Source organism: Mercenaria mercenaria, chromosome 1 (assembly GCF_021730395.1).
Source record: "Mercenaria mercenaria strain notata chromosome 1, MADL_Memer_1, whole genome shotgun sequence".
Taxonomy (NCBI): Eukaryota; Metazoa; Mollusca; class Bivalvia; order Venerida; family Veneridae; genus Mercenaria; species Mercenaria mercenaria.
Window position 1 is genome coordinate 62212251 of NC_069361.1, and position 126817 is coordinate 62339067.

The following is a 126817-nucleotide window of genomic DNA, read 5'->3' on the forward strand; positions in this document are numbered from 1 at the left end:
TTCATTTAAAAATCATAAATAGCTATTTCATAATTCATAATTTATTTTCTTTTCTATTTCATAAATGAAATATGAATAAATAAATAAATAAGTTCCAATAATAAACAAACAGCAGGCCCTTTCCGATCATGTTAAGCCCTTTCCGATCAGCGCGGTTTATGTCATGACCCGTGTTTTATCTATAATTCATTTAAAATTCGAGTATTAATAATTGTTTTATTTTAAATTATTTTCTTTTTCATTTGTTAAATGAAATATGAAGTCTATAATTCATTTAAAAATAACAAATTGATAACTTTCTTTTTGTAATTTATTTTCTTTTATTATGTCATAATGAAATATGAAGAAATAATTAACTAAATTCCAGTAATAAACATATGGCAGGCCCTTTCCGATCATGTTAAGTCCTTTTTGCGGAAAGGGCTCTTTCCGGTATCTAGTCATAGCGGTTGAAGTCTTATTGTTATTTCATTTTCAACAAAATTTGAAATGTGGATGACACTTAATCTGTAGAAAAACGGAGGTCCGTACCACTAGGAAACTCCTAACAGGCTTGTCTAGTGGTACGGATCCGTACCCATAGACACTTCCATTTTGTTGATATTTGAATTGGTGTATCACGGGATGTCCCGGGGTGTTACACCGACCGGAATTGGTGGTCTCTGATCATCCGGTAAAGAAACAACAACAACAACACCACCAAAACAAACAAAACAACAAAACGGGTAAAAAGTTTGATGGATATTAAATAAAATTTATTTTTTAAGTAAGATTCAGTAACGACCTCAGTATGAAAAAAGTGAAAGAAATTAGACTGAAGAGTTAAACAAGCCCAACGTCGTAACTGAACTACAGCAGTTACTGGTTTGGAACCAGTATCCGGACGGAAAGTGTTTCCGGACAGTAATGTCCACTCTTTTCGGTGTTATTCAAGCAATCGTTTCATTTCGATCGTTAGGATGTTTGTTCTTGTATTGTGATTATCCTGTTTTCTCATATTCTCAGGGGCCTAAAGGGTTGTTTTATGGTTGGGTGTTATTTTGTAGACAATTCACTTGTCTTTCAGATGGAGCCATGAAATGTTACAGAAATTATCCCATTTAACAGTCACGGGTGTAACTGTTTCAAGTTATCGCCTTTTTTAACCCATTTTAGTTACTGCTTATATTTTCATAACTTGTTTCAGTTATCATAAAATATTACAAAGCCCTCCTGTGCAAATTCCTCATTTTGAATGAGACTAATTAATGCAATTATTTCCTGAATCCTTGAACTTTTATCTTTCCAGCCATGCAATAAAAATCTGTACGCAAGGTTGATAAAGTCTTACACAAAAGTTTTAAAGCTATAAAACTCTTAACATCCCATTATGCTTATCAGGTCATGATCAGACTAAAAGAGAATTTGATTAACCACAGTTTGCTACTAATTTCACTTTAAAGGTCACTTTGTGAGAACAGCAAATTTAAAACTTTTTTTGAATAACTTACCTGAGTTAACTATATTTTATAACTAATACAGGTTATAAACTGCTTGAAAAAGTAACTGAAATAGGTTACATAACTTAAAACAGTTAAACCCCTGACTGTTTAATTATTTTGTTACAGTATTTGATACCACCCTCTACCACTGAAATGGATCAAGAGTTTCTCCTATTCCCGTAGCTTTAGATTTGACGCTTCATCACAAATAACTTGTAGAATTTAAAATATCAAAATTACCATTCAGTATCAACTTTCATAATCCTAGGCCCAAGTGTTCTTGAGGTATAATCCGGAAACCGTTTAACTGTTCTGGGTCACTGTGACCTTTACCTTAAACCTACTGACCTCAAAATCAATTGGGATCATCTGCTGGTCATGAACGACCTCCCTATCATAGGGAGGTCGTTCATGACCAGCAGATGACCCCTAATGATTTTGAGGTCAGTAGGTGAAAGGTTAAGGTCACAGTGACCAGGAACAGCTAAACGGACCGTTTCCGGATGATAACTTCAGAACCCTTGGGCCTAGGATCATGAAAGCTGATAGGGAGGTTGGTCATGACCAGCAGATGACCCCTATTGATTTTGAGTCAGTGGGTCAAAGGTCAGGGTCACAGTGACCCGGAACAGTTAAATGGTTTCTGGATGATAACTGAAGAATGCTTGAGTCTAGGATAATGAAAGTTAATAGGGAGGTTGGTCATGACAAGCAGATGACCCCCATTTATTTTGAGGTCAGTAGGCTGAAGGTCAAGGTCACAGTGGCCGAGAACAGTTAAACTGTTTCTGGCTGATAACTTGAGAACTCTTTGGCCTAGGGTCATGAAACTTAATAGGGTGGTTGATCATGACTGGCAGATGACCCGTATTAATTTTGAGGTCAGTAGGTCAAAGGTCAAGGTCACATTGATGCAGAACAACAGAACTTATTTTTGCCAAATAACTAGAGAAAGCTTTGGTTTAAGACCTCATTTGAATGATTTGATACAGAAGTCACCTATGACTGGTAAATGACCCATAATTATTGATCCCGTCCGTGCACAGTGACCAAAGGATTTCTGTTCCTTGTGCAGTAACTGAATACATCAAGGGAGGCATTTCGTGTTCGACAAGCTCTTGTTAAAATTAAATATTTATTTTGTTGCATAGAACTATGTTGCAGAGTCTGTTCAAAAGCACCTGTCGCTTATTGTACGCCGGAAGGGACATATTATGTTATACCCCCGGTGTCCGTCTGTTCGTCCGTCCGTTAGCAATTTCATGTCCGTTCTGTAACTCTTGAACCCCTTGAAGGATGTCGAAGAAACTTTACACAAATGTTTACCACATCATGACGACGTGCAGAGCGCATCTTTCAGATAGCTTGCTTCAAGGTCAAGGTCACACTCGGGGGTCAAAAGTCATATGAGTTTGTTTCGTGTCCACCCTGTAACTCTTGAACTGCTTGAAGGATTTGAAAGAAACTTGGCACAAATGTACACCACATCGAGACGACATGCAGAGCGCATGTTTCGGATTACTTGCTTCAAGGTCAAGGTCACTCTTAGGGGTCAAAGATCATATGACTTTGTTAGCTCACCTGAGCAATGCTCAGGGTGAGCTATTGTGATCACACTGTTTCCGTTGTCCGTCGTGCGCCTGTTCGTCAGTCTGTCGTCAACAGTTGTGTTTAAAAGACATCTCCTCCAAAACCATTCAATGGATTTTGATGAAACTTGGCATGGATGTTCCTTGGATGGTCCTCTACCAAATTTGTTCAAACGGTTCCGCTTGGTTGCACATAGGGGCCCGCCAGAGCTAAAAATAGAAAAATCTTCAAACGATATCTCCTCCCAAACCATTGGTTCGATTTTAAAACAATTTCACACAAATAGTCCTTATGTCACCCTCTACCAAGATTATTCAAATTATACCGATTTGTCAAAAATCATGGCCGCCAGGGGGCATGGTCACTTTTCCCTATATGTATATAGTGGAAATTAAAAAAATCTTCTTGTGTGAAACTGCTAGCCTGATTTTAAAATAATTTTACACAAATGGTCCTTGAATGACCCTCTACCAAGATTGTTCAAATTATTTTGATTCGTCAAAAAACATGGCTGCCAGGTCACTTTTCCCTATATGCATATAATTGAAACTTTAAAAATCTTCTTGTGTGAAACTGCTGGCTCGATTTTAGAATAATTTCACACAAATGGTCCTTGTGTGACCCTCTACCAAGATTTTTCAAATTATACTGATTCGTCAAAAAACATGGCTGCCAGAGGGCATGGTCACTTTTCCCTATATGTATATAGTGCAAACTTTAAAAATCGTCATGTATGAAACTGCTAGTCCAATTTTAAAATAATTTTACACAAAATGAAATGGTTCTTGTGAGACCTTCTACAAATAGAGTTCAAACTTTTCTGATTCATCAAAAAACATGGCCGCCAGAGGGTGTGGTCACTTTTCATCAACAATTTCTTTAAAACAGTATTTCCCCCAAAACCACGGAATGGATTTTGATGAAACTTTACACAAATGATATCTGGGTAGCCCTCTTTCAAAATTGTTCAAATGGTTCAGGTTCATTGAACATAAGGGTCTTTTTGGTTAAAAATAGGTTTTTAGCTATCAGACTTTTTCTCTAGAGCTTTGATATTTGGCATGTAATATAAAGATTTGACTCTCTGCCCCAGTGTCTGACCTGTACTTACTATAGGCTTTTCTATAAGAAACATTGAAAATCTTCTTCTCTGAATCAAGAACGGCTAGAGCTTTGATATTTGGCGTGTGATATCAGATTGTAATTTCTGTCGTAATTATTCAAATTATTGCCCTAGGTTCAAAAATGTGTGTGACTGTGTATAATTTAGGCTAACAGAAACTTAAATCTGTACTTATACAGACACACTTGAAGCCTTGTACACAGGTGAGCGCTTTAGGATCAGTGACCATCTTGTTTCGTGTGTATATTGCGGTGTTCTTGATTTTATTTGGCAGATCCCTTTTTTGTTCACTTACAATATTTTTTTTTATTTAATTACTTCCCTTTTATGTTACTATTAATAGCTTATTTTGTAACTTTTATTATTGGCCATAGAGAAAAACCGAAACCACTTTTCTGTGGTACAACATGGATGGTACCTCCAATTTTTAGGTGTATTTTGACATTTCTGTACCTGGTAAAGATTTTTTTGTGGTGGACTTAGAATTATTTTTTTGTAATTTCTTCCCTTTGTTGTTCCTGTCCTTTGGGCTTTAACAGTCATGTTCTTTAAATTTTGCTCCCATCCTCTGATATAACCCTTCAGGCATATATTGCCCTGCTTGGCAGAGCTCTTGTTTCACTTTGTTCTCTGTCTTGCAGACTCGAAATAAAATTTATCCTACATAATAATCTTATCTTAGAACGTGTGATTTATATAAATCAAGAAATATGTAATTCACTAAGATTTTGTTAGTCAGATAACTTCTTGGCCCATTGACAAAACCTTTGAGCCACACATCGAAAATAACTGCAGAAGATACCATTTTGGCCAATGATGGAACAGCACGATTCCCCTGTCCTTTTAAGCAGAAATGAGTACTTACTACTTTGAATACGGATAATTACGTTATTCACAATTCTCTCATATATGACAAATAGAATGACATAAAATTTCATTTTCAACTTACGGCACAACCATGCACTTCAGAGAATCGAAAATTTGTTTAAATCCCCTGTTCAATCATCTTTAAACAAACATTCAATTGACTGTAATTTTTACATACATTGAATAACTTAAAAACATCATATGAAAAATAATAAACACGGCCTTAAGGTAGGAACAATACCTACTTAATTTATGCAAGAATAAGTTTTCCGTGCATTCTTTTGATTTATTTGCAATTGATGAATTATTTAATTAATTTCACTAACAGAAAAAAGATATGTAATATTATCATTTGTTGCGTTGTTGTTTTAGTATCTAAGTAATGTCGTTTGATTTAATATCTTAAACAATGAATATGATGCTGATAGATAGTTGCCTTCGAAAAAAGATGGGGGACATAGAAATAGGCTGCGACCTTCCGAGCAAGGTTGGGGACATAGAAATAGGATGCGACCTTCCTTCAGTCCTTCCATCACACTTTGTGTACGGTCCAGGACACAAGTTATAACTTAATGGTATATATAGGTAAATGCAGGGTTGCAGTAGATTAGGGTGATACTAGTGACACTAGTATCACACTAAGTGTAGAGCTAACAAGTTTTTTAGTACCATATAAGTGTCATGCATTTCTTTCGTTTATTGATAACCTCCCTTTAATATGTTAAAATATTTCATTGTATTTCTATTTATTTTTCCTTACCAATTTAGAAATAAGATCACGCTAAATCTTTAAACAGATATTAGCATTTGAGAGCATTTACCAATTATAGATTTCCCGACACTTTCAAATTTCATAACATCTTCATGAATTATATGATATATAGTTATGATTTATATACATTGGTAATATGTTACTTAAAAGATGTTGTATTGGCATGCAATATGTTTTGTGAAAAATGTCTCTAGGTGGGGGACGTTGGTAACTCAGTTACAAATCCTTTTTTTAGCTACGCCAAAATTAGAAACGCTACCTTACTTGATGGAGTTGCTTCACACTTGAAATAGTTATTACTCATCATTACCCACATATATAACATAAGGGTCATAACTATTGCACCAGTATTTCATGAATTATTCCATTTTTACTTAGAATTTCAGGTTAAAGTTTTGGTGCACTTTCACTCCATCTCAGTAATTACTAGATGGATTTGATTCAAACTTGAAATAATTGTTCCACATATCACCCACATCATCTGACACAAGGTCTATAATTCTGGCACCAATTTTTCATGAATTATGCCCCCTTTTACTCTAATTTTAGATTAATTTTGATGCATTTTCACTATATCTTTGGGGTTTTTATGCCCCAGAAGGGAGGCATATAGTTTTTGAACCGTCTGTCCGTCTGTCGGTCTGTCAGTCTGTTCGCAATTTTCGTGTCCGGTCCATATCTTTGTCATCGATGGATGGATTTTCAAATAACTTGGCATGAATGTGTACCACAGTAAGACGACGTGTCGGGCGCAAGACCCAGGTCCGTAGCTCAAAGGTCAAGGTCACACTTAGACGTTAAAGGTCATTTTTCATGATAGTGCATTCGTGTCCGGTCCATATCTTTGTCATCCATGGATGGATTTTCAAATAACTTGGCATGAATGTGAACCACAGCAAGACGACATGTCGCACGCAAGACCCAGGTCTGTAGGTCAAAGGTCCTAAACTCTAACATCAGCCATAACTATTTATTCAAAGTGCCATCGGGGGCATGTGTCACCCTATGGAGACAGCTCTTGTTTGTAATGGATTTGATTCAGACCTAACATAGTTGGTCCACATCACCCACACCTTATGACACAAAGGCCGAAAGTCTGGTGCCAATATTTCATGAGTTATATCACCTTTCTTCTTAAAATTTCAGGTTTAAGTTTTGGTGCACCTTTTCTCACCAGATATGATTCAAAATTAGTTGTTCCACATCATCACCCACAACATACGACACTAGGGCCTCAAATCTTGCACCAGTACTCCATAAATTATGCCTGCTTTTGACTTAGAATTTTAGGTTACATTTGGTGCACTTTCACTGTATCTTTGTTGTTACTTAATGACTTCGATTTAAACTTAAAATAGTTGTTCCATATCTTGTCCTCGTCATATGATACAAGGGCAATAACTGTGGTGCAAATACTTCATGAATTATATCTCCTTTTTACTTAGAATTTCAGTTTAGTTTTGATGTTTCTTCACCATATCACTTGTTACTAAATGGTTTAAACTTAAAATGGTTGTTCCACATCATCACCAAAGTTATATGACACAAGTTTTATAACTCTAGCACTGATATGTTACAAGTTATGCCCTCTTTTTACTGTCTCTATTATTAGCTTGACTATTCAAAGAATAAGTAGAGCTATCCTACTCACCCAGGCGTCAGCGTCACATCTTGGTTAAGTTTTTTGTACCAGACCAGATTTTGACAAAACCTTTTGAGATAAAGCTTTGAAACTTTCAACACTTGTGTACCATCAACATGTGTACCATAACCATGTCCAGTTTTAGGCAAGAGTACATAACTCCATCAAGGATTTTGGCTAAATTATGGTCCCTTTGAACTTACAAATCTTGGTTAAGTTTTTCGTACCAGTTCATATTTTGTGTAAACTGTTTGACATTTGGCTTTGAAACTTTTATCACTTGTTTATTATAACAGTCTCTATCAGTAGGCAAGAATACTTAACTCTGTAAACTATTTTGGCTGAATTATGACCCTTTTTGGACTTGGAAAATGGTACAATTTTCGTACAAGTCAACGTTTTGATAAAAACTATTTTACATGTGGCTTTGAAACTTTGAACACCTGTTTATCATCATGATTTCCATCTGTAGGCAAGAGTACATAACTCTGTAAGCTATTTTGGCTGAATTACAGCCCTTTTTGGACCTAGAAATTGGTTCAGTGTTTGTACAAGTCAATGTTTCAGTTTTTGTACAAGTCAATGTTTTGTCAAAACTATTTAATGTGTGGCTTTGAAATTGTGAACATTTGCTTAGCATCATCATTTCCATCTGTAGGCAAAAATAAATAACTCTGTTAACTATTTTGGCTGAATCATGACCCTTTTTGTGCCCCCCCCATGAGTGGTGGGGGCATATAGATTTGCTCTTGTTCGTCTGCCCGTGCGTTCGTCCGTCCTTCAGTCCGTCCGTCTGTCCGAAGTTCGTGACACGCCTAGCTCAAAAAGTGTTTGATATAAATTAATGAAACCTTGCATGAGTCTTTATCATGATATGAACTTGCGCACCTTCTTTTTTTGTCTGGCTCTGCCCCCTAATTTTAGAGTTATGGCCCCTGAAATAGTAAAAAATGCACATTTTCAACTTGTGACACGCCTAGCTCAAAAAGTATTTGATATAAATTGATGAAACCTTGCATGAGTCTTAATCATGGTATGAACTTGCACACCTCCTATTTTTCGTCTGGCTCCGCCCCCTATTTCTAGAGTTATGGCCCCTGAAATAGTCAAAAATGCACATTTTCACCTTGTGACACGCCTAGCTCAAAAAGTATTTGATATAAATTGATGAAACCTTGCATGAATCTTTATCATGATATGAACCAGCCCACCTCCTATTTTTCATCTGGGTCCGCCCCCTATTTCTAGAGTTATGGCCCCTGAAATGGTAAAAAAATGCACATTTTCACCTAATTATGTGCCTCACTCAAAAAGTATTTAATGTAAATTCATGAAACCTTGCTTGAGTCTTTATCATAATGTAACCTTGCACACTTGGCATTCTTTTTGAGAATTTTAGCGTTTAATACAGAGTTATGGCCCTTGAAATAGCCAAAATAGTGGATTTTTTGTTTGTGATGCTCATAGCTCAAAAAGTATATGGTATAGAATAATGAATCCATTTCATATTTTTTTTTTGAGGCTATACCCCATTAAGACTGCAAACATTTGAATGATTTCCCCATATTTGTGACAAATGTACCAGTTGGGGGGCACACCTGTCCTACAGACACATTCTAGTTGGAAATTGGTTCAGTTTTTGTACAAGTCAACGTTTTATCAAAATTATTTGATGTGTGGGTTTGAAACTTTGAACAATTGTTAATCATCATGATCACCATCTGTACATGTAGGCAAGAGTACATAACTCTGTCAACTATTTTGGCTGAATTATGACCCTTTTTGGACTTGGAAATCAGTTAAACTTTACCAGTCCATATTTTTCCTAACCTTTTGTCATATGGCTTTGAAACTTGGACCACTTGTTTACCATCATAGTCTACATTTGTAGACAAGACTACCTAGCTAGGACAAGGACTTTAGCTCAGTTATGGCCTTTTTTGACATAGAAATTAGTTAAGTTTTGCATACCATTCCATATTATTTTGTCTAAACTGTTTGATATATGGCTTTGAAACTTTTAACACTTGCTTACCATCATGGTCAAACATTTCCATGTAGTGCAAGACTTATCCAAATCCACAGATACAGGTACATTGTTTGTCTTATATATTTTTCTTCTTTTGTCTGAAAATTGACCCCATACATCCATCATTTCTTCGAATAGTCTAGTGCACTGTCAACAGACAGCTTTTGTTACTAAATACATTTGACACAGACTTAAACTATTGTCTATTGTCTTCATTCACATTGGAGTCGTTAAACACCAGTGACAGCTGCATCTTCCTCAGATGTGCCACATCAAAATAATCAAGAGTGCTGTCTCCTGTGACAGCTCATTTAGTTTAGTGACTGCTGAATCAGTCTTTGTTATTTTTAAACCAGGAAGAAGAATGTCCTCTCCTTGTGCAAAGAAGAGAAAAATTGACCAAGATACCATTGCAGTACAAAGGTGGAAGATTTTAAAAGAGGTAATTCACTAAGTCACAGTCTTTTTATTTTATTTATTTATCCCCTACTAGTTGAGGGGCTATAAACTTGTCTCCTGCATCAGTCTGTCCCATTCTTGTCTGGTTAATAATTTTGCCATGCATTGTTGCATTTTTTAGCAATTTTGCACAAGACTAAAAACCCTAGCCCAAAGGTCACACTTCAAGGTCAAATATTTTAGGTACTTTTCTTGTCCAGTCAGAGAAGTTGTAGAGTTATATGAAATAAACATTTGCCATAACAAGATGATGTGTTTTGCGCAAGACCCAGACAGCTATCTTAAAGTTCAAGGCTAAACTTGGAGAGATCGATGATACAGGAAGTTTTTCTTGTCTGATCAAAAACCTTGAATGGATGGATGTTCAGATATCTTTGCAGAAACATTCACCAAACAAGGTGATGTGTCACATGCAAGATCTTTAGCTCAAAGAATTTAGATCAAAGAATATTTTCCAACAGGTTTTAGCGCACCTGAGCCAAAGGCTCAAGGTGAGCTTTTGTGACTGCTTGATTACTGTTGTGCCTCGTGTGTCAGCAATTTCTAAAACAATCTTCTTCTTCAAAACCATTGGGCAGATTTACACCAAACTTCACAGGAATGATCCTTGATGGCCTCCTTTCAAAATCGCCCAAAGAATTGAAATCCATGCAGAACTGGTTGCCATGGCAACCAAAACGAAAAACTTTAAAAATCTTGTCCAAAATCACAGGTCTTAGGGCTTTTATATTTGGTATGTAGCATCATCTAGTGTTCCTCTACCCAGATTGTTCAAATTATTCCCCTAGGGTCAAATATGGCCCGCCCCGAGGGTAACATGGTTCACATAGACTTGTATAGGGAAAACTTTGAAAATATTCTTGTCCAAAACCACAGGTCCTAGGGCTTTGATATTTGGTATGTAGCATTCTCTAGTGGTCCTCTACCAAGATTGTTCGATTATCCCTCTAGGGTCCAATATCACTTGCCCTGGGGGTCACATGGTTCATATAAACTTATAGAAAATCTTCTTGTCTAAAACCACAGGCCCAAGGTTTTGATATTTGGTATGTAACCTCTACCAAGATTGTTCAGATTATGCCCCTGGGGTGAAAAAAGGCCCCACCCTGGGTGTCCCAAGTTTTACGTAGACTTATATAGGAAAAAACTTTATAAATCTTCTTGCGTAAAACCACAAGCCCTAGGCCTTTGATATTTGGTATTTAGCATTGTCTTGTGGTCCTCTACCGAGATTGTTCAAATTATTACACTGGGGTGAAAAGAGGTCCTGCCCCAGGGGTCACTTGTTATATGAGTTATATAGGAAAAAATACTTCAAAAATTATCTAATCATATTTCCTAGACTGTTTAACTTTAATTACCTGATGACACCAAGTAATTAGGGTTGACTTGACTTTGACCTTACATTTTTGTTTTTTAAGATACAGCTTTGAAATTGGATGACATATACAGTTTTGCACACTGATCTTTAACCCTTACCCTGCTATATTTCTATAATGGACTGGTCCATCTTTCAATTTGGACAGTACCACTTATTATTCAAAGGGGTTTTCACTGAAAATTTACTGAATGAATAGCGAACAGTGCAGACCATGATCAGACTGCACGGATGTGCAGGCTGATCTTGGTCTGCACTGGTCGCAAAGGCAGAATCATCTGCCGCCAGCAGTCTAAGGGTTAAACTGACTTTCAGTGACCATGATTGTGACCTACTGACCTACTTTCTTAATATTTTAGCATCAGTTTGATATTTGAAACATGTAGATCATATTACTCAGGTGAGCGATCCAGTATCATCATGACTCTCTTGTTGACATTTTCAATAAAACATTTTTATGGCCCCGCAATTAAAAGTTGGAGGTGTGGTTGCATATAGTAATGCACCTGTTTATGTGTTAATGTGCGGGTGCGTCTGTGCACAAAATCTTGTCCCATCTGTAACATATTTATGCATACATAGATATTCAAACAACTTGATGCAAATAATCACCATAACAAGATGACATGTCACATGCAACATCCAGTTCCCTAGCTCAAAGGTCAAGGTTGCACATAGGGGCCACCAGAGCTAAAAATAGAAAAATATTCAAATGACATCTCCTAAATTGCTGGTCCAATTTTAAAATAATTTCATACAAATGATCCTTTTCTACCAAGATTGTTCAAATTATTCCGATTCATCAAAAGGCGTAGTCACATTTCCTTATAAGTATACAGAGGAAACTTGAAATAAAAATCTTATGTGAAACTGCTGGCCTGATTTTAAAATAATTTTACACAAATAGTCCTTGTGTGACCTTCTACCAAGATCATGTTTAAATCATTCTGAAACATGGCTACCAGAGGGCATGGTTCTTCTCTATTAATTGTTTACCAAAACTGAGTTAGTAGATAGTTTGCCAAATCTTTGAGTGATTGTTTACCAACAACAGTGAATGAATAAGATTGTTTACCAAAACTCTGACCGAGTAGCTTGTTCACCAAAACTTTAAGCAAGTAGTTTGTTAATACATAATGTGAGTAACTTGTTCACAAAAACTTGATCTCTTAGATTCCATGGTGGTTTGCACAATGCTTTTTTTTAATTTAATATAGATTCTTATCAATGGTAGATCATCATTGCTTACAAGTGAAAATAGAGCATCAGTGAGAAGGTTCAAGTCATTTAATGTTCTACAGACACAGCAAGATGATGGAACTGATAGAGAAGAGGACTGGTTTATTTACACAGCTGAGAAATGGCCACACTTTAAGATGTATATCAGGTTAGATATCTGTGAGTGATTGAAGTAGTTTTAGCTGCTATTTAAGCATATCATTTCCATAATTGTTTCTTCCCTGGCACTGCTGACAGTGGCGGACATAATTGAAATTTAAAAAGAATATTTTAATAGTTGATAAAATTACAAACATTACCACGGTGTGTATGCATATCGGATCCCTCTCTGTGGTAAATGAGAAAACGGATCCCTCTCTGTTCGAGCACAGGACCTTCTTTGTGGTAAACAAAGAATTCCAATGTCAGGGAGCTTGGAAAAATTGAAATTTTCATCCTGAACACAGGTTTGTGCATAAAAACATATGAACCGCGGAAAGACGTAGCTATATACCATTATATGCCTATATACACGGAGGGTACTGGCTCGTAAGAACATTGTACGATGTTTATGAAACTTAAATACGACTTTCCTTGAATATAGCAAGTACCTAGTACCTTAGATGTGAAGCCATTGGTCCCATCTTATTTGTAAATACACTTTATTTGATTATTTTCATCATGTTTCCTCAAAAATGCCCTACTTCTGATTTCGTTAATGCACTGGATCCCTCTCAGTTGGCGCAATTTTGCCTCACAGGATCCCTCTTGACTCTGCACCTGGCACGGGAACTCTCTCAGACACAGTTAATTTTCTATCAGCACCGGCACTTTCGTGTTAGAACTATGAGGACTATTATAGGTCGGGAAATATGCACAAGTTCTGCAGCGCAAATATTGCGTGACTCTACTAATGAACGAGTGCAAAGATAAAGATAACCTTTTTATTACTTATGCATCTTGGCTCTCTGCACCTGGCATGGGAACCCTCTCGGAGGAAATTAATTTTCTATCGGCACCGGCACTTCAGCTGTGAGATGGTATTCGTATTTAAAAGCAACACAATAATTATAGGTCGGGAAATATGCACAAGTTCTGCAGCGGAAATATTGCGCGACTCCGCTAACGAACGAGTGCATATTTACCGATGCAAAGATAATAACCTTTTTATTAGCTCACCTGAGCCAAAGGCTCATGGTGAGCTTTTGTGACCGCTCAATGTCCGTCGTCAGTCATCGTGCGACGTGCGTTGTCCGTCCGTCAACATTTTCTAAAAAAATCTTCTTCTTAAAAACCACGGGGCAGAATTACACTAAACTTCACAGGAATGATCCTTATATGGCCCCCTTTCAAAATTGTTCAAAGAATTGAATTCCATGCAGAACTCTGGTTTCCATGGCAACCGAAAGGAAAAACTTTAAAAATCTTCTTGTCCAAAACCGCAAGGCATAGAGCCTTGATATTTGGCGTGTGACATCATCTAATGGTCCTCTATGAAGATTGTTCAAATTATGCCCCTAGGGTAAAAAGTGGCCCCGCCCTGGGGGGTCACAAGTTTTACATAGACTTATATAGGAAAAAACTTCAAAAATCTTCTTGTCTAAAACCACAAGACCTAGGCCTTTGATATTTGGTATGTGGCATTGCCTTGTGGTCCTCTACCAAAATTTTTCAAATTATAACCCTGGGGTGAAAAGAGGCCCTGCCCCGGGGGATCCCAATTTTATATATACTTGTATAGGAAAAACTTTAAAAATCTTCTTGCCTGAAACTGCAAACCCTAGGCTTTTGATATTTGGTATGTAGCATTGCCTTGTGGTCCTCTACCAAAATTGTTCAAATTATACCCTGGGGTGAAAAGAGGCCCTGCACCGTGGGGATCTCAAGTTTTACATATATATATAGGAAAAAACTTTAAAAATCTTCTTGTCTGAAACTGCAAGGCCTAGGCTTTTTATATTTGATATGTTGCATTGCCTTGTGGTCCTCTACCAAAATTATTCAAATTATGCCCCTAGGATGAAAAGAGGCCCAGTCCTGGGGGTCACTTGTTATATGAGTTTTATAGGAATAAATACTTCAGATATTAACAGATATTTCCTAGACTGCTTAATTATAATTACCTGATGACCCCGAGTGATTAGAGGTCACTTGACTGTGACCTTGACCTACTGACTTACTGTCTTGGTTTTAGAGATACAGCCTTGAAATTTGGATGACATGTACAGGTTTGCACACCGATCTTAAATCTGACTTTCAGTGACCATGAATGTGACCTACTGACCAACTTTCTAATATTTTAGCATCAGTTTGCCATTTTAAACAAGTGGCTCTTATTAATCATGTGAGCGATTCAGTGTCATCATGACCCTCTTGTTACATATGCATGTACATGTATAAATGTAACGTAACTATCATAAATTTGTTCAGTAGCCTGAGTAAGATTGACAATACTGAACTAAATAAAAGAATTAATGCCACGACACACATTAAATTACGTCACCTGATATAAAAGTCAGGCATCAGTGTATGGAAAAATATTGACGTTTCCGGTACCATTGTAGCTCACGAGTATGTAATAATACAGACTTGTATGGCCGGGTGGATGGGGGTTTGTTATGGTACTGATGTGACGCTGAAATGCCCCCTTTACAGACTAGCTATGCATGAATAGCCACACTTTTTATCAAATCAAATTATACAAAAACTACTTTAAAAGTGATTTGAGTATCACTAAGGTATAGATAAATTTGATAATAAAATTTAAATATGCATGTTATGTGAAATTGCTAATTTATTTTTGATTTAAAAGCATATTAAACACCATGATTTATTTCCCTTAGAAAAGATTGTTGTTTTCAATAAGAATACCATCTCAAAATTCTAACATTGAAGTTGAGGGTGCAGGTGCCGATAGAAAATCTTGTCAAAAAGGGTTCCTGTGCCAGGTGCAGAGAGTCAAGAAGTAGGGCGTTTTTAAAGAAATATGATGAAAATAGCCACATAAAGTGTATTTACAAATAAGATGGGATCACATCTAAGGTACTAGATACTTGCTATATTCAAGGAAAGCCGTATTTAAGTTTCATAAACACCGAACAATGTTCATCCGAGCCAGTACCCTCCGTCTACATTCCATCTTCATTTGGACTTGTGTCAACTAATAAAACAAATGTAACGATAAAAAAAGCAATGGTATATAGCTGCGTCTTCCCATGGTTCATATGTTTTTATGCAAAAACCTGTGCTCAGGACGAAAATTTTGATTTTCCGAGCTCCCTGATGTTAGAGTTCATTGTTTACCACAAAGAAGGTCCTGTGCGCGAACAGATAGGGATCCATTTTTAGCTCATCTGATTTTTTGAACAAAAATGATGAGTTATTGTCATCACTTGATCGGCGTCGGGGTTGCGGGGTTGCCCTAATGATCAAGTTTGAAATTCAACTTTTCCATCAGCTGTGCACAAACGCTAGTGATAGTTTGCTAGAAAGACGTTAATTTGATGTTGAGTAATTCTCTAACTATCAAGCTATTGTTATTGTCACGTCCCATCATAAGCTGACCTGTACAGCAAGAAACAAAACTTCAGCCTATTGTGAATTATGGCCCCTTTTGGACTTAGAAAATCAGATTTCTTGGTTAATTTTATGTTTAGGTCAACTTTTCTCCTAAACTATCAAAGCTATTGCTTTGAAACTTGTAACACTGGTTCACCATCATAAGCTGACTCTGTACAGCAAGAAACATAACTCAAGCCTGCTTTTTGCAAGAATTATGGCCCCTTTTGGACTTAGAAAATATCAGATTTCTTGGTTAAGTTTTGTGTTTAGGTCCACTTTTCTCCTGAACGGTCAAAGCTATTGCTTTAAAACTCAAAGCACTTAATCCCCATTTAAAGCTGACTCTGCACAAGAAGTACCGTAACTCTACATTGCTTTTTGCAAAACTTATGGCCCCTTTTGGACTTAGGAAATCATGGGTAGGACAATATTTCTATTATACAGAGACAGAAAATCAGATAAGCGTCTGCACCCGCAAGGCGGTGCTCTTGTTTTTAATATTCATGCTTCAGCAATTGTCTTTCTGTTATAAAAATATGAGTATAGAAATAACCTTCTGGAGTAGATATGAACAGACCTTCATAGCAGAGTAAACCAAAGATTTCAAACACCTGGTAAGCCACAAGTAGGTGGATGTTCGGCAACACTTAAGGTGTTAGTATATGTTTTCTGTCCTGAAACTATTAGCCAGACTTAACCAGCTTGCTGTTTACCATCTTGGTAAGATCCTCCCTCGTGTTTGTTCAGATGGTTTCATTGAAACCCCTTTTAGAGGCTGCTAGAGCAAAAAATAGAAACTATTGCATTGACCTCTCTCAGATTTGTGCAGATGGTTATGATTGAGCTCTGAAAAGGGCTGCTAAAGCCTAAAATTCTTCTTGTGAACCACTTGATGGATCTTTATCAAACTTGGTCTGTAGCATCATTGTAAGGGCCTCTCCCAGTTCATTAAAGCAGGGGCACTTGATCTGTTACAGCTAAAAATAGAAATACCTCTAAATAACTTTTTCTCTCAAACCACTTGATGGATCTCCATCAAACTTGGTCTGTAGCATCATTATAAGGTCCTCTTACGATTTTTAAGTCGCCTGAACCTTAAAGTTCAGCGTGAGCTATTGTGATGGGCCTGTGTCTGTCTTCTGTATGTACATCCTCAGTCACAAATGTTGGATACTACGGTAACTTAAAAAGTACAAGAAATTTTTTTCATGAAACCTGGGATATAGACAGAAGGCAACATGGAGAATATGCACACCACTTTATCTGTCAATCTGTTTGTCTGTTTGACAGGCAGTCTATCTGTCAGTCATAAAAGATAGTTCCTGCATTGACATTAAAAGTACAAGACATTTTTATATAACCAGGTTTATAGATAGCGGGTTATTTGGAGGATATGCAGGTCCTTTAATTGAGTTTCAATATAAAAAATGTTGTTCCTATGGCAACAAATATGGCAAATGCCCAATTCCTTAGTGTGCAATATTCTTAGGTAGAAATTCAATGAGTTTCTCTTGTTTATCATGTTTCTCTTTCAGACACCTGTCCAACCATGTAAAACCAGAGGCATTGAGAGGGTTTAACAATACTGGTAATGTTTGTAAGTAGTATTTCACAATCTTCCACTAGTGAGCATAGTTTGCCCCTGGTATTGAAGACCCAAGAGGCAAATAATATGATATAATCCATCACTGATCCATAGCGGCACAGAATGCTTTATAAACCCTGAATGTAGATATTGTGATTAGGCTGTGACCGTCGTCCATCATCCGGCATTAGCTTTTTACCTTTCAACAACTTCTTTTCATGAACTACATGGTGAATCATAAAAAACCTGGTCTGTAGCATCCTTGCAAGTTCCTGTCTGAATTTTGTTTAAATGGTTCTGCTTGATTGATTTTAGGGGCTGCCAGACCTAAAAATCGGGAAAAACCCTTTTAAATGACCTTTTTTCATGAACTGCTTCATGGAATCTCACCAAACTTTGTCAGAAGCATCCGTACAAGGTCCTCTTCTAATTTTTAGCTCACCTGTCACAAAGTGACAAGGTGAGCTTTTGTGATCGCGCAGCGTCCGTCGTCCGTACGTCCATCCGTCCGTAAACTTTTGCTTGTGACCTCTCTAGAGGTCACATTTTTCATGGGATCTTTATGAAGTTGGTCAGAATGTTCTTGATCCTTGATGGATTAATCATAGGTCTAAAGCTGTATCGAAACACTAGGGTCAGAATGTTCACCTTGATGATATCTAGGTCAAGTTCGAAACTGGTCACGTCCATCAAAAACAGTCAGTAGTCTAAAAATAGAAAAACCTTGTGACCTCTCTAGGGGCCATATATTTAAGATCGTCATGAAAATTGGTCAGAATGTTCACCTTGATGATATCTAGGTCAAGTTTGAAACTTGGTCACGTGCCATCAAAAACTAGGTCAGTAGGTCAAATAATAGAAAAACCTTGTGACCTCTCTAGAGGCCATATTTTTCATGGGATCTGTATGAAAGTTTGTCTGAATGTTCATCTTGATGATATCTAGGTCAAGTTCGAAACTGGGTCACATGCTGTCAAAAACTAGGTCAGTAGGTCTAAAAATAGAGAAACCTTGTGACCTCTCTAGAGGCCATATATTTCATGAGATCTTCATGAAAATTGGTCAGAACGTTCACCTTGATGATATCTAGGTCAGATTTGAAAGTGGGTCACGTGCCATCAAAATCTAGGTCAGTAGGTCAAATAATAGAAAAACCTTGTGACCTCTCTAGAGGCCATATTTTTCATGGGATATGTATGAAAGTTTGTCTGAATGTTCATCTTGATGATATCTAGGTCAAGTTCGAAACTGGGTCACGTGCGGTCAAAAACTAGGTCAGTAGGTCTAAAAATAGAAAAACCTTGTGACCTCTCTAGAGGCCATATATTTCATGAGATCTTCATGAAAATTGGTCAGAACTTTCACCTTGATGATATCTAGGTCAGGTTCGAAACTGGGTCACGTGCCTCAAAATCTAGGTCAGTAGGTCAAATAATAGAAAAACCTTGTGACCTCTCTAGAGGCCATATTTTTCATGGGATCTGTATGAAAGTTGGTCTGAATGTTCATCTTGATGATATCTAGGTCAAGTTCGAAAGTGGGACACGTGCCCTCAAAAACTAGGTCAGTAGGTCAAATAATAAAAAAAACCTTGTTACCTCTCTAAAGGCCATATTTTTCATGGGATCTGTATGAAAATTGGTCTGAATGTTCATCTTGATGATATCTAGGTCAAGTTCGAAACAGGGTCATGTGCGGTCAAAAACTAGGTCAGTAGGTCTAAAAATAGAAAAACCTTGTGACCTCTCTAGAGGCCATACTTGTGTAAGGATCTCCATAAAAATTGGTCAGAATGTTCACCTTGATGATATCTAGGTCAAGTTTGAAACTGGGTCACGTGCCTTAAAAAACTAGGTCAATAGGTCAAATAATAGAAAAACCTTGTGACCTCTCTAGAGACCATATTTTTCAATGGATCTTCATGAAAATTGGTCAGATTTTTTATTTTGATAATATCTAGGTCAAGTTCAAAACGGGGTCACATGAGCTCAAAAACTAGGCCATTATGTCAGATAATAGAAAAAACGACGTCATACTCAAAACTGGGTCATGTGGGAAGAGGTGAGCGATTCAGGACCATCATGGTCCTCTTGTTTTATTATTCCTCCGAATATTAAAATTTCACTGTACGTCCATGTGTGTGAGTCCGTGTATATTCTTGTCCGGGCTGTAACCTCAACATTCATAGTGGGATTTGAAAATAAATTGGCATATTAAATGTTCCCCATAATGAGACGACATGTCTTGCGCAAGACCCAGATCCCTAGCTCCAAGGTCAAGGTCACAGAGGGCAAAGGTTAACTGGGTATATTTCGTGTCTGATACATAACTCTGCCATTCATCAAGGGATTTTGAAATTACTTGGCACAAATGTTCCCCATAATGAGATGACATGTCATGCGCAAGACCCAGAGCTCTGGTTTCAAGGTCAAGGTCACGCTTAAAGGTCAAAGGTTAACAGGGTATATTTCTTGTCTAGGCTGTAACTTTAACATTCATAGAGGGATTTGAAAATAATTTCAAACCAATGTTAAACATATTGAGAAGGTGTGTTGCACTTATGACCCATGTCTCTTAGGTCAAGGTCAAGGTCACAAAATGTTTCATACCTAAACTATTCTGGCATATTTTGAGCAGACAACTGTAGCATTCTTGTGCACGCTTCGGGGGCATTTGTCACTAATAGTGACAGCTCTTGTTTTAAAACTGTTCCACATGCCTGATTTAAGGGGTAGCCAGACTCAGCTAAAAATAGAAAAAGCTTTAAACGACTTCTTCTTATGATCCACTTGATGGAACAGCACCAAACTTTGTCTGTCGCATTCTTGTAAGGTCTTAATTTTGTTCAAATGGTTTAGTTAGACTGATTTTAAGGACCACCAGAGCTCAAAATAGAAAAACGTTTAAATAACTTCTTCTCAGAAAGTGTTTGACCCAGAGTCACAAACTTCACTGGATTGTTATTCAGCATGGGGAATTATGCACCTGATGTTTTAATTGGGATCTCACCCTGCCAGACCAGAGTTATAGCCCTTGACTTTAGTAAAAAATATACCTAAAATGGGCCTAAGTTTGTGTCGCATTTATCTCAAAAAGTATTTGACCCAGGATTATGAAACATTACAGGAATATTATTCAGCATGTAAATTTGGGTACCTGGCATTTTGTTAGAGATGTCACTGACCCAAACCAGGAAAGAAATATTATTCAGTATGTGAAGTTGTGCATCTGGGATTTTGTTCCGCATTTCTGTCAGCCAGACCAGATCGTGACAAATATGCATAAAAAGCATACAAGATTGTGTCCCATGTATCTCAAAATGTACCCTACCTAGATTTATAAAACATGAAGGGATTGTTATATAGCATGTTAAGTTGTGCACCTGATGTTGTTTATAGGATTTCACACAACCAGTCAAGAGTTATGGTTCTTGACACATGAAGTGCTTAAAAGTTTGTGTTGCATATATCTTAAAAAATATTTCACCTTGAATCATGAAACCTTGTAGGAATATTGTTCAACATGTGAATTTGTGCACCTGAGCTTTTTTTTGGTTTTTAGCTCACCTGTCACAAAGTGACAAGGTGAGCTTTTGTGATCGCGCGGTGTCCGTCGTCCGTCGTCCGTCCGTGCGTCAGTGCGTCCGTGCGTCCGTGCGTGCGTCCGTAAACTTTTGCTTGTGACCACTCTAGAGGTCACATTTTTCATGGGATCTTTATGAAAGTTGGTCAGAATGTTTATCTTGATGATATCTAGGTCAAGTTCGAAACTGGGTCACGTGCCTTCAAAAACTAGGTCAGTAGGTCTAAAAATAGAAAAACCTTGTGACCTCTCTAGAGGCCATATATTACACAAGATATTCATGAAAATTGGTCAGATTGTTCACCTTGATGATATCTAGGTCAAGTTCGAAACTGGGTCACGTGCCTTCAAAAACTAGGTCAGTAGGTCTAAAAATAGAAAAACCTTGTGACCTCTCTAGAGGCCATATATTTCATAAGATCTTCATGAAAATTGGTCAGAACGTTCACCTTGATGATATCTAGATCAAGTTCGAAACTGGGTCACGTGCCATCAAAAACTAGGTCAGTAGGTCAAATAATAGAAAAACCTTGTGACCTCTCTAAAGGCCATATTTTTCATGGGATCTGTATGAAAGTTGGTCTGAATGTTCGTCTTGATGATATCTAGGTCAAGTTCGAAACTGGGTCACGTGCGGTCAAAAACTAGGTCAGTAGGTTTAAAAATAGAAAAACCTTGTGACCTCTCTAGAGGCCATATATTTCATGAGATCTTCATGAAAATTGGACAGAATGTTCACCTTGATGATATCTAGGTCAAGTTTGAAAGTGGGTCACGTGCCATCAAAAACTAGGTCAGTAGGTCAAATAATAGAAAAACCTTGTGACCTCTCTAGAGGCCATATTTTTTATGGGATCTGTATGAAAATTGGTCTGAATGTTCATCTTGATGAAATCTAGGTCAAGTTCAAAACTGGGTCACGTGCCTTCAAAAACTAGGTCAGTAGGTCAAATAATAGAAAAACCTTGCTAACTCTCTAAAGGCCATATTTTTCATGGGATCTGTATGAAAATTGGTCTGAATGTTCATCTTGATGATATCTAGATCAAGTTCGAAACAGGGTCATGTGCGGTCAAAAACTAGGTCAGTAGGTCTAAAAATAGAAAAACCTTGTGACCTCTCTAGAGGCCATACTTGTGAATGGATCTCCATAAAAATTGGTCAGAATGTTCACCTTGATGATATCTAGGTCAAATTTGAAACTGGGTCACGTGCCTTAAAAAAACTAGGTCAGTAGGTCAAATAATAAAAAAACCTTGTGACCTCTCTAGAGGCCATACTTTTCATGGGATCTGTATGAAAGTTGGTCTAAATGTTCATCTTGATGATATCTAGGTCATGTTTGAAACTGGGTCAACTGCGGTCAAAAACTAGGTCAGTAGGTCTAAAATTATTAAAATCTTTTGACTTCTCTAGAGGCCATATTTTTCAATGGATCTTCATGAAAATTGATCTGAATTTTCACCTTGATGATATCTAGGTCAGTTTCGAAACTGGGTCACGTGCGGTCAAAATCTAGGCCAGTAGGTATAAAAATTGAAAAACCTTGTGACCTCTCTAGAGGCCATATTTTTCATGAGATCTTCATGAAAATTAGTGAGAATGTTCACCTTGATGATATCTAGGTAAAGTTCAAAACAGGGTCACATACCTTCGAAACTAGGTCAATAGGTCAAATAATAGAAAAACCTTGTGACCTCTCTAGAGACCATATTTTTCAATGGATCTTCATGAAAATTGGTCAGAATTTTTATCTTGATAATATCTAGGTCAAGTTCAAAACTGGGTCATATGAGCTCAAAAACTAGGTCACTATGTCAAATAATAGAAAAAACGACGTCATACTCAAAACTGGGTCATGTTGGAAGAGGTGAGCGATTCAGGACCATCATGGTCCTCTTGTTTAGCTCACCTAAGCATGAAGTGCTCAAAGGTGAGCTTTTGTGATCGCCCTGTGTCCGTTGTCCGTCCGTCCGTCCAGCGTCAACAGTTTGACTGTTAACGCTCTAGAGGTCACAATTTTGGCCCAATCTTAATGAAACTTGGTCAGAATGTTACCCTCAATAAAATTTTGGACGAGTTTGTTATTGGGTCATCTGGGGTCCAAAACTAGGTCACCAGGTCAACCAAAGGAAAAGCTTGTTAACACTCTAGAGGTCACAATTTTGGCCTAATCTTAATGAAACTTGGTCAAAATGTTACCCTCAATAAAATCTTGGACGAGATCGATATTGGGTCATCTGGGATCAAAAACTAGGTCATCAGGTCAAATCAAAGAAAAAGCTTGTTAACACTCTAGAGGTCACAATTTTGGACCAATCTTAATGAAACTTGGTCAGAATATTACTCTCAATAAAATCTTGGACGAATTTGATATTGGGTCATCTGGGGTCAAAAACAAGGTCACCAGGTCAAGTCAAAGGAAAAGCTTTTTAACACTGTAGAGGCCACATTTATGACTGTATCTTCATGAATCTTGGTCAGAATGTTAATCTTGATAGTCTCAAGGTCCAGTTTGAATCTAGGTCATGTAGGATCAAAAACTAGGTCGCCAGGTCAAATCAAAGGAAAAGCTAGTTAACACTGTAGAGGCCACATTTATGACCATGTCTTAATGAAACTTGGTCAGAATGTTAATCTTGATGATCTATAGGTCATGTTCAAATCTGGGTCATCTGGGGTCAAAAGGTCACCGAGTCAGATCAAAGGAAAAGCTTGTTAACACTGCAGAGGCCACATTTATATTTGTATCTGCGTGAAACTTGCTCAGAATGGTAATCTTGATGATCTCAAGGTCCAGTTTGAATCTGGGTCATGTCGGGTCAAAAATTAGGTCACCAGGTCAAGTCAAAGGAAAAGCTAGTTTACACTTTAGAGGCCACATTTATGACCATATCTTAATGAAACTTGGTCAGAATGTTAATCTTGATGATCTTTAGGTCAATAGGTCAGGTGAGCGATACAGGGCCTTCATGGCCCTCTTGTTTGATAATTTAAGATTATATGACAAATGCCCCAGAGACATTTATAGCTTTGCGATAGTCTTGTTGTTTATGTTTATGAAATAAGCACCTCAACAGTTTGAAGAATGTTTACATAATTATAGCAGTCTTGTCAGTTGCATTCAAAATATCAAAGAAATTGTTAACAAATCATTGTTATTGTAGGTGTTTGGCCAGCTGAGGAAGTTCTCACATATTACTGTCTTAGTCATCCTGAAATGTTTAAGTAAGTACGTTTATCTCACCAAGCACAAGGTCCTCAAGGGTAGCTAGTGTGATCACTTAAGCATATGTTAGCAACAGCGGTCCGTTTGGTCACTGTTTGTCTTGATGACCTCTAGGTCAAGTTTGAATCTGGGTCATGTGGGGTCAAACACTAGGTCATTTGATCAAATCAAAGGAAAAGCTTGTTAACACTCTAGAGACAACATTTATGACCTTATCTTCATGAGACTTGGTCAGAAGGTTTGTCTTGATGACCTTAAGGCCAAGTTCGAATCTGGTTCATGTGAGGTCAAAAACTAGGTCGTTTGACTAGATCAAAGGAAAATCTTGTTAACACTCTAGAGACCACATTCTAAGTTTGAAACTCATGAGAATTGATCCAAATGTTTGTCTTGATGAAATCTAGGTCAAGTTTGAATATGGGTCATCTGGGGTCAAAAACTAGGTCACCCGGTCAAATTAAAAAGAACTGTGTGTGTGCAAAAGGGGCTACATTTTTGAAATTTGATCAGAATGATCTTGATGAAATCTAGGTCAAGTTCAAATATTGGTCATCTGGGGTCAAAAACTAGGTCACCTGGTCAAATCAAAGAAAAACCTTGTTTACACTCTAGGGGACACACTAGGTCATATCAAAGGAAAAGCTTGTTAGTCCCTACTGGTTGAAAATGGAATAGGAATGCACTTTTCCATCAGTAATTTCGTGTCCAGTCCATAACCCTGGCTCAAAGGTCAAGGTCACAGTTGGAGGTCCATAATTCTGCCATCCATGAAGGGATTTTAATATTACTTGGTACAAATGTACATCAAAATAAGACGATGTGTCATGCACAGCTTTCAGACCCCTAGCTCAAAGGTCAAGGTCACACTTCGCAGTCAAATGTTTACATGGCATGAATGGGGTCTGTTTCTTGTCTGGTCCATAACTCTGTCATCAATCAAGGGATTACAATATTACTTGGCATAAATGTTCCCCATGATGAGATGGTCATGGGCAACACCCAGAACCCTTGCTTAAATGTCAAGGTCACACTTGGAGATCAAAGGTCAATAGCATTTTTTTCCTGTTCGATCTATAACTTTGTCATGCAAAACAGGATTTAAATATCAGTTGGCACAAATATTCCCCTGGATGAGACAATGTGTTGTGCGCAAAACCCACGCCCTAAACTGAAAGGTCAAGGTCACATTTGGAAGTCTAAGGCCAAAAGGGCTTTTTTTCCAGTCCAGTCTGTAACTCAGCAATCCTTAAAGGGATTTTAATATTATTTGATACAAATGTTCACAACCATGAGACAGAGTGTCATGCGCAAGAACCAGGTCCCTAGGTCTAAGGTCAAGGTCACACTTAGAGGCCAAAGGTCAGATACAAGAATTACTTCTTCTTTATGCATGGAGGAATTTTGATGTAACTTGGCACAAATGTTCACCACCATGAGATGGATTGTCATGCGCAAGAACTAGGTCCCAAGGTCTAAGGTCAAGGTCATACTTAGAGGTCAAAGGTCAAATTCAAAAATGACTTAGTCTGGAGCATTTCTTCTTCATGCATGGAGGGATTTTGATGTAACTTGGTACAAATGTTCACCACCATGAGGCACCCTTGTTTTAAGAATTACTTCCCTTTGTTTTACTATAAATAGCTTATATTGTAACTTTTTTAGCTCGACTATACGAAGTATATGGAGAGCTATCCTACTTGCCCCGGCGTCGGCATCTTTCCACGTACCCACCTTAGTTAAAGTTTTGATGCACTTTCTCTTTTTTCTCCTTATCTCTGTAATTACTTGATGGATTTGCTTTAAACTTTAAATAGTTATTCCTCATCATCACCCACATCATCTGGCATAAGGACCATAACTCTCACACCAATATTTCCTGAATTATCCCCCCTTTTTACTTAGAATTTCAGGTTAGTTTTGGTGCACTTCCACTCTATTTCAGTTATTGCTATATGGATTTGATTCAAATTTAAAACAGTTGTTCCACGTCATCACCCACATCATATGACACAAGGTCCATAACTCTGGCACCAATTTTTCATGAATTATACCCCCTTCAGGTTCAAGTTTTGGTGCACTTTCACTCTATTTCAGTTATAACTAAATGGATTTGATTCAGACTTAAAATAATTGTTCCACATCATCACCCACATTATATGACACACGGTTCATATCTCTGGCACAAATGAATTATGCCCCCTTTTTACTTAGAATTTCAGGTTAAACATTTGGTGCAAAACTCTATCTCTGTTAATACTAAATGAATTTGATTCAAACTTAAAACAATCATTTGACATCATCACTGACATCATATGACACAAGGGTCATAACTATGGCACCAATTTTTCATGAACTATGCCCCCTTTTTTACATAAAATTTCAGGTTAAAGTTTTGATGCACTTTGACTCTTTATCTGTTATTACCAAATGGATTTGATTCAAACTTATAATAATTGTAGCACATCATCACCCACTTCATATGACACAAGGGCCATAACTCTGGCACCAATATTTCATGAATTATGCCCCCTTTTTACTTAGAATTTCAGGTTAATGTTGGTTCACCTTCACTTTGTCTGTGTTATTACTTAATAATTACTTTATAAATTTGATTCAGTCTTAAAAGAGTTCTTCCACATTGTCATCCTCATTATATTACACAAGGTCCATAATTCTGGCACAAATATTTAGTGACTTATGTCCCTTTTTTCTTAGAATTTCAGTTTAATTTTAATGCTTTTTCACTATATTTCTGTTGTTACTAAATGGATTTTATTCAAACTTAAAACTGTGGTTTCAGATGGTCACTAACATCATATGACACAATGTTCATGATGCTGGCACCAAAATGCTATGAGTTATACCCCCTTTTTACTAGAATTTCAGGTTCAAGTTGTGATGCACTTCTGTTCTATCTCACTTATTTGATTAAAACTTCAAATAGTTGCTCCACATTGTTAGCCACATGATATTACACAATGTCCTGGTGCATTACTTTTGCAGAAATTTCCATGAATTACATCCCTTTTATACTTATTTATTGCTTTGATACACTTCTCTATCCCTGTTAGACACAGACTGTTACACTGACACAAACTTAAGCCATTGTTCAATATCTTCATCCACATCTGAGTAATTAAACACCCTAGTGACAGCTCCAGATTCCTCACATGTGCCCAGTTTCACTATCTAGCATCGAAATAGTCGAATGCGCTGTCTCCTGTGACAGCCCTTGTTTACTTTATGGTCTTCATTGATACTTCAACAGAAAGTAATTACAGTGTAACATTTATCATTTTGCAGTCAAAAAAGTTTATTGCAGTGATTCTTGCATATTAATTATGGTCATCTTATTTACTAATTCATGTTCAGCAGACACAACTCTTTCAAATGATATAAAAAAAACATGGAAGCACCAGGCATCAAAATGTTACCTATTTGTGGATGGGATACATAAGTAACTTCAAAAATATTGTTCCCTCAGTCACAAAACAGCTTTTTTGGCAGGGGATATAAATTCAATGAATTTGCTTGTTAAGCTCTGTAACTCAGGTAAGCTATTTAGGGCCATTATGTCCATGTTTGTTTACTTAATTTTACACATTGTTAACATTTTGTAATGTTGACAATAACTTTAAATCCAATGAATGGAGTTGGAAATACTTTGATACAGAAAAAATCAAAATAAAAGTTGATACCAACTACTCTCATAGAGATTTGTAAAAGACAGAATTTGTATCAAGTTCACTTTAGACTGGCTATAAAAAAGATTATTATAAATTATGATTATTCTCCTCAGATTTGTTTGATATTAAAAAAATTGATACGAGTCATTACTGATGCAAAACTGTTCCTCATAATTTCTACTTCAGTGGAAAATCTGTGATAGAACTTGGAGGAGGAATGACATGTCTGGCAGGAATGGCTGTAAGTATACAATATCAACAAGAAATATTCTCAAATAGCTAGATACAGGATCTATCAACATAGTTCTGGCAAATATTTGTAATTTGATATACAGACCAACTTGTATTAAGATTTCACTCAAGATAATGACTAAAAATAGTCATTTAATAAAAGAGTGTCTTAATACTAAAGTGAAATACTCAGAAATAATGTCTGTAAAAGAAGAAATATTTTGGAGGGTTTTATTTTCACTATATTCATGAGGTCCTTCTATTTAAAATTTAATCATAATTATAATGCAATTCAAGAAAATCTGGTCATTACACAAACTTCCTTCAACATATTAAATGGAAATGGCCTTCTTTACAAAAACAGACATGTTCTGTGTTTCTGTAACAACTACAGGATACTATAATTTTGTAGCGTAGTTCGCAATTTAATTGTTCTTCACCCAGTTCAAAACTTGATTACCTGAAATGTTAAACTAGGTCACTTGATAAAATCATAGAAAAATCTTGTTAACTAGCGGGCAAGTTGTGGTCATGCGAGTAATGCTAACTTCACAGTCAAGCGCGATGGTGGTAATTCTTACCTAGAGACCACATTTTCTCTTTGATTATCGTAGGTATTTGTCAGAATGTTTGTCTCCATGAAATATAGAATAAATCCAAAATTGGATAAAAACAGTGGACATTCCAGTTGTACTTAGAATTTTACAGAATGATTTTGGACTAAAGGATACACCTTTGAGATGGATAGAATCATACCTAAGTCAGGGAACAATGCAGGTTGTAGTGAATCATCAATTTTCCAGAGTAGGCAATCTTTAGTTTGGGGTTCCTCAGGGGTCTTGCGCTGGTCCAGTTATTTTTACAATGTATATTGCTGCACTAAACAAGGTAGTGCGTATTTACCCTGTTGAATTGTATGGATATGCAGATGATCACAAACTTGCTATAAGGTTATGTGCTGGAGATGTTGACAGTGAGAGCTCCACATTAAATAATCTAAATGAGTGTCTTCAGGATGTTATATTTTGAAAGAAAAATCACAAATTGAAAATAGAAAACAATAATCTAAAACAGAAGTTATAGTCTATAGAACCAAAAATCAACTTTAAAAGCTAAATATCTCATCTGTTCAAAGCCGCAATCTTTACTTACACATTTAAGAGTCCAAAAACATAATTTTCATCTTGTAATCAAAACTAGTAAAAACTAGTAAAAAGTGATGATTGTTGGTATCTATACCAGATTTGTTCAAATTATTCCAGTTTGTCTAAAATATGGCCACCAGAGAGGTAGTCACTGTTTCATATATGTTTACAGTATTTTCTCATATGCATATAGTGTATTTAAGAAATTGCTGGTCAGAAAACACTGGCCCAGTTTCAAAATAATTATGTCTCCCCCAGGAGACATATTGTTTTTGCCCTGTCCGTCCGGCCATCCGTCCGTCCGTCCGTCCGTCACACTTCATTTCCGAGCAATAACTGGAGAACCATTTGACCTAGAACCTTCAAACTTCATAGGGTTGTAGGGCTGCTGGAGTAGACGACCCCTATTGTTTTTGGGGTCACTCCGTCAAAGGTCAAGGTCACAGGGGCCTGAACATTGAAAACCATTTCCGATCAATAACTAGAGAACCACTTGACCCAGAATGTTGAAACTTCATAGGATGATTGGTCATGAAGAGTAGATGACCCCTATTGATTTTGGGGTCACTCTGTCAAAGGTCAAGGTCACAGGGGCCTGAACATTGAAAACCATTTCCGATCAATAATTAGAGAACCACTTGACCCAGAATGTTGAAACTTCATAGGATGATTGGTCATGAATAGTAGATGACCCCTATTGATTTTGGGGTCACTCCTTCAAAGGTCAAGGTCACAGGGGCCTGAACATTGAAAACCATTTCTGATCAATAACTAGAGAACCACTTGACCCCGATTGTTGAAACTTCATAGGATGATTGGTCATGAAGAGTAGATGACCCCTATTGATTTTGGGGTCACTCCATCAAAGGTCAAGGTCACAGGGGCCTGAACATTGAAAACCATTTCCGATCAATAACTAGAGAACCACTTGACCCAGAATGTTGAAACTTCATAGGATGATTGGTCATGAAGAGTAGATGACCCCTATTGATTTTGGGGTCACTCCTTCAAAGGTCAAGGTCACAGGGGCCTGAACATTGAAAACCATTTCCGATCAATAACTAGAGAACCACTTGACCCAGAATGTTGAAACTTCATAGGATGATTGGTCATGAAGAGTAGATGACCCCTATTGATTTTGGGGTCACTCCTTCAAAGGTCAAGAATTCGACATGTCGGCCTGAAAAACCATTGATAAAAACCCATTTTTCTCAGAAGTCAATAACATCTAAGAGAACCACTTGACCCCGATTGTTGAAACTTCATGGGATGATTGGTCATGAAGAGTAGATGACCCCTATTGATTTTGGGGTCACTCCTTCAAAGGTCAAGGTCACAGGGGCCTGAACATTGAAAACCATTTCTGATCAATAACTAGAGAACCACTTGACCCCGATTGTTGAAACTTCATAGGATGATTGGTCATGAAGAGTAGATGACCCCTATTGATTTTGGGGTCACTCCATCAAAGGTCAAGGTCACAGGGGCCTGAACATTGAAAACCATTTCCGGTCAGTAACTTGAGAACCACTTGACCCAGAATGATGAAACTTCATAGGATGATTGATCATGCAGAGTAGATGACCCCTAACAATTTTAGGTTCACTCTGTTAAAGGTCAAGGCCACAGGGGCCTGAACATGGAAAACAATTTCCAATCAATAACTTGAGAACCTCTCGACCCAGAATGTTGAAACTTCATAGGATGATTGTTCCTGCAGAGTAAATGACCGCTATTGGTTTTGGGGTCACTCAGTTAAAGGTCAAGGTCACAGGGGCCTGAACATTGATAACCAGTTCCGATCAATAACTTGAGAACCACTTGACCTACAATGTTGAAACTTTATAGGATGATTGGACATGCAGAGTAGATGACCCCTATATATTATGAGGTCACTTGATCAAAGGTCAAGGTCACAGGAGCCTGACCAGTGACTTGAGAACCACTAGGCCAAGAGTGTTGAAATTTAGCGGGATGACTGGACATGCCAAGTAGATGATCCCTATTGCAGCCAACCATCAGTGTCTCTTTGACTTTCGCTCCTGACCCCTATTGACTTCTTGCCTATAGGACTTTGCATTTGGGGAGACATGCGCTTTTTTACAAAAGCATTTTCTAGTTTCACATTATTTTTCATGTGTGAGCACCTACCAAAATAGTTCACTCAGGTTAGTAATCTAGGGTCATCATGGCCCTTTTGTTTAAGTTAAGCAGAAAAAAGGTGAATTCAGTCAACCATTTTCATTTTTAGCTCATCTGAGCACAAAGTGCTCAAAGGTGAGCTTTTGTGATCGTCCTGTGTCCGTCATCTGTCGTCGTCTGTCTGTCCGTCCGTCTGTCGTCAACAATTTGACTGTTAACACCCTAGAGGTCACATTTTTGGCCCAATCTGATTGAAACTTGGTTAGAATGTTACCCTAAATAAAATCTTGGACAAGTTCGATATTGGGTCATCTGGGATCAAAAACTAGGTCACCAGGTTAAATCAAAGGAAAAGCTTGTTAACACTGTAGAGGCCGCATTTAAGACTGTATCTTCATGAAACTTGGTCAGAATGTTAATATTGATGATCTTAAGGTCCAGTTTGAATCTGGGTCATGTAGGATCAAAAACTAGGTCACCCGGTTAAATCAAAGGAAAAGCTAGTTTACACTGTAGAGGCCACATTTATGATCATATCTTAATGAAACTTGGTCAAGATGTTAATCTTAATGATCTATAGCTCAAATTCAAATCTGGGTAAGGTGGGGTCAAAAACTAGGTCACCAGGTCAAATCAAAGGAAAAGCTTGTTAACAGTCTAGAGGCCACATTTATGACTGTATCCTCATGAAACTTAGTCAGAATGTTAAACTTGATGATCTTTAGGTCAAATTTGAATCTGGGTCATGTCGGGTCAAAAACTAGGTCACAGGGTCAAATCAAAGGAATAGCTAGTTAACACTTTAGAGGCCACATTTATGACCATATCTTAATGAAACTTGGTCAGAATGTTAATCTTGATGATCTTTAGGTCAATAGGTCAGGTGAGCGATACAGGGCCTTCATGGCCCTCTTGTTGAATAGAACCACCAGTCCTATACAGTTTATTAGCTTGTTTGATCTTTTTAAAAGTATAGGTATTGTTGTCGGCTATAGGTGATGGCTTTGTTAAGATTCTTGTTAAGGTCCACTTTTCTTTAAAACTTTAAGAGCTGTAGTTTTGAAACTTGCATAAATTTTTATCATTATTGTTGAGTAAATTGGTGAAGAACCATAACTCTGACCTGCATTTTAACAGAATAATAACCCTTTATGCTCGCAGAAAATTGGAATTTCTTGGTTAGGTCCTCTATTATTAAGTACTCTAAGAGCTGTAGCTTTGAAACCTACACTTGTTTATTATCATAGTATTATTATGTAGGTCAAGGATCATAACTGTCTCTTGCATTTTGTCAGAATTATGGCTTTTTTTAACATAGAAAATTGGTACATAAAATTGGTACATATATTTCTTGGTCACTTTTTGTTTAGGTTCACTTTTCATGAATACTGTAGCTTTGAAACTTTATACATCAGTAGGTCACAGAGTAAAGAAGGCCAAGAACCATAACTGATATCTTGCATATTGCCTCACGTCAGTGGCTTAAAGACGAGCGTTAGTACCTGTGGGCAGTTCCTCTTATTGCCATTCATGCAATCCCAGTAGTTACTTTCATACAGTAGAATATTTTTGATTACTTACAGTTGAGCATAATGTCTGATGTCTCATACATGGAACTAACAGATGGAAATGAAGATTCTGTTTCAAGTAGGTAATAAATTATAGTAACATACACACAGATATGAAGTGTCTTAGGAGATGAAGTATATTGGGTCTATATTGGAGTCATGCATGTTCCCCCCTTTTAGTCTGGAGGGATATATCTGAAACTATTCAGTTGATTTTCTTGTAAGTATGCAGAAATCTTCACCATCTAAATACAACTAGATTCACTATCTAGGTGACTAGGTCCAAGACCAAGATAAAGTCTGAGGTCAAACATCAAAAAGCTTTATTATACCCCCACCAAACATGTTTGAGGGGGGTATATAGGAGTCAGTTTTGTCGCGTCCCGTCGTGTCGCGTCCCGTCCCGTCGCGTCCCGAAATCTATTATCTCAGTTATTACCAAATGGATTTGATTCAAACTTAAAATACATGTTCCACCATATCACCCACATCATGTGACACAAGGTGCATAACTCTTGACACCAAGTTTTCATGAATTATGTCCCCTTTTACTTAGAATTTAAGGTTAATTTTGTTGTATTTTCACTATATCTCAGTTATTACTAAATGGATTTGATTCAAACTTAAAATAGATGTTCCACCTCATCACCCACATCATGTGACACAAGGTGCATAACTCTGACACCATTTTTTTATGAATTATGCCCCTTTTTACTTAGAATTTAAGGCTGATTTTGATGTATTTTCACTATATCTCAGTTACTACTGAATGGATTTGATTCAAACTTAAAATAGATGTTCCACCTCATCTTCCAGATCATGTGCCCACATCATGTGACACAAGGTGAATAACTCTGACACCAAGTGTTCATGAATTATGTCCCCTTTTACTTAGAATTTAAGGTTAATTTTGTTGTATTTTCACTATATCTCAGTTATTACTAAATGGATTTGATTCAAACTTAAAGTAGTTGTTCCACCTCATCACCCAGATGATGTGACATAAGGTGCTTAAGTCTGACATAAATTTTTTATGAATTATGTCCCCTTTTACTTTAAATTTGGGGGCCTCCGTGGCCGAGTGGTTAAGGTCGCTGACTTCAAATCACATGCCCCTCATCGATGTGGGTTCGAGCCTCACTCGGGGCTTTGAATTCTTCATGTGAGGAAGCCATCCAGCTGGCTTACGGAAGGTCGGTGGTTCTACCCAGGTGCCCGCTCGTGATGAAATAATGCACGGAGGGGCACCTGGGGTCTTCCTCCACCATTAAAGCTGGAAAGTCGCCATATGACCTATCATGTGTCGGTGCGACGTTAAATCCAACCAAAAAAAAAAAAAAAAAAAAATTTACTTTAAATTTAAGGTTGATTTTGATGTATTTTCACTATATCTCAATTATTACAAAATGGATTTGATTCAAACTTAAAATAGATGTTCCACCTCATCACCCACATCATGTGACACAAGGTGCATAACTCTGACACCAATTTTTCATGAATTATGCCCCTTTTTACTTAGAATTTAAGGTTAATTTTGATGTATTTTCACTATATCTCAGTTACTACTGAATGGATTTGATTCAGACTTAAAATAGATGTTCCACCTCATCACCCACATCATGTGACACAAGGTGCATAACTCTGACATTAATTTTTCTTGAATTGTGTCCCCTTTTACCTAGAATTTAAGGTTAATTTTGATGTATTTTCACTATATCTCATTCTGATTGGCTTAGAGCCAAAGGGAAGTAACCTTTTTTTAACTTTTGTACTGAGTTTCTTCCCCTTAAATTCCAGGAATTAGTCTATTTTTAGAAATCCTATTTTTAGATTTTCAATATTTTAGGTATTTTTCTAACGTTTTTATTGTAAGTCTTATGTAAAAAGTAAAAACATTTTTCTGTGGTAACATGGGTCGGTAAGACACTTTTTTGTATTCACTTTTAGTGTATCTCTAATATTAGAGATTTAATATATTTACTAGTATTACTTTACTAGTATTATACTAGTATTACTTATATGTGGAAGCCCAGGATGAAGTACTCCAAAGTATTTTTAAGATTTCTTATGGTTGCCATTCTTCTGTGACAAGACCGTATGGTGGGGGTATGAGTCACTCCTGTGACAGTTCTAGTGTTGTGTTTGCTGCATATCTTCTAAACCACTTGAAGGATTGAATGAGCATTGGTTTAGTTGTTTATTTTATTAAGACAACATGCAAAGGCATGACCTAGGTCATTAGGTTCAAGAACAAGGTCAAATGTGAAATAGCTTTTATTTCTTATCAGCTCAGTGTCATTTTAAGTACTGGATTTTTAAAAATCTAACATCATTTGTTAATTTCATGTAGACAACAAACAGAGCACATGACCTGGGTCACTTAAGTCCAAGGTCAAGGTTACGTAGAGGGCTAAATTGTGTCCACACCATTCTAAACCACTAAAATGAATTTTAAAAAATAGCATCAGTTGTTAACCTCATCTAGACAACATGCCGATTGCACATCCCTGGTCGCTAGGTCCAAGTTCAAGGTCACATTTCAAGGTCAAATAGCTAAAATACTAGCATTTTCCTAGGTTAACATCATCAACATGACATGCATAGTCCAAAATTCTGGTCACTTTGACTGAGTTCAAGGCCGTGGTCACAGTCATGATCACAACAGTTTAATTTTCCTGTATCAGAGCTGTGTCTGGGGCTATGTATCATCTTAAATGATAGCTCTTGTTTCATAAAGAATCTAGACAAAATTTTAAGGTTTTTTGTTCACCTGAGCACAAAGTGCTCAAGGTGAAATGTTAATGCCATGTATCCATCATCATTGTTGTGTGGCTTCAAATTTTTTACTGTTAGCACTCTATAGGTATCAGTATTAGGCATTCTGCATGAAACTATCAGGATGTACCCTAAAAAGAATCCAGGGTGAATATGAAACTGAGTCATCTTGGTTTAAAAACTAGGTCACTAGGTCATATCATAAAAACCTTGCAAATAATGTAGAGGCCACATCTTTTACTTGATCTTCATAAAACTTTGTCAGAATGTTTTTCTCTATGAAAGTTAGAGCTGTTAGGACAAAAACTAGATCTGTATGTCAAATTGTAGAAAATCTTGTTAACGCTCTAGAGACCACATTTTCTACCTAATGAAAACTTTGTGAGAATGTATTTCTCCATCAAGTATTGGTAAAGTTTAAAATGGGTTACATATGGTCAAAAAGTAGGTCACTAGGTCAAATTATTGAAAAATCTTATTCACTCTAGCATCCACTTGTTCTATTTTATAGATCATTGTCAGAATGTTTGTCTCTGTGGAATGTAGGTCAGTTGTAAAACTGTGTTTTCTGAGGTCTTTGATTGGGTAAGTAGGTTGACCTTGTTAATACTGTAGAGGCCAAATTTCTACTTGATCATCATAAATCTTTGTCAGAATGTTTGTCTGATGTACGGTATACATTCTGGTCACTGGGGTCAAGGTCAAGATCGTTTTTACTACAAATAGAAAATTGTTTCTAGAGCAATAACTTCAGTAAGGAATTGGGTATTATATCCAAAGTTGGAATTTAAGAAGCTTGCTTGGGTGCCATGGTTTTACATGTTTTTTGGTTTGCTTAGGTCAAGGTCAAGATCATTGTTACTAAAAATAGAAAAGTGGTTTTCTCACTACAATTTCAGTTAGGAATGAGATAAGCTGACCAGACCAGTCTTTCATAGAGATCAATTTATTTTGTTCCATTTCAGGTAGCTTTGGTCAAGGTCATTGTAACTTAATATAGAAAAATAGTTTTAGAATTAGTAGTTTTCAAAAAGACTGAAACTCACTTATTGTAGGCATAGAATGTTTCTTCAATGGTGAAACCTTTATCCTGTTTGGCAGTGGATATCATTACATTGACTTTGCTTATTAAAAATTCTGTTTGAACTTGTCATGTCTGTGTTAATAAATTCCTACTTCCATTGCAAGTGCTGAGATAGTTAAGACTTTCCAATATATCAAAGGAACTTTCTGGGTGTTATGACAGTTTTAAAAAACATTCAGTAGCTTATTACCAAGTTAGAAAAGGAACAGCATAAGTTCTGTAAGAACAGGAATTCTCAGGACTTTTTGTTTTCAACAGATTTCATGGAATTCCTGATCTTGGGGTATTAAATTTCATTTTGTCATGGCTTTTACTTTTTATGCTCTGGAAATTCTTACCTTTCCCTGTCTACCTTTGCATGGCAGTTCCCTGACTCAGGATATCCCAGAATTTCCTGACGATGCGGATTTATTTCTGCATTGGCGTAATTATGATAAAATAGCAGGATTCAGTTTTTTTTTAGCTCACCTGAGCCAAAGGCTCATGGTGAGCTTTTGTGACCGGTCAATGTCCGTCGTGCACCGTCAGTTGTCCGTCATGTGTCTGTCAACATTTTCTAAAAAAAAATCTTCTTCTTGAAAACCACTGGGCAGAATTACACCAAACTTCACAGGAACGATCCTTGTGTGGTCCCCTTTCAAAATTTTTCAAAGAATTTCATTCCATGCAGAACTCTGGTTGCCATGGCAACCGAAAGGAAAATATTTAAAAATCTTCTTGTCCAAAACTGCAAGGCATAGAGCCTTGATATTTGGCCTGTGACATCATCTAATGGTCCTCTATCAAGATTGTTCAAATTATGCCCCTGGGATGAAAAGTGGCCCCCGCCCCGGGGGTCCCAAGTTTTACATAGACTTTTATAGGAAAAACTTTAAAAATCTTCTTGTCTGAAACTACAAGACCTAGGCATTTAATATTTTGTATGTAGCATTGCCTTGTGGTCCTCTATGAAAACTGTTCAAATCGTGCCCCTGGGGTGTAAAGAGGCCCAGCCCTGGGGGTCCCAAGTTTTGCATAGACTTTTATGGGAAAAAAAATTAAAATCTTCTTGTCTGAAAGTTCAAGGCCTAGGCCTTTGATATTTTGTATGTAGCATTGCCTAGTGGACCTCTCACAGGATTGTTCAAATTATGCCCCTGGGGTGAAAAGAGGTCCCGCCCTGGGGGTCACTTGTTATATGAGTTATATAGGAAAAAATACTAAAATTATCAGATCATATTTCCTAGAATGTTTAATTATATTTACCTTATGTACCCAAGTGGTTACGGGTCACCTTACTGTGACTTTCTTTACCTACTGACCTACTTTCTTGTTTTTAGCTGAGTTTTTGTGATCGCCCTGTGTCCGTCATCGTCCGTCCGTTGTCAACAATTGGACTGTTAACACTCTAGAGGTCACATTTTTGGCCCAATCTTAATGAAACTTGGTCAGAATGTTACCCTCAATAAAATCTTGGATGAGTTCGATATTGGGTCATCTGGGTTCAAAAATGAGGTCACCAGGTCAAATCAAAGGAAAAGCTTGTTAACACTCTAGAGGTCACAATTTTGGCCCAATCTTGATGAAACTTGGTCAGAATGTTACCCTCAATAAAATCTTGGATGAGTTCGATATATTGGGTCATCTGGGGTCAAAAACTAGGTCACCAGGTCAAATCAAAGGAAAAGCTTGTTAACACTCTAGAGGTCACAATTTTGGCCCAATCTTAATGACACTTGATCAGAGTGTTATCCTTAATAAAGTGTTGGACGAGTTCGATATTGGGTCATCTGGGGTCAAAAACTAGGTCACCAGGTCAAATCAAAGGAAAAGCTTGTTATCACTGTTTAGGCCGCATTTATGACTGTATCTTCATGAAACTTGGTCAGAATGTTAATATTGATGATCTTAAGGTCCATTTTGAATCTGGGTCATGTAGGATCAAAAACTAGGTCACTAGGTCAAATCAAAAGAAAAGCTAGTTTACACTGTAGAGGCCACATTTATGACCATATCTTAATGAAACTTGGTCAAAATGTTAATCTTGATGATCTGTAGCTCAAGTTCAAATGTGGGTTAGGTGGGATCAAAAACTAGGTCACCAGGTCAAATCAAAGGAAAAGCTTGTTAACACTCTAGAGGCCATATTTATGACTGTATCTTCATGAAACTTAGTCAGAATGTTAAACTTGATGATCTCTAGGACAGGTTTGAATCTGGGTTATGTTGGGTTAAAAACTAGGTCACTGGGTCAAATCAAAGGAAAAGCTAGTTAACACTTTAGAGGCCACATATATGACCATATCTTAATGAAACTTGGTCAGAATGTTAATCTTGATGATCTTTAGGTCAGTTTTGTATCTGGGTCATGTTGGGTCAAAAAGTAGGTCACAGTGTCAAATCAAAGGAATAGCTAGTTAACACTTTAGAGGCCACATTTATGACCATATCTTAATGAAACTTGGTCAGAATGTTTATCTTGATGATTTTCAATAGGTCAGGTGAGCGATACAGGGCCTTCATGGCCCTCTTGTTTAAGATACAGCCTTGAAATTTGGATGACATGTACAGTTTTGCATACCGATCTTAAAACTGACTTTCAGTGCCATGAGTGTGACCTACTGACCTACTTTTTAATATTTTAGCATCTGTTTGCCATTTGAAACATGTGGCTCATATTACTCAGATGAGCGATTCAGGGTCATCTTGACCCTCTTGTTTTTATCTTTTATTTGTTGTTCGATGTTTGAAAAAATACCAGCCTACCATTTGTGAGTGGCCATGCAACTTTCAGTGATGATTGTGGTACAGTAAAACCTGCTTTAGCAGTCACCTCTATTAAGCAGCCAACCTGTCTTAAGTAGCCAGTGTCTCATTTCCCAAAATGGTCATTCAGTCTATAAATTATCTGCATTAAGCAGCCACCTGCTGGAAGCAGCCACTTTTTCTCACTCCCTTGGCTGGCTGCTTGAGACAGGTTTCACTGTACTGTGTTATGGAACAGACATATTTCCATTAAAGTTGTACTTTTTGATTACATTAAGCTATTTGTTACTGGTTTCCCAGTAGTTTCCGGACCCAAGTAGTTTTCCGGACCTTTTACATTTCTTGCTGTATAGACTATACGCCGTCGTAAAGCATCTGGGTAACAATATCATATCATCTAGACCTTTGTTGCCTTTGCATAGCAGCAAAAACCTAGCAGCCCGCCCGCTTAGCTCAATAGGTAAGAGCGTTGGTCTACGGATCTCGGGGTCGCGAGTTCGATCCTTGGGCGGGGCGTATGTTCTCCGTGACTATTTGATAAACGACATTGTGTCTGAAATCATTAGTCCTCCACCTCTGATTTATGTGGGGAAGTTGGCAGTTACTTGCGGAGAACAGGTTTGTACTGGTACAGAATCCAGGAATACTGGTTAGGTTAACTGCCCGCCGTTACATGACTGAAATACTGTTGAAAAACGGCGTTAAACCCTAAACAAACAAACAAAAACCTAGCATTGCCGAACTTAATTACTATTTGAATATCCCGGTTGTTTTAACTTACTTCCATGTAATGTTTACACAAGAGATTGTCAACTGCAGGGAAATTCCAGTTGCAGTGCGCATGCACAGAAATTGAGGCCCCTTGAAGGTAAACATCAGGCAATTGATGCTCCCATTTACAGACAATAGAGTAAAAACATTCCGATGGTAATAAAATAGAACAACGAAAGTCAGAAAAATCGACCTATTCACTATACTACGGCATTAAATTATCGATTAAAAAATGGAACCAAAATAGTTAGGGATTTGCCTACGGTACCGTCTATCAATCAAAACTTTAGCAGCAGTGTCCATGCCCTAGTGGTCTGGGCGTTAGACTACCAATTTTGAGACCGGTCTTGGTCTTTTTTTTTTTTTTTTTAAAAATAGCTGTTAATTATATTATAAGTTCTTAATTATGTCTCCCACCACACAGTGGTGTGGGAGACATATTGATTTACTCAAGTCTGTCTGTGTGTCTGTCACAGAGCTTGTCCGCACTCTAAGTCGAACATTTCTCATCCGATTTTCACCAAACTTAAACAAAATGTGTTTGACCATAAGACCTCAACCAAGTTCGATAACTAGCTAAATCGGCCAAGACACTTCGGAATTATGGCCCTTGACAATAATTTATGAATCACCTAGATGCATAAATATGCTGGAGACTTCATTCTCAAACATGCACCAAAAACCGTTCATCTTGTCCGCACTCTAAGTCGAACATTTCTCATCCGATTTTCACCAAACATAAACAAAATGTGTTTGACCATAAGACCTCAACCAAGTTCGATAACTAGCTAAATCGGCCAAGACACTTTGGAATTATGGCCCTTGACAATAATTTATGAATCACCTAGATGCATGAATATGCTGAAGACGTCATTCTCAAACATGCACCAAAAACCGTTCATCTTGTCCGCACTCTAAGTCGAACATTTCTCATCCGATTTTCACCAAACTTGAACAAAATGTGTTTGACCATAAGACCTCAGCCAAGTTCGATAACTAGCTAAATCGGCCAAAACACTTCGGAATTATGGCCCTTGACAATAATTTATGAATCACCTAGATGCATAAAAATGCTGAAGTCTTCATTCTCAAACATGCACCAAAAACCATTCATCTTGTCTGCACTCTAAGTCAAACATTTCGTATCCGATCTTCACCAAACCCAAACAAAATGTTTTTGCAAATAAGACCTTGGCCAAGTTCGATAACTAGCCAAATCGGTTAAGACACTTCGGAATTATGGCCCTTGACAATAACTAATGAATCACCTAGACTCATAAAAATGCTGAAGTCTTCATTCTCAAACATGCACCAAAAACCATTCATCTTGTCCACACTCCAAGTCAAACATTTTTTATCCGATCTTCACCAAACTTAAAATGTGCATGACCATAATTCCTCTCCCAGGTTCGATAACTAGCAAAATTGGTATAGGCACTTCAGAATTATGGCCTTTGAATTACTGAAAATCAGGCATTTTACTCTTCAAAGGTATATTTGTTGTGACTAAACAGTATAAAAACACTGACTTAGTGTTTAGATGATTAGGCAGTTGTGGGAGACATGCGCTTTTCTCAAAAGTAGCTCTAGTTTTTTTTGTAATATTACCAGTCCGTTAAATACGTCCCCTCATTTAGCGTGACGTTGCAAATGTCATTCAAACGTAATTATACGTAACTGTAATGAGCGTATTATAAATCTAGTATTTGTTAAATTCATGAAATATACTTTTCAAATCGTCATCATGCCTTAGAATTATGTTTTAATTTTGAATATATATAACGAATTCGGAAATGTTTGCTTTAACAGAAAGGTTACAACTGTTACAATGAAAGGTCTGGAAAACTACTCGGACTAACTGAGATATTAATGGAATTAATTGCCCCGTTTGAGGCCTCATCTACATCTGTGTTGAACGCAAGTGTAATACGAAACTCTGTGTGGTGTTAACGAAGAACCTAGCTTTTTTTCTGTGAAAATTTTATGTTTCTACTCTGTTTTGTTTGACAGTTACTTGCAAAAAATAGCTATTTCGGTCCGGAAACTACTGGGAAACCAGTACCCTCCAATTTTGGATACTTATATTATCAGAAAAGACCAAAAAATAAGCAAATTCCTACCAAAGTCCAAAGCGTATTTGCTTATTACTTTTAAGCTACATTCAGTGTTTGTTTCCCAAGTTATCCTAACTGTGATATAAATAAAAAATATGTTAACACTTATTTCATCAGAAACTTGGTTTTAGCATCCATGCATAGAGCTCTCTCAGATTTTTATGCCCCCAAAGGTGGGCATATTAAAATCGCACTGTCCATCCTTGCGTGCGTCCGTGTAAAGTCTTGTCCGGGCTGTAACTCTGCCATCCATAAAGGGATTTTAAAATAACTTGGCATAAATGTTCACCATAATGAGACGACGTGGCATGTGCAAGACCCAGACCCCTAGCTTCAAGGTCAAGGTCACACTTAGAGGTCAAAGGTTAACAGGGTCTGTTTCGTGTCCAGTCCGTAACTCTGCCATCCATGAATGGATTTTGAAATAACTTGGCATAAATGTTTACCATAATGAGACGACATGTCATGTGCAAGACCCAGACCCCTAGCTCCAAGGTCAAGGTCATACTTAGAAGTCAAAGGTTAACAGGGTCTGTTTCATGTCCGCTCCATAACTGTTTCATTGATGAAGGGATTTTGAAATTACTTGACATAAATGTTCCCCATAATGAGACGACCTGTCATGTGCAAGATCCAGACTCAAGGGATTTGAAAATAATTTGACACAAATGTTAACCATATTGAGAAGGTGTGTCACGCTTATGACCCAGGTCTCTGGGGTCAAGGTCAAAGTCACAAAATGATGTGTGATTTTTTTGCGTAGACAACAGTAGCATTCTTAGGCAAGCTTCGGGGGCATATGTCACCAATAGTGACAGCCGTTGTGTTAGAATATTTTATCACCAAACTTATTTTTAGCATGCAAAGTTAACGGCAGGTGGGCAACCAAGGCCCTTAATAACCCACTTGTTAATATTTGTAAGTATTTTTACAGATCTGGATGAAATAATCACTAGAAATAGCTTCCAGTTCAAAGACACAAGAGTATTAAGTAGGTAAGTAAGCTGAATCCTAGTTTATCTTTTGTGTAGGATTAATTTAGGGTAAGGTTTTCTGCTACCCACCTCATTTTGAAGATTCGTTACCAAATTATTGAACATAGGTAAAAGCTGTCTAGAGAAAATGCTAATTTTAAAGAGATATACAGACAGTTAGAACATTGGATGCAGAACAAGAGCTGTCCATAAGACAGCACGCTCCACTATTCAGCGATTTGACAGTAAAATGAATATATGTCTTAATAAGAGACCTCTACTTTAAAAGGAAGATACACCAAGGGGCATAATTCTGTCAGTAACACAAACTAGAGTTATTAGGATTGTTACCACACATGCAGATGATGATGGTAAAAATATATTTTGAGTTTCAAGTCATTATCTTATATAGTACCAAAGTTATGTCCAGAAAAACGAAGTTTGTCAAAATATTTAATAATTTGGTCAAAAATACAAATCAGAGTTATGGGGATTGTTACCACACATGCAGATGATGATGATAAAGATACATTTTAAGTTTCAAGTCTTTATCTTATATTGTACTAAAGTAACATCCAGAAAGCAAAGATTGCCAAAAAACTTTAAGTATGAAAGGGGCATAATTCTGTCAAAAATACAATAAGAGTTATGGGGATTGTAACCACACATGCACATGATGATTATAAAGAAATATTGTTAATTTCAAGTCATTATCTTTTAAAGTACCAAAGATATGTTTATAAACGAAGGTTTCGAACTATAACAACTTTGTGACCTTGACCTTAGGTATAATGGACCCAGCCCCTGCATATACTTTGTTTGTATCCTGGACAATGTTTATGTGAACTTAAATTAAGATATAAGCAATAGTAACAAAGATATGGCTTAAAAACAAAGGTTGCCGAAAAACTTTAACCTTAAAATTAACCTAAGTGTAACACCTTGGTGACCTTGACCATGGGTATAATTGGCCCAGCCCCTGCACATACTTTGTTTGTATGCTGGACAATGTTTATGTGATGTTACAATAAGACATAAGCAATAGTAACAAAGGTATGACAGAAAAGCAAAGGTTGCCAAAAGATTTTAACCTTAAAAATAACCTAAGTATATAAATGGTGACCTTGACCTTGGGTATAATGGGCCCAGCCCCTGCATATACTTTGTTTGTATGCTGGACAATGTTTATGTAAAGTTACAGTAAGATATAAGCAATAGTAGCAAAGATATGACAGAAAAACAAAGGTTGCCGAAAAACTTTAACCAAGAAAGGTCATGCTGACGCCGACGCTGGGGCGAGTAGAATAGCCCCCCTATTCTCCGAATAGTGGAGCTAAAAAGTAATATAATTTTAATGTTCATCAACCATATGTAGCATATATTTCTGTTAAATCACTCTTGCTATTTAAAAAAGATATGGTAACTTAATGATGTTTTAGCATGAAAGTGGTTCTGGGAAAATCTGTGTATGAAAATAATTGGAACCACTGCCTTTCCCTTGCATGATCGTAAGAGGCGACTAATAGGGTCTTAACACTTGGTTTTGCAGTAACTCTGTGATTTGCAGGTATGTAAATTTTGATTCCATACCTCATGTTTTTATTTCATGAGCTCGACTGAGTCTTCACTTTCGGCGGGTTGGTGTATGAGCATGTGTCCGTCCGTCTGTTCGATTTTTGTCTGGACCATAACTTTGAAATGCATTGACCAATCTTGTTTATATTTGGCATGAATGTTTACCTCAATGAGAAGGAGTGTCATGCGTAAACCCCATGTTCCTATCTCAAAGGTCAAGGTCACAGTTGGAGGTCAAGTTTGTCCGGAGCATTTCTTCTTCATGCATGGTGGGATTTTGATGTAACTTGTCATGAATGTTCACACTTATGAGACAGAGTGTCATGCGCAAGAACCAGGTCCCTAGGTCTAATGTCAAGGTCACACTTGACAGCTGGCGGGTCGAGTTTAAATCTGGGTCAGGTGGGGTCAAAAAGTACGTCACCAGGTCAAATCAAAGGAAAAGCTTGTTAACATTCTAGAGGTCACATTTTTGGCTCAATCTTAATGAAACTTGGTCAGAATGTTACCCTCAATAAAATCTTGGACAAGTTAGATATTGGGTCACCTGGGGTCAAAAAGTAGGTCACCAGGTCAAATCAAAGGAAAAGCTTGTTAACACTGTAGAGGCCATATTTATGACTGTATCTTCATGAAACTTGGTCAGAATGTTAATCTTGATGATCTTTAGGTCCATTTTGAATCTGGGCCATGTAGGATCAAAAACTAGGTCACTAGGTCAAATCAAAGGAAAAGCTAGTTAACACTCTAGAGGTCATTATTTATGACCGTATCTTAATGAAACTTGGTTAGAATGTTAATCTTGATGATTTTTAGGTCAAGTTTAAATCTGGATCAGGTGGGGTCAAAAACTAGGTCACTTGGTCAAATCAAAGGAAAACCTTGTTAACACTCTAGAGGCCACATTTATGACTTTATTTTCACAAAACTTAGTCAGAATGTTAATCTTGATGATCTTTAGGTCAAGATTGAATCTGGGTCATGTGGGGTCAAAAACTAGGTCACTAGGTCAAATCAAAGGAAAAGTTAGTTAACACTTTAGAGGCCACATATATGACCATATCTTAATGAAACTTGGTCAGAATGTTAATCTTGATGATCTTTAGGTCAGTTTTGTATCTGGGTCATGTTGGGTCAAAAAGTAGGTCACAGTGTCAAATCAAAGGAATAGCTAGTTAACACTTTAGAGGCCACATTTAATGTTAATCTTGATGATCTTTAGGTCAGTTTTGTATCTGGGTCATGTTGGGTCAAAAAGTAGGTCACTAGGTCAATTCAAAGGAAAAGTTAGTTAGCGCTTTAGATGCCATATTCATGACCATATCTTAAACCCCCAACTGCCATATAAAAGCCACAAGATGGTGCCAGGGCAGGTTTTTATATAAATTATGCATGTTTCACATCAGAGAGCCCTTTTTCAAAATTTTAAATAAGCCACTGAATAAAAAGTTATGAAAAATTGCATAAATACACATTGAAATATTCTTTATAAATTGGTGTTTTTATTTTTTAAAATAAAAAATGTTGAAGTATAGTTTCAAAAAATTATTTAAACCTAACTGCCAAAAATTTGAATTTGCCGGGAGGAGCTAATGAGGTCATGAACCCTAGAGGAACAGAGAATGTAAACAATTCCCACGTGGTTAATTTTATCAACAAACCTGATTGTCAAGGCTTCATATGTATCAATGGAATTAACACCTAGCTAGAGTGCATTGCAAAACTTCTCCAGAAAGTAATTTTGAATTTTTAAACCAAATAGAATATCATAGTCATTTCTACAGTTATATTTTTATACCGTATTTTCCCGTATTAACGCCCCCGGGGGCGTTACATTTTCCAAAGAGGGGGCGTTTATTTGAGGTAAAAAAATAAAAAATGAAAATTTTTTACAAAACTTAAAAACATCGTTCAAACTAGCTGTAAAGTGTTTCTGTGTTGTTTAATCCCCCCAAAACGTAATTATTTGGCATCCAATTTAATGCAGTGTGTCTTTTATGCATTTAAATACGGTACCTCGTGTATTTCATGTCTGGCTTTTTGACACGCTCGCGACACTACACATTACGTCATGACCCAAACAGCTGTGTACTCCGATAACATTTTCCTTAGTACATGCGGGTAGCTAATTGCTCAATACACAATGTCAATGGTTTGACACGCTGCTGTGCCTGCTTTTAAATTAAACGTTCTTAAAACTGCCGAAGAAAAGGGTATATCGTAAACACATTGCTGCAAGTTTGTTTAAAGTCGGCAGGAAGCGTGTGCGCGAGTGGTGTAAAAACAAATCAAAAATGTATTTACCGTTTAATTTTCTGTTAAGTACCGTACTTAGTACAAATGTTTTGGACTTACGGTACATGGACTGTTTAAAAGTGTGTTTAATTTTTAATACATTGGACTTCAGTACTGTAAATTACTTATTATGTGGACTTATAAAAATGAGGTAGGTGATTTTTTCCCGTTCTTGTTGACTTTTTTCCCCTCCAAAATGGGTGGGGGCGTTAATTAGAGGGGGGGCCTTAATTCGGGAAAATACGGTATGTCATATCATAAAAACGTTTTAAAGAAATAGGGAACTACTAATTACAGACATACAGTGATAAATATAATTTCAAGTAGCTTATCATTTTTAGCTCATCTGATTTTTTGAAAAAAAATGATGAGGTATTGTCATCACTTGAGCGGTTGTCGGCGTCGGCGTCTGCGTCGGCGTTGCCTGGTTAAGTTTATGTTTAGGTCAGCTTTTCTCCTAAACTATCAAAGCTATTGCTTAGAAACTTGGAATACTTGTTCACCATCATAAGCTGACCCTGTATAGCAAGAAACATAACTCCATCTTGCTTTTTGCAAGATTTATGGCCCCTTTTGTACTTAGAAAATATCAGATTTCTTGGTTAAGTTTTATGTTTAGGTCAACTTTTCTCCTAAACTATCAAAGCTATTGCTTTGAAACTTGGAATACTTGTTCACCATCATAAACTGACCCTGTATAGCAAGAAACATAACTCCATCTTGCTTTTTGCAAGATTTATGGCCCCTTTTGTACTTAGAAAATATCAGATTTCTTGGTTAAGTTTTATGTTTAGGTCAGCTTTTCTCCTAAACTATCAAAGCTATTGCTTTGAAACTTAGAATACTTGTTCACCATCATAAGCAGACCCTGTACATCAAGAAACATAACTCCATCTTGCTTTTTGCAAGATTTATTGCCTCTTTTGGACTTAGAAAATCAGTTTTCTTGGTTAAGTTTTATGTTTAGGTCAGCTTTTATCCTAAACTATCAAAGCTATTGCTTTAAAACTTGCAACACTTGTTCACCATCATAAGTTGACCCTGTACAGCAAGAAACATAACTCCATCCTGCTTTTTGCAAGATTGATGGCCCCTTTTGGACTTAGAAAATATCAGATTTCTTGGTTAAGTTTTATGTTTAGGTCAACTTTTTCTCTTAAACTATCAAAGCTATTGCTTTGAAACTTGCAACACTTGTTGACCATCATAAGCTGACCCTGTACAGCAAGCAACATAACTCCATCCTGCTTTTTGCAATAATTATTGCCCCTTTTGGACTTAGAAAATCATTTTCTTGGTTGAGTATTATGTTTAAGTCAACTTTTCTCATAAACTATCAAAGCTACTGCTTTAAAACTTGCAACAGTTTTTCACCATCATAAGTGGACACTGAACATCACAGTGACTGGGAAACCCATGAGACATGAGCCATAGTCACATAAAAATGAAAAATGTCTCATAAGTTTAAGTGCTGATGAGCCCTGTGTCACATGGCTAAATTGTATTGAATGCAAAAGGATGAAACTATTTAATAGTGCAAATCTTACACAAAGGAATGTATTCAGTGTGCAGATTCAAAGTGCTTTCAGTGTTTAAAAACATGTTTTAACATCGTATTTTATTCTAGACTTTCATTTTTTGTCAGTTTTCAATAATTTTCTTTATTGACAAGTTGTGAAGGTGTTACAGTTTTAGTTACTATATTTGTTTTTTACTGAGAGCTTCTTTAATCTGAAATGTGTACATACTACAATGCCAGTTCCTAGTTTACAAGTCGCAATTGTCCCATAGAAATTTCTGAATGTCACATAAAAATTTTAAATGTCACATAATTTATTTTACTACCCGAAATTATACACAAGAAACAACTGCAATATTCACAGTTTACTACATGTTTATTTGTACATTTTAGATATGATGACATTCAAATAGGCTATACTGATTATAGGTGTATATGATACTGCAAGCAACAAGTCTAATATGTAATTCACATTTATATATAAAAGTTATTATAAATAATTTGGCAAAGTTTGGCCACTCCATTGTTTGTAGTAACCCTGTCGACCGGGAGGAAACCAGACGCGCCCGTAAAGCACCACATCATTACTCCACGGTTGGCTGTGGAAGCAACAATCAGCACCACACGAACGCAATGGATACCACAGTACACCAAAGTAAATTAAACACCCCCCATAACTCGACGGTTGGCTGTCAAAGTAATGAGGAATATTTAGCGGACCAACGAGCACGCAACGTAACTGTGATTACAAGCAAAGCGAGCAAGGCTTAAGTACACGACGATATTTAGCGGACCAACGGAGCAAGGCAACGTACTGTAATTCTAAACAAGGCAAATACTATAATGAGCAAGGCTACAGTACACCACAGTAAATTAAACATTCCCCATAACTCGACGGTTGGCTGCCGAAGTAATGAAGGAATATTTAGCGGACCAACGGAGCAAGGCAACGTACTGTAATTCTAAGCAAGGCAACTATACTATAATGAGCAAGGCTATGACATAAGCAAGGCTATGACACATTTAAGCAAGGCTAGTCAGATATTGCCAAGGCACTAGAGCAATACCTTTTACACAGTAACATCCATACTATGACAACGTTCGAAAGCACGCCCGATCGCCCCCGCGGTCGACAGAATTTTTCCCGGCCCTTAATATATTAGGAGTGACATAAGTATAAAGATAAAACTGATTAACTGGATCACTATCTGTATAACTTAAAATGTCTATTAGTCCTCAATCCATAACTTGGTAAATTATCATCTAGGTTTCTCATCATCAACCATCTGGAAAAATGTTAATACCAAAATGGATCTGTCTGTTTCATGATTGATTTGTAGCCCAGGAATCTGTTCAGTTCCGTATCTATGTAAGGTGCCTGCATTCTGTTCACTTCCGATGTTAGCATCCAAATGGCAGCATATCATCTGTAACATAAGTACTTCACAGAACAGTCAGATTGCCATAGCAGAATTTAAAATGCAATAATATAATTAATTTCAGCATAAAAACAGAAATTTTTATCATTGGGGTGTGGCGGGTGGGCAATTTAACATCGATCTGAAACGCTAGCCAGTACACCTTAAATTCAACTGTGAATATTGCACGTGATCTGAAGTTAATATAACGCTTGAGTGGTTCCCAGACGCTAAGGCGTTCATCATTACTCTATTGTGTTTAGACAGGTAACCAATAAATCACAAAACAAGATTACTTGACAACAACGATAGTTTCTAGTTTACACACCTAGCAACAAGATAGCTACCAATTTCGTGAGAAAATAAATGTAATTATTTTTAGGCAAAATAATTTTTATTATTGTGTATGATGAGCCATTGTCCCATGGACAAAATTTCTTTCCCAGTCACTGACATCAAGAAACATAACTCTATCCTGCTTTTTGCAAGAATGATGGCCCTTTTTAGACTTAGAAAATCATGGGTAGGACAATATTTCTATTACACAAAAAAAATCAGATGAGCGTCAGCACCCGCAAGGCGGTGCTCTTGTTATTAGTCCTTATCACAGCAGCACTCGCTAATTCTGCATCCCAGACTTAAAGTTTATTATTTCTACATTTATTGCTAGGTTATCTCAATTAATGGACCAGCCAGCAATGACAGAATTTTAGTTAAATGAATGTTTGATTTTGAGTTTCATTGTTAAATTTACATAAACAAGATTAAAAATCAGGAATGCTAGTCTTGACTCAATTTTTCATAGAATTGATACTGATATGGATGCACAATATGGATAATAATAGTTTTTTATCATCAAAACATGCAAACTAGTTCAAATTTCTTCTTCAACTGACCCTTGTTTACATTTGCCTGTGAATCATTTAAAGTGAGCTATTTTTAGCTAACAGACAGCCTAGAGTAGCATTGTTATTTGATAGGCTCCTCCTACAAAACTTACTGCCAGGGTAGTAAAAGTTGGGGCTTTAATGAAACTTAGTCGGAATGTTAAACTGGATGATCTTTAGGTCACTTTAAATCTGGGTCAGATGGGACCAAAAACTAGGTCACCAGGTCAAATTAAAGGAAAAGCTAGTTAACACTATATAAGCCACATTTATGACCCTATCTTAATGAAACTTAGTCAGAATGTTAATGTTGATGATCTTAAGGCCAAGTTTAAATCTGGGTCAAAAACTAGGTCATCAGGTCAAATCAAAGAAAAAGCTTATTATCACTCTAGAAGCCACATTTATGACTGTATCTTCATGAAACTTGGTCAGAATGTTAACCTTGGTAATTTTAAGGTCAAGTTCGAATCTGGGTCATGTGGGGTCAAAAACTAGGTCACCTGGTCAAATCAAAGCAAAAGCTAGTTAACACTCTAGAGGCCACATTTATGACCATATCTTAATGAAACTTTGTCAGAATGTTAATCTTGATGATCTTTAGGTCAGTAGGTCAGGTGAGCGATACAGGGCCTTCATGGCCCTCTTGTTTAAGATACAGCCTTGAAATTTGGATGACATGTTTTGCAGACTGATCTTAAAACTGAATTTCAGTGACCATGATCTACTTTCTTGTTTTTTAGCTCACCTGAGCACGAAGTGCTCAAAGGTGAGCTTTAGTGATCACCCTGTGTCCATCGTCCGTTGTCGTCCGTCCGTTGTCCGTCGTCAACAATTTCACTGTTAACACACTAGAGGTCAAATTTTTGGCTCAATCTTAATGAAACTTAGTCAGAATGTTACCCTTGATAAAATCTTGGATGAGTTCGATATTGGGTCATCTGGGATCAGAAACTAGGTCACCAGGTCAAATCAAAGGAAAAGCTTGTTAACACTCTAGAGGTCACATTTTTGGCCAAATCTTAATGAAACTTGGTCAGAATGTTACCCTCAATAAAATCTTGGACGAGTTCGATATTGGGTCATCTTGGGTCAAAAAGTAGGTCACCAGGTTAAATCAAAGGAAAAGCTTGTAAACACTCTATAGGTCACAATTTTGGCCCAATCTTATTGAAACTTGGTCAGAATGTTACCTTTAATAAAATCTTGAACAAATTTGATATTGGGTCACCTGGGGTCAAAAAGTAGGTCACCAGGTCAAATCAAAGGAAAAGCTTGTTAACACTATAGAGGCCACATTTATGACTAAATCTTCATGAAACTTGGTCAGAATGTTAATATTGATCATCTTAAGGTCCAGTTTAAATCTGTGTTATGTTGGATCAAAAACTAGGTCACCCGGTCAAATCAAAGGAAAAGCTAGTTAACACTGTAGAGGCCACATTTATGATCATATCTTAATGAAACTTAATCAGATTGTTAATCTTGATGATCTTTAGATCAAGTTTAAATCAGGGTCAGGTGGGATCAAAGACTAGGTCACTAGGTCAAATTAAAGGAAATGCTTGTTAACACTCTAGAGGCCACATTTATGACTGTATCTTCATGAAACTTAGTCAGAATGTTAAACTTGAAGATCTTTAGGTCAAGTTCGAATCTGGGTCATGTGGGGTCAAAAATTAGGTCACAGGGTCAAATCAAAGGAAAAGCTTGTTAACACTCTAGAGGCCACATATCTGACTGTATCTTCATGAAACTTAGTCAGATTGTTAAACTTAATGATCTTTAGGTCAAGTTCGAATGTGGGTCATGTAGGGTCAAAAACTAGGTCACGGGGTCATATCAAAGGAAAAGCTAGTTAACACTTTAGAGGCCACATTTATGACCATATCTTAATGAAACTTGGTCAGAATGTTAATCTTGATGATCTTTAGGTCAATAGGTCAGGTGAGCGATACAGGGCCTTCATGGCCCTCTTGTTAAGATACAGCCTTGAAATTTGGATGACATGTACAGTTTTGCAGACTGATCTTAAAACTGAATTTCAGTGACCAATGAATTTGACCTACTGACCTACTTTCTTGTTTTTTAAGATACAGACTTGAAATTTGGATGACATGTACAGTTTAGCACATCAATCTTAAAACTGACTTTCAGTGACCATGGATATGACCTACTGACATACTTTCTTGTTTTTTAAGATACAGCCTTGAAATTTGGATGACATGTACAGTTTTGCATACTGATCTTAAACTGACTTTCAGTGCCCATAAATATGACCTTCTGACCTACTTTCTTAATATTTTAGCATCAGTTTGACATATGAAAACATGTAGCTCATATTACTCAGGTGAGCGATCCAGGGTCATCATGACCCTTTTGTTTTTTAGCACTGATGGGTATAACTGAATAGAAATCCTATGCCAGTGCGCATATCCCTTACTGGTATGAGAGACTCAAACAAAAAGTAGGATCAACTCATTACTTTCCAAAATCATGGACATTCCATTTAGGATCAAGAGAAGTCTTTTTTCTGAACACTCAAAGCAAAAATTTGGTCAAAATGGTGACAGGTAGAGCAAATGACAGACAAATATAGTACAATATCTGGATTCATTCTTAAACTTTCAGTTTGTCGGTCAATTTTACCATACCGTATCAAGAAAGTCTTGTTTTTAGCAAAAGGGAGCATATACTAAAGAAACTGGAACTTGTTCTGCATTCTTTTCATTCCATTTAAGGAATCATGCGCTTTTACCAAAATTCATGCTGTGTAAATATTTACATTCATTCTCCCTCATATTTTGTATGTATTCACTTATTTACCTTTAATTTTAGAGTTGTAAGATGGGGCAGTGGCAAGACAGGACAAGATTTGAATGGAGTATTTGATTTTGTATTGTGTGCTGATTGGTAAGCTTTTGATAGTTGCTGTTACTTTAAGGAGGTGACATATTGCTTTAAGGAGGTGACATATTGCTTTAGGGAGGTGACATATTGCTTTAGGGAGGTGACATATTGCTTTAAGGAGGTGACATATTGCTTTAAGGAGGTGACATATTGCTTTAGGGAGGTGACATATTGCTTTAAGGAGGTGACATATTGCTTTGAGTTATCATTCTGTCTATCCATCTGTCCATTTGAGTCAGCTCTCACATCCGAGTGTTTAGTAAGTTGTGACAACATAACAGTTATGTAAAAGTTATGAAATCTTTTTGGCATGTGATATGTACTTCAGTCAAAAGTGAGGGTTTTCTCAAGACAGCAACGAATAACGTATCCTCAGTTATTATGAATACGAAGTGGTATAGTCATTGCACAGCTGAGTTTGACAGCCTGCCTTATCGCCATAATGAATATTGAAAATTCTTAACGTAGAAGATATTGCACAATTGATCGAATGTATATGCCTCATCTTCTGCCCAACCTCTGGTTTTTGCTTCATTTTTTTCTGTCCCCAAGTGTGAAATGTTTACAAAATTTTGCACAGGCATCCATATTTTATAGGCAACTTGGAGCCTTAAAACTATCTATATCAAAGCAGTGTTCATTAGAAAATCAGGGACGAGAGTGCCAGAAACATTATACTGGATATATACCAGTAGTCTGGTCTCAGTTTTAAAGAAAATAAATTTCAGGAAATATATTCTAAAATCTCAGAGGATACTGGCAAATGTCTCACCAAACCCACCAGCCTGTATTGAACCTATGTACATGTTTTTAGGGTTTTTGGAGCGATGTGGGACTCTTGTCATGAATCCCTCCCATTTGCAAGTCACAGAATCAGTTCCCAATGTCAAAGGTCAAGGTCATAGTTCAAGGTTAAATTCTTAAGAACCACTATTGGCACTTATATGGGCCAAAGCTTTTTAATTTATGGTTGATTTTTAGATGACTTTCACTGATGTTGTTCATGACAGATTGTCCATGTTACTCAGTGAGCACCCAGGACCATTTGGTCCGCTTGTATTTTTTATGCCTCTGAAGGGAGGCATATAGTTTTTGAATGGTCTGTCGGTCTGTTAGTCTGTCTGTCAGTCTGTCTGTCGGTCTGTCAGTCTGTCCGCAATTTTCGTGTCCGGTCCATATCTTTGTCATCGATGGATGGATTTTCAAATAACTTGGCATGAATGTGTACCACAGTAAGCCGACGTGTCGCGCGCAAGACCTAGGTCCGTAGCTCAAAGATCAAGGTCACACTTAGACATTAAAGGATAGTGCATTGATGGGCGTGTCCGGTCCATATCTTTGTCATCGATGGATGGATTTTCAAATAACCTGGCATGAAAGTGTACCACAGTAAGACGACGTGTCGCGTGCAAGACCCAGGTCCGTAGCTCAAAGGTCAAGGTCACACTTAGACGTTAAAGGTCATTTTTCATGATACTGCATTCGTGTCCGTTCAATATCTTTGTCATCGATGGATTGATTTTCAAATAACTTGGCATGAATGTGTACCACAGTAAGACGACGTGTCGCGCACAAGACCCAGGTCCGTAGCTCAAAGGTCAAGGTCACACTTAGACGTTTAAGGTCATTTTTCATGATAGTGCATTCGTGTCCGGTCCATATCTTTGTCATCCATGGATGGATTTTCAAATAACTTGGCATGAATGTGTACCACAGTAAGACGATGTGTCGCGCACAAGACCCAGGTCCGTAGCTCAAAGGTCAAGGTCACACTTAGACGTTAAAGGTCATATTTCATGATAGTGCATTGATGGGCGTGTCTGGTCCATATCTTTGTCATTCATGCATGGATTTTAAAATTATTGGGCATGAATGTGTACCACAGTAAGACGACGTGTCGCGCTCAAGACCCAGGTCCGTAGGTCAAAGGTCCTAAACTCTAACATCGGCCATAACTATTCATTCAGAGTGCCATCGGGGGCATGTGTCATCCTACGGAGACAGCTCTTGTTTTTTCAGTGCCTAAAGCAATTGACATAAAAAGTATAATTAAAGGAAATACATTTTGTGATGGACATAATTACTGCTGCATGTTTAGAATATCAATTTGAGAGTGTAGTTTTATTTTGATTGATAAATCTCCTCTTTTCACTTCAGTTTTTTCTTTGAAGAAGGAAGAGAAGATCTTGTGGAGACAATTTATCGATTATTAAAAGATGATGTAAGTATAAACACTTAATATTTATGTAATGTGTTATGTTATCTCCCCTGCACTGACTTGGAACAGGAGACCATACTTGTGCACAGGTGACTTTGTGATCGCCCTGTGTCAGTCGTCCAGTCAACATTTTAAGCTCATCTGAACAAAATGTTCAGAGTGAGCTATTAGTATAGATGGATAGTCGGGTGTCCATTGTCTGTCATCCACAATTTTCTTAAGCACCTTTTCCTCTGAAACTTCTGATCAGAATTACACCAAACTTTGTATTTAGCATCCTACCAAGGTCCTTTCTTAAATTTAAACAAATGATTCCACTTGGTCTGTAACATTTTTGTAAAGTTCAACTGTCCGTCCGTTAGTTAGTTTGTTCTTTCGTTAGTCACAATGTTAACTTTTTGCATGAAGGCACTTTACTCACGAACTACTGCACCCAGGACCTTTAAACTTCACATGCTGATAGTACTTATTGAGTACACCACCCCTACTGACTTTGGGGTCACCAGGTCAAAGGTCAAGGTCACAGGGGCCAACGTTAACTTTTTGCATGAAGGCACTTTACTCATGAACCATTGCACCCAGGACCTTCAAACTTCACATGCTGATAGTACTTTATGAGTACACCAACCCTACTGACTTTGGGGTCACCAGGTGAAAGGTCAAGGTCACAGGGGCCAACGTTAACTTTTTGCATGAAGGCACTTTACATGCGAACCACTGCACCCAGGACCTTCAAACTTCACATGCTGATAGTACTTATTGAGTACACCGCTCCTACTGACTTTGGGGTCACCAGAACAAAGGTCAAGGTGCTGCGGGGGCATTTGTCACTGTTAGTGACAGCTCTTGTTTCTTCAAACTTGGGCTTTAAGCACCTTCAAGCGAACACTAGAGCTAAACTAGAAATATCTTTGACTGATTTTTCCATTTGAACTTATTTGGGGATCTTCATTGAACTTGTTTTGTAGCATCCTCTCTAAGGTGCACTTGACCTGTTTTATGTTTTTCATGCTGTACACAGTTCCTACCTTTTATGATTAATTGTGTCATGCATCTATTCTGTGTCAAGCAGGTGAGAAATTTTGGGCCACTATGTTGTTTTTAACTGATAGGTACATTTGGCTTTGAATAATTATTTAATGAATTTGCTCTACACTTTGTCCAGACCTTACTCCAAAACTATATAAATGATTTCATTAAAAATTAACACAGTGACAGGTGTGTCATTGAGAGGAAATGCATTGTACAAGAAATATAGAACAGTTAAGGAACTGCAGTTTGTATCAATTATAGCTCTTGCATACATATTGGACACATTACTTCTTGATCACACACTTTCTTCTTTAGCTAAAATGCATATGATTCACTATTTCAGAATATTTTTAATTTTTGGACACATTTTATACAAAACATTTGCAGCTCAGGGATGGCTATGCCCAACATTGCTCTTGTTTTATTGAATGGGCTGCCTAATGAGCTCAGTAGGTAGAGTAAAACACTTCCAAACAAGGGATGAAATCTTCCATTTACATTAGATACTTGCCATTTAGATGCTTTGCATTTTTCAGGGTGAAGCAATTTTGTTTGCTCCAAAGAGAGGGAACACATTTGAAGCTTTTGTGACTCTTGCCCAATCATTGTTCAATACAGATGTGAAAGAGAGATATGATGACACAATCTGGACTATACATTGCAAGGTAACAAAAGTTCCATCATGACAACTGTGTAGCATACATTTTATTGCAGTTATTAGTGAAGGTAAGGTGTAACAGAGGTGAAGTGTTATTAGAAGTGATCAAATGAAATGTGGACAAATATAGGGTAACACACATTTTAGCTCGACTGTACAAAGTATAAGGAGAGCTATCCTACTAGATCCGGCGTTTCTTAACTTGATTAAAGTTTTGAAGCACTTTCTCTTTATCTCTGTAATTATTAAATGGATTTGCTTCAAACTTAAAATAGTTATTCCTCATCATCACCCACATCATATGGCACAAGGGTCAAAATTACCAAATGGATTTTATTCAAACTAAAAGTAGTTGTTTCACATCATAATCCACTTCATAATCCACAAGGTCAATAACTATGGCACCTATTTTTGTCGAGCTCGCTTGTGGAAGCGAAGACATAGTTGTCCAAATGGTGGTTTGGTGTATGTGCGTGCATCCGTCTGTCTGTGCGTGCATCCATCCAGATTTGTTTGTCCGGATCATACTTTTGACATGCATGGAGCAATCTTGTTTATATTCGGCATGAATGTTAACCTCAGTGAGATGGAATATCATGCGCAAACCCCAGGTTCCTATTTCAAAGGTCAAGGTCATAGTTTGAGGTCAAAGGTCATGTCAGATCTTGTCTGGTCCATAACTTTGACATGCATTGAGGAATCTTGTTTATATTTGGCATGAATGTTAACATCAGTGAGACGGAGTGTCATGCACACACCCCAGGTTCCGATCTCAAAGGTCAAAGTCACAGTTGAAAGTCAAAGGTCATGTCAGATCTGGTTCGGCCCATACCTTTGACATGCATTGAGGAATCTTATTTATATTTGGCATGAATGTTAAACTCAATTTAGGTTAATTTTGATGCATTTTCACTGTATCTCTGCCATTACTAACTCAAACACAATAATAGGGAATGTCAGTGCAATCGCTTATCAGCTAGTATGCATGTACACCTAGAAAAGCAGTTGGGCAAAGTTCATATGTACTGCTTCTTCTTATATACTGGTGTGCAATATGTGTGTGTGTTGGTTGTGACTGTTATGTAAAATGGTAACTGCAGTCAATGAACACAAATTGAAAACAGAGATGTTGTTTCTGAAGTTTATTGTGCCCCCCCCCCCCCCCCCCCCCCATGAGTGGTTGGGGCATATAGATTTGGTCTTGTCCGTGCATCCGTGCGTCCGTGCGTCCGAAGTTCGTGACACGCCTAGCTCGAAAAGTATTTGATATAAATTGATGAAACCTTGCATGAGTCTTTATCATGATATGAACTTGTGCACCTCCTATTTTTCGTCTGTCTCCACCCCCTATTTTCAGAGTTATGGCCCCTGAAATAGTCAAAAATGCTCATTTTGACCTTGTGACACGTCTAGCTCAAAAAGTATTTGATATAGATTCATGAAACCTTGCCTGAGTCTTAATCATGATATGAACTTGCGCACCTCCTATTTTTCATCTGGCTCTGCCCTCTGTTTTCAGAGTTATGGCCCCTGAAATAGTCAAAATTGCACATTTTCACCTTGTGACATGCCTAGCTCAAGAAGTATTTGATATAGATTCATGAAACCTTGCTTGAGTCTTAATCATGATATGAACTTGCGCACCTCATACTTTTCATCTGGTTCCACCCCCTATTTTCAGAGTTATGGCCCCTGAAATAGTCAAAAATACACATTTTCACCTTGTGACACTCCTAGCTCAAAAAGTATTTGATATAGATTCATGAAACCTTGCATGAGTCTTAATCATGATATGAACTTGTGCACCTCCTATTTTTCATTTGGGTCTGCCCCCAATTTTCAGAGTTATGGCCCCTGAAGTAGTCAAAAATGCACATTTTCACCTTCTGACATGCCTAGCTCAAAAAGTATTTGATATAGATTCATGAAACCTTGCATGAGTCTTAATTCATGATAATGAACTTGTGCACCTCTAATATTTTTACATGTTGGGTATTTATATGTAAATTCAGGCAAAATTTTCTGAGAGTCTTTAATCGTGGTGTGGACCTTGCACACTTGGCATTCTTCTTGAGAATCTTAGCTCTTATTACAGAGTTATGGCCCAAGAAATAGCCAAAATAGTGGATTTTATGTTTGTGATGCTCATAGCTCAAAAAGTATAGCGCCTAGAATAATGAATCCTTTTCATAAAATGTTTGTTGAGGCTATACCCCATTAAGACTGCAAACATTTGAATTATTGCCACTTATTTGTGACAAATGTACCAGTGGGGGGCACACCCTGTGTCCTACAGACACATTCTAGTTTTCTTTAAATATAGGTAATGAATAAATTCACAATTTAATAACTGGCAGTTCCAGTGTATAAACAGAATAGTTTAAGAAAAAGTAGAGCTATTACACTCGCCCCAGTGTATAAATAAAATATTTCCTTCAAATGTTATAAAATAGAACTGGTGATTCCAGTATTAGCTTGACTTTTCAAAGAAAAAGTAGAGTTACTACACTTGCCCCAGCGTTGGCGTTGGCATTGCCGTTGGTTAAAGTTTTTGATAAAGTCAAAAGTCTATACCAGGAGAAACAATCCCCATAACTATTATCTGAATTTTGACAGAGTTATGCCGCCTTTTTAACTTAGAATTTTTTGGTTAAAGTTTTTGATAAAGTCAAATATCTCTGTTACTATCAAAGCTTTTGACTTGAAACTTAAAGTATTATTTACTATCAAAGTCTACACCAAAAGAAATAATCCCCATAACTCTGATTTGAATTTTGACAGTTATGCCCCTTTTTAACCTAGAATTTTTTGGATAAAGTTTTTACTGGCAAAGCTCTAATTCAGAGTCAAGCACTGAAAAAAGTCTGTTATTCATGTTTGACGAAAAAAAAGTATAAATTCACAACTATAAATTTCAATCTTAGAAAGTAAATATTAAATTTAGTGTAAGATGGTAGATCTAGCCAGTAAGTTAGTTCCAAGATACGTTAAGATATATTAGTATATTAACAATTTCTGCAATAGCCTTTTATAGCAGGCGCGGCTCCAGAAATATTTTATTGTGTGTGGGGGGGGGGGGGGGGGGGGGGGCACCTGTTTAGAACGAAGGCAGCACCATTTTAGTTTTGTCTCTAGTTATTTCACATCTGGATAACTGCAATGTCATAATGTATGGTGTATGTAGAGGTACGTTATGGTGTATGTAAGATGCAACTGTGCTAATCTAGGAGGAAATTTGACAGTCCCAAACCAGCATTGTATGACTTACATTAGTTGCCTTTGAAAGCAAGCATTGAGTTTAAGATACTTTCTTTCATGTATAGCTGTCACATTGGCAGAGCAACTATGTATTTAACAGAATTGCTTTCAGAGTATGTTCCTAGTAGACAAGGTTTGAGATCGTCTGAGAATTCTGAATGTCGTTATGTAGTTCCATACAACAAGTGCAAAACATTTAATGATAGAAGATTCTGTACTATTGGTCCAAAAATATTTGATAATTAAATTTTAAGACACTATATTTTAGAGACTTCATGATGTTTTAAAAATTTTGTATGTGATAACAGCGGGTGTTAGTTTTTAAATTTTTGTGGGTTTTTACATTTCATCATTTAAATTTTTAAGGTTTCTTAAATTAAATGTACAACACCATTGAATATGTCATTGTATCTATATAGAAATAGTTTAATCAAATTAATCAGTTTCACAAATAGTTTCACTATTTGTATAATGCAGTGGGTGCTGTATTATAAATCTTGATAAGCCATGCAATACAGTAAGTGTAGATAAGACTAGTGAGAGACATCCATTGTGGTTGTTGATAAAAAATTAATGTGTGTTTTTAGCTGTAATTGTTTGTATTCTTTGAAATTACTTCATGTATATATATATACATACACGCCCGGTATAACCTGGTTTGTTGGAACATTCTTTTGTATATGATCTCTGATCGTTCCAAGATCCCAACAAAAGAATGTTCCAAGATCCCAGGTAAATATAACGGCACTCTACGGAATGAATAGAATTACGTTCCATATATATATATATATTTCACCTGTCATGAAACCACATACAGTGACAGGAAGTGTGGGCACCAGTGTCCTATAGACACACTTCTTGTTCTGATGATAATACTAAAGTCTTGTAATGAATACTGTAATCTAGTATTCTCAAAAAATGTGACTTGTCATATTGAGACCAAATGTATTGGTTATTTGGGTTGTTCAGCAATAACAACTTTTAAATGGTCAGAAGCATAGTCATGATGGACCTTTCCAAAATATTTTCAAATAGTTCCGCTAGACTGAGCCTCTCTGTATGTTTGAAAATCTTGTTTGAAATAGCACAAACACTGTACAACAATTTGCTTTCCTTTTAAGTATGATATTTATATAGAGGGTGCACTTTGAAAACCATCTTGTGTGTGTGTGAAACTGTTCCATTTCAGAAGAATATCCCACAATGGCTCTAGTGAAATACATTTTTGCTGTGAAACTCAGTTAAGCGATCTGGGGCCATCATGGCCTGCTTGTTAGCTCAGTGTGAGCTATTGTGACCGCTCACCATCCAGCGTCCGCCGTCTGTCCATCCAACCACACTTTCCTTTAAACATCTCCTCCTAAACCACCAAGCCAGTTTTGATGAAACTTCACAGGGATGTTCCTTGGATGTTCTTCTTTAAAAATTGTTCATAGACTTGAATTCCACACTCAACTCTGATTGGAAAACTTTAGAAATATTCTTGTCCAAAATCACAGGTCCTAGGGCTTTGATATTTGGTATGTAGTATCATCTAGTGGTCTACTACCAAGGTTGTTCAAATTCGATGTAACTCACTGCAGAGTTGGAGCGGTCGTCTGCGCATGCCCGAAAAAGATTATCAATGGTAGCGCACGGCAAAAATATGCATGTTTTTGCATGTCCGCACGCATTTAGTGTATAATATGCATAATATACTGACTAAAGGTTAGGGTTAGTATCACCATGGTTACAAAATATATATATTTAAGATATTTTTCATTCAATTTAGTTAATCTGGTATATACCGGAGTCTGTAATTTATACCGGCGCTCCAACTCTGCATTTAGTCACACTCGTTAAAATTATCCTCCTAGGGTCAAATATAGCCCCACCCTGGGGGTCACATGGTTTATATAGACTTATATAGGAAAAAACTTTAAAAAATCTTCTTGTCTGAAACTGCATGCATGGCCTAGGCTTTTGATATTTTTGGTATATTACATTGCCTAGTGGTCCTCTACCAAGACTTTTCAAATTATGACCCTGAGGTGAAAAGAGGCCCCACCCTGGGGGTCCCAAGTTTTACATAGTCTTATGTAGGAAAATACTTTAAAAATCTTCTTGTCTAAAAGTTCATACTGACCTTCTTTCTTGTTTTTTAAGATACAGCCGTGAAATTTGGATGACATATACAGTTTTGCACACCGATCTTAAAACTGACTTCAGTGACCATGAGTGTGACCTACTGACTGACCAGGGTCATCATAACCCTCTTGTTTTAGAATAGTGACCTGCAACAGTTACCAAATGGTAAATGCATGGTGGAAATATTAAAGCTTTTGTTCCTGTTGATTGATTTTGATAGTATCAAAAATGTTTGTGTATTAATGTTGTATTTTCTGTCCTTTCAGATGAAGAATAAAGGCAAAGTCATGTATGATCCAGACATACATTACCCATGGTTCTTGCATATCAGCAAAAAAACAAACAGAGAGAAAACTGATCTAAAAGAATAAACATTAAAATATGCTTTTTGTTAGCTTGTTTTATCTGGCCAATTTGATTATATATGCTCACTTGACCTTTGTTAAAGATGGGCTATAAATATTAGTGGATGGGCCTGCATCTTTTATCCTTTGTCAGTATTTTCACTTTAACATCTTCAGTCAGGCTACCATCCAGAATTACCTTCAAATGGAGCATCTGTGGCCTGGTGTTTGCTGACTGTAATTCTATTTCCCCTCACTAATGCAGGTTCGAGCCTCATTTTGGGCATAGAATTGTTGATGTAAAGAAGACATCCTTCTTGCTTGTGGGAGGTTAGTGGTTCTACCTAGGTGCCCACCTTTGATGAAATATTGACCTGGGCCATGAACCCCTGCCCGCCCCCCCCCCCCCCCCCCCAAAAAAAAAAATAAAAAAAAAAAAAATACAAGCAACCTCAAGATGACATCAGGGCAGCCAGTGCTAGAGAACATTTAAACAATTTCATCTCATGAACCAAGTTACGAGTCTTCACCAAACTTTTATCTGAAGCATCCTAGTATGGTCCCCTCTCAAGATTGTTCAAATGTTTTAGCTTAGCCCATTATAGGGCTGTTAGAGCTGAAAAAAGAACTTCGCATGAACAACCCGAAAAGTCTTTATTTAACTTTGCATCTTCGTCGTTTGGTATTCCTTCATTTTTGTTGAAATGGTTACACTTGGCCCCTTACTGGGGCTGTCAGAATTAAAAATATTTCAGTGTTTAAATGACTCATCAACGACCTGATGGATCATCCCCAAAGTTGGTCTGTCGCATCCTTGTAAGGTCCTTTCATGCATTAACAATCAGATTCAGCGAATTGATATTTTTCGCCAAACAGGTGAAAGGTTTCACCCTTGAAGCATTCACTGCCAACAAAATGCAACTGAATATTGGTGTCTGAAAGCTAAATTACTGATCCAAAACCATTTTTCTATATTTAGTAGCAATGGTCTTGACACAAGCTACCCAAAATGAAACAAAACCATTGGTCTCTGTAAAAGAGCTAGAACAGAAACTTTTTTTTTCTTGAACCACTGAATAGATCTTCATCAAACTTACTCTGTAGCATCATAAAGTCATCTCCCAAATTTGATAAAATGGGAGCACTTGGCCTACAGATGGATTTTAACCCAATTTCTCCTGAAGCATTCTTAGCATGTTTTGATTGGCCCCCTTCTAGGCTAGTCAGACCTAAAAATAGAAAAATCTTTTATAAGCTTGCGAACAGTTGGATGGATCATCACGAAACTCAAAGTTGTTTTAATGGTTACTCTTTTTAGCTCACCTGAGCAATGCTCAGGTGAGTTATTGTGATCACTCGATGTCTAGCGTCTGTCTGTCTGTCAACATTTAGCTTGTGTATGTGATAGAGGCTGTATTTTTTGATTATCTTCATGAAATTTAGTCAGAATGATTGCTTGATGAAATCTAGGCCAAGTTCAAATATGGGTCATCGGGGGTCAAAAACTAGGTCACTAGATCAAATCAAAGAAATCTTGTGTATGCGATAGAGGCTGTATTTTTCAATCGATCTTCGTGAAATTTGGTCAGAATGATTACCTTGATGAAATCTAGGCCGAGTTCGAAAATGGGTCATCTGTAGTCAAAAAGTAGGTCACTAGGTTAAATCAAAGAAAAACCTTGTGTATGTGATAGAGGCTGTATTTTTCATCTGACCTTCATGAAATTTGGTCAGAATGATAGACTTGATAAAGTCTAGATCAAGTTTGAATATGGGTCATCTAGGGTCAAAAACTAGGTCACTAGGTCAGATCAAAGAAAATACTTGTTTTTGCTCCAATTTTAATGATAATTGGTCAGAATATTTTTTTTCTATGAAATCACTTGGTCAAACATGTTTACAATGTTATGGTGTATTATGGTGTGTTTCTCAGGTGAGCAACCTAGGGCCATCTTGGCCCTCTTGTTTTTTGGGTTTTTTTTCTCTCGATAAATCAGAAATTGGATTGGATAACTGCATATCCCGACGCCCGATGGACAAATAATTCCGCTAGAAAAAATAACCAATGTAAATGGGTAGGTTGATTTTATCATAAAGTCATTTATTTATATTGCCTGAAAATCAACTTGACCCTTTGTTCAAGAAGTGGCATTCGCTTCTATCTACAACATTTGGCCTCTTTAGAAATTCCCTAACAATTATTCAGTCTAAAAATCGAACAAAAATCTAAAGTTTAACGCAGACGTTTTGGTTTCTTAACAATCTGGGAAACCTTTAACCAACCGATTTAAAAGAAATTTCTTTTTCGGAGCATATGTGTAAAATTTCCGGGTTCTACGTTCATTCTGAAAAAAATTGTCAACCAGCGTCCCCGCTTAATATATAGCGTGTATTCATCCCTCGCCCGCTGTTCAGCGGATTTAGAGACTGTCCACACTTAATTAGCTCCGAAAGTAGTTCGTTTCGTAGTCCATCATCTTCAATCGTATACTGTACCTGGAGGACACTTCATCTTGGCATAAACACACAAGAAAGTAAAGAGTAGTATGGTGTTCCGTTAGAATGACTGCAAAGCGCAAAATTATTTTGCAATTTCACCATCGTGATCTCGCTCTGCGCCGGTGTAACATTAAATACCAGACCCAATTGAAAATAGACCCCATGGGTCCTTTTTCAGCCCGTCAACATTTCAATATTAAATTTTGATCAAAAGATCCTTTTTCAACATTAAGAATTGACACCGCCAACATTTCAACATTAAATTTTGATTAATTGGGTCAATTTTCAGTGGGGTCAATATTTAATGTTACCGGTGTGGTCTTGTTCTTTGCAGTTCGGTTGCTCTAACGATACGCGAAAGCGAAGTTTCGTAATTCGCTGTTCACCATCATGATCTCATGCTTTTCTCTTCACTATATCACGATACGCAAAGCGCAAAATCATAATGGCGGAGCGCGGAATCATGATGGTGAAGCTCGAAACTACGAAACTTCGCTAAACAGTTGGGCGAGAGACTAAAAAACCGCTAACAAACGGGTACGATTGGTGACATTATTGTAGGTTCGAAAGTGCGATGAGATGCTAAAAAGTTTTCGCTCTTCGACACCAACAGATTTAAAGTCGATCTTTCATGCAGCGTTCCCGCTAAGAAACGGATTTCGCACCGCAACCCTGCTGTTTCTGCATCCGCACCGTTTTCGCCTGGCAGGGTAGCGTTCTTCCGTCCGAAATCACATCTATGACATGGTGTGGAGTATTTAAAAAAATACATTACAAATGAAGTGTTTTATATACATGAATGGGGGCCTCTGTGGCCGAGTGGTTACGGTCGCTGACTTCAAATCACTTGCCCCTCATTAATCATCACGGTGGGTTCGAGCCTCACTCGGGGCGTTGAATTCTTCATGTGAGGAAGCCATCCAGGTCGGTGGTTCTACCCAGGGGCCCGCTTGTGATGAAATAATGCACAGAGGGGCACCTGGGGTCTTCCTCCACCATCAAAGCTGGAAAGTCGTCATATGACCTATCATGTCGACCATTTGCCGACCAGTCATAATCGGAAATCGATTGTTGGTTGTAACGATGTAGATGTAGATGTAGATGTGTCGGTGCGACGTTAAATCCAACAACAACAAAAAAAAAAAAAGATTTATATATAAAGAAAAACATCCAATGGGTTTCCTCTATCTGTATTTCTGTCCACCTACCGGTTTCATATCATAATCATCAGGGCAGACATATAAGAAATGTGTAGTTGCTACGCAACGTCACATTTGTACACATGTGTACGCAACGTTATTTTATGACGTCATCAATATTTGTTTAGTTTTTATATATAAAAAAAAGTAACGTCCCTTAGACAACCTAGTTGAAACATTATTATTATGAAATTTATAAAAAGGAAAAATTAAATACTGTGGGTCAGTTTTAGAGCATAGAGCTAGATCTAAATGTTCACTAACAGGCAATTGTCTTGTTGATGGGTCTCTTATTTGCTGATCATGAACTGTCCTTCTGTTTCTTAATTTGTCACCTGTTTGACCAATATAAAACTCTTTGCATCCATTGCAAATCAAAACATACAGAACATTTTGAACAGTAGATCTACAATCCATGTTTTCTTTTACATGAAAAATTGTATTATTTAATTTTAAAGTAGAACCTTCTACAATGTGTTTACATAACCCACAACGTGGCTCATTACATTTTTTAACTGAAGGTGGGGTGACATTTTCATTAAATTCTGATTTAACAAGAATACGTTTAAGGCTGGGTAATTGTCTTTTGCACTTCTTAATTTGGTATTATCTATTATTTTTTTCATGGTGGAATCAGAATTTAAAATTTCCATGTTATTTTTTATTATTCCAAATAATTCTCTATTTTTAGGATTAAATGTAGAAATATATGGCGTGATTTTTTCTTCTTTATTTTCCTTTACTGATAATAAAGTAGATCTACTTTTAGGTATTTGCATAGCTTTTATAATTCCTGTTTTTATAACTTGTACTGGGTATTTATTTTTAAACAAATTAGAAGCTAATTCTATTAATCTTGTGTTAAGTATATTTTTGTCCGAAATAATAGTAGCCTACACAGTCTACGAGCTAAAGAAATAGAGAATAATAGGTTAGTGCCGTAGATGAGAAAGTTTATCTGGCGAGGTGGAGGAGGTTATCGGGTGAGCCGAAGGCGAACGTGATAACGTCCGGAGCCGAGCCAGATAAACTTTCTCCATCTTAGGCTATAACCTATTATTCTATTTATCTTGTCATTACTTCATTTTCCGATATTTGGCAATTTATTTTACAAAAATAAGTGTGCGACAACCGCTTTAATGACGTCATATTCGTAATGACGTCACTTATATAATGACGTGATTACCGGCAAAATCGCAATAACTTCTTCGTTTTTGAATAAAAACTCATTATTTGACCACTCATTTTCTTAGTTCGGACATTTCCAACACAATGATGATGGTTTCGTTGCAAAATTTCTTATGACAACAATATCGACCATAAGGTCACATGATCAACTGACCGTATATCACTGGTCACATGATCAACTGACGGTATATCAAGAAAGATATACGGCACCCTGATATCGGGTCGAAAATACTGCAAGTGGCAGGATAAAAGGGAATATTAGTTTTAGTGTGATTAGGGTGACAAGACTTAAAATTTAAGAGTTGTTTAGCATCAGTAACTTTAAAGTAAATATCTGTTGAAATTACTGTCCCTTCTTTTATATAACTAAAATATTCAGAACTGGCAGACTTCCGGCACTCTGTTGCTTTTTAAAACTTATATCTTTATGATGTGAATTCAGCTTTTTTTCAAAAAGTTCTAAATCATCAAATGATAGTTTCCAAAATATAAAACAATCATCCAAGTATCTTTTCCACTGTTCCATGATATAATAAGCAAATTGTTCATATATAGTCCATTTTTTGTCCACCCGGAGTCATATCTCAGACATGGTTGGGTAAAACTTGGTAGAAATGCCATATGTTATCCAGCAATGCGGCCCTGCAAGATTCATACAATTGGTTGAGGAATAAAATTCATGGTCATTTGCAATTATATACACGTGTATGTATATAGTGTTTTATTCGAGTTTTTGTCCATCTGGAACTGGTTTGTAGGATTTTAATAAAACATGGTAGAAATGTTAGCTGCTATAAAGAAATGCGACTCTGCAAGTTTTAGTTGGATTGTTTGAGAAAGACAAGATTTATGACCCTTTGCACTCACATATTTTTTTCAATCAATAATTTAGAATGAGTAGCTTTCAAAAAAACTGAAATCTAATTGCATTTACTGTTAAGTGCTTTTTGTAGTTCAAGGGTGAAACCTTTATCCTGTTCGGCGGGTGATGCCAATTCACCGGATTTGCTTGTTGTAACTGTTACGTACGGCTGTTATGTTTTCATGACTACATTGTCTCCAATTATCACTGAAATATGTCAAAATGTGGCGGTGGTAACAACAGTAAAATATGTATTATTATACCAGATTTATATAGCGCCCTTTTCATGATAAACACGTTCAAAGGCGCTTTACATATAGCAAACGCAGCCACACAGGGCGCGAAATTCATCCTGTACTAGTACAGACACAGAGCGATCTGAGCAGAGGGACAGAGTGAGACAAAGCCCCCAGAACAGACAGAGAAAACAGAGAGAGATACATGCCTGTCCGGCTAACTTAGCCTAGCTCTTTGCGAATAGACAGTCTGGTTCTTTAACGTGCCCGGTGTATAGCACCGATACACGCGAAGCCGTCTTTCCTGGGAAGAACCAGTACAGGCCTCTTAGTCAGGCGGGAGACACTCAAGAGCATCTCAGAAATTTCCAGTTCCTGGACCGGGATTTGAATCCCGGACTTCTGGATTGGCAGTCAAGCGTGTTACCACTAGACCACCGGCCCAGTAGTGTTAGGAAGTTGTAGGGTATGTATTAATTATATATGTAGTGTTAGAAAGTTGTAGGGTATGTATTTATTATATATGTAGTGTTAGAAAGTTGTAGGGTATGTATTAATTATATATGCAGTGTTAGAAAGTTGTAGGGTATGTATTAATTATATAATTATGCAGTATTAGAAAGTTGTAGGGTATGTATTAATTATATATGCAGTGTTAGAAAGTTGTAGGGTATGTATTAATTATACAATTATGCAGTGTTAGAAAGTTGTATGGTATGTATTAATTATATATGCAGTGTTAGAAAGTTGTAGGGTATGTATTAATTATATATGCAGTGTTAGAAAGTTGTAGGGTATGTATTAATTATATATGCAGTGTTAGAAAGTTGTAGGGTATGTATTAATTATATATGCAGTGTTAGAAAGTTGTAGGGAATGTATTAATTATGTAGTGTTAGAAAGTCGTAGGGTATGTATTAATTATATATGTAGTGTTAGAAAGTTGTAGGGTATGTATTAATTATGTAATAATTGGCTGCGTTTTATGCTTCCAAACAAACTTCTTATTTTCATCAACTTCTACAACAGCAATTGAATTTTTGTGGCTTATAATGTTTAAAATTACTATAAATTACTCAGAACTTCGGAGTGTAATCAAAGTTAATTTAATAAGTAGTCGTGACTGGATTACTTTTTTTCTATTAAATATGACAAATAATGCAAGTGGCCTCATAGGATACAACAATTTTATTCTGAATGAATACAAACAAATATTTATTTTCAAACTCCAATGTTTCGTTATACATTCATTAGTTTTTTGTTGTTGTTTTTTTCCCCAAAAAAATCAATAATGAGCCTGCATCTTTCAAAAAGAAAATATTTTTCATGTAATTCTAAACAGACTTTTTACCAAAGAGGAAGAAGGCGGAACACGGTCCAAATCTCACATGGCCATAATCCCTGCTCAACTTGACAAACGCAAACAAAAGTCATCCTTTCGTTTCTGATTAACATAAACAGTTCAGTTATAAAAGAAATCTAGTTTTGTTAATAATTTTCGATAAGCTATTTTACAACGCAATAACAAATAGCAACTTAGTGAAGACTGCATTCTTGTATGGTATACTGAACAAAAAATATTCAAATTACTAATGTAATTCTTTTCTGATTGACTGTCTGATAAAATTTCTTAAATATTCTGATACATGAATTTCAAAGTTAATATTAGGCCTACTTCTATAAAGAAAGAACTTGCTTATACTATAAATTAGGATTGTAGGATTCTGGGTAAAATTACTTTATTAGATGTAATTATATTAAATGTAATCAGAAAATGATAATCATTACATGCTATTTTGGAACAAATATTGATAAAACTACAGTCTCATGTATAAACCGTATATATATCATGGTTACAGATTACTTCTGATAACGTGAAAAAGATAGTAATCAATTGCAGTCGATTATACTTATAGTTTATGATGATCACAACTCTGGTTCTCTGCTTAAAGCCACGTATAGTCGAGTTGTACATTATAGTTTTGACAAAGGTCATGATAAAACTTCCCGCATATTGATTTTTAAATAATTTTGAAACTCTTTAAATCCAAAGGTTTAATCTTTTAGAACTGGAAACAAAATAATTCTGTTGACACATTTTAAAGCACTAGCTCAAATCGCTAAAAACACGAAAACAGTTTTTTTCTTGCATGCCTGACGGGAGTTCCCGGTCTTTACACCCGGTGATGGAACATTTAACGAACTACATTTATGCAGTAAATTTGTTCAGAAATATTTCCGTTTTTTTTAACAAATTGGTTCAAAGTCAAACATCTCTGTTCCTTATAGTATATCCGTTACTTTTCAAAAAATGCATAACGTTACGGTCAACAAAATAGTCAAGAGGCGTATTTTCCGACCAGTATCAGCCAACAGTTATGCCTTCAAAGGGACTTTAACAAAGCTGTCATCCTTGCTGAGTCCTGGTGGCGCCATCTGAAAGGAAACTGGTGTCACAGCACTCAAAATAGGTCGGTCATTGGATTTCCTTTCATTTGAATGCTTTTTTGAATTACTACGGTCTTCGGGTAGCGTAGCGTCATCTTCTGGCAAATTAATGTTCATCTCGGGTTCTGGTTCCTTATCCTTTGGTTTGAATGTAATTTGCACAAAAGGGATACTTCTCGGGTTGTCAGCACTTCTTACATGTCGCTTATCTCCAGTTTCATCGAACACAAGCTGTTCTGGCGGACCTGACTCTACCAAGTCTCCAGCTTTCATTGTAGGAGTCATTACTTTTGGTTCCATATCTTCAGCAGTGTTTGGAGGAACAAACAAATTGATGTCGTTTAATAGCTGCTGAGCTCTACTCTGACATTTTGCAAGTTCCTCTTGAGAGAGCTTTGGTTTTTGCTTTCTGTTTAAATGAGGTACGTTGAGTTCTTTCATATGTTCATTATGTTTCTGCAAGTGTACAAGTAACTCTTTCGCTAACTGAGACTGACGAGAGGGCGTATTAGTATCTTGTAGATATTCTTTGATCATTTTTATTATCATATCATCATAGACATTTGACACTATATCGATTTTTGGTAAAGACAGCGGAACTCCAACTTTCTTGAGTCTTTTGGAGGACGACATGTTGTCTTCTGTCATATATTTCTGGCACATAGACTTTTTATCGAGTCTTTCAGACGGCAGTGTAATACTTCCCATTGTCACTGCTCTTGGTCCAAGGGGTGCTATTTTAAATCCAATATATTCTTTCATTTCATTATAACTAACAATCAAGCCAGTTCCTTTTACAACCGGCAAGGGATTAGCAAAGGAGACTCTTCGCTGCCTTTGTTCCGACTGTGGTTTGGGGTATGCAAACTCTTCAAACTTAGTTCCAAGTCCTAATGCACGTCGCTTCTGTTCCGGTGTTATGATTGGTAGTTCAAAATGCTGAAGTGAAAACGCGTGAGTTCCACGGTTTTTCCCTGTGTATAGCGGCCCTGATAAAAATGGTTTTCGGGGAACACTTTCATCTACATCTATGGCCGGCTGCTCGGTTTTATTTTCTCCCGATTGAGCAGTGAGTACTGTTGCCGGTGTACCTGGTGGAATTCTAGGAGGACTGAAGGATGTCCGCAAAATTTTAGAATTTGTTGTATGCTGAGATGATGTTTGATGTTCCGGACCTTCGAAAACAATCTGACTTACGGAAGGTTTGTTTGCACTGCGTGAATCGGATTTTGGGATGATGCTTGACTTCAGACCTAATTCTCTGGCAAGACCATTTCTTTTGACAAAAGGTTTTTGTCCTTCCTTTCTATCTCTTTTCAATCGATTTTCTTCTACAATTCTAAGTCTTCTTCTTTTGTCGGCACTTTTACTTACAACCTTTCCAGGAGTAATGTCTGCACTGTTATCGTCTGATACAACAAAATATGTGTAAGGCGAATTTTCCTCGGTTGATTTAACAGGTGTTACATCTGACACAGATCGCTCGAATTTAAACGCAGTAGCTGGCGTATCAACGTCTTTCTGTGAACGAGTCGGTTCACAGGTTAAATTTAGTTCTTCATTGCTGCGTTTCTGTTCTTTAAATCGTTCTCTTGACTTCTCAAGCTTTTCCTTTATTAGTTCCATTTTTTTATTAAGATTTCCTTTCTTTCGAACTTCTTTCATTGGTATTTTGTACTTTACAAAACCCTTCTCTTTCTTTGAAATTCTATGTCTTGTATTCAACTCGATATCAAGTCCCGATTTTCCTGATACACCAGAAGGAGGTGGAGTTGTCGGAATATTTTCTTTGATGTCACAGTCATTTTGTTCGATAAAATCTTTTATTTCTTTAGGATCCGTAACTTTCTCCGCTGTCAGAATAAAGTACGGTTTTATCCTGGAGCCCATTCTTTGAAGACATCTGAAATGTAAATTACATGCATTTATACTTTGTATTTGTAATTAACGTTCATCAAGAGGGTCCGACGAATCAGGAGGGAAGACAAACAGCATGCTAGACCTAATACTAGTAGGCTTTTAGAACTGCCTATTACGGAGTCTAACACCTGGTCTACCAGAGAAAAACGTAGTGCCGAACTGTAAAAGGGCAGAACACCAAATATGTGATTCTTCTAAAAATTGTCGGGTAGTAACCTATTTTTATAAAACCTACTATAATTTCACCAAACACAAATAAAATTTGCCATGACTAAGGATCTTACGAAATTGTAAATAACATTCCATAAAAGTCAGTATATGTATCTTGTGACGCCACAACAAGAGAAAAATGGTTTGTTTTCGCTAAAAGAAAAAAGGCAGAATATCTATGGCAGTTATTATTATTTAATGTTAAAAAACTTTCAAAGCATAATGTGAAATAATTTACAATTGTTGATATAAAATGCCGTGTTTGCCAAAATCACGTTTGTCGACGTCTGATCATTTCCACCAAGTTTGGCATAGAATGTATATAGAATGTATATATCACACTGAAGAATAATAAAGTGAGTGGAAATAAGTGTTAGATAAAGGTAACAAGAAATATCTTTAAAAATGATGGTCGGCGAATTGTAATAAGGAAAGAAGTTTATGAATTTTTCATCTAACATTCATCTTTCATCTAACATTTTTCAAATTGCAAAACTAAACACCGCACTTAAACAATTTAAATGGTTCTCTTTTAATTTTTCGCAAAGGTTTCGTAGGGTTGCAATTTTGTTTCGTTTATCCTTAGACGAATAATTACAGCAGTAGTTTGAAGATTCACGAAGCGGTACATGATAAGAGGTCATTAAACGTGTTTATATTTTTAGCTAAATTGGTCCCTATCCCCATTTGTAACAAAATAGCAGGAGACCTTACGATATTGTTACACATAGAGTTTGATAAAAATCCATTACATTTTAGTGGTTAATACGAAGAAAGGCATATCTGCTTTTAGCTATAGTGGTCCCTAATAGGGCCCAAGTTCCTATATAAGAATTTTTTCGGCGACACCGTCTAAATTCGTTTTCGTTACCTATGCGACGTGACTTCAGTTTGCAAATCAAACTACTTGATAACGCATTATAGATAATTTATCAAAATGGAAGATTTATGCAACACTCTGCCTGATTGGACGAGAGTGTCAATTTCTTTCACTCTGTTGATTGTGCTACGCTGAGTGAAATGTAGACAAAGCGTTTATTCTAAACGATGCTGTTCACAGTTTTAAAGCTAACTTTGGCTCAGTACATTTAGCAAGAATATTGATATATCTCAAAATGATAAGTAAGTTTAATAAATATGATAAAAACCTGTTTAAATACCAACATATATCAAATTAAAGAAAGAGCTGAATACGGTCTGCGTATCACATGAATAAGGGTGTGATAAGAGTCTTTTATGTAGAGAAGTGCTTTTTAAAAAAATTTCCTTGTTACAATTGTCGTCTGTATATGAAAAGGTTTCTTGCTTTTGTGACTTATTCAGATTGCATATTAAAATGAGTACTTGTTTGCTTTGATATATTTGTTATAAATTATTTAACTGATTTATTATATATGAATATTTTTCTTTAGTATGGTATGCAAATATTGAACTCAGCTGAAATCTGTTTCATTATGTATATGCTATATAATGACTGAATCTCTTTACTCTGGAATGAAGGTACGTTGCATACAGTTATCTATGTGATATGACTACGGTCAAACTTTGCTTATGAAACAGAAATATTGAAATAATTACAATTGTATATTTTGCTTGACCTTCACTTTTTATAGGTGTGACGTCATTGTCCAAAGATTCACGAATAGCGAATATGCATTTGTTAAAGCGGGATCAGTTGGCCTATTTTAGAAATAAATAAAAATAATAAATAAAAAAATCCTTTAATTGATTTTTTCTCATGTATTCTAATCAAACTTGATTTGTAGCATCTTTATTAGGCCCGCAGCCAACTTTGTTCAGCTGGGACATTTGACCCCTTTTAGGGGCTGCTAGAGCTAAAACTAGAAATGCCTTTATACAGCGTCTCATGAACAGCTTGGCGGATCTTTGTCATACTTGGTCTGGAGCATCATTATAAGGTCCTCTTCCAAATTTATTTATATAGGAACTTGGGCCCTATTAGGGACCACTATAGCTAAAAGTAGATATGCCTTTCTTCGCATTAACCACTAAAATGTAATGGATTTTTATCAAACTCGATGTGTAACAATATCGTAAGGTCTCCTGCTATTTTGTTACAAATGGGGACAGGGACCAATTTAGCTAAAAATATAAACACGTTTAATGACCTCTTCTCATGAACCGCTTCATGAATCTTCATCAAACTACTGCTGTAATTATTCGTCTAAGGATAAACGAAACAAATTGCAACCCTACGAAACCTTTGCGAAAAATTAAAAGAGAACCATTTAAATTGTTTAAGTGCGGTGTTTAGTTTTGCAATTTGAAAAATATTAGATGAAAGCTGAATGTTAGATAAAACAATTCAAAAACTTCTTTCCTTATTACAATTCGCCGACTATCATTTTTAAAGATATTTCTTGTTTATTTATTATTTTTATTTATTTCTAAAATAGGCCAACTGATCCCGCTTTAACAAATGCATATTCGCTATTCGTGAATCTTTGGACAATGACGTCACACCTATAAAAAAGTGAAGGTCAAGCAAAACATACAATTGTAATTATTTCAATATTTCTGTTTCATAAGCAAAGCTTGACCGTAGTCATATCACATAGATAAACTGTATGCAACGTACCTTCATTTCAGCGTAATGAGATTCAGCCATTATATAGCATATACATAATGAAACAGATTTCAACTGAGTTCAATATTTGCATACCATACTAAAGAAAAATATTCATATATAATAAATCAGTTAAATAATTTATAACAAATATATCAAAGCAAACAAGTACTCATTTTAATATGCAATCTGAATAAGTCACAAAAGCAAGAAACCTTTTCATATACAGACGACAAATGTAACAAGGAAAATCTTTTAAAAAGCACTTCTCTACATAAAAGACTCTTATCACACCCTTATTCATGTGATACGCAGACCGTATTCAGCTCTTTCTTTAATTTGATATATGTTGGTATTTGAACAGGTTTTTATCATATTTATCAAACTTACTTATCATTTTGAGATATATCAATATGCTTGCTAAATATACTGAGCCAAAGTTAGCTTTAAAACTGTGAACAGCGTCGTTTAGGATAAACGCTTGTCTACATTTCACTCAGCGTAGCACAATCAACAGAGTGAAAGAAATTGACTCTCTCGTCCAATCAGGCAGAGTGTTGCATAAATCTTCCATTTTGATAAATTATCTATAATGCCTTATCAAGAACTGAAGTCACGTGGCATAGGTAACGAAAACGAATTTAGACGGCGTCGCCGTAAAAAAAGCCCCATGAAGAATGCTGATTTTCTTCTTTATTTCAAAAGCGTTACTCTGCCGTCTGTAAAAACTTGGTAATTTATTAGGATATCTTTCATAATGAGAATTCGTTTGTACCACTTGTCACTTCCGCAGCACTCAGATTTTATCGATTTTTTAGAGAGAAAAATCGCTTAGAAGAGTCGCTTCTCTCAAAGCTCTTGACTAGACTTAACAAATCTTCTAATGCAACACAGTGTTTTAGTCAATATCTTAAATATTACACGATGCACATTGCTGAAATTTGGCAAACATTGAGACAATTATCTTGTGAATGTAATAAAACTAATGAAGTTTGTCTAAGACATCTTATTTGCATTTTCCTGTTTACGACCACAACTCATTTGTAAAGAGTCACAAAACACACATAATCTGATCTTATTCAATTTTAATACAGAAAAAAAAATCATAAAACGTACATTTACAACATTGTATTGTTGAAGTGAGAAATAAAATTAAACAATTTGAGCATATTTTTGTACACTTTTGTGTCCATTTAGTAAAGCTGATCTTCTTTAAGCTGTACACAGACACTTAAATAACTTATTTAAATGCAGTGGAGTTTTATAGCTATCTATACCATTTTGAGAAAGAAAGTACGCATCGGAGAAAAAACACAATGCTTAGATGTTACGAGGGCGGGTCAATGTATATCCAGCCTAGACCACTTCCGGTCTGATTTCAACGTCTTTAGGCTATGCATTCTTATATTTGAAGGAGTCTTTCTTGAGGCTATTGTATGAAGGAATAAATATTTTGTGCGGGGATATACTAAATATTCACCTACCCTCACTTTTTGAGAATTTAAAAGGGAAAGGTCTCACTTAAATGCTGCATTCCGTCAAGGAAATAGTATATGTCAACATCCTACCTATTTAAAAGTATATGTTGGTGCATTGTACGTCTTCTAAAGCATAACTGGTATTCTAAAATCATGAATGTCCCGAAGTAAGGGGAGATAATTCAAGCTCATGCATCTTTTGAAGTTGTATAAAATATACATGTATGTGAGTGCCATAAAAGGTAAAGTAAATGAAAATTATTTTTATGGCTCTTCAACACAATCCTTTGGCAATACACAGCAGGTATCTTCACAACTTTACATCATTTTGTTGAAAAAATAATTGCATCCAAAGATAGACGGCGTAATCCCGAAAATGGCGAACATTGGATTTTTCTATTCCCCACATTCAAACCTTAATAAAATACCCAATTCTTAACGAAACATCATGAAATTCAGTACATTTATGTAAAAAGGATATATTTTTATGTTTCATTTTGTATTTTGAAATTTTCTGTAATACTTTTATCCTGAAGCAGAATTTTTCGGCGAAAATGAGACTTGGGAGGGTGGGTGTATACAAGTGACCGTATTTCAAAGAAAACTGATTAATATTTATAAATTCTGTCGTAGAATGTTCCTGATCAACACTACTCTACGCATTGAAGCCATAATTACCAAAACATTTTGTTGTTAAGTAGCAGAGGTCGGTTACTTATTGACCCGCCCTCGTATATTCCGCGTTCTTAAATCCTAAAATATGCAGTTGAAATCTAAAATAAAGTTAAAATTTAATCGCTCTCCATCAAGTACGTCTGCTTATTTGATTTTAGCCAGGTCTCATAGTAAAAATTAAGAATTCATGGTGTGTTGTTTTTTCTATCATTTGATGATCTACATATCTTTAAACAGCACTCAAGAAAAACAAGCATAAACGCATGAATACTAAAGTTCGAAAAAAAGAACAAGGAAATGTTGATAGATTTTCTTAGAAAAATGACAATTATTCTCGCATTTGCAACTGGTTCTTGGAATATTTACTCACAGTTTACTCATCTAATGTAGAAATGGTATCTTTTAGCAAACATAAAATTACAGCCAACATCAATAAGTAACAATGGTGCCATAGTCACAAAGTACGTCCCCGAGGGCTTGTTAAGTTGTCATTCTTGTATCTGGCCTTTGACCTATAAGTGTGACCTTGACCTTAGAACTAGGGACCTGTTTCTTATGCATGACACTCCGTCTCATGATGGTGAACAATTGTGCCAAGTTACATTAAACTCCCTCCATGCATGAAGAAGAAATGCTCCGGACAAAGTCATTATTGAATTTGACATTTGACCTCTAAGTGTGACCTTTACCTTAGACCTAGGGAAAACCCTGGTTCTTGCGCACGACACTCCGTTTCATGGTGGTGAACACGTGTGCCAAGTAACATCAAAATCCCTCCATGCATAAAGACGAAATGATCCGGACAAAGTCATTCATGTATCTGACCTTTGGCCTCTAAGTGTAACCTTGACCTTAGACTTAGGGAAAAACCTGGTTCTTACGCGTGATACTACGTCTCATGGTGGTGAACATTTATGCCAAGTTACATCAAAATCCCTCCATGCATGAAGAAGAAATGCTCCGGACGAAGTCATTATTGTATCTGACCTTTGGCCTCTAAGTGTTACCTTGACCTTAGACCTAGGGGCCTGGTTTTTTGCGCCTGACACTCCGTCTCATGGTGGTGAACATTTGTGCCAAGTTACATCAAAATCCCTCCATGCATGAAGAAGAAATGCTCCGGACAAAGTCATTATTGAATTTGGCCTTTGACCACCAAGTGTGACCTTGACCTTAGACCTAGGGGCCTGGTTTTTTGCGCCTGACACCACGTCTCGTGGTGGTGAACATTTGTGCCAAGTTACATCAAAATCCCTCCATGCACGAAGAAGAAATGCTCCGGACGAAGTCATTATTGAATCTGACCTTTGACCTCTAAGTGTGACCTTTACCTTAGACCTAGGGAAAACCCTGGTTCTTGCCCATGACACACCGTCTCATGGTGGTGAACACTTGTGCCCAGTAACATCAAAATCCCTCCATGCATGAAGAAGAAATGCTCCGGACGAAGTCATTCTTGAATTTGACATTTGACCTCTAAATGTTATCTTGATCTTAGACCTAGGGACCTGGTTCTTGCGCCTGCCACTCCGTCTCATGGTGGTGGACATTTGTGCCAAGTAACATCAAAATCCCTCCATGCATGAAGAAGAAATGCTCCGAACAAAGTCATTATTGAATTTGGCCTTTGACCTCTAAGTGTGACCTTTACCTTCGACCTAGGGAAAAACCTGGTTCTTGCGCATAACACTCTGCCTCGTGGTGGTGAACATTTGTGCCTAGTTACATCAAAATCCCTCCATGCATGAAGAAGAAATGCTCCGGACGAAGTCATTATTGAATTTGACATTTGACCTTGAAGAGTGACCTTGACCTTAGACCTAAGGACCTGGTTCTTGCGCGTGACACTCCGTCTCATGATGGTGAACATTTGTGCCAAGTTAAATCAAAATCCCTCCATGCATGAAGAAGAAATGCTCCGGACAAAGTCATTATTGAATTTGGCCTTTGACCTCCAAGTGTGACCTTTACCTTAGACCTAGGGAAAAAAAAACTGGTTCTTGCGCATGGCACTCCGTCTCATGGTGGTGAACATTTGTGCCAAGTTTCATCAAAATCCCTCCATGCATGAAGAAGAAATGTTCCGGACAAAGTCATTCTTGTATCTGACCTTTGGCCTCTAAGTGTGACCTTGACCTTAGACTTAGGGATCTGGTTCTTATGCCTGACACTCCGTCTCATGGTGATGAACATTTGTGCCATGTTACATCAAAATCCCTCCATGCATGAAGAAGAATTGCTCCGGACAAAATCATTCTTGTATCTGACCTTTGGCCTCTACGTGCGACCTTGACCTTAGACCTAGGGACCTAGTTCTTGCGCATGACACTCCGTTTAATGGTGGTAAACATTTGTGCCAAGTTACATCAAAATCCCTTCATGCATGAAGAAGAAATGCTCCGGACAAAGTCATTCTTGACTTTGACCTTTGACCTCTAAGTTTGACCTTGACCTTAGACCTAGGGACCTGGTTCTTGCGCTTGACACTCCGTCTCATGGTGGTGAACATTTGTGCCAAGTTACATCAAAAGCTCTGTATGCAAGAAGAAGAAATGCTCCGGACAGAGTTTGTGGACAACGCCCGCCCGCCCGACAAGGGTGTTCCTATGATACGTCCCGTCTTTCAGACGGGCGTATAAAAGCTAGTAATCAGAAATGTCAACATTAAAACATGTACAATACAATGTAAAGTGGAAGGTTGTAAAAACATGCACAGTACACCTCAGAGTTGAAGGTAACAGAACATGCACATACACTTCGAAGCTGAAGGTAATAAACCGTGCACAGTACACCTCAAGGCTGAAGGTAATAGAACATGCACAGTACAACTCAAAGTTGAAGCTAATAGACCATGCACAGTACACCTTAAAGCTGTAGGTCATATAACAGTCACAGTACACCTCAACGTTCAAGGTCATAGAACATGCGCTGTACACCTCAAAGCTGAATGTAATAAAGCATGTAGGGTACACCTCAAAGTTGACGACAATAAAACATGCACCGTGCACTTACTAGTTGAAGGTAATAAAACATGCATAGTACAACTCAAAGTTGAAGTTTATAAAACATACACAGAACACCTCAGAGTTGAAGGCAACAGAGGATGCACAGTGCACTTCGAAGTTGAAGGTAATAGACCATGCACAGTACACATCAATGCTGAATGTAATAGACCATGCACAGTACACCTCAATGCTGAATGTAATAGACCATGCACAGTACACCTCCTCAATGCTGAATGTAATAGACCATGCACAGTACACCTCAATGCTGAATGTAATAGACCATGCACAGTACATCTCAATGCTGAAGGTAATATAACATGCACAGTACAACTCAATGCTGAAGGTAATATAACATGCACAGTACACCTCAATGCTGAAGGTAATATAACATGCACAGTACAACTCAAAGCTGAAGGTAATATAACATGCACAGTACAACTCAATGCTGAAGGTAATAGACCATGCACAGTACACCTCAATGCTGAAGGTAATATAACATGCACAGTACAACTCAATGCTGAAAGTAATAGAACATGCACAGTACAACTCAATGCTGAAAGTAATAGAACATGCACAGTACAACTCAACGTTGAAGCTGATAGACCATGCACAGTACACCTCAAAGCTGAAGGTAATAAAACAGGCATAGTACACCTCAGAGTTCAAGGTCATAGAACATACACTGTACACCTCAAAGATGAATGTAATAAAACACGTACAGTTCACCTCAAAGTTGAAGGTAATAAAGCATGTAAGGTACACCTCAAAGCTGGCAACAATAAAACATGCACCGGGCACTTACAAGTTGAAGGTAATAAAACATGCATAGTACAACTCAAAGTTGAAGGTAACAGACCATGCATAGTACACCTCAAAACTGGAGGTAATAAAACAGGTACAGCACCCTTCAAAATTTAAGGTCATAGAACATGTACTGTACACCTAAAGCTGAAGGTAATAAAACATGAGTACACATCAAAGCTGAAAGTAATAAAACATGCACTGTACACCTCAAAGTTGAAGGTGATAAAACATGCACTGTACACCTCAAAGCTGAAAGTAATAAAACATGCACTGTACACCTTGAAGTTGAAGGTAATAAAACATGCACTGTACACCTCAAAGTCAAAGGTAATAATTAAGCATGCACAGTATATCTCAAAGTTGACGGTAATCTTGAAGGTAATTAAACATGTTTAGTACGGTATTAAAGCATTCGTGATATAGATTAACTTTCACAACAATCTAGGACGTCTTATCTTTATTCATGTCGCTCTCACAACTCACCTGTCAACTGCAACAAGTGCATGCAGAACATGCAGTCCCCTACTGGAAGGTGACTTATTATCTCGGCTGCAGTGTAATCTAATGATCTGATATCTGTCAATGTATATACAATATTATGCTATATATATATATATATACACAATATGTTATAACGCTCATTCCAACACGACAAGATTTAATTTCCTATCAAACAAAGAAAACTGAACAATCAACATTCTGTGTTATTTTGCAACAATTCACTTTTTTTCTGTCACAATTATTATGTTAATTCTGAAAACACAACAGCATTTTTCAGTTTGGACCATATGAATTTTGAATATTTATAAAGTTTTTAAATAACCATGCATGGACAAAAAAAAGCTACAAACAGGACAAAAAAGATCAGTCTTGACTTTTGACCTCCAAGTATGACCTTGATATTTGGGCTAAGGGTCTGGATGTTATGCATGATACATCATCTTATTACGAGGAACATTTATATTAAAACCTCCTTGATGGGTAACATAGTTATGGACCAGACAGGAAGAAAACCCTAATGACAATTGAAATGTGACATTGACCTGTGAGCAAGAGGCCTGGTAATTGTCCATGGTAAGTCTTCTTAATCAAGGCATATTTGTGTCAATTAATATTAAAATTCCTTCATGGATGAAACAGTTATGGTCAAGTCAGGAAAGTATCGTATTGACCGTTGACCGCTGAGTGTGACCTTGACCTTTGAGCTAGAGGTTTAAGTTTTTTTCGTTGTGGGATACATTTGTTTGAAATAAATGCAAAGAGAAAATATCTCGTAATTATGAGAAAAGATCACGTAGTTACGTGAAAATGTAAATGACCCTGGCTGTTTTGGGGGCCAATAAGCAAAAATATTGAAGAAGTATGCAAGTTTTAGCCAGATTATATGATATATTGTACTGACTGCTTCTCCATTTATATATTTGTTGATACAAAAATGTATACATACTCAAGGACTTAAAAATCCTCCGCTATGCATTTGGAAAATTAAATCCTACAATATTTTCGTAATGTATTAAGTGGTATTTTTCTACGATAAACGAAGCGTGACTACCGCACATGAAGCTGATTTTCGGATACTTTTCATTAGTATCTGTAGGGATTTGGTTGTCGTCATCGGAAAAGAATATCGGATATCCATTGTTTAAGGCATTAAGAGATACATAATAAAATGTTACGTCGATTTTTCCGTTTCAAAATTCCAATGCAGTTGACCTTGATATAATTTAAAACGTTCATGTGGTAGTGTCAAATGAAGGGAACTCTTAGAGCTGCAGCCTGACCGGTATTACTTTGGAAATAACTGGATGGCATTTGATTATCTTGCTTTATAGAGTTTCAATAAAAGATTTAGAGAATAACCTACCTTTGAGAAGATAAAAGGTAAGGATGTATTTCCCGGAAGCACAGAGCATTCCAAACAAAGCTATAGAAGTCTAAAGGTCAATACTGGTTATAATGAATAGTCTTTAATTTAATTAAATTCGGGAAATTTTGGAAAAAAAGTTGTTCACAAGTTTGATATGGACCCCAAATGACGGTTAGAAATGCACTACTTCCAATACTGCACACGAACTTTAACAGTTAGAGTCCCAGAGATGGTGATCAAAAGACGACGGATTCGATAGGATATTATATTATTAAATATTGAAACCTTTCGCAATTATATGAGAAAACAATTAGCAAAAATAGGATAAGACATTCATATTATAGACAGAGGCATCGTGTCCCTTTAATTATCCTTAGAACAAGCAAATTTAATGAATTTATATCCCCCGCCGAATAGGCTGACTATCCTTTGAAAGATAGTTTAATTTCAAGATATACTTAATTTATGTATATAGAACTGTGCCATGGTTTGTTCCTATTTCTTACCAAATCAATGGGAAACACTGCCCTATAGTGATCTTTATTTGTATTAAGTTTGATGAAGATCCATCAATGGGTTAATCAACTTTATGGGAATTTAAGAATTTCAAAAAAATTAAAGAGCAGTTACTCTGCAGTAACTGAAGGGATCCTGATGAAAGATATGCCTGCACCACTGCCCTATAGTGATCTATAGTTGTTTTAAATTTCATGAAGATCCATCAGTGGATCCATTTGTTATGTTGGACTTTATGGATTGTAATACAGTAAGTGGTTACTGCAGTGATCCAGACGAAAGTATCTGTGCACAACCGCCCTATTGTGATTTACATTTGTGTAACGTTTCAGGAAGATACACTCAAAGTCCCTATTTTTTATCAAATCAACGGGAAAACCTCTGCTTTTACTGAATCAATAGGGATAATACTAAAAGTGAGCAAAGGTCATATGCTAATTTATAACTATGTGAGGTTTGGTGATTCTAGTTAAAAAAATTTTTTTTAATTATAAGCATTTTCAATTTGTTTACCAGATCAATGGAGAAAACTCTCCTTTTACTAAGTAAAGTGGGACAATACTATATATGAGCAAAGGTCATATGCTAATTAATAGTTATTTAAGGTTTGGTGATTCTAGCTGAAACATTTTGAATTATAAGAATTCCAAATCAAGGGAGGATCTCTGATTTTACTGGGTCAATGGGGATTGTGCTATATGTAGGCAAACGCCATATGCTCATTAATAATTGAGGTTTGATGATTCTATCTAAAATGCCTTTTGAATTATAAGAATTCTAAATTTTGGACGGACAGAAATGCGCACGCACGGACGAACAGCAGGAACAATATCCCCCGCCGGATAACATGATTAATGATTAAGTCTGATTACTGAGAAATATTAATCGATTATTAATCATCATAGTTACTTTGCATTATCGAAGTTTTATGTTCAAGTTTTAACGAAAAATCTGACAGGCCCATGTGACTGGACATAATATGATCACTTGCACATGATTATAATATTTGAGAGTGCCATAGGACTTGAAGTAATTACAATATAAATGATTTCTTCCGTTACAGCTATGATAAGGTGGACAAACATGAGTACATGCATGGCAGTTTCAAGAAAAATACCCACGTAATGCGATGATAAATAAAACTGTTTACCTTAGCTCTTTTTTTACTGTCCATTTTATACACAAACACAAATATATGTTTAGTTGTATTTCACATTTACAAGTCCTTGAAATAACGAGCCAATTGTTTAAACTGTTGATTTAATATAATGAATAATCAGTTGAAATCAGCAAGTGGATTTTTCATGACTTTGTCATTGTTATCTTAAGTTCGAACTGGCATTTATCCAGTCTTGAAATAAAAGCTGTCTTATACATGGGATTATTAATTAATGTCATGTGCATATCAATGCAAGATCTTTGAAAAAGAAGAAAATGTAAAACCTTAGTCCAGATTTGCCATTAGATCACACGTTAAAGCGTTATTCAACATCTCCACCCACCTAATTTTTTCCCCGATTGATGTATGCCTATATTTACACCATAACTTAAAAACATTATACTTGAAATAACATGCATGCATTTATAAGACACTATTGTTTTATTTATTTGATATGTTCAGATAAACGATTTACATGCACTGCTCAAGTTTCTTTATATAATCAATCATGTTTTATCGCTATTTATTGTGTAACGCTGTTAAAATCTTTGATTTTTTCGTTAACAGTAGACAAGAATCAGCACTTACACATGGGAAAAGTCTAAGATATCTTAAAGCTATGGATTAAGTGAAAGCTTTTAGGACCCTGAGTCCTGTGGTGGCATATTTCTGCCTTAAAACAAATCATGGCCCCAAAATGCCCAGCTTTACCACCAGTTAAGCTATATTTTCCTTCGATCGAGTTCATATACGTAAGTGGTTAACGCGAAAAGCATCATGTTAGCATTTAACATAACTAGCTGTAGTTAAGACTGTGTTGGTTTAAATACTCTGGACATACTCGCTTTTTATACCTATTCCCTTTCTTTTTTCCCCAGAAGATAAGTTGTAGGTCCCAATCACAAACCCTTTCTATTTTTCCTAAAATTTATTTCAAAAATAGTACGCTGCTTAATATTTTCTATATTTAGCTCTGGCGGTCCCTAAAGTCAGTCAAACAAAACCGTTTGAAAACGAAAACTGACACGTTCATATACGATGTTACAGACCAAGTTGAATCAATGTATTTGTAAGAGGACCTTATGATACTAAAGACCAAATATTTATGAAGATCCACCCAGCGGCCATTTAAAGGTATTTCTAGTTTAGATCTAACGGCCCTTATAAGGGAGCCGAGTGTCCCCATTTAAATAAATTGGTAGGCGACCCTAAAATGGTGTTACAGACCAAATTTGATGAAGATCCATGAAGTGGTTCATGAAAAGAATTCCTTGATTTTTTTGCTATTTTTAGCTACAGCGGCTTCAAAAAGGGTCATGGTCAGCAATTTGAATTAACTTGATAGAGGTCCATGCCAGGATACTACTGACCAAATGTGGTGCTATTCTGACCGGTAATTTTAGAGGAGACGGACGACGGACCATCTTATACTAATAGGTCACACTAAATAAAGCCTAGGTTTTTTAAAAAAAACAGCTCTCAGTTCTCTTACGGAGACTCTGCACATTCTTGGTCAGTGCCTCTAATCAGAAGCATCCGATGGCTCAATAACTGACCTTGACCATATTTCATATTTTTGTAGTACGGTCATAGAAGATCTCAACGTACTTAATAATTTCTTATCATGGGAAACGTGCATTTCACCACCAGGTACGTAAAATCCGCGGTAACTTCAGCAAAATTTGTTGCATGGAACCATTCTTACATCAAAAAAGTGTAAGAAACAAGACGCCTTGAAAACTAGACTTTTCAAGAACGCAGGTCTCGTCCTCTTGAAAAAAAAAACAACAACAGACATTTATCGAGAAATTAACAAAAGTATATACATAATTATGAACGAAGTTTTTTTTATGTTATGAATTGATAAAATCCAGACATATCTCTCTACAAAGACATGTATACAAAATCAAGGGCCATAACCAATGGTTGTTAGCGAACAAGATGGATGCAGCTAAAACAAAACTGACAAAATGACAGGGACCGGATCGAAATACATCACTTGAGCTTGTTTTACCATCAAGTAAGTTGGTTTCTATGATATTAAGAATATTGAATGCAATAGTTTGAAGTCAAATTTACGCTCATGTATGGTGTATCACAAAACAGTGATACCTATATATTGGTGCAATTTCTAGCCAGTTTTTCTAGGTGGTCTTGTCGGAGACCCCTAAAGCAACACAAATGAAGTTTACTTAAAAATTTTTTACCAGGTTAAACTTGTTAAGCAATATTTTGTAGTAAACGTCTACTTCTAGGCAGTTTTACTTAATTTGTTACACTTCCGTCTTCTTTGCTGTTACTTTAACTGAATAATTTTAGCTCTTTACATTCAATCATATTTTAGTTACGATTGGTTCTTTTTTATTGCGTACAATCAATTTTAACACAATCTATCGTACATTGCTGGTTCAACATTTTCGATTGACTAAATGACATCTTACTAAATCCTCTTTTGATAGTGCTTAGGCCCTTAGAAACAAGAGCAAACACCATCTTCTGACAACTGATGTCTTTGAAAATATGTATAGAAATTGTGTCTTCTTTTTTAACTGTCTTTCAGAACTTCCAGTCAATGAACAAAAGAGTTGTCCGTAAGTATTCGAAAGAAATTATCACAGTGATACTGTGTCACCTCAGCTGTGTTCATAGTGACCGACATACTGATGTATCTCGTGTAAAAAAAATACGTAAATACAACGTCATGGTAACTAGACACTACGGTCGCTCTTTCAAATAAAAAAGATGCAATGAGTAAATCACATACCTACATACTCTATTCCATTAGAACACATCTAAATCTCTGTAATAATGGTGTATTGGTTACAAACAACCGATATGCATTTAAATCTCGGCTTAGGTAATAAATCTTTACTAAGGATTAATCTATTGATAACCAGATAATCAGAGAAATAAAAGTAATTCTAAATAGCGTAATAACAAAAAAGGTTTATGCCAAAGATAAAAATAAGAGCATTGCTGCTACAGATCGGCTTAAATGAGAGATTAAATTAAGCAGATATTGAAGTAAAACTCGGACATATACCTGACTTATCTACCGTTTAAATGACCAGTAAAGAGCAATAATTGTGCTATGTTTCATTCTAATTAAGGGAGTTTCTATTTCAGACACGGTGTTGTCATTAGAATGATGTTTCATTCTGACGCATACTATGTTTCTTTAGGCCGCGTTGTTAGTTTCGTTTGCACGCGCCAGGACGACACAACGATATGTGCTGCATAAGCTGCGTGCATGCCAACACGACATAACGAAATGTCCTAAATCAGCTATCATATATAAACGAGCTATAAAGCTAAAAAAAAAATCAAAAAAATCTGCCAGACATGTTTCAAGAATAACACCCGGGCTTTAAATTGACCCAATTTTATAAAACAGTACAAAAATATAATATTTGGATTGCATCCAGGCACCGACCTGGATTTGAAAAATTCTCTAAAAAATCATATTTCGCTGGGCCTACGGCTGGAAACGGCTGTAACCACGAAGCGTAGAACAGATCGTCGACAATTCCAAGAAAGAAGATCGGAGAAAATTTGGAAATAAATAATTTTTCAATTAAGCCATAATTATAACTGAGACTTTGATATTTGTCTTCGACTCATGATTGCTGTCCTCTTGATATCTAACTTATTCTATTGGCCCAGCTGATGTTTTAATGTTCAATGATTGTGCTGGAACTTGGCAGTGTTTAAGATTCTAAACAGATTCTTTAGGCAAAAGACGGTTAGGATTCGAGATTAAAGCTTTAAGATTATAGACATTTGGTTTGAGACATGAGTCTAGGTGGTCTGCGGAAAGGTTTATAGTATCTCAAATATGCTTGCCACGTATGTCCATATTTGCATGGATCTCCGATCCATATATACTTATCCTAAGTCGAGTGATTCAGAAAAACTGGTTGAAACGCGTTCCCAGCAAAGAAAATTTAAGACGTTTTGAAAAATGTGTTTGGTTATCTTATGGTTGCAACCTTTGTGACCTGAAAAAAAGCGTGTTTTGGTGTCGTTTAATCTACCAAGTAAAGACGTATATGATCAAATTCAAGTTTTAGTAATAAGCAGCAATGACATTTACAACATGAAATTGTTAGAAAAAAATGATATTGGGGACATGTTAGATCGAAAGTTTGATCATTTCATTACTGCATAATAGATAGCATTTTATTGTAGTTTTGATATATATACAATTTATTTACCAGCATTCTAAGTCATGAAAATGAACTTTAGAAAATTTGTAAATTACATTTGTTTGCACTTCAAAAACTGTTCTTAAGTATTATTAAAATTGGGTTGATGTGTTTTTTTTTTTTCTGAATTTGTATAATTACTTTAAAAATGTTCATACATTTTAAAGTGTTAAGGAGAGCAATGTCATTATGATTAGCTTTTTTTTAAATCTGCATTATCCTTAAAAAACATCTCATATTTACAAAGTCAAAAAGGATATCTTAAATAGAGAAAGTATATATACAATATCTTCAATACTTCTATTTATTGTCTTGTTAATGATTTATCAAATTTATCAAAAATGTTGTGTTTTTTGTTTTTTTGTTGTTTTTTTTTTTTGTGTGTGTGTGTGTGTGTTGTTTTTTTTTGCTTTGCGTTTACATTAAAATAAATATCAGTATATGTATTTTATATCTACTTCTTTGATGTAGCATAGGGAAAGACGATAACGATGAAACACACACATTTGATACATTTTCTGGTGATACCAGGACCAAAATTTCAGCCATGTTTATATAAACACAATATGGTCACAGATTTATGAAATAAAGATGAGCGAATACATGCTGATTGTACAAGTTATAGTAAAGCAGAAATCACTGCTTAAAATACTCGTTAGTTAAATTGATGGATTATATCTGACATTCACATTTCAAAATAATGATGTTTTATTTTTTATAAAGACAACATTAACTCACAATAAAACAGTCTTTAAAGACGTTATAAAGACGTCTCTACAAGACGTGAATGGACCTTAAATTCATATACAACCAAAAACAACACAGAAAGAATTAAGTCATGACAAGTCCGATGAAAAGCATACAAAAGCAATACCAAGATGATGTATAATATAATAAATTATAAAGAAGCATATGAATGAAGTCATCATTTGTTTTAAGCTATATTTTTTTCTGTCTATTCCTAAAGTTTTGAGCGAAAATGAATAGTTCGACAATTGGTGAGTACGAAACAAGTGTTTTACCAACCAGATTGGCAGGTAAAGAAATAACGGGAAGATCATTATAACGTCAAAGTTAAATTGATATAACGGATATGGTAAAGATTGCAGTGTTAGGAAGCGGTCTTTTGGGTACGAAAATAGCAGGTATATAATATTCACTATAGATTTGTCTCCCTACTGCAATATGTTTTCGCGACCCAAGATGTCAAATATGTTGTCGTTAGTTACAGACCTTGAAATGAGGTTGGGACACCTGCACTATATCGGTACCCACTTTCAGAGTTATGTATCATGCCTACAGACACAGGCACCAGTATTGGACCTGGGACAAAAATATGTTTGTTTTCATCCTAAATGAGTTAAAAATGAAAAATATGTAGTGAAATATGAGCCCCCTTCAAAATATACATATGTCTACAGTAGTGAAATATGAGCCCCCTTCAAAATATACATATGTCTACAGTAGACATATGTATATTTTGAAGGGGGCTCATATTTCACTACATATTTTTCATTTTTAACTCATTTAGGATGAAAACAAACATATTTTTGTCCCAGGTCCGATACTGGTGCCTGTGCCTACAGATGGAAATCCTGATGATGAAAGTTTCAAAGCCGCAGGCACAGGTCAAATAGTTTTGACAAAACGTTGACTTGTATGAAATCTGAACCAATTTCCAAGTCGAAAAAGGGCCATAACTCAGCCAAAATATTTGACAAAGTTCTGTACTCTTGCCTACAGATGGAAATCATGATCATTAACTTGAGTGATCAAAGTTCCAAAGCCACCTGTCAAATAGTTTTTACAAAACATGGACTTGTACAAAAAATTATACCAATTTCCAAGTCCAAGTGCATCTGTGCTCCAGAGTGGGCCCTTTACTTTATCCAGAAGAAGAAGAAGAAGTCCGAAAGGGCCATAATTCAGCCAAAATAGTTGACTAGAGTTATGTACTCTTGCCAACAGATAGGGACTGTTATATTAAACAAGTGATAAATTAAAGTTTCAAAGCGTGCTTAAGTAATTAGCAGTTTACACAAAATATGAACTGGTATGAAAAACATAACCAAGATTTGTAAGTTAAAAGATGCCATAATTCAGCCAAAATCCTTGATGGAGTTAAAACTGGACATGGTAATGGTACACAAGTGTTGAAAGTTTCAAAGCTTTATCTTAAAAGGTTTTGTCAAAATGTGGACTGGTATGAATAACTTAACCAAGGTTTGACGCCAACACCGATGCTGTGGTGAGTAGGATAGCTCTACTTATTCTCCAAATAGTTGAGCTAAAAAGAAATATCTTTGAACAACTTGCCTCATGAAGGGCTTGATGGATCTACATGAAACTTGGTCTGTAACATCTATTTAGGTCCTCTCACAAGTTTGTTCAAGTAGGGTTCTTGGTCCCAAAAATAGAAAAGCCTTTGACTGACTTCTTCTCTTGAACTGCATGGTAGATCTTCATGAAACCTAGTCTGTTGACAGTAAGATCGATAAATTTTATCCACAATCGACGATAAAATAAAGGCAGTGAAGGTTGATATAGATTTACAATTTGCTGCCCAAGATAAACGGATTGGTGACCTAGAACTTGAAATTGCACGAAAGTTTACAACAGGATAAATTGGTCAATAACTGTGACATTACAATTATCGCTACAAACATTACTGTATGCCGAGCAAAACAACCGTTAGATGATGCCAAGGATTTGATCTCACCTCTTGACACGGAAATTTTGTCTAAGGTGAAGATTACCGATGCAAATCGTTGTCCCAACAGGCATACAGGAAAATCACCGTTACTCAAAATTGCATTTGATAGCTGTGATCAGAAGAGCAAAGTGCTGCGTTCAAAAAAAGTATTAAAATCAAGCGCAGTGTACAAAAATGTGTATCTGTATGGCAGCAAGACACACACTGAGCGTATTCTTGAATTGAATGCAGAAACATTGTTGGTGGAGCTTCCTAATGGGAACCAGTTCCGCGTAATAGGTAACGGTCATATAGTGAAGAAGGATCCATCTCACCAAAATGGGACCCGAGGCAACCCTGATGGAAATTCTAGCAGGGGTGACCATTAATCCAACGCCCGGTTAAATGAAAAATTGCACTTTTTATGCTTTAAACATGGTCAGTGATGTTAGAAATCAACTTAGTGATGCTGTAAAGGCATAATTCCCTGATTTGTATTCATTTTTTGACACAAAATAATTTCAGAAAAGTCTCCCATAATAAAAAAAAGTTCCAAAAAAAAAATTTCCCGACCTACCTGCCCTAACTTTTTTGAGCATGTTACTGGAAACAAAGAATTTTTTTTGTAGGCTTAAATATAATCTCCAATCACTTATAGGTGAACACAGTAAATTACATGACCATTACATATTACGGTTTACCTATAGTTATAAAACTGTTATTTTAGATGAACCTCCCCAGGAACAGTAGATGAACCGCCCCAGGAAAGTTACACTTGCATTTTAATACAAAAGTTTATAAATTGAAGAGGATCCCAGATGACCTTTTGACGTCTGACTTAGCAAGAAAAGCATTTCTTGGCTTGATAAGGAATATAGAATTATGCAGAGAAATTCAGTGTAACATTGATAGCATTTAGGAGGAATTTTGTAAAACCTTGATAAAAGATATGAATGACCATATACCATCCTTTGATTGTTCTAAGAAAACACGCAGGAGGTATAAAACTTTCAAGCCTTACTGGGATGACGAAATAGAAAATCTTTGGCAAAATATGCACAAAACTGAGAAAGTTTATGTAAAATTTTATTGGGATTGACGAACACGTCTTCAATTATAAAATGAGTACATTCTTGCTAGAAATCTGTTTGAAAAATGTTTACAACGAGCAGAAAGAAATCATAAAAAGTCCCTTTCAATTGAAATTGAAAGTACTTGTACGGATGACCTAAGGGCATTCTGGGAGCATTTGAAAAACTTAGGCCTGAAACACAAAAGATCTATTCCATTTCTAACAACCGTAAATCAACTTTTTATCTTGTAAAATAACAAGTTCATTCAGTGTTTGCGTAAATTAGTCTTACCTCCTATCGGAAAAAAAGTTTACTGAATGGGCGGAGTTACCTGTAAAGACAAGGTCCAAAAATAGCTTCAGCATCGCCGTTCTATCGATTTAAGAAAAGGCGAAAGGGCAATTTGATCTGCAAACAGTAGAATCTCAGTCAGAATATTTGTCTGTATAAAATCTAGGTCAAATTCAAAAGTGGGATACCTTAGGTCAAAAACTATGTCACTAGCTCAAATCATTGAAAAATTTGGTTTATGATCTACCTGATTTACATAAAACATGGTCAAAATATCTGTCTCTATGAAATGTAGGCCTAATTTGGTACTAGGTTATCTTGGATAAGAACTAAGTCAGGTGAGCGATACAAGGTCTTCAGGACCCATTTGTTATTTCAACCAATCAAGAGTTCTCATTTCAAAAGCCAATTCAACAGGGCAGTACTGAAATCTTAAATTAATTCCCTAAAAATTAATAATTGAAAATATGAGTCCTTTCATTGACTGTAGTAACGATACTGTTTTACAGTGAGCTCTCGAAGAAACTTTTTTCCAAATCTTACTTTTTCATGAAATACTTTATATATGTTTTGTCTGTTTGTTACAGTTTTTTTTTTACTCCATTTATAGTTTATTTGTGCATATATATACACATTATATGTGCATGTGTATACATTTCCATGATGAATAATGCATGGGTGATTACTTTCTTTGAATGTTGAACTTTTATCCTTGATTTTTAAGAAAATTAAAAAAAATTTGTTTTCCTGGCATCCCAGCTAAATACAAGTTTTAACCCTTATCTTGTTGGACATGGTTGATTGAGCTGTTGCGACCAGTGCAGATCATGATCAGCCTGCACTGATCAAGATCTGCACTGTTTTCGATTCAGTCAGTAACTTTTTCGTAAGCACCCCTTTTAACAGTTAATGGTATTGTCCAAATTGAAAGATGGACAAGCTCATTATAGAAATCTAGCAGGGTGAAATATGGATTTCTACCTTCACTTTCAAAACTTTGAAAGCAAGGAGCAATGTACCCTTTTTATTGTAGAAATACACATGCCTGGATGCACCGAAATTACCCAGTAAAGATTTGCATACTCACTATTTTATCACAGGAATTAAATTTTAAGGAACTTTTGGATATCAGTTAGACCAATACACAATGCTTCAAATTAATAATCCTTAATACCCTCTGTATCAATTTCATTTTTGTGGTGTCAAACCTTTACAAGCTTAAAACAATGTCTAGCAGTTCTTGTTGTATTAGGTGGTTCGTGTTGTATTAGGTGGGCTTGAAAAACATGAAAAAAAGTAGTTTGCTTTATTTCTGAATTGTAACCTCAAGTTTGCAAACTTTAGAAACTTACAAACATTCTTATTTCAGGAGAATTTGCTTATCATGGACATAGAGTGAAAATCTATTCAAGTCATTTGGAATCCTTAAATACAGTCTTTCAACGAATGGAAGAAGATAAACAACAATTAAGACAAGATGGAATTCTGCTGAATAGAAATTTCATTGTAAGTACGTGTACTTAAACCTTTTTCCTTAAAATAGAAAGTCACAATTTTAAGAGAAAACAAAGATTCATTGTTATAAAGCAAAATGTTGAGACAAATCTCTAAACTCTTACATCAGATTGTTTCTGACTAAACTCTTACATCGGATTGTTTCTGACTAAACTCTTACATCGGATTGTTAGAGGTCACATTTTTCATGGGATCTTTATGAAAGTTGGTCAGAATGTTCATCTTGATGATATCTAGGTCAAGTTCGAAACTGGGTCACGTGCCGTCAAAAACTAGGTCAGTAGGTCTAAAAATAGAAAAACCTTGTGACCTCTCTAGAGGCCATATATTTCACAAAATCTTCATGAAAATTGGTCAGAATGTTCACCTTGATGATTTCTAGGTCAAGTTGGAAACTGGGTTACGTGCCTTCAAAAACTAGGTCAGTAGGTCAAATAATAGAAAAACCTTGTGACCTCTCTAAAGGCCATATTTTTCATGGGATCTGTATGAAAGTTGGTCTGAATGTTCATCTTGATGATATCTAGGTCAGGTTTGAAACTGGGTCACTTGCAGTCAGAAACTAGGTCAGTAGGTCTAAAAATAGAAAAACCTTGTGACCTCTCTAGAGGCCATATATTTCATGAGATCTTCATGAAAATTGGTCAGAATGTTCACCTTGATGATATCTAGGTCAAGTTCAAAAGTGGGTCACGTGCCATCAAAAACTAGGTCAGTAGGTCAAATAATAGAAAAACCTTGTGTCCTCTCTAGAGGCCATATTTTTCATGGGATCTGTATGAAAGTTGGTCTGAATGTTCATCTTGATGATATCTAGGTCAAGTTCGAAAGTGGGTCACGTGATTTCAGAAACTAGGTCAGTAGGTCAAATAATAGAAAAACCTTGTGACCTCTCTAGAGACCATATTTTTCATGGGATCTGTATGAAAGTTGGTCTGAATGTTCATCTTGATGATATCCAGGTCAAGTTTGAAAGTGGGTCACGTGCCTTCAAAAACTAGGTCAGTAGGTCAAATAATAGAAAAACCTTGTGACCTCTCTAAAGGCCATATTTTTCAGGGGATCTGTATGAAAACTGGTCTGAATGTTCATCTTGATGATTTCTAGGTCAAGTTCGAAACAGGGTCATGTGCGGTCAAAAACTAGGTCAGTAGGTCTAAAATTATTAAAATCTTTTTACCTCTCTAGAATCCATATTTTTCAATGGATCTTCATGAAAATTGATCTGAATGTTCACCTTGATGATATCTAGTTCAGTTTTGAAACTGGGTCACGTGCGGTCAAAACTAGGCCAGTTGGTATAAAAATAGAGAAACCCTGTGACCTCTCTAGAGGCCATATTTTTCATGAGATCTTCATGAAAATTAGTGAGAATGTTCACCTTGATGATATCTAGGTAAAGTTCAAAACAGGGTCACGTACCTTCGAAAACTAGGTCAATAGGTCAAATAATAGAAAAACCATGTGACCTCTCTAGAGACCATATTTTTCAATGGATCTTCATGAAAATTGGTTAGAATTTTTATCTTGATAATATCTAGGTAAAGTTCAAAACTGGGTCACATGAGCTCAAAAACTAGGTCACTATGTCAAATAATAGAAAAAACGATGTCATACTCAAAACTGGGTCATGTGGGAAGAGGTGAGCGATTCAGGACCATCATAGTCCTCTTGTTCAAAGTTGTTGCACTATTTAAGGTCTTGCTCAGATTTCAAGATCATCTAAAACTCTTGTTGTCTATAGTAATTTAAATGTTTCTGTCAGTGTTTTTCAAAGTTGTTGCACTATTTAAGGTCTTGCTCAGATTTCAAGATGTTCTTGTGATGTTATTTTTTGCTCGACTATTCGAAGAATAGGGGAGCTATCCTACTCGCCCGGCATCGGCGTGAGCGTGAGCGTCACACAAATGTTAAAGTTTGCGTACCACCCCAAATGTTTTCAAAGTCCATTGAGATATTGCTTTCATATTTTGCATACTTGTTTACCATCATGACCCCAGTCTGTAAAAAGGAGGAGGCAACTCTATCAAGCATTTTGACTGAATTATGGCCCCTTTTCGACTTAGAATATGCTTATTGTAATGTTAAAGTTTTACCCATTGCGTATATTATACTATCAAGCACTGAGAATAGTCGAGCGCGCTGTCCACTGACAGCTCTTGTTTTATTTAAGAGCATGTATGACTGTCATTGACGTTTAATTTGAAGAAGACATCACTTTAATGTTATAAAATATATTCATGGAGTTGAGGCAATTTCCTAGTGCAGAAATTTATATAATTTTATCTGCAATTATTGATGATTTCTTACATTTAAGACATCAAAACAGGGACTGGATCGTTAGTGCATTGCCATGATTGTTAAATAACCTCTAGTTTTGTACTGTGTCATTTGATTCTATTTTAATAATAACAGTTGCAGGCAGTCATGCTTGGTACCAGTTGTACTATATTGCACATAAAGGGAACACAGTTGTAGAGCCAGTCTACATATTTATTGAATAACCCTGATACTTTAATTTCTTTGATATTCCCAAACTGTCATAATGCCTCATTTCAAACTTGGAAACCTTGTGCAACAAAGCCATTTTCACTTGTTTCTAGGTTTGCAGTGATATAGTGCAAAGACTGCTTCTTCTCTCAGAACTAGTAAAGCATTTTAAACTGTCGAGCTGGAAAGTGTTTTTTGCTTCAGCTTGGATCACTCTTGTATACCAGAAGACCAAAATCTGATTAAGTCTTAGCAGATGATATTGACATAAAGTAGACTAGAAAGCTTTGTGTTGCATTGTTAGTCCTAAAGAATTATATGTATTTACTTGTTTCTTTTCGATAAAATATTCATGCAACAAATGATATTTAAAAGAATAACACCTGAAACTAACATGACTAATGTTTGTTACATCTGTTTCAAATATATGATACATGCATTCATGAAAAGATTATGATAAAACAAGTTCTTTGTAAAAATAACTGCAACTATTGACAGAACAAGAAACATCATGAAAGTGCTCAAAATCTTTATAAGTTTTAAATACACTACAGGTGTCCAAACAATATTGACATGCCATAGTGACTGTTGCAAAAATTTTGAATGATGTGAAATTTAAAATGTTTTTTGAAATAAGGCAGAAATGGATAAACTAAATTTGTAGTGGAAGTGGAAGACACCTTATGGCTGTATAATATTTTCAGGGCCAAGTTTTGTGCATGAGCAGGCTGGAAGAAACCGTGAGTGATGCTGACTTTGTCTTTGAGTGCATTCCTGAAGATCTAGAAATGAAGAAGGACTTGTTTGAAAGTATGAACCTTAACAGCTACAGTCAAACTTCGTTACCTCGAACTCGATGGGACTCGCCAAATTTGATCACGTTATCGGTAGTTTGAACCATCTTAAATTAAAGATTATATTGGGATTATGCCGGGACCTGATAATGAGAAGGTGGTGTTTGTATTATCCAAGTTGAAGCAAATGAAGTTTGACTGTGTTTTGAACCAATTGCTAATTATCTATTAGTATAGGTGAATGTCCATGCATCCATTGTTTTGAACCAATTGCTAATTATCTATAAGTATAGGTGAATGTCCATGCATCCATTGTTTTGAACCAATTGCTAATTATCTATAAGTATAGGTGAATGTCCATGCATCCATTGTTTTGAACCAATTGCTAATTATCTATAAGTATAGGTGAATGTCCATGCATCCATTGTTTTGAACCAATTGCTAATTATCTATAAGTATAGGTGAATGTCCATGCATCCATTGTTTTGAACCAATTGCTAATTATCTATAAGTATAGGTGAATGTCCATGCATCCATTGTTTTGAACCAATTGCTAATTATCTATAAGTATAGGTGAATGTCCATGCATCCATTGTTTTGAACCAATTGCTAATTATCTATAAGTATAGGTGAATGTCCATGCATCCATTGTTTTGAACCAATTGCTAATTATCTATTAGTATAGGTGAATGTCCATGCATCCATTATCTTATGTCCATTGCCAACATTTTAGTACAAAAACATTGTCTTCTGCATAAACACAACAATCATATTACCAATATCAGTTACACTAAACCTGCTGAAATGGCCACCATTTTGATGACATCATAACTAAGCCCAGTTGCAGAGAGAGATGCATGGGAAATTTTGACCATAATTTTGACCATAACATAGTCTACAATTTGGTAATGTTGACTATGTGGAACAATGATTTTCGCGCTATTTCCTGTTTCCTGTTTGGTATACTCTAGTGGCTTTATATTTATTGCTAAATGCTTTATGGAGCAGAGTTTGTATAACATGTTATAATGACTCTGATCTTTTTTTGTTTGAAGGAGTGTCACATCTATGCAGACCAGATACATTAATTGCAACAAATACACTGAGGTTAAATGTAACAGACATTGCTGATAGAACACTTAACAAGGAGGTATGAATTTGAATTGTACATTGTTTAGCTGTTATGAACCTGCTGTGCTTTGTGTTTTTATGCCCTCTTTTGTTTGTTTTGCAGATGTCGGTGTTGGTCGGTCCGTAGACCAATCGGTTTCTGGATGATAACTCAAGAATGCTTGGGCCTAAGAACATGGAAGTTGATAGGGAGGTTGGTCATGACCAGCAGATCTTCTTCTTCTTCCTGTCGTTCGCATCTACACTGTCAGACCAGTAGCCTCGATGAAACTTGTGGTTTGCCGAAGATCCTCAATGCCTCCATACAGTTTCTGGTGGATTGAGGTATCTATCGGCCAAGTCGCAGCTCGCTCCTGGTCATGCCTTTTACATCTCTGAAGTATATGCTCCGCAGTCTGATCTTCTTCACCACATGGACAAGTTGGCGATGATGTCAGTCTGTATTTCTTGTACATGTGAGCATTGACCTAGTTGTGCCCTGAGCGGAGCCTGACCATCATCACTTGTTCAGACCTATCAAGGAGATGAAAAGCATCTTCCTCCATCCTTGGTCTCGTTAGTGCCTTGATGATGGTGACTTTCTCCTTGTAACTCACAGGTTCTGTTGGTTGTTCTGACTGAGCTCCTAGCTTAGCCAGTTTGTCTGCCTCTTCATTGCCTGCAAGTCCACAATGGGATGGAATCCACTGATGTGCTACTTTGCAGGTTATACTCAGGCTCTGCATTCTCCTGGCTAGCTGCGGAGCTTTATTGTTGATCAGAGCTTCCATGACAGACAGTGCATCTGTGAGAAAGACGACTGAGGAGCTTTCTTCTGCCGAGTCTTCAACCATTGAGACGGCCTTCATGAGTGCTTCAGTCTCTGTCTTGTAATTGCTGCAGTGTTTTCCTGTGGCTGCATGTATTGTTTCTCTCTTGCCAGATGGGTATTGAATGAAAACTCCTGCTCCTCCATCTTTGACGGCGCATGTGGCTGATCCGTCTGTATAGACTTGAGTCCATAATTCTGGAGGATAGTCTTCATTGATCATAGCAAGTGTGAGGCTCTTCCGAATGCCTTCATCCTCTTGCTTCCCGCGGTCAAGACGAGGAACAGCAAGTCTCACAGTCACTGAGGACAGATCATTCGCTAGTGGGTTTATGATGTCTTCACTACCTAGGGGAGTCGTTGGTATGCTTAGCTCAGTTTTGAACTCTCGGTTGAGTTTCTTTGCCTCATGTACGAAGCTGCTACGTTTGAGCCGATTCTTTGTGTAGCCATCTAGCTTGGCTTTCATGGGATGGTCTTGAAAAGACCTGAACTTCTCTGCTTGAAGCAGAACCTTTGCATGTCTTCTGTCTTGTAACGGATGTGTAACTGTTAGCTTCTCCATGAAGGAGATTGGTGTAGACTTTGTAGCACCTGTCATGATCCGCAGTGCTTGGTTCTGAACCTTGTCTAAAGCCCTTTTGGTTTGTTTTGGCAGTAGTGGACCAGGCAGTTGAGCTATACTCTAAATGGGGTCTCACTGTTCCCTGATATACTGTCTTGAGTATTTGCTCATTTGCTCCCCACGTTGTTCCAGCAAGTTTGCGCACCATGTCAAGCTTCCTACGGGCCTTCCCTTCTGCTTGACTGATGTGGGGCTTCCAGGTTAGCTGTTTGTCAAAGGTCACTCCAAGGTATTTTGCCTCGTTCGCTTCAATCAGCGAAGTATTTCCCATCTTGATTTTACCCGCCCTCAGCTTTGATGACAGGGAGAATAGTGTGGTGGACGATTTCTCAGTATTGATCGATACACATCAATCTTCAGCCCAAGCTGAAAGCTTGTTGATGGCTTCTTGCATCCTGTAGTGGCATGTTCTTCCTTACACCAGATCGTCAGCGTAGATGACCAGCAGATGACCCCTATTGATTTTGAGATCAGTAGGTCAAAGGTCAAGGTCACAGTGACCTGGAACAGTTTAATCGTTTCTGACGATAACTGTAGAACGCTTGGGCCTAGTAGCCTGGGAAGCTGTTGATAATATTCGTGCTTTGTCAAGAAATCATACCTAATATCTGGGGAAATCTGAAGGAGTTTCCACGTCACTACTGATTATCGATTTTCTATAAATAGCCTAATTAACATGTGATCATATTGCACTTGTTTGAAACGAAAACGAGGCAATGCTGCCGAAAATTCAGCAATTTTCATAGATCACTAGGTCTGCATTGATATAACATCTTACAATTTGATAGCTATGATGCACATTTAAGTTTATTCTGACATATTTAAAAGTTGTTACAGCTTGCTGGAAAAGCTATGGGAGGTGCAAACTGGTATTTGTCTCTGGCCCGGAAATGTTCTGAAACCTTCGTAAGTACACGATTCCGATCTGCCTTTTCCGTGTGAATTCCGTTTCTATTTTAAGCCATGGATTATTTCTTTTAGAATTATACACCCGCATATTTCCGGTGTAATACATGTGGCGCTGCAGTTGGAAAACAGGTTTCCCAAGGCTGTAAATTTGCAGGTAGAAAAAGAGTTAGAAATTGTCAGACTGGATTCCCAGGCTAGGGTCTAGGATCACGAAACTTAATAGGGAGGTTGATCATGACCAGTAGATGACCCCTATTGATTTTGAGATCAGTAGGTCAAAGGTCAAGGTCACAGTGACCCGGAACAGTTTAATCATTTCAGGATGATAACTTGAGAACGCTTGGGCCTAGGATCACGAAACTTAATAGGGAGGTTGATCATGACCAGCAGATGGCCCCTATCGATTTTGAGATCAGTAGGTCAAAGATCAAGGTCACATTGACCCAGAACAGTAGAATTTTTTTTTGCCAAATAACTGTTTCTATGATGTTTCAATTTTATTTACTGTTCTGGTGTTGTATTTTGTCTAAACATATTCCAAAATGTATCATCCTAACTCTGTAACACATCCAGAAGTAGCACCCCACAACTGAAACATATGCTAAACTGTAACATTTTATAAACACACGAAAAATTAGACCCACAGTAATTTTTCTACCGCGAATTATAAGTGCATGCCTGAAGGGGTTTTTTATCGATGCAAATGAGTATAAAATATGGTTGAAATATCTTTGAATAAAATCTTTTATATAAAAATTTTGAATTATGTCATAAAACGCTTGATAGACTTCAATATACTGTGTTTCTCATGTTAAGCTATGTCTCATATGACGTACATACCATTGATCTAGAAATACAATTTGAGCCGCACCATAAGAAAACCAACATAGTGCATTTGCGACCAGCATGGATCCAGACCAGCGCATCCGCGCAGTCTGGTCAGGATCCATGCTGTTCGCTAACGGTTTCTCTAATTGCAATAGGCTTTGAAAGCGAACACAGCATGGATCCTGACCAGACTGCGCGGACATGCAGGCTGGATTCATGCTGGCCGCAAATGCACTACTGTGAAATCATTATTATTTGTGGGGGATTAATTTTCGTGGATTTTGTGGTTGAGCTAAACCACGAATTTAAGTCCCAACAAACAAATTGTGCCCACGATAATTTTAATTGTACGCAAAGTCACCATATCAGTTCGATCTGATCCGTAGTTGTATGCATACGGCAGTACTAACCTGCAGCTTTCGTGTTGTTTATGGAGGCTCAGTCAACGATAAATATAGGCATGCGTGGAAACGAAACTGACTATTTCACTTAGAAATGTACCCGTGGTTTGTTTATGACATGCTTGTCAAAGTAAAAGTAGATACTAAAAATAACAGGTTGAAGTAGCCTCACGTGCCAACTGCACTATAATACGGCTGTTATTTGATTTTTTTCATCCCCGCTATGCAGTGTATATACGCTAGCCTTTATTTTTGTAATAAAATACTACGACTTTGGAGTTATTAAATTAGAGAATATAATTGCTGGATTTGCGACTGATGCATCAGTACTTAATTCACATTACACGTTTCTTGGCATGAAATAACATATGCACAAGTTCAACAGCTTGTAATTTTATCGAATAGATGCAGATGCGCCATTCATTTTGCAAAAAAAAAAAAATAAATAAATAAAGATAAAGAAATAAAATAAAATAAAAAATAAAAACCGGACCAGTTTATAATAGTTTATGTAACTATTAATAGGGTTATACTAGTACTACGGAATAAAAACCACATTATGTAAATCTATAGTAGTTTGTTTTAATTTGCAGTACAATAACTAGTTCTTGTTTAAAACATGATCAAATGATCAATGATCAACTTGTATATTTGTTTCGATTATGAATGCTAATTGTGCAAGGTGCTACGGTTTTGACACTTTTTAATAGGCACCGACTTTTCTTATTGAATATTTCACAGTTTTAAAAAGTTTTGCAAATTCGGGGTCGTATAATTATAGATAATGCGGTCGTTAATTGGCACATGATCACCCGCTAATCTCCCATGTCGGAGATTGCAATTTCGGTAACCATGGTAGCACTGTTTGAGATGTGTAGGTTGCACATGTCAGGACAGAAGTACTAGCAGATCTATTCCTGGGGAAATTATAATTTTTTTTTTTACAAAAATTGAAAATCCACAAATTTACGTCCCCACGAAACAGTCGTTTTGGGCAAAACCACGAAATTTCGTGCCGACGAAATTAAATGATTTCACAGTATGTTGGTTTTCTCATGGTGCGGCTCATTTATATTTTTGCCAAAAAGATAAATGTTAACCATTCCTTTTGTGAACAAACCACCGCCAGCGATTATTATCCTTCATATGCTGTAACGTTATCCGGGAAAACTGTAGCAGCAGCATCCTAACTCTGTAACATGATATCCTCCATAACCGAGTCCCATGTAGCAGATCCTCCCCCATGTTATGACTGGTAAATGACCCATAATTATTGATTTGAGGTCAGTACTTCAAATGTCCAGTGCACAGTGACCAAATGAAGTTGCCTGAAATGAAGCAATGAAATGGGATCCGCACCCATCAAGTAAGTTCTATTCTTCCCAAAAGGAGGAAGCATATAGTTGCTGTTGTCTGTCCAACCGTCCCGCTATTCTTATCCAGAATATTTCTCAACAACCACTGACTGGAATTGATAGACTTTAGTCATATCTGACAAAAACAGCTGCCATCTTGAATTCCATATTGTATTTCTTGTCCCACAGAATATTTTTATGCCAGAACCATAAATATGAGACATTTGCCAACATTTTGATGTATTACATGTTCTTCCTTTGTTACACTTTTGTGACCACCCATATCCGTTTTTGCTCTTAAAGTCATACTGTATTCTCCTAATGAGGGTCTTTAAAGAATATAGATATCAAGATTGTACTGGTAGTGTATCTATGTAATTTTCAATTTGCCTTGAGTTACAGTTTTGACAGACACATAGTGAAAAAAGCACACTGTGTGTGATAGATTAAGCCTTGTAAAGTTCTATGAAATAATTCAGTGCAACAAGAATTGCTTAAATACAATGTTATAAATGTTGATAGCCCAAACCACATAATGCTTCATTTCAGTGCAAACAGTAGATAACTGCATTGACATAAAGAAACACTTACGCAGTTTTTGTACTGAGTTGATGTATTATGATACTTATTTGGGTGATTTTTCCAATTTTGTAAACATTTTTTCTAAATTGGTAATGATTGTTGACCTTGACCCGGTTGATGAATTCATTGACATCCCAAAATGTAACATTAAACAATATTCATGTATAATTCTTGTAAGAAATTTACACAGAATTTTACTCTCTGAAACCCTTCTTTTGTGAGGGACTGTAGCCTCTGTTGCAAATTTATTTCAGCGGACACTTGGTCTCCGGTTCCTTTATCCAGTCTACTGTATACCAGAAGTTGAGATTACACCAAATAAGTACACATCAGGACAGGTCATTGAAAAAGGTAAACAACATTAAAAAGGATTTCTTTTTTGTTTATTATTCCCTCAAACAGAAGAGCTAGACACAAGCACATGCAAACTACTGTAAATACCCATGTATAATGAGTACCCCTGATTTGAGCGTAAAATCTTGGGGGGAAAGGTTTTGGTCTGTCAGTCCAGTTGGAAATAAAAACTGCAAAAGGTGCAGAAATGTAAACTTCCAGTGATCAAGTTTACTGCTATGAGCAAGAGTGTTAACTGTTAAAGCTTACAATGCATTGTGTGCCACTATTGATAAGGAAGGTACACTAACTTAAACTGGAGCAATGATATCAAATCTTCCCAGCTGTAACAGGTCTCTCAGTTTTATTTGTGCATGATAAAAACAGTCATTGGAGTTGACATCAGATTTCTCAAATCAAGATGATAACAAAAGATGTGATTATCTGCCATAACATGCAGGTTGTTGTATCACAGCTTCTTATATTCAGAATTGAAGATTGTGAACTTTCATGTGCCTTTATGTTGTTTTCCATGTTTGCTAATATCCCTGATGCTTATTGACATGTACATATTGACTGTACCAGAATAGTAAGTCTGTTTTCATGCTTGGTGACTTACTGTATTTGGTGAAAGTGAAATAGTTCATAATGATTAATTATATGAGCCAATTCTGTTATTTCAATTTGCTTGACTTTACCGTGAAAGCAGAAAGATGTTAACTTTAATATTAACAGTTACAATGTGGCAAGAAGATTGCAATATAGCACAGTTCATAAAGCATGACATAGCACATTATGGCATGAGACTTGCCACAAACAGATATTTCTCTTATAATGTACTGGTAGTTATGTCTCCCACCACACAGTGGTGTGGGAGACATATTGATTTACTCCAGTCTGTCTGTGTGTCTGTCTGTCACAAAGCTTGTCCGCACTCTAAGTTGAACATTTCTCATCCTATTTTCACCAAACTTAAACAAAATGTGTTTGACCATAAGACCTCAACCAAGTTTGATAACTAGCTAAATCGGCCAAGACACTTCGGAATTATGGCCCTTGACAATAATTTATGAATCACCTAGATGCATAAATATGCTGAAGACTTCATTCTCAAACATGCACCAAAAGCCATTCATCTTGTCCGCACTCGAAGTCGAACATTTCTCATCCGATTTTCACCAAACTTGAACAAATGTGTTTGACCATAAGACCTCAGCCAAGTTCGATAACTAGCTAACTCGGCCAAAACACTTCGGAATTATGGCCCTTGATAATAATTTATGAATCACCTAGATGCATAAAAATGCTGAAGTCTTCATTCTCAAACATGCACCAAAAACCATTCATCTTGTCTGCACTCTAAGTCAAACATTTCGTATCCGATCTTCACCAAACTCGAACAAAACGTGTTTGCAAATAAAACCTTGGCCAAGTTCGATAACTAGCCAAATCGGTTAAGACACTTCGGAATTATGGCCCTTGACAATAACTAATGAATCACCTAGACTCATAAAAATGCTGAAGTCTTCATTCTCAAACATGCACCAAAAACCATTCATCTTGTCCGCACTCCAAGTCAAACGTTTTTTATCCAATCTTCACCAAACTTAAACAAAATATGTATGACCATAATTCCTCTCCCAGGTTCGATAACTAGCAAAATTGGTATAGGCACTTCAGAATTATGGCCCTTGAATTACTGAAAATCAGGCATTTTACTCTTCAAAGGTATATTTGTTGTGACTAAACAGTATAAAAACACTGACTTAGTGTTTAGATGATTAGGCAGTTGTGGGAGACATGCGCTTTTCTCAAAAGTAGCTCTAGTTAATCCAATGTTGTGCCCCCCCCCCATGAGTTGTGGGGCATATAGATTTGGTCTTGTCAATATGTCCGTCCTTGACATGTGCATGCGTGCCTCCGTCCATCCGAAGTTTGTGACATGCCTAGCTCAAAAAGTATTTGATATAAATTGATGAAACCTTGCATGAGTCTTTATCATGATATGAACTTGCGCACCTATTTTTCACCTGCCTCCACCCCCTATTTCCAGAGTTATGGCCCCTGAAATAGTCAAAAATGCTTATTTTCACCTTGTGACATGCCTAGCTCAAAAAGTATTTATTGACAAGTATTTATTGATTAAACCTTGCTTGAGTCTTAATCATGATATGAACTTGCACACCTTCTATTTTTCGTCTACCTCCGTCCCCTATATCCAGAGTTATGGCCCTTGAAATAGTAAAAAAATGCACATTTTCATTTTGTGATGTGCCTAGCTCAAAAAGTGTTTCATATAATTTGATGAAACCTTGCATGAGTCTTTATCATGATATGAACTTGCACACTTTCTATTTTTCTAAAGAAGAAATAGTCAGAAATGCACATTTTCACCTTGTGACGTGCCTAGCTCAAAAAGTATTTCATATAAATTAATTAAACCTTGCATGAGTCTTTATCATGATATGAACTTGTGCACCTCCTGAAATGGTCAAAAATGCAATTTTTCACCTTGTGATGTGCTTAGCTCAAACAGTATTTAATATAAATTGATGAAAACTTGCATGAGTCTTTATCAAGATATAAACTTGCTATCTCTTATTAGCTCATCTGATTTTTTGAAAAAAAATGATGAGTTATTGTCATCACTTGAGCGGTTGTCGGCGTCAGCGTTGCCTGGTTAAGTTTTATGTTTAGGTCAACTTTTCTCCTAAACTATCAAAGCTATTGCTTTGAAACTTGGAATACTTGTTCACCATCATAAGCTGACCCTGTATAGCAAGAAACATAACTCCATCCTGCTTTTTGCGAGATTTATGGTCCCTTTTGGACTTAGAAAATATCAGATTTCTTGGTTAAGTTTTATGTTTAGGTCAACTTTTCTCCTAAACTATCAAAGCTATTGCTTTGAAACTTGGAATACTTGTTCACCATCATAAGCAGACCCTGTACATCAAGAAACATAACTCCATCCTGCTTTTTGCAAGAATTATTGCCCCTTTTGAACTTAGAAAATCAGTTTTCTTGGTTAAGTTTTATGTTTAGGTCAGCTTTTCTCCTAAACTATCAAAGCTATTGCTTTAAAACTTGCAACAGTTTTTCACCATCATAAGCTGACCCTGTACAGCAAGAAACATAACTCCATCCTGCTTTTTGCAAGATTTATGGCCCTTTTTGGACTTAGAAAATATCAGATTTCTTGGTTAAGTTTTATGTTTAGGTCAATTTTTTCTCTTAAACTATCAAAGCTATTGCTTTGAAACTTGCAACACTTGTTCACCATCATAAGCTGACCCTGTACAGCAAGCAACATAACTCCATCCTGCTTTTTTGCAATAATTATTGCCCCATTTGGACTTAGAAAATCATTTTCTTAGTTGAGTATTATGTTTAAGTCAACTTTTCTCATAAACTATCAAAGCTATTGCTTTAAAACTTGCAACAGTTTTTCACCATCATAAGCTGACACTATACATCAAGAAACATAACTCTATCCTGCTTTTTGCAAGAATGATGGCCCTTTTTAGACTTAGAAAATCATGGGTAGGACAATATTTCTATTATACAAAAAAAATCAGATGAGCGTCAGCACCCGCAAGGCGGTGCTCTTGTTTTTTGTCTGGCTCCAGCCCCTATTTTTAGCTCACCTGAGCACAAAGTGCTCATGGTGAGGTATTGTGATCACGCTGTGTCCGTTGTGAATTCGTCCTTCCGTCGTCAACAATTGTGGTTAAACGACATCTCCTCCAAAACCACTGAATGGATTTTGATGAAACTTGGCATGGATGTTCCTTGGATGGTCCTCTACCAAAGTTGTTCAAATGGTTCCGCTTGGTTGCACATAACCGCCAGAGCTAAAAATAGAAAAATCTTCAAACGACATCTCCTAAACCGACGGTCCGTTTTTGAAATAATTTCACACAAATGGTCAGGTAAATAAAACTGTCTGAATGTTTGCCTCTGTGAAATACTGGGTTACCTGAGGTTTAAACTAGGTCAAAGTGTCAAATTGTAGGAAAACGTTGTTGGCACTAGAGACAATGTTTTCTACATGATCATCATAAGACTTTGCCAGAATGTTTGTCTCAATGAAAAATTGGTCAGATTCCAGATTGGGTTACCTTAGGGATCACCATAAACCTTTGTCAGAATGTTTGTCTCCATAAAATCTAGGTCGAGTTTAAAGCTGGCTTACATTAGATAAACAACTAGGTCACTAGGTCAAATAATAGAAGAACATAATTCTAGCATTCTAGAGGCCATTATTTTCTGTTTAAAATTTGTAAATCTTTGTAAGAATGTTGGGGCCTCCATGGCCGAGTGGTTAAGGTCACTGACTTCAAATCACTTGCCCCTCATTGATGTGGGTTCGAGCCTCATTCGGAGTGTTGATTTCTTCATGTGAGGAAGCCATCCAGCTGGCTTATGGAAGGTCGGTCGTTCTACCCAGGTGCCTGCTCTTGATGAAGTAATGCACGGAGGGTCATCTTCCTCCACCATCAAAGCTGGAAATTCACCATATAACCAATAATTGTGTATGTGCGACGTTAAACCCAACAAAATTAAATTTTCGGAATATGAAATCTAGAACTAGTTTAAAACTGCTTCACATGACCTCAAAAACTAAGTCACAAGGTCAAATAATGCAAATCATACAACAGTGTCAACACTCTAGAGGCCACACCATTTGAACTTCATAAAACTTTGTCAGAATGTTCATCTCTATGAGATTTAGACCAAGTTTAGAAGTGGTTATCACAAAAACTAGAGTCTGAATTTACACTGATCCACCCTACATTCAATAATAAAATACAAACGATCACAATATTAATAGTCACTATACTCACACTGATTCTTTAACATTATTTTTTGATGTTTTAGTGAGGAGTATATTAGAGAAGATGGGGAAAACACTGTTTTTTCGATCAGGATCAGAACCACTGATACTAACTGAAGACCAGAGAGATGAAAGGAAAAAAGGTACAATGTCTATATATTGTCGTTCTTGCCATGATGAAAAAACAAAATCTCTCATAGCGTCAAGTTCTGTTTGAAAAAGATTCCAAATTTGACATTCAAAATTACCACTTTTTGATGGTGATTTTTAGTTTGAAGTAAATGTAACACAGAAACATGGTCCAGTTAAAACACCATCTGTCTGTTACAGGGGGGATTGATAGAAACAGTGCTAGGTGACAGTCATTTACATGGGAGATTGATAGATACACTGCTAGCTTACAGTTTATTACAGGGGTGATTGATAGATACACTGCTAGCTTACAGTCTATTACAGGGGAGATTGATAGATAGACTGCTAGCTTACAGTCTATAACAGGGAAGATTGATAGATACACTGCTAGCTTACAGTCTATTGCAGGGGAGATTGATAGATACACTGCTAGCTTACAGTCTATTGCAGGGGAGATTGATAGATACACTGCTAGCTTACAGTCTATTACAGGGGAGATTGATGGATACACTGCTAGCTTACAGTCTATTACAGGGAGATGATGATACACTGCTAGCTTACAGTCTATTTACAGGGAAGATTGATAGTACATGCTAGCTTACAGTCTATTACAGGGAGATTGATGATACACTGCAGCTTACAGTCTATTCAGGAGATTGATGATACACTGCTAGCTTACAGTCTATTCAGGGAGATTGATGGATACACTGCTAGCTTACAGTCTTATTACAGGGGAGATTGATAGATACACTGCTAGCTTACAGTCTATTACAGGGGAGATTGATGGATACACTGCTAGCTTACAGTCTTATTACAGGGGAGATTGATGGATACACTGCTAGGTGACAGTCTATTACAGGGGAGATTGATGGATACACTGCTAGCTTACAGTCTATTACAGGGGAGATTGATGGATACACTGCTAGCTTACAGTCTATTGCAGGGGAGATTGATGGATACACTGCTAGCTTACAGTCTATTACAGGGGAGATTGATGGATACACTGCTAGCTTACAGTCTTATTACAGGGGAGATTGATAGATACACTGCTAGCTTTAAGTCTGATAGGTACCATGCTTACTGACAGTCTTTTACAAAATAGATTGATATTGATAGGTACCATGCTAACTGACGGTCTTTTACAGAATAGATTGATAGGTACCATGCTAACCAACAGTCTTTTGCAGAATAAATTGATAGGTACCATGCTAACTGACGGTCTTTTACAGAATAGATTGATAGGTACCATGCTAACCAACAGTCTTTTGCAGAATAGATTGATAGGTACCATGCTAACTGATGGTCTTTTACAGAGTAGATTGATAGGTATCATGCTAACCGACAGTCTTTTACAAAATAAATTGATAGGTACCATGCTAACCGACAGTCTTTTACAGAATAGATTGATAGGTACCATGCTAACCAACAGTCTTTTGCAGAATAGATTGATAGGTATCATGCTAACCAACAGTCTTTTACAGAATAGATTGATAGGTACCATGCTAACCAACAGTCTTTTGCAGAATAGATTGATAGGTACCATGCTAACCAACAGTACAGAATAGATTGATAGGTACCATGCTAACCAACAGTCTTTTGCAGAATAGATTGATAGGTACCATGCTAACCGACAGTCTTTTACAGAATAGATTGATAGGTACCATGCTAACCAACAGTCTTTTGCAGAATAGATTGATAGGGACCATGCTAACCGACAGTCTCTTACAGAATAGATTGATAGGTACCATGCTAACCAACAGTCTCTTACAGAATAGATTGATAGGTATCATGCTAACCAACAGTCTCTTACAGAATAGATTGATAGGTACCATGCTAACCAACAGTCTTTTGCAGAATAGATTGATAGGTACCATGCTAACCAACAGTCTTTTGCAGAATAGATTGATAGGTACCATGCTAACCGACAGTCTTTTACAGAATAGATTGATAGGTACCATGCTAACCGACAGTCTTTTACAGAATAGATTGATAGGTACCATGCTAACCGACAGTCTTTTGCAGAATAGATTGATAGGTACCATGCTAACCGACAGTCTTTTGCAGAATAGATTGATAGGTACCATGCTAACCGACAGTCTTTTACAGAATAGATTGATAGGGACCATGCTAACCGACAGTCTTTTACAGAATAGATTGATAGGGACCATGCTAACCGACAGTCTTTTACAGAATAGATTGATAGGTACCATGCTAACCGACAGTCTTTTACAGAATAGATTGATAGGGACCATGCTAACCGACAGTCTTTTACAGAATAGATTGATAGGGACCATGCTAACCGACAGTCTTTTACAGAATAGATTGATAGGGACCATGCTAACCGACAGTCTTTTACAGAATAGATTGATAGGGACCATGCTAACCGACAGTCTTTTACAGAATAGATTGATAGGGACCATGCTAACCGACAGTCTTTTACAGAATAGATTGATAGGGACCATGCTAACCGACAGTCTTTTACAGAATAGATTGATAGGTACCATGCTAACGGACAGTCTTTTGCAGAATAGATTGATAGGTACCATGCTAACGGACAGTCTTTTACAGAATAGATTGATAGGGACCATGCTAACCGACAGTCTCTTGCAGAATAGATTGATAGGTAGCATGCTAACCGACAGTCTGTTGCAGAATAGATTGATAGGTAGCATGCTAACCGACAGTCTGTTGCAGAATAGATTGATAGGTAGCATGCTAACCGACAGTCTGTTGCAGAATAGATTGATAGGTAGCATGCTAACCGACAGTCTGTTGCAGAATAGATTGATAGGGACCATGCTAACCGACAGTCTCTTGCAGAATAGATTGATAGGGACCATGCTAACCGACAGTCTCTTGCAGAATAGATTGATAGGGACCATGCTAACCGACAGTCTCTTGCAGAATAGATTGATAGGTACCAAGCTAACCAACAGTCTCTTGCAGAATAGATTGATAGGTACCAAGCTAACCGACAGTCTCTTGCAGAATAGATTGATAGGTACCATGCTAACCGACAGTCTTTTGCAGAATAGATTGATAGGGACCATGCTAACCGACAGTCTTTTGCAGAATAGATTGATAGGGACCATGCTAACCGACAGTCTTTTGCAGAATAGATTGATAGGGACCAAGCTAACCGACAGTCTTTTGCAGAATAGATTGATAGGTACCATGCTAACCGACAGTCTTTTGCAGAATAGATTGATAGGTACCATGCTAACCAACAGTCTTTTACAGAATAGATTGATAGGTACATCATGCTAACTGACAGTCTTTTACAGAATAGATTGATAGGTACATGTTACTGACAGCTTTTACAAGATCATAGGTCATGCTAATACAGTCTTTTACAGAATTGATTATAGGTATCATGCTAACCAACAGGTTTTTGCAGAATAGATTGATAGGTTTCATGCTAACTGACAGTCTTTTACAGAGTAGATTGATAGGTACCATGCTAACCAACAGTCTTTTACAGAATAGATTGATAGGTATCATTCTAACTGACAGTCTTTTACAGAATAGATTGATAGGTATCATGCTAACTGACAGCCTTTTACAGAATAGATTGATAGGTATCATGCTAACTGACAGTCTTTTACAGAATAAATTGATAGGTACCATGCTAACCGACAGTCTTTTGCAGAATAGATTGATAGGGACCATGCTAACTGACAGTCTTTTACAGAATAGATTGATAGGTATCATGCTAACTGACAGTCTTTTACAAAATAGATTGATAGGTACCATGTTAACTGACAGCCTTTTACAAAATAGATTCATAGGTATCATGCTAACTGACAGTCTTTTACAGAATAGATTCATAGGTACCATGCTAACTGACAGTCTTTTACAGAATAGATTGATAGGTACCATGCTAACTGACAGTCTTTTCAGAGTAGATTGATAGGTACCATGCTAACTGACGGTCTTTTACAGAATAGATTGATAGGTACCATGCTAACTGACAGTCTTTTACAGAATAGATTGATAGGTACCATGCTAACTGACAGTCTTTTACAGAATAGATTGATAGGTACATCATGCTAACTGACAGTCTTTTACAGAATAGATTGATAGGTATCATGCTAACCAACAGGTTTTTGCAGAATAGATTGATAGGTTTCATGCTAACTGACAGTCTTTTACAGAGTAGATTGATAGGTACCATGCTAACTGACAGTCTTTTACAGAATAGATTGATAGGTATCATGCTAACTGACAGCCTTTTACAGAATAGATTGATAGGTATCATGCTAACTGACAGTCTTTTACAAAATAGATTCATAGGTACCATGTTAACTGACAGCCTTTTACAAAATAGATTCATAGGTACCATGCTAACTGACAGTCTTTTACAGAATAGATTTATAGGTACCATGCTAACTGACAGTCTTTTACAGAATAGATTGATAGGTATCATGCTAACTGACAGTCTTTTACAAAATAGATTGATAGGTACCATGTTAACTGACAGCCTTTTACAAAATAGATTCATAGGTACCATGCTAACTGACAGTCTTTTACAGAATAGATTGATAGGTACCATGCTAACTGACAGTCTTTTACAGAATAGATTGATAGGTACCATGCTAACTGACAGTCTTTTCAGAGTGGATTGATAGGTACCATGCTAACTGACAGTCTTTTACAGAATAGATTGATAGGTACCATGCTAACTGACGGTCTTTTACAGAATAGATTGATAGGTACCATGCTAACCGACAGTCTTTTACAGAGTAGATTGATAGGTACCATGCTTAATGACAGTCTTTTACAGAATAGATTGATAGGTATCATGCTAACCAACAGGTTTTTGCAGAATAGATTGATAGGTTTCATGCTAACTGACAGTCTTTTGCAGAATAGATTGATAGGGACCATGCTAACCGACAGTCTTTTGCAGAATAGATTGATAGGGACCAAGCTAACCAACAGTCTTTTGCAGAATAGATTGATAGGTACCATGCTAACCGACAGTCTTTTGCAGAATAGATTGATAGGTACCATGCTATCCAACAGTCTTTTACAGAATAGATTGATAGGTACCATGCTAACCAACAGTCTTTTACAGAATAGATTGATAGGTACATCATGCTAACTGACAGTCTTTTACAGAATAGATTGATAGGTATCATGCTAACCAACAGTCTTATACAGAATAGATTGATAGGTATCATGCTAACCAACAGGTTTTTGCAGAATAGATTGATAGGTTTCATGCTAACTGACAGTCTTTTACAGAGTAGATTGATAGGTACCATGCTAACCAACAGTCTTTTACAGAATAGATTGATAGGTATCATTCTAACTGACAGTCTTTTACAGAATAGATTGATAGGTATCATGCTAACTGACAGTCTTTTCAGAGTAGATTGATAGGTACCATGCTAACTGACGGTCTTTTACAGAATAGATTGATAGGTACCATGCTAACTGACAGTCTTTTACAGAATAGATTGATAGGTACCATGCTAACTGACAGTCTTTTACAGAATAGATTGATAGGTACATCATGCTATCTGACAGTCTTTTACAGAATAGATTGATAGGTATCATGCTAACCAACAGGTTTTTGCAGAATAGATTGATAGGTTTCATGCTAACTGACAGTCTTTTACAGAGTAGATTGATAGGTACCATGCTAACTGACAGTCTTTTACAGAATAGATTGATAGGTATCATGCTAACTGACAGCCTTTTACAGAATAGATTGATAGGTATCATGCTAACTGACAGTCTTTTACAAAATAGATTCATAGGTACCATGTTAACCGACAGGCTTTTACAAAATAGATTCATAGGTACCATGCTAACTGACAGTCGTTTACAGAATAGATTTATAGGTACCATGCTAACTGACAGTCTTTTACAGAATAGATTGATAGGTATCATGCTAACTGACAGTCTTTTACAAAATAGATTGATAGGTACCATGTTAACTGACAGCCTTTTACAAAATAGATTCATAGGTACCATGCTAACTGACAGTCTTTTACAGAATAGATTCATAGGTACCATGCTAACTGACAGTCTTTTACAGAATAGATTGATAGGTACCATGCTAACTTACAGTCTTTTCAGAGTGGATTGATAGGTACCATGCTAACTGACAGTCTTTTACAGAATAGATTGATAGGTACCATGCTAACTGACGGTCTTTTAAAGAATAGATTGATAGGTACCATGCTAACCGACAGTCTTTTACAGAGTAGATTGATAGGTACCATGCTTAATGACAGTCTTTTACAGAATAGATTGATAGGTATCATGCTAACCAACAGGTTTTTGCAGAATAGATTGATAGGTATCATGCTAACCAACAGGTTTTTGCAGAATAGATTGATAGGTTTCATGCTAACTGACAGTCTTTTACAGAATAGATTGATAGGTACATCATGGTAACTGACAGTCTTTTACAGAATAGATTGATAGGTATCATGCTAACCAACAGGTTTTTGCAGAAAAGATTGATAGGTACCATGCTAACTGACAGTCTTTTACAGAATAGATTGATAGGTACATCATGCTAACTGACAGTCTTTTACAGAATAGATTGATAGGTATCATGCTAACCAACAGGTTTTTGCAGAATAGATTGATAGGTTTCATGCTAACTGACAGTCTCTACAGAGTAGATTGATAGGTACCATGCTAACCAACAGTCTTTTACAGAGTAGATTGATAGGTACAATGCTAACTGACAGTCTTTTACAGAATAGATTGATAGGTATCATGCTAACTGACAGTTTTTTACAGAATAGATTGATAGGTATCATGCTAACTTACAGTCTTTTACAGAATAGATTGATACGTATCATGCTAACTGACAGTCTTTTACAGAATAGATTGATAGGTATCATGCTAACTGACAGCCTTTTACAGAATAGATTGATAGGTATCATGCTAACTGACAGTCTTTTACAAAATAGATTGATAGGTACCATGCTAACTGACAGCCTTTTACAAAATAGATTCATAGGTACCATGCTAACTGACAGTCTTTTACAGAATAGATTGATAGGTACCATGCTAACTGACAGTCTTTTACAGAATAGATTGATAGGTTCCATGCTAACTGACAGTCTTTTACAGAGTGGATTGATAGGTACCATGCTAACTGACAGTCTTTTACAGGAAACAAATTACAGATAGCTCTTATTTTTTTATTTTCAGCAAGGAGAGAAGACATGAAATTAAATTCTGGTATGGGCACGAGCTATGTGCATGGTATACCAAATCTTAGACAGACTATTGCTGATAGTGCAACTGCGCATCATGTATCAGATAATAGAGGTACTATCAAAATATATATGTATATATACCTATTCTATGACTTATTCTGCTTCTCTCACTGGTCAGTAATTGGTCACATGGAGATCAGTAGAAAGTGATAGCCACCACAAAAAGTTATATTCTTACAAACAAATCAGTACTTTTCTAAATAAAGATTTATTTCACATTTGAAAATCACATTTGCATATATATGGCATGTATAAGGTTTAAAGACATCAGTTTTTTGGGGTGATATAATTTTTGTGCCCAACAAAATTTTGTTGGGGCAGTTTGAGTTGCCCTTGTCTGTCCGTCTGTCTGTATATCCGAATTTGTGTCATGCATATCTCAAAAAGTCTTTGACCCACAGGATTGTTATTCAGCACAGGAAGTTATGCACCTGCTGTTTTAATTAGGATCTCACACAGCCAGACATGAGTTATGGCTCTTGATATAGTCAAAAATATCATATTAGTTTGGGTAGCATGAATCTCAAAAAGTATTTGATCCAGGACTATGAAACATTACAGGAATATTATTCAGCATGTGAAGTTGTGCATCTGAGGTTTTGTGAGAGATTTCATTCATCCAGACCAGATTTGCAGCCCTTGACTTAGTAAAAAATATTTGACCTAGGGTCATGAAACATAATCAGAATATTATTCAGCATGTGAAGTTGTACACCTGGGGATTTGTTTGGGATTAGTCTGCCAGTTAGACAATAGTTATTGCCCTTGATAAAGTCTATATCATGAAACCATGTTAGAATATTATTCAGCATGTGACTTTGTGCATCTGGGTTTTATTTTGGATTTCACTCTGCAAGACCCTTGACTTAGTCGAAATATGCATCAAGTTCGTGTTTCATTAATCTCAAAAAGTATTTCACCTGGAGTCATAGAACATTAGAGTATTGTTATATAGCATGTGAAGATGTGCACCTGGTGTTTTATTTGTGATTTTACTCAGGCAGAGCAGAGTTATGGTCCTTGACTTAGTGAAAAATACACATAGAGTGCTTAAACATTTGTGTTGCACATAGCTTAAAAAATATTTCGCCTAAAGCCATGAAACCAGTTTACAGTTACAGTCTTATGTTCACACATCTAAAATCTTTCGAATACATTTATTAACTTTTGAAAGCTTTCACCAATTACAGATTTCCAGATGTTTTCAAATCATGTACCTCTTCATGACCTGTATGATAATAGTTTTGATTTATGATTTTTTTTTAATATGTTGACCCTTCCCCATGCCTATCTTTGAAGATGATGTTGTATTAGCTTGATAGATCATCACCAAACTTGGTCTTCAGGAGACTTATATGGCCTTCTCTCAAGTTTGTTCAAGTGGTTGTGCTTTTAGGGGCTGCCAGAGCTGAAAGTTGAAAAAAGCTTTAAATGATTTCTACTGATGGACCATTTAATTTATCTCGACCATTTTATTTGTAGCATCCTTGTAAGGTCCTCTCTCATTTTTTTTCAAATGGTTCTGCTTGCTTGGCCACTTCAAGGGGCTGCCACAGCAAAAAATAGAAAAAAAACTCTAGATAACTTATAATGAAATGCTAAATGGCTGTTCACCAAAAGCAGTTCATCAGAAACGGGACTGGTCTTGTTCAAATTATTTTGATTCCTCAAAAAACATGGCTGCTAGAGGGCATAGTCACTTCCCTATAATTCCATATATATAGTGGAAACTTTAAAATCTTCATGTCAGAAATAAATGATCCTCGGGTGACTTTACCAAGATTGTTCTTTTTTTTTTTATTTGCCGAAACTAATGGCCATCTGCACTAAAAATAGAAAAATCTTCAGACAACACCTCATTTTAAAATAATTTTATAGACATGTTTCTTGAGTGACCTACCTCAAACTTTGTTCAAATTATTCTGATTCATCAAAAAAAAAAAAAAAATTGCCACTAGAGGACCTATATGTATATAGCTAGAAATTTAAAAATCTTCTCATCAGAAACTGCTAGCCTGGTTTCAAAGTGATACCGCAGAATTTGAGACTGTCACAAGAAAACTTCAGCAGTATTATAACCTTTTTGACCCCATCTTCTTAGGCCAAATAGGTCCTATTATGAAACATTGTAACCCTTAAGTCAGCCCTATAAAAAAACTTAGTCTTGTCAATTTCAGCTTTTAATTTAGCCCTTATTTTTATGCCCCGGGCATATAGCAATTTTACTGTCAGTTTATCCATCCATACAAACAAGATTGCATACAGTCCACATTAATGATCCCATTTAGTTCATACTCGCACTCAGCAGTCCTTGTGGCAAGACCTACACACTGAAATATATATAAATGACCTTGACCCTCATGACATTCACCTTCAGACTTAAAACCTGAATAAACAACATTTTTATGCCCCCCCAGCATAAAGCGATTGAACTGTCTTTCCGTCCGTCTGTACAAACCAGATTACCTACAGACCACATTAATGACCCAATTTAGATCATACCCACATACAATAAGCCTTGCGACAAGACCTTCGAACTAAACAGTATTTAAATGACCTTGACCTTCATATGACCTTCATCTTCAAACTTAAAACCTTAATAAACAACACTTTTTGTCCTACAGCCCACATAAATGACACAATTTAGTTCATATTCACACTCATCAAACCTTGTGGTAAGACCTACAAACTGACCCTTATATAGATGACCTTGACCTTCATAATTATGACCTTCACCTTCAAACTTAAAACCTTAATAAACAACACTTTTGGTCCTACAGCCAACATAAATGACACAATTTAGTTCATATTTACACTCTGACATCAAACATTGTGGCAAGAGCTACAAACTGACCTTTATATAGATGGCTCTGACCTTCATATGATCTTCTCCTTTAAACCTCATAGAACAACATTTTTGATCTTACACCTGGGGGCAAGATTTTGCATTTCGAAAACGCAGCTCCTTGTTGTTCCTTCAGCCAACATTCATGACCCGATATAGTTCAAACTCACACTCAACAATCCTTGTGAAAAGACCTACAAACTGACTTTTAAGTTTTATATAAATAACCTTGACCCTCATACGACCTTCACCTTTAAACTTAAAACCTTGATAAACAACATTTTTGATCCTGCAGCCCACATAAATGACCCAATTTAATTCATAGTCACACTCAACCAAACTTGTGGCAAGACCTAGAAATAAACTATATGTAGATGACCTTGACATTCATACCATCTTCACCTTTAAACTTAAAACCTCAAAGAACAATAGCTTTGGTCATACACCTGGGGGCATGATTTTGTGGGATCACTTAAAAGTCCAATTCTCACAACCACTTGATGGATTATTAACAAACTTGATCTTTAAGTAAGGTCCTGTCTTAAGTTTGTTCAGTGGTTCCATTTGGCCACTTGATGGATCTTCACAAACTTGGTCTGTACTGTCCTTTAAAGGTACTTTGTGTTCAAATGGTTCTAAATAGAAAAATCTTTAATCAACTTCATCATATGAACCATTTTGGATGGGTCTTCACCAAGCTTGGTATCATCTTTATAAAACCCTATAAAACATTATTTGTAGTGTGTTCAAATCCTTTCCCATAACCCCGTTTGGTGGCTGTCAGTGCTGAAAATAGAATAACCTTCAAACAAACACTTTTCTAATGCTTGGTGTCATCTATCATGATATAGTGTTTTACATTCACTTACTGAAAGGAAGTTGTGGGCCTGAAGCAGTTATTAGCACAACAAAACCTATGTTGCATGAGGGTGTAGTAACAATTACTCGATGCTTGAATCAATTAGTTGTATGAAGTATTGATGTTTTAAATTTTTTATCATGACAAAACGGTAAAACGACATCCAAAAATGTCATTCATCCACGGCGGGCTAGTATCCAGTTATGACACCTGCTTTCAGTTATAATGCCAGCTTCTGGTTATATGGCCTGGGCTACAGGATTTTGTCCAATGTAGTTGTGTTACTATTTATAGTAAGGTACCTCTATAATAACATCATCAAAATTTCCCTAAGCTTAAATATACTATCAAATTTACCTCTCCAGAACAACAACCTCTACAACAGTCAATATTTGTATCTCCCAAAGGGTGTTGCTCTACAGAGGTTGCACTGTATATACCTATATAAATTCTGTCAAAGGGTGTTGCTCTACAGAGGTTGCACTGTATATACCTATATAAATTCTGTCAAAGGGTGTTGCTCTACAGAGGTTGCACTGTATTTACCTATATAAATTCTGTCAAAGGGTGTTGCTCTACAGAGGTTGCACTGTATTTACCTATATAAATTCTGTCAAAGGGTGTTGCTCTACAGAGGTTGCACTGTATATACCTATATAAATTCTGTCAAAGGGTGTTGCTCTACAGAGGTTGCACTGTATTTACCTATATAAGTTCTGTCAAAGGGTGTTGCTCTACAGAGGTTACACTGTATATACCTATATAAATTATGTCAAAGGGTGTTGCTCTACTGAGGTTGCACTGTATATACCTATATAAATTCTGTCAAAGGGTGTTGCTCTACAGAGGTTGCACTGTATTTACCTATATAAATTCTGTCAAAGGGTGTTGCTCTACAGAGGTTGCACTGTATTTACCTATATAAATTCTGTCAAAGGGTGTTGCTCTACAGAGGTTGCACTGTATATACCTATATAAATTCTGTCAAAGGGTTGTTGCTTACAGAGGTTGCACTGTATTTACCTATATAAGTTCTGTCAAAGGGTGTTGCTCTACAGAGGTTACACTGTATATACCTATATAAATTATGTCAAAGGGTGTTGCTCTACTGAGGTTGCACTGTATATACCTATATAAATTCTGTCAAGGTGTTGCTCTACAGAGGTTGCACTGTATTTACCTATATAAATTCTGTCAAAGGGTTGTTGCTCTACAGAGGTTGCACTGTATTTACCTATATAAGTTCTGTCAAAGGGTGTTGCTTACAGAGGTTACACTGTATATACCTATATAAATTCTGTCAAAGGGTGTTGCTCTACAGAGGTTGCACTGTATTTTACCTATATAAGTTCTGTCAAAGGGTGTTGCTCTACAGAGGTTGCACTGTATATACCTATATAAATTCTGTCAAAGGTGTTTGCTCTACAGAGGTTGCACTGTATTTACCTATATAAGTTCTGTCAAGGGTGTTGCTCTACAGAGGTTACACTGTATATACCTATATAAATATTATGTCAAAGGGTGTTGCTCTCAGAGGGTTTCACTGTATTTACCTATATAAGTTCTGTCAAAGGGTGTTGCTCTACAGAGGTTGCACTGTATATACCTATATAAATTCTGTCAAAGGGTGTTGCTCTACAGAGGTTGCACTGTATTTACCTATATAAGTTCTGTCAAAGGGTGTTGCTCTACAGAGGTTACACTGTATATACCTATATAAAATTATGTCAAAGGGTGTTGCTCTACAGAGGTTGCACTGTATTTACCTATATAAGTTCTGTCAAAGGGTGTTGCTCTACAGAGGTTGCACTGTATATACCTATATAAATTCTGTCAAAGGGTGTTGCTCTACAGAGGTTGCACTGTATTTACCTATATAAGTTCTGTCAAAGGGTGTTGCTCTACAGAGGTTACACTGTATATACCTATATAAATTCTGTCAAAGGGTGTTGCTCTACAGAGGTTGCACTGTATTTACCTATATAAGTTCTGTCAAAGGGTGTTGCTCTACAGAGGTTACACTGTATATACCTATATAAATTCTGTCAAAGGGTGTTGCTCTACAGAGGTTGCACTGTATTTACCTATATAAGTTCTGTCAAAGGGTGTTGCTCTACAGAGGTTGCACTGTATATACCTATATAAATTCTGTCAAAGGGTGTTGCTCTACAGAGGTTGCACTGTATTTACCTATATAAGTTCTGTCAAAGGGTGTTGCTCTACAGAGGTTACACTGTATATACCTATATAAATTATGTCAAAGGGTGTTGCTCTACTGAGGTTGCACTGTATATACCTATATAAATTCTGTCAAAAAGACAGCTTGTATTTCACAAGCAAATATGAACAGGCAGGAAAAAAAAACAGACACCTATGGTAATTATGTAAACTCAGTCATAGCTTTATGAGATACACTTATGAGGAAATACACTGTCATCTCTGATTTTGTATTTTGCTATTTCAGTTTCAACAGACAGTGAGATGGATTGTGCAATATGTATGGATAAACCAAGAGACTGTGTTATGAGACCATGTCATCATATGGTTACATGCTATATGTGTGCAGCAATGTTGATTAATAGGAGGGATGGATGTCCAATTTGTAGAAAGGATATCACTGAAATAATACGTGTTTATAGCGGCTAAGTGTTTTATTATGACAGACAGATGCAGCTGTCTAGTGGACCACAAAGTAATGCGACTGTCTGGTGGATCACAGAGGGATGCAGTTGTCTAGTGGACCACAGACAGATGCTGTTGTCTAGTGGATCACAAAGGGATGTTCCACAGATGGATGCAACTGTCTAGTGTTCGACAGACAGATGCAGCTGTCTAGTGTTCCAGAGGGATGCAGCTGTTTAATGTTCCACAGATGGACGCAGCTGTCCAGTGTTCCACAGATGGACACAGCTGTCTAGTGGACCAGAGATGGACACAGCTGTCTAGTGGACCAGAGATGGACACAGCTGTCTAGTGGACCACAGAGGAATGCAGCTGTCTAGTGAACATCAGAGGGATGCAACTGTCTAGTGAACATCAGAGGGATGTAGGTGTAATATATTGTAATGACCTACACATCTTTATTGATGAGGATACCGGACTACTTAGGAATAACCAGTATTTGCACATCAACATATCCTTTGATGGAGTATGCAATTAGAAGTGTCTGTTGCAAATTACACCAGATTTGTTGATTTTAATACCTGCGACAACCTCTGTAGATACGTTGATATTAGACCTTAGCTATAGATACATCATTATAGATAATATACATTGGACAAATCTTGTAGGTCCTATTTAGTCAGAATATTGGATTATAACGTACATTGTACATACATTACCATCAGCCGAGATAAAGTGCCTATATAGGAACACTCTTCTCTTCATTTAGCTTTTTAATATTGCAACATCATAATAAATGGTATAATGCTTACATAATGTAAAAGTAGTAAAAGTAAACTCGAAAAGTTGACAATATGGTATTGTAGAAATGAAAACTGCATGTGTAGAAATAAATACTTCATCACAGATTAACAATAGAGGAGATAAGCCAATGGGATCTTCTTTGAATGAAGTCAAATTCATTATTTTAAAAATATCAGTACCAAGCATTATAATAGATTGCTGTAGGTCTTATTACGTAGACCAATGTATGTCTTTCTTCTATTACGTGTTAACACATACTGCAGGGTTCAATTTTACATGGTCATGTGTTGCTGTTGTTGTTGTTGTTATTGTTTATTATGCCCTTCGAAGAAGGAGGGGTATATTGTTTTGCAGATGTCGGTTGGTCGGTCTGTATGTAGATCAAACCGTTTCTGTATGATTCTCAAGAACGCTTGGGTCTAGGATCATGAAATTTGATAGGGAGGTTGGTCATCACCAGCAAATGCCCCTTTTTAGCTCACCTGTCACAAAGTGACAAGGTGAGCTTTTGTGATCGTGCAGTGTCCGTCGTCCGTCGTCCGTCCGTGCGTACGTGCGTCCGTGCGTACGTCCGTAAACTTTTGCTTGTGACCACTCTAGAGGTCACATTTTTCATGGGATCTTTATGAAAGTTGGTCAGAATGTTCATCTTGATGATATCTAGGTCAAGTTCGAAACTGGGTCACGTGCCTTCAAAAACTAGGTCAGTAGGTCTAAAAATAGAAAAACCTTGTGACCTCTCTAGAGGCCATATATTTTACAAGATCTTCATGAAAATTGGTCAGAATGTTCAC

The 126817-nt window shown here is 36.7% G+C and overlaps 3 protein-coding genes across 4 annotated transcripts; 2 read left to right on the forward strand and 1 right to left on the reverse strand.

Moving 5' to 3' along the window:
* Positions 1-604: 604 nt before the first annotated feature.
* On the forward strand, positions 605-64032 carry LOC123536194 (calmodulin-lysine N-methyltransferase-like). Its single transcript, XM_053549131.1, has 12 exons — positions 605-725; positions 9861-9946; positions 12559-12728; positions 17656-17717; positions 24455-24515; positions 28389-28443; positions 33304-33367; positions 43712-43772; positions 54284-54358; positions 56513-56576; positions 58142-58270; positions 63915-64032. Exons 2-12 carry the CDS (start codon positions 9869-9871, stop codon positions 64017-64019), a joined length of 924 nt encoding a protein of 307 aa, XP_053405106.1. The 5' UTR covers positions 605-725; positions 9861-9868; the 3' UTR covers positions 64020-64032.
* Positions 64033-71149: 7117 nt separating this feature from the next.
* On the reverse strand, positions 71150-86982 carry LOC123545543 (uncharacterized). Of its 2 annotated transcripts, XM_045331874.2 has the most exons (3): positions 86637-86982; positions 83587-83679; positions 71150-74327 (listed from the first exon to the last, which is right to left on the reverse strand). In XM_045331874.2, the coding sequence occupies exon 3, from the start codon at positions 74312-74314 to the stop codon at positions 72353-72355; it is 1962 nt and encodes a 653-aa protein (XP_045187809.2). In that variant the 5' UTR covers positions 74315-74327; positions 83587-83679; positions 86637-86982; the 3' UTR covers positions 71150-72352. The 2 variants fall into 2 exon arrangements, with proteins under 2 accessions (XP_045187809.2, XP_045187808.2); XM_045331873.2 differs by lacking the exon at positions 83587-83679.
* A 4877-nt stretch (positions 86983-91859) lies between these two features.
* Positions 91860-126045, forward strand: LOC123536187 (3-hydroxybutyryl-CoA dehydrogenase-like). Its single transcript, XM_045319147.2, has 8 exons — positions 91860-91995; positions 96276-96412; positions 99616-99721; positions 100761-100855; positions 106599-106695; positions 111559-111657; positions 118826-118945; positions 125062-126045. The coding sequence occupies exons 1-8, from the start codon at positions 91944-91946 to the stop codon at positions 125241-125243; spliced, it is 888 nt and encodes a 295-aa protein (XP_045175082.2). The 5' UTR covers positions 91860-91943; the 3' UTR covers positions 125244-126045.
* The last annotated feature ends 772 nt before the right edge of the window (positions 126046-126817 follow it).

Coding starts and splice junctions, on each gene's coding strand:
- LOC123536194 (XM_053549131.1), top strand. CDS start 9,869: ATGTCCTCTCCTTGTGCAAAGAAGAGAAAAATTGACCAAGATACCATT. Junction 33,368..43,711: donor AAATGAAGATTCTGTTTCAA/GTAGGTAATAAA, acceptor GTATTTTTACAG/ATCTGGATGAAATAATCACT. Junction 56,577..58,141: donor ATCGATTATTAAAAGATGAT/GTAAGTATAAAC, acceptor TGCATTTTTCAG/GGTGAAGCAATTTTGTTTGC.
- LOC123545543 (XM_045331873.2), bottom strand. CDS start 74,314: ATGGGCTCCAGGATAAAACCGTACTTTATTCTGACAGCGGAGAAAGTT.
- LOC123536187 (XM_045319147.2), top strand. CDS start 91,944: ATGGTAAAGATTGCAGTGTTAGGAAGCGGTCTTTTGGGTACGAAAATA. Junction 99,722..100,760: donor GAAGAAGGACTTGTTTGAAA/GTATGAACCTTA, acceptor TTTTGTTTGAAG/GAGTGTCACATCTATGCAGA. Junction 100,856..106,598: donor ATAGAACACTTAACAAGGAG/GTATGAATTTGA, acceptor AATTTATTTCAG/CGGACACTTGGTCTCCGGTT.